At 35.5% G+C, this 144,179-nt stretch overlaps 2 protein-coding genes across 4 annotated transcripts in view; both read left to right on the forward strand.

Annotated features, from left to right (window-relative positions):
• Positions 1 to 6,300: 6,300 nt before the first annotated feature.
• Positions 6,301 to 109,018, forward strand: LOC136032698 (phosphoenolpyruvate carboxykinase, cytosolic [GTP]-like). Of its 3 annotated transcripts, none has more exons than XM_065713002.1 (12): positions 6,301 to 6,344; positions 35,516 to 35,624; positions 66,293 to 66,438; positions 68,726 to 68,910; positions 72,302 to 72,454; positions 75,708 to 75,946; positions 79,094 to 79,307; positions 87,358 to 87,512; positions 95,286 to 95,534; positions 101,695 to 101,906; positions 103,879 to 104,014; positions 106,093 to 106,454. In XM_065713002.1, the coding sequence occupies exons 1-12, from the start codon at positions 6,316 to 6,318 to the stop codon at positions 106,207 to 106,209; spliced, it is 1,944 nt and encodes a 647-aa protein (XP_065569074.1). In that variant the 5' UTR covers positions 6,301 to 6,315; the 3' UTR covers positions 106,210 to 106,454. The 3 variants fall into 3 exon arrangements, with proteins under 3 accessions (XP_065569074.1, XP_065569073.1, XP_065569072.1); XM_065713001.1 differs by lacking the exon at positions 6,301 to 6,344 and adding an exon at positions 13,634 to 13,876 and having other exon boundaries at positions 106,093 to 109,018; XM_065713000.1 differs by lacking the exon at positions 6,301 to 6,344 and adding an exon at positions 33,378 to 33,500.
• Positions 109,019 to 116,979: 7,961 nt separating this feature from the next.
• Positions 116,980 to 144,179, forward strand: part of LOC136033358 (vitellogenin-like) — a 69,719-nt gene continuing 42,519 nt past the window's right edge. Inside the window, exons 1-2 of the mRNA XM_065714150.1 lie at positions 116,980 to 117,244; positions 134,118 to 134,188. Of these exons, the coding sequence (XP_065570222.1) occupies positions 117,010 to 117,244; positions 134,118 to 134,188 (306 nt within the window). The 5' untranslated portion in view covers positions 116,980 to 117,009. The remainder of the gene's footprint in view (positions 117,245 to 134,117; positions 134,189 to 144,179) is intronic.

Here is a 144,179-nt window from a genome sequence, read left to right on the forward strand (position 1 = left end):
ATATTTTCAAGTACTACCAAAAAGCTTGTCTAATATTATTAAAATCTTAAATTACAGTATCAGAATCTTGCAAGCTGTTTACAGAATCTTGCATCATATTAGCAAAAGTTTAGTTGACATTAGCGTAATATTTTCTCTTGCTACCAAAACTCAATCGGTATTATAAATATTAGTCTTTTTTTGTTTTTCATGGCAATGCGAATGGATTCTTTTTTTTTTAGCAAAATCCAAAAGTAATCTTTTTTTGTGGTGACATTTTACGTAAGACAAAATAATAGTCATGTTTTCTTTTTCAAGATAATGTAATGTGTTAAAAAAAAGCTGTTCCATGCTCTTGAAAAATGAAATAAGAGTGCCCTAAAAATAAAAGAAACTCTACAACGTAATGCAGATGAACATTTTTATGTTATGAACATTTTTGTGTTTAAAGACCATTCGCTTTTCATCGCAGTTTTCGATTCGCAGTTTTTTTTTATTGCTTAACGATATTAATTAAAAAAACAATTTTTACAAAATAAGTTTTTCAATAAAAAGTAAAGAGCTCTATTAAACCAAAAATGAGCGAAGAAAGAATCAAACAATTTAATAAAAGTACCACATATCAGCATCAATGAATAAATTAAATCCAAAACGACCGTAAATCATAATAAATAATCGATTCAAACTCAGAACGAGCAGAAATTAACACAACTAGGGCTCATAACCACCTATGCTTTCTAAAAGCCAGAAAATATTTTCCACTTTACGGAAAAAAATACAAATGTATACGCATTGTGAGTTTAATATACATTTGCTGATATTTATTCCTTAAAATATTAATTAATTGTTTATTTATTAAAGTTATTGAAGTGAAAAGATTAAATTTTTTCTTTTTTAAGCAGAGATAATAGTAGAAGTAAGTAGCCACGGCAGTTTGAACTTAATACCCTTAGTCATTCTTTGTATATTGCTAATGTGTCTTATTGGCAGCCTGCATACATACAACACGTTTTGATTTAATTTTAAAGCAGCATTTAGTTTTAAGCGTAATAGGCAAAAAACGTAACTGCCGGGGGATGACCCAATAAACCTAGAGATATAATTACTAGACCATTCAGCTATTTTTAAAATTTGGTTGTCTTAAAATTTTGATTAGGTGTGTTTGGGAAAACTGTGAGTAAAAGAAAAGGGCTGATTGTCTTCTAGTCACTTCTGACTCTTAAAGGGGATACTAGAACTTTTATTTCCAATTAAGTTTGCTTCTTTAAATCATTAATAATTTAAAACATTAATTTTTAAAAATTATGAATGATTACTATCTATAATAGAGCAGCGCTGCCTATGATCTTATGCGCCCTATATTTCTTGTATACACTTTTAATACCTGCATCCATATAGTTTTTTCGTTTAATTAAACTCCTCCTAAATATTCCCTAAGACTTTCAAATTAATTGTTTTAGTGTCATTTGTTACAGTAACCGTAGAAGCAGCATTACAAGAATATATACAGTATCTTCTGGCTAGTTCCAAATCCGCCAGAACTTACCCTGAAAGGTCCAACTTAATAATGCATGCCGTTATTGTGATAAGGCTTTGTCATTCTTCTGACAATCTATATGATCATAGTTCTTTTTTATTTAGTAAAACATCTGCCTAAATATTCCTTAAAATCTTGGTCTTATTACCTTTAGCATATATAGTAGCAAAAGCTTTGATAGCAGTTGCAGTATCTGTAGCAGTATGCACATAGCAACTTTGATTTTTTTTCAACATCTCCTTCAAAACACGATGTAAGTTTCTACTTAATACTATAACCGTTCGATAAGTATTTCTGATACATCTTCTTGACAACCTATATGAGCATTGTGTGTTTCGATTTAGTTCAATACAGTTTCAATACAGTCCAAAATTTTGCCTTAATATCCTAAGCTTTAGTAGCAGTAGTAAAAGCACCAGTAGTTATAATGATGGCAGTGATAGTAGTAGCAGTCGAATTAAGAGCAGTAGTTTTGTTTTCATTAGCAGTAGCAGCATTAATTTTAACAGCAGCAGTAGTCATAAGCGTAGAAGCATTAGCATTATGACGCAAATATTGTCTTTTGGTTAGTTCAACATCCCCCACAACAAGCCTTGTAACAACACAAGCATTATATATAAGAGGGGGTTTGTCCCCTCGTAAATACCTCGCTCTTCACACTAAATTTTAAGTTTTGTCCCCGTTCTTTAAGAAAGACCCCTGAATCAGAAAGGCCGTAGAATAAATAGTTGAAATTACTAAAAATAATTTCGCATAAATACCTCGCTCTTTATGCTAAAGTATTTTTAGAACATCTCGTATGCGTAATAATCTCTGTTCGTTTTAAGTTTTAATGCTTCTCCTTACTTTCAATTGAAAAACTTTTTCATGTTTATATTTTCATTGTTTTTTTTTAATAGTAATGCTAGAAAATCCTGCTCCCTTTTCATTGAATTTCTCTTCCCCCCATGAAATATTCTTCCAAGGAAATATCCTCCCATATAGCCCTCTCCCCTGAACCCCACACCCAAAACAAAAAAAAAACCCTGAAAACGTCGGTACACTTCCCAATAACCATTACTGTATGTAAACATTGGTCAAAGTTTGTAACTTGCAGCCCCTCCCCCAGGGACTTTGGCGGGGGGGTAAGTCATCCCCAAAGACATAGTTGTTATGGTTTTCAACTATGCGAAACAAAATGGCTATTAAAAAATTTTGATCCGTTGAATTTATGAAAAAAAATGAGCGTAGGAGGGGGCGTAGGTGCCTTCCAATTTTTTTGGTCACTTAAAAAGGGCACTAGAACTTTTCATTTCCGTTAGAATGAGCCCTCTTGCGACATTCTAGGACCACTTGGTCGATATGATGACCCCTGGGAAAAAAAAACAACAAACAAACAAATAAACACGCACCCGTGATTTGTCTTCTGGCAAAAAATACGAAATCCCACATTTTTGTAGATTGGACCTTAAAATTTTTTGTACAGGGTTCTCTGATACGCTGAATGCAATGGTGTGATTTTCGTCAAGGTCCTTTGACTTTTAGGGGGTATTTCCCCCTGCTTTCCAAAATAAGGCAAATTTTCTCAGGCTCATAACTTTTGATGACAAAGACTATACTTATATATTTAAAATCAGCATAAAAATCCGATTCTTTTGATATATCTTTTAGCATCGAAATTCCGTTTTTTAGAGTTTCGTTTACTATTGAGCCGGGCCGCTCCTTACTACAGTTCGTTACCACGAACTGTTTGATTATCCATTGCAATGAAATTGTCGATATGTCTTTTTGATAACCTGCAAATTCATACACTTCTTAAATTTTTCATTTTAGTGTTCTTAGCCATACAAGTAGTTACAATACAAGTAGTAGCTGGAGCAATGAAAAAGCACCAACAATTTGTGGAACGTTTCATTGAGAACAAGAATTCAATACATAATGCTCTCAAATTTACAAACCTATGGAAAGTTTTACTTCAGCTTTAGTAGAACATATTCTTTATCATCTGGACCATTTTGTACAGTTCGAGCAAGCAAAAGCCATTTCTGATGATAAAGGTTACACTAAATGTTCTATGGAAGCATTAGAAATAAAAAAAAAACATAATTTCGCTGGTTCACCAATTAATAGAGATGCTGGTAATATAAACATTGATCCTACTTAAGATATTAATTTTAAAAATGAACCAATTTTCAAAAACAAAGTCTTGCAAAACGTCCCAGGGATTAATTCAAATAACAAAGATGGCAGTATCAAAAGCTTTTCATAAAATTATGTCACAATAATATAATCTAGTTCAAAAATCTTTAATCCAGATACTTTTCTGAATTCATGAAGGTAGCTGCCAATTGTATATGTGAGTAATTATATGTTACATATTTTATGTTAGTCTCTTTAAGGTATATATATATTTAGTTATATTTTTTATTTCTAGTTTCTAGCTTCTTGGGTTTTTTCTATGCTTAAGACACCTTGTTGTATACGGTGAAATATTCGTTTGATTTTTGTTCTTTTCGTTTTCACTTATGGACCATAGACCCGTTTGTCATCTTTATTTTCATTTCTTTGTTTTTTTCATGGCTGGCCAGTTCGGCTTTAGATCTTTTATTCGTCAAGTGTTGGGGCTAGTTGCATTCCATCACTTTTGACTCTTGAAAAGAGACTAGAGCTCTTAATGATGGCATTACAACTTCCAATTTAAAATTAAATGATCACTTTCTAAAGTCTATACGACAAGCTATTCTGCAAAAACCTTGCAAGCCACCAGGGCTTAACTTAAAACCCTTGCCCAAGGGCTCTGGGTGGTTGTGTCAACCCTGGATGCACTGTAATATATTCTTTAAACTTTTTTGAACAAAATGGCTATATCACAATTCCAGTCACATGTGTATGCTGAAAACATATCGTTGGGGGGATGGAGTAGTTGCCCTCCATCACTTTTGACTCTTAAAAGGGAAGTGGAAATTTTGACTTTTTAAAATGGAATTAAAATTCCTAGAAACTTTCAAACTTCCCATTTTCAACCAAATGAGCCTTTTCTAAAGTTTGAACCCATCCCTTCCAGAAAAAACTTAAATTCCCACAAGGCATGGCTTACAGATTCTGCCCCCAGGCGCTGGAAGTTTGTTTCAGCCCTAAAAGATACGTTGTATGATCATTGGACTATTTTGAATGAAATGACTATCTCAAAATTTTAATTGGATACATTTTGGAAAATATGGAATGTCTGGGAGGGGGTAGCAGCCTTCAGCATGGGTGCTGGTAAGGGGGGTTAGGGGGCTTTGATCTCCCTGGAAATTTGTTACCATAAAGTAATTATAAGGAAACCAAGGGAAAGAGAGCAGAGTAAGGAAAAACAATGGAAAAAATGTGTGTTACCCCATTGTTGGCTGCCTGTCTGTAGATTTTAAACCTTTTTTATCAATGAAATTATATAAAGAATCATTCATTTAATTGACACTATTTTGTAGAATTATACTTTCCTTGCAACAGTCGAGGGCTGTTTCGAGTGCCTATGATTATCCGAGAATGCCCTTTTTATTTTACTTGTGATTGCATTTTGTTTTACGGTATCACATTATTTTTATTGTGTAATATGATATATCAACCGGCAATGTGTTACCACCAGCAGTAGCAAAAGCTTGTCTTCGTCATCAGCTATCAGTTTTAGGCTTGCATTATCTTTGAATTTTAAATATCCAACGTCCTGCTGGTGAAAATTTCTTAGGGTTCCAATGGAGTTTAATCTCAGACTTTCGCAATAAAGTACTTGCAAAATACGATATATGACAGTGTGTATCTCAAAGTTTGTTGTTGTTCGAAACAAGATGAAGATACACAAATGTGTGCTTCAAACCGTGATTTTGCTTCAAAAAATCGTGAAAACATCCAAATCCATATTTTAATACGTGCTGTTAGTAGTATCAAAATAACAGGTCGTGCCCCTCCAGAGAAAAAGGGTCGGTATGATTCATCTGAAAATATTCAAAATGGCGTACTTGTTGCTGCAACTACCGGAATTAATGGTGCCTCATAGGAAAATCCTCATACCATTATCCCATTCAATACGGACCCAAAAATTCAATAAAGAAGACCCCACCGATGGGAAAAATATTAAGCCATATGGAAGTAAACTTTGTGCTAAAGCATTTTATATCATTTCAATTATCAAGGTATATGAGAATTCATACGGGAAAAAACCGTTGACTGCAGTACTATTGGGTTAATACGTATTAGCACGCTCATAGCCACTACTCTCTTCTTCCTTAGTGGTTTAAGACCACGAAGAAGGTTTAACGGGAATTCCCCAGGGTTATTTTCCAAGAGGTTGGTCCAACTGCAGCCAACTGGAGTACTAACCGCTCTTGTAGGCTTAATACGTACCTGCTTAGCCATAAACCGGTACACAAGATTCGCTTGGGGGTACTAACCCCTCTTACGGGCTCAATTCTTACAAGCGCAGCTCTATCATTTCTGCACTTGCATAATAATCTGGACAGATAATGAAAGTTCTATAGCAGAAGGCTATAGAAAAAACAGTTGGTATGCATTAAAACCATTGTGTTAGTTCCGTGAATTTATTGGCACCATTCCGACAATACACATAGCACGATGATTTGAGTTGACTGCTAAGCAGCTTTCGATGAAGTTGCATAATATTTCAAGCACTGCACCTGGCCATATGGACAGATAATGACAGTATCGTGTACCTGATTTTAACCTTGAGCTAGGGTATAAAAATTAATAAAAAGACCATTATAATACCATTAGTTGAACGGAGATTAAACACTGAACAAATATGTCTTATAAAAGAAATTTAGATGCGGATCCAGATGTGCCATTATAACAGGTTAGGAATCTAAGTATTTTTGTTGTTGTATGCTTAGTCGAGTGGTTTGTTTTTCCTACAGTTTTGTTTTGTAAAAACATTTTTGCAATCCCTTTAGTTACTGAATTTTTTGGTGACTGTATGTCATTTATCATCTTTAATTTAAAAAACTCCCCTCCCTGCTAGCCGTTCTTGAATTTTTTATGTCAATCCGCGTTTTATTTTTGAACTTGGACCTTCACATGACTTGTAGTAGTAAAATATGCACTATGAGCACGATGGCTTTCCCATAATACAGGACTTTTTTCTGGTTCTTGATATTAGAGAAATGGATAGACGCGGTATCAGAATTAGAATGGTAGGGCCTCATATTTCACAGGGGTAGGGGGAAGCTGTTTAAGGGTGATCAACTTTTTTTGGAACCTGGAAATTTTTATACTTTTTTTCATGTCTTAAAATGTCATTACACGTACTTATTACGAAAGATATTCACTTGTGATATTTTCCAAATACGAAATGAAAAGGGTAGGGGAGCTTGGGGCTGACCCGGACGTTTTTTCTTTGCGTCCTTCTAGAAGTTTTTTGACCCGGTCGTTTAAATCAGTTCAATGTAAGTTCAGGAATTCTGCACCATCAAGAATTTTTCCCGATTTTGATCTTCGCAGGTTTTTTTCTGAAATAGTTTAAAAAACAAAACAAAAATCGTCCGGAACATCCCAAGGCACCTCAGCTCTTTTTGTACCACCTATCGAAACTGGGCAAGTAAACCTTACGATAATATCTTCTTTTGATTCTGAAGCCTTTTCAAAAGGATGAGTAAAAACGAACTTTGTCCCTTTTTTTAGAAATATCACCTCCATCTCATCATCACGAACTCCTACTACACGTTCAATATAAAAACATTTCTGTTCCCGACGACGAATATCACGAGCACAAACTCATCAGCAACTGAACTATTTATACTATACAGATTTTTTGTTTCAATTTCTTCAAGATTTAAAGAATCATTAGAACTATCATTCATGAATAGACATTCTTGTAACTTATAAAGTCTTCACCCCGGTCAGCCACGCTCAGATTTCTTGCTTTCTTTGAAAGGATGGTGACAATTTTTTTTCTGAGATTTTTTTTTCTATTTTCTACCATTCGCTTTAGTTTTTTCTCTTCCTCTATATCTGTAAGTATTCTAGTTCTTTCTCTTGAATTTACTCCTCTACCATTAGAAATTGTGGATGGCACACGGGGAAATGATCGTAGTTGCTCTAGAGTTACATAAAATACTACAGAAGGCTCATTTTTTTGTCAGGACCTTGGTCTGGCTCAGGTGGATCGGGCTCAGCAAGTTGAGGATGGCTATCCAGCAATGGACTATGCGTTATTGAAGCAGCAGAAAATTCGGCACGGCAAAAAGTGTTGCGGTCGAACGGACACATTCCGGGCTTTCCAAAGCAAGCCAAAGTTTTACTCACTCAAGCTAAACATCTTGAGGTTTGGAACACGGATGAGTTCTCTTACCTCACATTTGGACATACTTTGGCCTGGACAAAATATCAACCACTCATTAATGTTGCTTCTGAACGCTGTTTTAAAGGGCTATAGACGAAACATATTAAAGGTAAAAGCAATGCGAGCAGTGAGGTTGGGAGATATTTAAGATTACCCCATTTTCTTTGTAGTAGTTGACTACTTGGATGTCTAGGTGACTGTCATGATTGCCCAGTAACAGTAAAGATTGTATACTTCTTTGATGGTTTGGTGTGCTTAACAAAATGTTTCATTGTTTCTAAAAAGATTTCAGAATTAATCCTACTACTTGGATGAGATAGTCTCAAAGTACCCAGGAGGCCCATCTTTCAGCATCTGTGGTTGGAAATTAACCCTTTAACAACAAAACTGAAAGTACCTGACTAACTGTCACACTGACAAAATAGACCATGGATAAATTTTTAACACGTTCTGCTGATGGCTTTTAGGCTATTTGCTTCTGGCAATTCTTGGCATTTACTATAGGAGTAGGTAATACAGTTGGGAAACCTTTTTCGTTGGTGTAGCCAACGAAAAAGGTTTCGTTTTTGAAGGTGATATCTATTTTGAAAGGTGACTTTATTCCATTAAGATTATCAGACTCAGGAATTCCCACTATGACCAAGTTACGTCGCATTTCTTCCCGCAATTGCTTCTCCTTTTCAACTAATAGAAGAGTTTCGTTTGGGTTGGTTGCCCAGACTGCAGTGGGTATACTTGCACCAAGACCGGCTGCTCCATTTTGTGCCACATGGGAATACAGTTTTTGATCGCCGGAATTTGTAGTTGATCGTCCCTGTTCATTTGGATTGACGGTTTTCGTGCCTAACTTTCCTAACTTTTAGCTGCAGATGGGCTACATTCCGGTTAAAGCAGGATGAACATTTGTATCGAAACAAGATTGATTTTCGGTCATGAAGTTTCATCGAGAGGACAATATCGGGGTTTGTTCCTCGGCAGAAGGCATGCTCCGACTCACTACAGAAGAAACAGTGAAATGATGTGCTGGCTTCAGACTGGGTGTGGCAATAACTGCAAGGTTCGCTATGCGATTGTGTGGTAGGGGTTTCATGAACCAAAGGACTTTTACCAATGATCGAGGGTTCATCGTTGTCTGAAGACTGCTTTGAAGCAGTAGATACAGTAATAGAGCCATGGTTATGCTGCCTTTGGCTGTTCGGAGTTCCGACTGCTGCCGCTTTTGGTGTGTTAGTTACTTCTTTGCATTGATGACATCGCCACTTCCCCGATAATTTTTCAGTAGCTTCCTTGCCGTAGGTGACAGACGCACAGGAGAAATAAAACCACTTCGCACAGGTACGGCATTGAATTCCGCCTTGAGCTCTTGTAACGTTTTTCTTACATCTGGGATATGGATCACCGGTCATTTCTCAGAAAGCTCGTGTATACGGTTATTTCACTATTACGCAATCAGTCCGCTAGCAAGCATAAGTCGCTACCTATAGGACAAGTTAATAATAATCCAAGGATGTCTATTTCAAGTGCGCGCACCGAACGATGATCGAATGCTCAAGTTACTGAAATCACCCAGGAACAAAGGAAGTGTAAGGACCCCCTCACCTATTCCCCGCAATTTACAGGTAAATGAATACCGGCGGATACAATACGGCACTTCTGGTGGGGGGGGGGGTCCTTCCCCTCTTCTGCTTGTTCTGAGAACAAATCAGCACCTTAACGAAAGGAACGAAGATGCCGCTCTGTGACTTTGGCAATATAGATGACGGGCTAGTCTACTTGAGAAAAAAGATGACGCTAATAGAAATACCCAGAGTTATAATTTTGTGGTAATGAAGAAATGATTAGTCCTCGGAATGAACAATAGAAACTTATTAATTGCCTAATAATTTACTAGGGACAAGGCCATATCTTGGAGTGAAGCAAAAGCCATGAGCAATACACACACCCGTAGCAACTTTTTTGAACTCTGAAAGAGAAAAACAAAAACAAAGAAAATGGAATAATTTGGATAAAAAAAAGCCCTGAAATACACTTTTAGACAAAATAAATTATAAGCAAGCGGTAATCAAATTATATTGACAACTACTTATGAAGCAGAGGAATATAAAATGTATTGAAAAATTAAGGAAGGCTCGAGAACTTAATCAATATCTGACACAGGCAAGGGTGGGGGAAATTCAACATAAAAATCTAATCAATCGGCAAGCAACTTATACTGACAAAACTTATAAACGAAAGGAACACACAATTATGACTCTGAGTCTAATTCCTCAGGTTGGATAGTTGGCATTTTAACTGGGTCAAAGCATTCATCTATATACTTCGCCCATTGTAAATTTTTAGACTTTTTAACGTTTAACTACTTTTTGACGCCTCATTGGACATGACGAGTTTCTGCAACTTTCTTAACTGTCACTTTAAATGTTTTTAGCTTGTACCCTAATGAGAAAAGTTTCCTCCTTCTTTTATACCAAGCTCCGCCGGTAGGTCTGTCGATATACTGAACCCCGTCTTCTTAAGTTTTCCACAATCCTTCATGATCACCGACCAGTTGAAGCCATCTAGGCTTACAAAAATAGGCTTTATAACTTTTTTTTCACTGTTTCCCACTTTGGAGAATCAGACCACTCTGGTTCTGGTCGACTAGATTTCTTTGAAATATAGTAAATGGCACTCGTACGTATTTGGTTAGCGTTTGATATTCCAAGCTTAGCCTCAAAAAATGAGGCCACAGGCTGCTGAAGATTTTCTGGGCCTTGTGAAGCTTCAATTCCGTGTTTAATGATATTATTTTTTTCTTGCATATTGTACTGTTCGCAAAGTAGAAGTCTTTACTTGGAAGAGATCAGTCTTGAGCTATTTATTTTCTGTTCTGAGTAGTTTATTTTCAGTCTGTAACTTCAAAATCAACCATAGTATTTCGTCCATCCGCCGGTCAAAATGCTCTTTTGTTACTGCCATTACTAAATTCTGACGATAATGCCCCTTTGCCTATCTAATTTATTAAAAAATTATCAAGTGAAACTTACTCACAAGGGCCCTGTTTTGTGATAAAACCAGTTATTACTAGGGCCCGCTTTCATCAAATGCAAATCTGAAATCCTGTTCAATCAAGCTGTTTTCAATGAAAAAACACTGTATCCTAGGTACTTGGCTATAGTTTTACCTTATATTTTATTTTTGACTAATAAACTACGCCGGAGTGAAAACTAAGAAAGGTGGGAAGGCATCATGAGCAGATGAAGGGGATCGGTTTAGGAGGAACTGAAAGTGATCCTTCCATCTTGCTGAGCGTTTTTTTTTGACAACTAATGATTTTTCCTGATCTGTTTTTGACTATATCTGAGACAGCAGCTTTCTTACCGACGGATTCCTTCAGGATCAGGTAGAGCTTGTGGATGTCATGTAAACGTGCTGCTCTCTAACGACTCGACAGTATCTTCCCACATTTGGTGGCGGTCCATACGAACAGAGCGTTTTACCTGTCTGCGTAACTCCTTTGTTTCTTCTTTAGGGCCGCCCATCTTTTGTCTTCGCTCACCGACTATTGACAGGGTCCATTAAATGACAAATCATTCACATAGCTCGAGATAAGAGTTACTTTCAGCAAAGCACAAATTGAGTTTTTGTTTCTAGAAGAAACAAGGGGTGTTAGCCTTACTCCTCATTAAATAAAAAAAAACAAGTTTTTTTAACTGAAAGTAAGGAGCGACATTAAAACTTAAAACGAACAGAAATTACTTCGTATATGAAAGAGGCTGCTTCCTCATCAACGCCCCGCTCTTTACGCAAAAGTTTGACTCTGTCTATCAATTCTTCTTTTTAAAACAGTAAAAAACTTTAGCGTAAAGAGCGGGGCGTTGATGAGGAAGCAGCCTCTTTCATATACGAAGTAATTTCTGTTCGTTTTAAGTTTTAATGTCGCTCCTTACTTTCAGTTAAAAAAACTTGTTTTTTTTTATTTAATTTCTGAACGTTTTTGAATCAATGCATGTTTTGATTTTGGCTCTCCGAAGAGGAATAATTAAAACGAAATTTGCATTTTTTTTTTTTTTTGGCTAAATGGCTTTCTCATAATTTTGATCGAATGATTTTGAGAAAAAAGAGCGGGGGAGGAAGCCTAGTTGCCCTCCGATTTTTTGGTTAATTAAAAAGGCAACTAGAACTTTTAATTTTTTACGAATATTTTTATTAGTAAGAGATTTACGTAACTTATAAATTAGCTTACGTAAAGAACTTTTGTATTCTCATATTTTTATTACATATATGAGGGGGTTCACCCCCTTGTCAGATCCTCGCTCTTTACAATAAAAGCTTAAATTTTGTCCCAATTCATTAAGAATGACCCCAGAATCACAAAAGCCGTAGAATAAATAGTTGAAATTACTAAAAATACTTTAACATAAAGAGCGAGGTATTAGGAGGAGGTGAGCCCCTCAAATGGGTAATAATTTATGTTTGTTTTAAGTTTTAATGCTGTTCCTTACTTCCAGGTGAAAGTACTTTTTCATATTTATTTTTTCATTGTGTTTTTAAATAATGCTAGTAAATCCTGCGCTCCCTTCATGGAGATTTTCATCCCCCATGACAAATCATCGATGGAAAGTTCCCCCAGCATATCCCCTTCTTCTCAACCCCTCCCCCAACCAAAAAAATCCTCCTGAAAACGCCTGTACACTTCCCAATAACCATTACTATATGTAAGCATTGGTCAAAGTTTGTAACTTGTTGCCCCTCCCATGGGGACTGTGGGGGAGTAAGTCGTCCCTAAAGACATAGTTATAAGGTTTTTCGACTACGCTGAATAAAATGGCTATCTCAGAATTTTGATCCGTTGACTTTGGTAAAATAATTAGCGTGGGAGGGGGCCTAGGTGCCCTCCAATTTTTTTGGTCACTTAAAAAGGGCACTAGAACTTTTCATTTCCGTTAGAATGAGCCCTCTTGCAACATTCTAGGACAACTGGGTCGATACGATCACCCCTGGGAAAAAAAAAAAAAAAAAAAAAAAAAAAAAAAAAAAAAAAAAAAAAAAACAAATAAACACGCATCCGTGATCTGCCTTCTGGCAAAAAATACAAAATTCCACATTTTTGTAGATAGGAGCTTGGAACTTCTACAGTAGGGTTCTCTGATACGCTGAATCTGATGGTGTGATTTTCGTTAAGATTCTATGACTTCTAGGGGGCGTTTCCCCCTGTTTTCTAAAATAACGTAAATTTTCTCAGGCTCGTAACTTTTGATGGGTAAGACTAGACTTGATGAAACTTATATATTTAAAATCAGCATTAAAATGCGATTCTTTTGATGTAGGTATTGGTATCAAAATTCCATTTTTTAGAGTTTTGGTTACTATTGAGCTGGGTCGCTCCTTACTACAGTTCGTTACCACGAACTGTTTGATTATAAGTTTTTGATAACTCAAACGATGATACCAAAAAAATAGAATCATGCACTAAAACACAAAAAAATTGCTCGAACAGGGATTCAGTATTAAAACCGCATCGAACTTTCATTCACTGAATTCAGGCCACAGGTGTCACAATTTCCTTTTAGTGTATCTTTGTTACTTTTTTCACAGTGTTACAACAACAGGAGATGGAACTTACTAAAACCAGACTTTTTGTAAGCTCAAAAAGCCTTTTGTTTAGTTCCAATTTGAAAGTCTGGTTAATATATGAATATTGATAATTTGGGTCAATTTGAGTAAGTTCAATTTGGTGGATTCCACAGCCTATTTACCACCTATTATATTTAAATAAGTATTGGTAAACCTTAGATGGCGCTAAAAAAGGAACCGCTAAACGATTTTCCGAAGATATGGCTGAAAACTTACTGTTATGAACTGCCACAACTAGTCCGGATTTTACATAGGTCTAATCTACAAGACTTGAGTGTCTCTTTTTTTGACACTGGCAAATATAGCTTCTCAGTTATCTATGTGAAGCTTTTTAACTTGGATTTATTTGCAAGATTGCCTATACTACAAAAATAGTCTAGTTCCTGTTCATTCTACATAAAGATGTCCTTGACAGTTAGCATTTTATTAAGGTAGGGCATAATTTAGGCTACTCGCATGTGTAATTGTAGTTAAACTTTGTAGAGTGAAAATTATATTCATAAATATATAAGCTACACTACTGGATTCTGTTGACATAGCCTTGGGACAAGGTGAACACAATAAGATTATTTGACTCCTTTTCTTGTGCTTTTTCCAACTAGGCCCTATAATGATCAATTCACTTGCAAATGCATCCTCCTTGACAGCTCATACAAATATCTGGTAATGTATACCTCAATTACTCTTACCTAGCCACAGGGCCAAGGCCTACATTAGCCTAATACCCTAACTTGCTCTTCAGAGTAAATTAAGATCCATCTTGATTGGTAAATTGGTCCAAAATTGATGATCAAACATCAAATGCATCCCACTGGCACTTTCAGGGAATCCAATTCTATTCAAGATCTAGTAACTTCTTGAAAGCTTCATTGTTGGATGCTGAGACTGTTGTATCTGAGGAACAAGGGTAAAAAAAAATCAAGCAAAATTAGGTATATAAAACTAAAACCTTCACACCTTTGTTACCAAAGAGGAATTAAGAAGAATTGTATATAGCCTATCAATGAATAGCTAAAAATCTAAGCTATGCATCAATATGGTTGTTGCTAAAATTATTTAAGACCAAACACTTGAAATTACTAGTTTATTGACTTACCTACTAGGACCTCTTGGAAATATCAATTTTACTATTTGTTATGTACTATAATCTTGTTGGTAATATAGTAACTTTGGTTGGTTCTCAATCGTACTGAAGGTAGGATTCAAATGCCTGAACAGGAGCAAGAGCTTGGCTACTACTATATTTTATTTTGGTAAAATTCTAGTTAATTGACTTCTTGCTATCTCAGAAACAGTTTAGGTTAGGAAAATGAGACTTTCAGGGATGAATCTACAGATTAAAGTATGTCCTGGGAAGGTATTTTGAAGCAACTACCTCCACTCCTTCTCCCTCTAGAGGGCCCTGACCTTTGATGACCTTTAAAAGTATGTGTGCTATAAATGTGAGACCTTGCAAAATAGATCTTCTGCTTAATTGAAGTACAAAAAAAATTGTTTTCAGCTTCATAACTTTGCTCAATTCCATTTTATAAGGTTTTAAAGATATGCAAATACATTTCCTAAATTTTGAAAAAGAAACATTGATATGGCTCAAAATTCTACTCAAATAACAGGAATTGCATTTTCAGATGCTTTTGCATTTTCAGAATTAAAGGCATAGAAAAAGCAACTAGTAACTGAAAATTAAGGTAAAATGTTGTTTTGTCAAAATTTCAATACATATAGACCTGTCATGTCAGCAAATTCCAGAGCCCCCCAGAGGGAGAAGGAGTGGAGGCGGTTACTTTAAAATACCTTCCCGGGACATACTTTGGCCTGTAGACCCATCTCTGAAAGTTTCATTTTCCTAACCTAAACCCTTTCTGAGATAGCAAGAAGTCAATTAACTAGAATTTTACCTTTATTTTATATAACTAAACTAGAAACATAAATACATCAAAATATACCCAACTGAACTTGAAATTCAACTGCCCTGATGAAATCACTCCTCTAATTTATATATACCCAAACTGACATACCCAAACAAAACCCACAAGATATTCCCAGAAAATGATAAAATGCCCCAGAAACTAAAGTGAAAGTGACACTTGCATATATTTAGAATCTACTTAACCTGGCATAAACCCTAGTGTACAACACCCCCTGCCACCATTGTTATGTGCTATAATCTTGTTGGTAATATAGTACCTTTGGTTGGTTCTCAATCCTACCCCTGAATAGAAGTGAGAGCTTGGCTACTACTATATTTTTTATATATAACTAAACTAGAAACATAAATACATCAAAATATACTCAACTTAGGATTACTCAACTGAACTTGAAATTCAACTGCCCTGATGAAATCAATCCCCTAATCTATATATACCCAAACAAAACCCACAAGATATTCTCAGAAAATGATAAAATACCCCAGAAACTAAAGTGAAAGCAACACTTGCATATATTTAGAATCTACTTAACCTGGCATAAACCCTAGTGTACAACACCCCCTGCCACCATTGTTATATGCTATAATCTTGTTGATAATATAGTACCTTTGGTTGGTTCTCAATCCTACCCCTGAATGGAAGTGAGAGCTTGGCTACTACTATATTTTATTTTATATAACTAAACTAGAAACATAAATACATCAAAATATACTCAACTAAGGATTACTCCACTGAACTTGAAATTCAACTGCCCTGATGAAATCAATCCCCTAATCTATATATACCCAAACAAAACCCAAAAGATATTCCCAGAAAATGATAAAATACCCCAGAAACTAAAGTGAAAGTGTCACTTGCATCTATTTAGAACCTACATAACCCAACATTATCCTTTCAGTTTTATTCATAAATTAACAGAAAGCAGATTTTCTTCTGGTTCTAAAAATGTAATTAATATTGCTTGATATTTATTCTATAGGCTAAATCACCAATATTAAATAGGCTTTAGGTTTTTTTCTTTTCAATTGTTTGTTAAAACAGGGACCACATTGTTAATTTATGCTGGCAAATTGTTGGCAAAAATTTTTACCAAGAAGGCAGGCTCTTGTTACTACCCTCACATTTGCATCATGCTGTAGTAGAATAGGGATAGTTCAAAAACCCATCTCTATTTTTCTGGAATTTACGTCTTATCTATTTGTCTTTTATCCTATGCTAGTGGTTTACTACTCAGTAGGAGAAAAACTGTTGTTGATGTTCATTTTTGACAGATGGTTTGAACAGCTTCTTTGAATGTCCCCTCTTGCCAGTGCCAATATTCTGGGAAGTTGACAAATAAATTGGGGGGGGGGGTTGTAAAGTAAGCTTATATGTCATAACATATCAACTCTTTGTTGCTGGTAAACCAGTGTAGATAATTTCAAGACCTTCAAACATTTCATCATAAGGCTTGTCTCTCATCTTTGTATCTGCCTTAGTAGGACAATTGAGCAAAATTATGTAAAATTTAAACCCTCATACCTTGTTACCAAATTGGAACTGAGAAGAATCATATACATAAGTGAATAGCAAAAATCTAAGCTATGTATCAATGAATGAATGAATGAACTTTATTACCCATAAAGTATAAAAAACACAAAGTATGGAGTATTATAAATAAATAAACAAAAACAAATATGATAAACAGCAAAGAAAAACAAAATTCAAACTAACAAAAGACAACATGGACTAATCAACCAGTATCAATATGGAAAAAAGGCTGCAGAGGGTCATAAACGTGAATAAAGTTGACAGTCTTTTTACATAAATCATCACTAGAAGACCAAATCCGAGAAGGCACATCTACTATACCAAATTGAGCAATTATTTTTTTGTTTTGGTGCCATCTAGGAAGCCAGAGCAGGAATTTGCAATATCTGAAATAAGCCGTATATGTCAATCTTTCTTACAAAACAGATGAGCCATGCCTGATAGAAACAAAAGCACAGGGGCGCAATAAGCATTATAAATCATGCACAAACCATTGCGGTTGTAATGGCTTTTGTTTGGGGATATTTTTCCATAAGCAATGCATAGGTTTTTCATGGCTTGATTCACTAGGGATGAACAGGTAGTGGAAAGTGTTGGGCCAAAACACAGACCAAGCCAACTAACTAAAGAAGAACATGGCAGAATTGCAGTCCCAGCAACGAATGGAGAGACCGCATAAGGGCTATTAAAACAAATAAACTTGCATTTAGACGCATTAACTGACAGTCCAATCTTAGATAATTCATTGGTTAATATAGTGAAATTAGAAAGCAATCCACAGCGAGTCCGGGCAACAAGAAGAATGTCATCTGCATATGCAATAGAAGACAAACCAGTATTACTGTAAAAAACAGAACTTCTAAGGGGACGCAGGCACAATGCAAGCACGCATTTAAATATACTAGGAGACAACATGGCACCTTGCCAAACTCCCTTATTAATTTTTACTGGGTCAGATATTTGGCCATTCCAGGTAACTTGGATTTTAGACTTTGAATACCAAGAAGACAATAAACTTAGTACAGAAGGATTAACACCTGAAGACGCAAGGGAAAATAGAGCCTGAGAGTGCACAATATTATCAAAAGCTCCAGAAATATCAACAGTAAGACAGTATAAAGACAATTCAGTCTTCAGTAAATTCAGTAAAGACAATTCAGACAGTATAAAGACAATTCAGTTTACACAGTAAGACAGTGTAAAATCACAATTCGACTCAATTTCTGGTAGTTTCAAATTTTCAAGCAACTTACTTAAGAAACACGATACTGTAATGGGACGATAATTCACACATGACGTGGGGTCCTTGCCTTGCTTTTGAATAGACGTTACACGGCCACAAAGGAAACTATCAGGAACAAGTGACTGTGCTAAGCAAGACTGGAAAAATATTTGTAGATGGTTAAGTAGAGCAGTAAAGTAGATGGTTAAGTAGAGAATGCTTAATTTTTCTTAAAGCCCGGCGAATTTCACATATTGCTACAGGCTGGACATGAGCCTGCAGGAGATGGTATGGTAAAAGCAGTTTAAGCAACTTATAATAAAAAGACTGAAGAAAACTATTAAATACACTGAACACATGCTTATAATGATCAACAAAATTAGCTAGCTGGAGACAAGATAGGGTAGATGGGGAACATTTCTCACTATTAATAACCTTATTCCAGGAGGCCTTGTCGGTGGGGCCTGGCCATGCATTCAAGCGTGCCCTCTTCAAACTGGCCTTATATTCAAGTTTACACTTTTGTTTCACAGAGAAAACAGCTCTGGAAGATGGTCGGTCACATGATATCCACATACGTAGCCAAAATTTGGCTTTTTGCTTAGCATGTTTTACTTCAGGATCAACGTTCCAATTAGGCTTTCTTGTACCAATCCTAACTTTATCCACAGGCACTGCAGCTTTGGAAGCTGATTTAAGGCAATGGACGATTTGACAATAATAGAAATTTAGGTCAACTGTACTTGAAGGCGAGGAAATTGACGTTTGCAGCAAGTGATATGGCACTTTTATGGTCGAGAGTAAAGCAGTTAGCGTAGCAAGGTATGGTGGGACATTAGCACGATCCCAATTCGACTTCGTATGCCACTTTGGCTGAGCTGAAAGTGTTTTGCCAGATAGCTCACAGGACAAATTACAGCTAAGAATAAGGTGATCATCGTCAATCCTCTCTTTGTCCACCCTGACAATCGATGATATTAAGCTGGAACTGGAAGGGATCACGTGATCCAGGTTCGATTTTGAACAGCCTCTGTTATGAATATACGTGAATGGGAGGCTCTTAACTGCGACGTGATATATGCTAGGAAGTGATTCTAGCAAGAGGATTGATCTATTGGAGGTACCAAGAATATCGCAGTTAAGGTCACCAGCTAAAACCCAATTTAGGTCTTTCAAACGTAGACTTTCGAGTAGAGACTTTAAACTGGAGCAACATTTAGCAAAAGATGTGAACAATGCTATAGAACGTCGATCGCAAGGTAAGTAAACGTTTATAAAGGCGGTACTGTCACATTTAATCGCTAAGATGTTATCATCATAATGAATCACAGAGGGCTTTGATGGGGAACGGAAAAAAATTGCTAGGCCTCTAGTTTTCTTGGCCTCATGCGAAAAAAAATGGTGGACAGAAGATCGCTTCAGGCTAGAAACGTTTGATTTGGTCAAAAGATGTTCTTGCAAGAACACTATGTCATGGACTAATAATTCATTAATTAACAAGTCTTTGTCTTTTGTGCCATTAATATTAAGAGAAGCAAAACTTAAAATAGTGGCTTGGTTCATTTTGGAGCAGAGTTCAGAGCGCCTTTTATCACTGGGCAATTCATACTATAGGAAACATGAGCTTTGCTGCAGTTGGCACATTTCAGAGCCTCTAAGCAAGGATTGTCTTTAGTATTGGAATGGCATCCAGAACATTTAGAGCACTTCATCTCATTCAGGGCACATGGGCAGTGAGCTAACGAATGATGGATACTTTGGCATCTAGGACACCGTCTGGGCAATTCTTTGCATTCCGATATTTTAAAAGACTCATAACCCAAGCGCAGACCTGTAGCGATGGCAGACTTTAGTGCAGCGGAATGAAGGAACTCTAAACGGAATGTATGAGAAGAGCCGATCTGGCTGGCCTCAACAAGACCAGGAATAACGGAGATGAGTATACTGCTAGAAACACTAACGGAAAGTCCCCTAATTACTCCAAGAGGTTTGCGATCATTCACTTTAGCAAGAATATTTGGATAGCTCGCAACAGCAGATGCGGCAAAAGAATTGGCGGAAACTTTATCCCGCATAACAACAACCCATCTTTTCCTTACCGGATCGGACTTTACCGACACAATACCGTCATGTCCAGCGAAAGAATCAAGCTTTTCCTTGCGAGAAACGGGGTCTCTTAGTTCTGGAGGCGGATATTTAAGAACAACGGCGTACGAGGGTTTGTGATTGGTACCCTTACTATCCTAGACCAAAGAACTATTAATAGACGTTGTTGGACTATTGAGGTGAGAAAGCGATTTTAACTGATCAAGGCACTGGTTGACTTTGGCGGTAAGGATAGAATAAGCTGACGCCGGAATGCTAGGGACTTCAGAGGGGGATTTGATCACGAACTCTGGAATATCAATATTTTCTGCAGAGCAGTGAGAAAGAGTAGCGATAATGTCCGACAATGAACTATTCTTAGCACTGGGTCCCGAACGACGAGGTATAGGCTCATCTGGGAAGCAATTGCTATATAAAAGTTTCTTAGCTCCAAGAACATCTTCATACAGGAAAAAATCACTAGCGTATTTCATAATAGACTGATGGTCCAACCCCTCATCGAGATTATGCTGAGCAAAATTCAAGACTGGGCAATAATAAAGCGTACTGGTATTCCAATTGTCCATGATAAGCAAATTTCACTCACGGCTCGGCATCAGTCCAAAAACAATTAAGTGAAAAAGGTATATCCACAGAAAAGTTCTCAATAAGCACAATTATGAAATGATCCACACTGGCTAAATGAATGCAATGAGAATAAATAATAACTTATCTTTGAGTGGGGCAAGTAATCCAGTGATTTGCAAATAATCCGAATATTTCAATGCACGACTCAGATGATAGTAGTGCTGAATACTAACTCACAGCCACAATCCGTAAATAATTATTAAGCCTTAATCATATACAAGTTTATAAATTTATCTAACACGTTCAAAAGTATTTCACTCGTTATTTATTCCAAACAGGTACAGAGTTAATCCGGCTTAAATTCAATTAGTTGTTGACTGGTCAAATCACACGTCACAAATTATCAGAGCTAGCGAAATGCGACTGCACTCAAACATTTCATCATAAGGCTTGTCTCTCATCTTTGTAACTGCCTTAGTAGGACAATTGAGCAAAATTATGTAAAATTTAAACCCTCATACCTTGTTACCAAATTGGAACTGAGAAGAATCATATACATAAGTGAATAGCAAAAATCTAAGCTATGTATCAATGTGGTTATTGTTAAAATTATTTAAGATCAAATAATTGAAATTATTAGTTTATTGACTTACCTAAAAGGATCTCTCTTTGGAATTATCAATTATCCTATTTTGATGTATATATCCTTTCAATGTTTTAGTTTTATTCACATATAAACAGAAAGCTGATTGTTTTTTTTTTTTATCTAAAAATGAAACTTTTATTGCTGATATTTATTCTATAAATAGCAAATATTAAGTATAATTTTGATGTTTCAATTGCTTGTCAAAACAGAGATCATGATAAAATATTATTGGTGAAAAATTTCTCCAAGAAGGCAGGATCTTGAAACTAGACTCACATCACATTTTGGTGAAGCAAAATAGGGGCAGTCTAAAAACCTATCTATTTTTCCAGAATGCCAAAGAAAAGTGGTCTTCCCCAAAAAGAGATCTTTTACCCTAATTCTCTTTTGCACCCCTTCAAGAAGCTGTACATCACCCCTGTATTCTGGCAATGCTATGCAAATTTCAAAATCAAGCACTGGCCTGACAAGGGACTTGCACAACTTCACAAAAAACATAGAGAGACCTACTGGAAGTTGTTTTTGTCCAAGGGCAGAGTTTGCATGAAACACAGTTTTCTTGCATTCTGAATGGAATTTACTCTGGTTGTCATTAATGATTCCAAGATCACTTTCTTCATCCACACTTAGCAGGTCTTGTAGGGCAAAAGACCACTTTTCTTTGGCATTCTGGTCAAGTAGAGATAGGCTTTTGGACTGCCACTATTTTACTACAACAATGTGAGTGTAGTATCAAGATCCTGCCTTCTTGGTGAAACTTACACCAATAATTCTAATAAATTCTGTTTTGAGAAGTAATTCAAAAGAAAATATTATATTTAATATTTATTTATTTATAGAATAAATATCAAACAATAAAAGTTGCATTTTTAGAATCAGAAGACCATCAGCTTTCTGTTAATATGTGAATACAACTGAAATCCTGAAAGCATATATACATAAAAATAGGATAATTGGTATTTCCATAAAGAGGTCTTTTAGCTAAGTCAATAAGCTAATAATTTCAAATGTGTAATCTTAAATTATTTTAACAATAACTATATTAATGTATAGCTTAGATTTTTAGCTATTCATTGGTATATACATTTAATTCCTATATGGTAACAAGATATGAGGGTTTGGGTTTTGCAAAATTTTGCTCAATTGCAGACTAATTTTTTTACCCTAAGGTAGAATTTTTGAAACAGTTTGCTGAATTATAGAGTCGAATTATAAATTATAATCTGAATTATAAAGTCAATAGAATAATAATTTCTAGTGTTTGATCTTGAATAATTATAATAATAACCATATTGATGCATAGCTTAGATATTTAGCTATTTATTGATATATACAATTCTTCCCAGTTCCTATTTGGTAACAAGATTTGAGGGTTTACAGTTTATATAATTTTGCTCAAGGAGAAATCTGGGGAAGGTAAACAGGAAGGGTGTGTGAAAGCACAGGATGGCTGGCCCCCAACCCCCCATTGCACTTCCTGGCTGAAGGGCCAAGAAACGGAGATCAGCACCGCCGGTAGGGACTGTAAAGTCTAATGCCGTATCCTTTACCTTTACCTTATACTGGTTTTTTATGGCCCTTGGTATCTACCAAATGACATATAGTGATGGCTAATTCTGTCAGTTGGTTTGTTTGTCTGTCTGTCAGTGCTAGTTTTGCTAGTTTAGGTACTTCCAGATAAGCTAGGACAGTGAAATTTGGCAGGCGTATGGGGAACCAGACCAGATTAAATGAAAAATTGTCGTTTCCTCGATTCGATCATCTGGGGGGGGGAGTGGGGGGGATGGTTAAATTGGAAAAACTGGTAAAAATGAGGTATTTTTTAACTTACAAATGGGTCATTGGATCTTGATGAAATTTGATGTTTGGAAGGATATCGTGTCTCAGAGCTCTTATTTTAAATCCTGACTGGATCCGGTGATATTGGGGGGGGGGGGTGAACATAAAATTTTGCAAAATGCTTAGAGTGGAGGGATCAGGATGAAACTTGGTGGGAAAAATAAGCACAACTCCTAGATACATGATTGACATAACGAACGGATCTGCTCTCTTTGGGGGAGTTGGGGGGAAGGTTAATTCTGAAAAATCAAAAAAAATGATGTATTTTTAACTTACAAAGGAGTGATCAGATCTCAATGAAATTTGATGTGTGGATGTTTTTTATCGTGTCTCATAGCTCTTATTTTAAATCCCAACCGGATCCGGTGACATTGGGGGGAGTTGGGGAAGGACCTAAAATCTTGGAAAATGCTTAGACTGGAGGGACTGGGATGAAACTTGGTGGGAAATATAAGCACAAGTCCTAGATACGTGATTGACATAACCGGAACGGATGCGCTCTCTCTGGGGGAGATGGGGAGAGGGGGGGGGGGTTGATTCTGAAAATTAGAAAAAAATGAGGTATTTTCAAGGAGGCACACTCGTGCCTCTTTAAAGAGGCGAACCACGACAATGTTAAGCGATCTTCGGTTCCAGTGTTCGCAGAGGGATGGGGAGGGATGCATTTCGTAGCCCGAGCTCCAACTAAGAAACCTGCCAAATTTCATCCCCCTCCGACTTTTCCTTCATGGGGAAAATCTGACCGAAAGTTTCGACCACCCAACCCCACCCCCCTTTAACGTTGTCCGATCGGGCTGAAATTCACAAGTTAAGGTCCCCTAGGGCCCAGGAGCTTATCCGCGAAATCAGCTCGATTCAGCTCGATTATCCGCGAAATTCAGCTCGATCCGATAACTCCTTCCCTGTTTTCCAGAAACCACGCATAGCCACTTATTGTTCATGTTCTCCTTTTTTTTTCCTCGACGCCTACAGGTTACAGCCGATATCGGATCTGGATGTACGAAGACTGATTCGACCCGGAATTCTCCGAGTAATTTTCCTGGAAAGTTTCGTTGGAAAATCTTAACCCCGCGATTTTCTAGCTTAGAAAAACCCATTTCCCCATAAGAGCCCATGTTAATTTTTGAAATTCTTAAAATTTACGAATATCAACATTCAACAACATAGGTTTGTTACTAACATGCCCGGTTAGCTCAGTCGGTAGAGCGTGGGACTTTTAATCCTAAGGTCAAGGGTTCAAGTCCCTTATCGGGCGTTTTTTTTTCACAAAATATGAAAAAAAAACTTCGTTTTCTTAAAGAGTTAAAGAGGCTGCATCCCAAAGTCGAACCTTAAAACGTACAGGAACTAGGAGAGGCAGTCCTAATTCCTGTACGAGGTGTACAGGAATTATTAAATTACATCCACCATGGATTGTAGAAAAACGTACAGAAATAATATGAAAAAAACTTCGTTTTCTTAAAGAGTTAAAGAGGCTGCGTCCCAAAGTCGAACCTTAAAACGTACAGGAATTAGGAGAGGCAGTTGGGGGGGCTGCCGCCCCCCCCAAACCCCCCGCTTTTAAAGACTCTTTTGTACAGGTTTTTTTTTGTTAATTAAAAGAGGGCCTTTCCGAAGCCAAGAGCGGGGGGTTAGGGGGGCGGCAGCCTCCCACAACAAAAAACCTGTACAAAAGAATCTTTAAAAGCGGGGGGTTTGGGGGGCGGCAGCCCCCCATACTCTCCACACTAAACCTCTCCACACTAAACGTTTTCCAAGATTTCCGGTTTTCCCCTCCAACTCCCCCCAATGTCAACGGATCTGGTAGTGATTTAAAATGAGAGTTCTAAAGCACAAGATCCTTCTAAATATTAAATTTTATTAAGATCTGTCTCCTTTTTGTAACTTACAAATACCTCTTTTTTTTTAATTTTTCCGAATTTCCCCCCCCCCCCCCCCCCCCCAACTCCCCCAAAGAGAGGGGATACGGTTCGGTTATGTCAGTCACATATCTTGGACTTGTGCTTATTTTCCCACCAAGTTTCATCCTGATCTCTCCACTTTAAGCATTTTCCAAGATCCCCCCCCCACAATGACACTGGATCTGGTCCGGACTTAAAATAAGAGATCTGAGTTACGAGGTCCTTCTAAATATGAAATTTGTTTAATATCCAATCACTCTTTATAAGTTAATGATATGAAAAAAAACTTCGTTTTCTTAAAGAGTTAAAGAGGCTGTGTCCCAAAGTCGAACCTTAAAACGTACAGGAATTAGGAGAGGCAGTAGGGGGGCTGCCGCCCCCCAAACCCCCCGCTTTTAAAGACTATTTTGTACAGGTTTTTTGTTGTGGGGGGACTTCATTGTTACTAATCACTAGTTTCGGCGCAATGGTTCTCCTGTCCTCTTGTGTTTAACATTTTTCGAAGTTATTCCATTATTCATTCATTTCAATTTTTTGTTAATTAAAAGAGGGCCTCTCCGAAGCCAAGAGCGGGGAGTTAGGGGGGCGGCAGCCCCCCTCAACAAAAAACCTGTACAAAAGAGTCTTTAAAAGCGGGGGGTTTGGGGGGTGGCAGCCCCCCTACTGCCTCTCCTAATTCCTTTACGTTTTAAGGTTCGACTTTGGGACGCAGCCTCTTTAACTCTTTAAGAAAACGAAGTTTTTTTCATATTATTTCTGTACGTTTTTCTACAATCCATGGTGGATTTAATAATAATTTTCCATGTTTATTTTCTCACTTTCTGTATCAATAAATTCAAACTGACAAAATTATCTAATTTTGATAATTTTAATAGTTTAGCAGCTTAATTAAAAATTTAGCAGCTAGTGGTTTTTACCCACCCGCCTCCGGTTTATGGGCCCAGCGCGCTTCCGCTGTGCCAAGCTGCTGTTATGCTTGTTATCAAACAAGTTAAAACAATAGAAAGTTTCACCAACGGCTTCAATTAGGAAATCAATTTAAATGGTTCTTTTAACTTGCTTCCATCAAGCCTTACCCCCGCTTCAGTATAAATTCTTGTGAACATTCCAGCATGTAATTCTGATCACATGTTTCCATGTTTATTTTCTCCCTTTCTGTATCAATAAATTCAAACTGACAAAATTACCTAATTTTACAAATTTTAAAAAGTTAGCAGCTAGCAGTTTCGATCCACCGTTCTCTGGGTTATGGGCCCAGCACGCTTCCGCTGCGCCAAGCTGCTGTTAGTGTAAGAATTTTTCAAACAAGTGATGTTATTACAAGAGAAAATTTTTACCTTCAATGTGGAAATGGGTTTTTCTAAACTAGAAAATCGGGGGGTTAAGATTTTCCGACGAAATTTTCCAGGGCAATTACTCGGAGAAACCCGCGTCGAATGAGTCTTCGTACACCCAGATCCGATGTCGGCTGTGACCTGTAGGCGTCTCAGAAAAAAAAGAACATGAACATCAAGTGGCTATGCGTGGTTTCTGGAAAACAGGGAAGGAGTTATCAGATCGAGCTGAAATTTCGCGGTAAGTTCCTGGGCCCTAGGGGACCTTAACTTGTGAATTTCAACCCGATCGGACAACGTTAAAGGGGGGTGGGGTTGGGGGTCGAAACTTTCGGCCAGATTTTCCCCATGAAGGAGAAGTCGGAGGGGGATGAAATTTGGCAGGTTTTTTAGTTGGAGCTCGGGCTACGAAATGCATCCCTCCCCATCTCTCTGCGACCACTGGAACCGAAGATCGCTTAACATTGTCGTGGTTCGCCTCTTTAAAGAGGCACGAGTGTGCCTCCTTGATGTTCCAAAATGTAATTTCCAGAAACAAACAAACACAAACAAACACAAAGTAGAAACAATAGGAAAAATCTTTTCAAGACCAAGGAAATCAATTCAGTGAATATTTCGGCCCTATGTCCATTGGCCGTCTTCAGCACAATACGAGAAAAAAAAATACATATATATATATATATATATATATATATATATATATATATATATATATATATATATATATATATATATATATATATATATATATATATATATATATATATATATATATATATATATATATATAAACTTACATTAAAATGTGAGAATTAAAACTAATAATGTTTTTTAACTACTGAGACCCAATCACTAATCTTACTAATCTTGGTGGAAGGTTTTTTTCTTAACTAGTAAGTAATTATAGTAATATATAGTATTATAATAGTAGCCTAAGTATAATTTATAGTTATAGCATAGTATTGTAAGTATAGTAAGTTTAGATGATATATTCTTGTGACAAATGTGTTGTTGTAAAGTCTGTTTCAATGTTACTTTAGTTTTTGTCTTAAATGTTGTAATGTTTAGTGTGACAAGCTTTGTAAAGCCTGCTGCATTTGGTATTAATAAATAAAATAACAGAAATATTGTCTAGATATAATTTTACAACCGATTATTTTAATTTTACCAACTAAACTTATTAAGATTATTTTAATTTTACCAACCAATCACTAGAAAAATTGAAGGAATTTAGGTAAATACAGATTATACAAGTGGAATCTTCAAAATCAATTAAATAAACTTTACTCAATTAGTGGAAAGGGGGAAGAGGAGGAGGAGATTTGCGCATTTAACTTATTTATTTTATAACAGGCAAAATTGTCCTTCCCCTTTTTGTATAAGATTTTATTGGGGTAAAATGGAGGTGAGTGCTGGATGAGACAAAGGGAGGTCTAAGGGGGAAAAGCTATTTTTTTTTATTGTCCAGGGGTGGTGAAGAGCACTATTGACAAAATGTAAGGAATTTATTTTGTTCTCCTTCTCTCAATAAAATCAATCACCTCTGCAAAGAAGGAAGATATAACGAAAACTTTAGTCTCATGAAATATCTGTGCAACAATTCCTGCAAAAGTTGCAACAATGACTGCCTGTCCATGGATTATTCTTTATGGTTGATTGTGTATGGCTATGCTGTTTGACCTATGTGATTGTATGGATGAGTAGGGTTAAGGCCTCATTCAAGTGCTGGTCTATATTAGTCACTAATGTAGGAAAACAGTTTTCCTTTTCTCCTTCTGTCTCTTTCATGTGTTTTATGTTTTTTTTTATTTTTTTTTTTTTATTTTTTTTTTTTTTTTTTTTTTTTTTATGTGTTTGTGCTGTTGCATTGGTGATTTCTCTTTTCATGATATATATATATATATATATATATATATATATATATATATATATATATATATATATATATATTGCAATATTCAAAATTGGAAATGGATGGAAAGTTAAATTGAAAATTCTTCATGACTCATTTCAACAAGATGTGACAATTCCATGTATAAACCCTAGGAGTAGGTGATCGTAGGACCCTTGGGTTCTTGGCACATACTACTACTACTACTACTACTAATAATAATAACTCACTGCAGCACCAAGCCGCCTGAGGCCAACACAGCTACGCACGCTCCTCCCCCAACCTAATCTATTTAAAGCCTCCCTCTTTACACCCTCCCAGGAAGTTCCCATTTCCTTTAAATCTTTATTTATGACATCCTCCCAACCCAGACAAAGACGAGCTGCTTTCCGTGTAGCCCCAGACGGTTGGCCAAAAAGGACAATCTTCGGTAATCTGTCATCCTTCATCCATAGAACGTGGCTTAGCCACCTCAACGTTTCTTTCATTATAGCCCCAGAAAGCGGGATTGAACCACACTTTTCGTACAACCTACTGTTTGAAATACGGTCAGTCAGCCGGGTACCCAGAACAATCCGTAGGCAATTTCTCTGGAAAACATCTAGTAAATTTTCATCTGCTTTTCGGAGTGCCCATGCCTCAGAGCCATATTTGACCACTGTCATCACTGTAGCTTCCAATATTCTAATCTTGGTTTGTAGACTTATCTTTCTATTCTTCCAAACTTTTTTTAACTGTGAAAAAACACCCTGAGCCTTAGCTATTCTACTTTTAACATCTTCACTGCTCCCACCATCTTTACTAATAATACTACTCCGAAACCCTAAATTCTCTCGAATTTTAGGTTCCTTCGTATTTAAATTATCGCATAAAATTTGTGCTTTTGTTCCCCCCCCCCTGCAAAAAAGTTCCTGGGTCCTTGCCTGGTCAAACATTTCAAGCGTTGGAGTTCTTAACTTACTGATGGCTGCAGCCCTGTTTCGAAATATGTACAGCTGTGTTACTTGCACGTGTGCATACAAGACGGCATCAAAACATGAGGTGGAGTATAAAACCCAACCTCTTTTTTGTCCAATCAGCTTTATTTAACAAATATGCTGATTGTTGCTATTTGAAACGGTGTTTAACCTCTGAATTGGCGGTAATCATTTTACGTAGTTGCTTGAGTTCCCTACTGCATAGTTGCTAAGAGAACTAAAATAAAGGTCAACGTATACGTGCAAAAAACATATGAAGAATCATAAACCAGTTTTTTTTACTTTAATGGTTTGTAATAAATGATCGAGATGGGGGTGTGTCTGTACCTGTTGCGTACATTCTTTTTATTGCGCAATTAGTTTGTCTCTCAAGAACTCTTTTTAAATGATTAAATAGAAAAAAATAACTATTGTTTTCCACGTGTAAGTAAAGAGTGACCAGGGCCGGATTTAAAGATTTGGCGCTCCTAGGCCCAAGCGTTTTTGCTGCTCCATTTCTGCGGAATTTGGGGGAAATTCGTGGGTAGTGATCTGTTCACTGAACAGATCACAACCGATGGGCCAAGAGTAATGACAGAGAGAAGTGATACCGAACTCTCAGCTACCATTCTTGGGAGACATCTGACTGTTTATAAGTGGCGACGGAATTCCGGTGTTGTTTCAAAATCACTTCTGTGGATAGGCAGCGCAGCGGCGCAGTGAACCTGGCACTTTGACAATAAATCATATCAGTTCAGTTTTTATTAAGGAAAAAAATCGCTCAATGATAATTTACTGTGCCCCTGACATTGTGCGCCCCTTAGGCTCATGCCTAGTGAGCTTATTGGTAAATCCATGCCTCAGACTGACTCTAAAACTTAAAACGGACAAAATTATTCAAATACATGGGGGCGCTCCTCTTAAGCCCTTGCTCTTTACGCTGCAATTCTACTCTATTTTTAGCGAAAGCAATTCACTTTTCAAGGGTGTAGCCTACTCTCATGCATACTGTTTATTATATTCAATAGTATGCATTATATTAAATACCTAACCTAACTCAATCAATATACCATCTCATATATTAAATATGTACTAAAATCTACCTACAACGTAGATTTCAAATTACCTTAAGCTAATTTTCTTTGGATACTGACACGTAAAAACCGGCTATTGTCTTGTCTGTAGATACACATTCTCGAGTTTGTACCGAATAATGCATAAGTTCCCATTTTTTTTTTAAATAGGGGTACCTTTGTCCGTCTTCCCTTGGGTAGGTCAGCGTAGTGACTATTATCTTATATTTTATCCTCAAAATTTTCACTGTAAGACAGGTGGGTACTTGTGCCAGTATACACAGTATACATCAGTATACACTCGAGAATTTGGGTCTGCAAGATCAGACAATAACCGGTTTATAGCTGTCAGTATTCGGAGACAATTAACTTAGGCTCTGTGGAAATCTACGTTGTAGGTGTATTTTTTATTAATTATTTAGTTGGTATTTTGGATGGGTTAAGTTTCGTTACTTGGGTGTTTAATATAATACGATCTCTTTGCTCCCCCTTCCATAATTCTTTGTTATAGTTTCCATAATTTGTTGCTAAAGTACTGTATTTTCACCATATTTTGGTATATTTTATTATGATTAACCTTACTTCACTAATCAAGTGTGTACTGGCTAATACACAGGTACCGAAAGGAGTTATTGCTTCTAGCCACTCGTTTTTATGGAACGTGGTATTTACTAAGTGGCATATAGCGATCGCAAATTCTGTCGGTCTGTCTGTCGATCCCGGTTTTGCTAGTTTAGGCACTTCCAGATAAGCTAGGACGGTGAAAGTTTGCAGGCGTATAAGGAACTAGACCAGATTAAATTATCAATTGTTGTTTCCCCGCTTACGTCATCTGGGAGAGGAGTGGGGGGACGATGAAATCGGGAAATTAGAAAAAATGAGGTATTTTTAAATTACGAACGGGTGATCAGATCTTAATTAAATTTGATGTTTGGAAGGATATCGTGTCTCAAGGCTCTTATTTTAAATCCCGACCGGATCCGGTGACATTGCAGGGAGTTTGGGGGAGACTTTCAAATCTTGGAAAACGCTTAGAGTGGATGGATTGGGATGAAACTTGGTGGGAAAAATAATCAAAAGCCCTAGATACGTGATTGACATAACCAGAACGGATCCGCTCTCTTTGGGGGAGTTGGGGGGAGGGTTAATTCTGAGAATTAGAAAAATGCGGTATTTTTAACTTACGAAGGAGTTATCGTATCTTGATGAAATTTGATGTTTGGAAGGATATCGTATTTCGGAGCTCTTTTTTTAAATCCTGACTGGATCCAGTGACATTGCGGGGAGTTGGGGGGGGGCCTAAAATCTTGGAAAACGCTTAGAGTGGAGGGATCGGGATGAAACTTCGTGGGAAAATAATCAAAAGTACCAGATACGTGATTGACATAACCAGAACGGATCCGATCTCTTTGGGGGAGTTGGGGGGAGGGTTAATTCTGAAAATTAGAAAAATGCGGTATTTTTAACTTACGAAGGAGTGATCGGATCTTAATGAAATTTGATGTTTGGAAGGATATCGTATTTCAGAGTTATTTTTTTAAATCCTGACTGGATCCAGTGACATTGCGGGGAGTTAGGGGGGGGGGGGGCTAAAATCTTGGAAAACGCTTAGTGTGAGGGATTGGGATGAAACTTGGTGGGGAAAATAAACACAAGCCCTAGATACGTGATTGAGATAACCGGAATGGATCAGCTCCCGTTGGGGGAGTTTGGGGGGGTTAATTCTGAAAAATTAGAAAAAAGGAGGTATTTTTTACTTACGAAGGAGTGATCGGATCTTAATGAACTTTAATATTTGGAAGGATATCGTGTCTCAAAACTCTTATTTGAAATCCCAACCGGATCCGGTGACAATGGGGGGAGCTGGGGAGAAGCCTGAAATCTTGGAAAACGCTTAGAGTGGAGGGATCGGGATGAAACTTGATGGGAAAAATAAGCACAAGCCCTATATACATGATTAAGATAACCGGAAAGGATCCGCTCTCTTTGGGGCCTGGGGGGGTAGGTTAATTCTTAGAAAATTAGAAAAAATGAGGTATTTTTAACTTACGAAGGAGTGATCAGATCTGAATGAAATTTCATATTTAGAAGGACCTCGTATATATATATATATATATATATATATATATATATATATATATATATATATATATATATATATATATATATATATATATATATATATATATATATATATATATATATATATATATATATATGTATATATATATGTATATATATATATATATATATATATATATATATATATATATATATATATATATATATATATATATATATATATATATATATATATATATATATACATATATATATATATATATTATCATTATACATTATATCATATACATTACATGGCTGAAATCAGTTTTCTTGAGTTCTCAGATCTATTAAACTTGAACGTGGAACTTTTGTGAAGATCATTCTTCTTTTTTGGAACATTTAATCTCTATTTCTTTCTTTGTAGGCTAATAACTTTTGTGAATAATATTTAACGCTACGCTATGCATATTTAGAATTAGTATAAAGAAGGAATTGTAATATGTCGAAGAATATATTGCATTCGAATTTGCGTTTTTTAGAGTTTTTTGTTGACCAGGGCTACTATTTTCTTACCGCTCGATAACATAAACAGCAAGGAAATGCGTTCTGTACCTACAAATTCCTGTATATAGGGTTCCAGATTGTGCATGAATTTAAACTACCATAGTAGAGAGAGAAAATAATGTGAAGAAATGTAGTTGAAGGAAAATGCAGTTTAATTAATTATCTTCTGGTAATTCTTCCATCTTTATATCCCCCAAATTTTGTGAAACTAGCGAAAATTCGGCTGAATCTCTACGCCATTGAATATTCTCATGGTAACGGCAAGTTTTAATACAGTCAACCTAAACTACGTTTTTATAATTATGCTTTGTCAGGAAAACAAGGATGTGCTCTATGTATTTAACCTGGTACATAATACAGTATGTGTTTAGTTTCTGATCGTCAGTGATGGCTACTGAAAACATGTTTTACTGTGAATCTACTTTATTTCCAAGGTACAAAAATTAATAATTTTGTTAGAATTATATTATTTATATAATATATTTTTGTATATAGTATATTTCAATAATATAATTATGGACTATTGGTTACATTAGCAGCGAAATGTTTCGGACGACAGGCATACAAAAGAAAAAAAAACGTTCCGTATGCTCTCTTGAAAGGAACTTAGTTTCAAGCCCATGTAGGGAGTTGACCCTGGAATCCGTTCTGGTAAATGTCCTGATAACAAGAGTTTAGGGAATCTTTCTCTCTACATATGCGGAATCATTTACGAACTCCCCAAAGGCAGAACTAAGACCCTTCTCTCACTTTAAACCAGGTTTGGTTGAGATCCCACTACGCGGATAAAAGTTCATTTTGACACTTTTCTGGGATGCATACTCCTTTCTGTGGATTAAAGGGAATGTTCTTGGCCTCATCCGCACCCTTGTGTGTTGGTATATTTTTTATTAGATTTGTCATTAAAAATAATAATTTCTTGTGCGATTGAAGAGTACGTGACATACGTTTTTAATCTTCTCCGCAAAAGAATTTCGTGGTGCTAGATAAATAATCGAGACTTTCAATCTTTGTACTGTGACCGAGTCAAATTAGGAGGTCGAACATTTTAAATTGTCTGTTTTGATGTGCAAGGAAAATAATTGTGACTTATAGGTTTTTTAGTTCTAGGTGTGAATCTAGGAAGGATCTCTTTAGAATTACCCAATAAGGCACATAAATAAAGTAGTATTCCAAGAAAAATACTATAACGTCTTCTAGAGGTGGTATGAAATCAAGTTGTGACAGTAAAACTGTCGCTAACTCGGATAAATATCTTGAACCCCTTTTTTATACCCATCTGTTTTCTGCGGGTACTATAGCTAAGCAAATCTTTTAAATAATGTCGGGAAACATGGTATAGTTCTAGTCAGGTGCGTTTGGGCGTCTTCGAACCCGTGCCTCCCCTTAACTCTCCAGATTCTTATAATTTTTCACGTGTTTTCCTTACAAATCGCATATAATTTGCTTTTATATAAATTGTGATCCCTTCGGGAAATACAGCCCGTGCGCGCGTGTCTGAGTGAGTTGATTCCATAGGTGAACATGTACTTGCGTACAGGGGATGGAGGTTTCTTCTCATTAGATTAAAAACTATTGACCAAAAAAATAAACTTATTTCGTGCTTTGATTTGCTGCTCTTTCTACCCCCCCCCCAGACTCGGACATTAGTTCAACTGTGAAGGTACACATCCATAGTTTGAAAAAAAAACGCAGAGAACTTTTCCAAGGTGTGTTTGAAACCAGGAAAAGTCCGTTTTTGGCCTACATTTTCCTCGAGGAAGGAGTTTTTTTTGGCTAATACTAAGGAGATTTAACGCAGTTTAGGTATGGAGATTTAACGCAATTTTAGGCACCTCTCCTCCGCTTAGTTTGGTCTTTGACTACTCCCCTCCGGGAACATTTTTGAAAACATGAAAACAGAGACGGTTTTAGGGGAGGGTCAAAGCACTTGCCCAGTTCGCTGAAATTTTAGGGGTGCAAAATTTCAATGAGTAACGGTTATAACCATTTTGTAATTTTTGAAATTTTATTTTTATTAAAATAAGGTAGAGGGCGCAATAATAAATGGAAATAGTTAATACATTATTAATTAATTAATAAATTAAAAAATAATTAAATAATAATTGAAATAATTAATATTATTCAACAATTAAATAATTCAAGTAATAGATAGAAAAAAAAAAAGATTAATAAATTGAAAATAATTTGGTAAATAAATGAAAATTTTGTTAAAATTTGGTCTAAAATTTTTATGGACAGGGGGGGGGGGGGTGGCTAATTAATATTTTGTCCCGGTGCAAGAGAGGTCAGAGCCGTCACTGCATGAAAACAGACATTTAAAATTAAGCCCTGTTTATGTAGGGGATCTTCCTCTCCTCCTGTCGGAAAAGTCATCGTTGGTTGCGTTTTCTTTATTTTCTTTTATACTGATGTCTTTGTTTCTTTTTTTAATAAGATATCATTTTAGAAACAGCAAGAGTCTTCGTCTTTCAACCGTTTCTGGTACTTTTAGCTCAAAATCAGCCTTACGTAGGATTGCAATTTTAAATGGAGACATCAAGAAACTATCCCCTGCCGTAAGTCAACCTTTTGTTTCATGTATTAAGCTGATTACTTCGAGTTTTCCTTAAAGTTTCAAATAATTTTTTTTTTGGTATTTACATGTTATAGCGACCACACTTTGTTCTTGATCCGTAATTGACCTGGGACTTTTGCCAGCTGCTATTTTACTTAATATCAAAAAAGCATTCGACAGTATGGATCATGGAATTCTACTAGGTAAACTAGAACAATTCGGCGTTAGAGGAGAGGCACTGAAATAGTTCCAGTCCTACCTTAGCAATCGGCGCATGTACATAGGAGAAGATCCGTTGAACGATATCGTGGTAAATTTCGGTGTGCCACAGGGATCGATCCTAGGTCCACCGTTATTTCTGATTCATGTGAATGACTTAAGTCGTGTTCTGAACCCAAATTTCAGAACCTCACGGTGCTGCAAACTCTGCTACGAAGTGAAGACACTTCAAATACTGACAACGACTCTAGTGAGCTGCTGGCATTCGCCGACGATACTACAATGGCCTCCTGTGACTCTGACATGACGTCACTCCAGAGAAAACTAGAGATTGTCTTAGAAGAAACTTACGTCTGGATGGATGCAAATCGATTTGTAATAAATGTCGACAAATCGTGTGTGCTATTCTTTCAAGGATTGGAACTATTCATCCAGATATAACTGGAATTACAGCTTCTAGAGGAACGATCAGGCGGCCAGAAACGGGTTTTGTGAGGTATCTAGGTGTACTCCTGGACGAAAACTTCTCCTTTCTAAACCACATCCAGGCTGTGGAGTTGAAACTCTCTCGCAATCTTGGCATCATCAGGAAATTGAATCACGTATTTCCTCAAAAAACCCTTCGTCTACTTTACAACGGAGTTCTGAAACCTCACCTGCAGTATTGTGCCATAATTTGGCAGTCAACCTTCAAATCACACCTGAAGAGACTTGACTCAATCCACAAGCGTGCATTGAAAATTATTGGAAATGTAGACGACTATCTGTCCCTTGGTTCCCTTTACCGTCTGTCGTGCTCAGTTTTTGTTTTTAAATTTTTATCTGGTTTAATTCCATCTCCCTTCCACAATCTGTTTCGGTTGATGTCTGAACAACATAATCGAAACACGCGTTCTGCCTTTGACCTTCAAGTGAGACGAACTCCAACGGTACGTTCACATTTTCCCCCGGATGTAGCATGTGCTAAAGTGTGGAACATGCTTCCAAAAGAGCTGAGATTTAGGAGCTCCCTCGGGTCTTTCAAAAATAATTTAAATAAATATTTAGTTAAAGGTCTATAAGTGAAAGATAAAAAAAGAAAGATAAATTAATTTAGATGAAGTTTAGATTTTTTAGTATATTCAGGTGAGGTGGTTATACGTCCGGGGAGGGAGGGAGGAACCCTATGGTTAAGATTAAAAAAATTATATAATGAGGAGGCGTGTGGTTTTGTTGAAGAGCGAAGTGGGAGCCTTACTGCTTGTTAGTGAAGAATCTTTTATATTTGTAGGTCTCAAGGTGAGTTTTGTCACAGAGCAGTGTACTTTAAATTTTATTATTTCCATTTTTTAATTAAACCCGATTGAATCTTGAACCTTGTAATACTTTTATAGGAGATAAAAATACTGTTCTTGACATTTTTGAGTTTTATGTTCAAGAATTTAAAAAAAAAATTAAAAACAGAAGTTTTGGTACTTATTAAATATCCATAACACACTCAAGAAGTTTGCTTTGTTTGATATGATACTGGTCCTTCTCTAGCATTTGGTTATATTTAGCTTATTATTTTCTGAAATAAACTACAATACAGGTATATTTAAATTAAATATTTAATATATAGAGGTGGTTAGGTATTTAATATAATGCGTTTTGAGCGGCCTTTTTATTATTCTCTGCTGTATTTTCCATAATTTTCTTACTAAAGAACTGTATTTCACCATATTATGGTATATTTAATTATGATTAAACTGACTTGATTTCTTTTGTGCATTCGGTATAATACATAAGTACCCTTTTTTGAAAGGCTCTATCCCTTGCATAAGAGGAGGACAAAATATGAAAAACTCATTGAATTCCAGTAGTTGGGATAACTGCCAGACTATAATTGACGTGCTGTAACAAAAGGGAGTTAATGTCTTTGGATTTCTGACACCTTTGGGAGTAAGCAAATACTTACTACCCCCCCCCCCTCACATTTGGCCTTGCAGCAGCAGGTGTGGCATAAACTGTTTAATATGAACCGACTGGAATAGATGCTTAAGATAGATTTCGTTTCTGTTCAATGTCTGATTCTGAATGAGATTTTATTCACAGTCATCTAGTCATTTTTTTTTAATTTCAAGTTTATTCACTCTTTACTAAATTTTAATAAAACCTTTGCCCATCTTTCAAACTCTTTATTTTATTGATATAAGAAATAAATAAATAATTCGCCAGATAAGGGACTTGAACCCTTGATCTTAATTCCACACTCTACTGACCGAGCTAACCGGGCTCATCCTTAAAGTGTGTTCATGTTAATGTATAACTTACAAACGATAAGCAAAGGATTGAATATGAATATACTGCATATCCCTTCAGAAACCACAAATATCACTTACAAATAGGTGAAACATTAACAATATTAATCAATGCCTAGATGAGGAGGTGTTAGATAACACTTCTAGCATATTAGAGGCTTATACCATTCTCAAAACTGAACAGCCCGTATCAATTATTCTATCGTCTTTTCTAGTGTTCTATTTGATCTCTTGCATAGGCTATACACAGTTTTCTTCTTTTTGGATATTGATTATTTCTCCTTTTTTAAACTTATTTTAAAGGCTTTAATAACATGTTTTGGCCTTAACTAAATTGGAACTACCAGCAGGGGAGTCAGCTTAGGTTCTTTTTCCTCCTTCAAAATGTATATTTGTTGCATTGTACCTTTTCAATTACCCAAATTTATATTTATATTATAAATTTATATTTATATTCAATTGCCCCAATTTAAATTTATATTTATAGCATTGTGTCTTTTCATTGGTTCTCGAAAATCTTGAAGAAGATAATTTTTTTTAGCACCATATCATGTACAGTAATATTCAACAGCATTTTTACGTCTTTGCAAAATTAGAAAAAAATAAAATAACTTTGTTAAATGGTTCTGCTCTCCTTCATCTGGTTAGTCTGGAGATTATATATCATATGAATCTTGTGTTTAATATTCCCATCGCTTCCCCTGGTCTCATGAAACTGAAATTTGGCATATGTACTAGTACTCAATGACAGTACGTTAATCGATTATAATCAGTTAGCGATAATCACTTATTTTATTAATTTAAAAAAAAATTAATTTGAGTTTTTACTCATTCTTTTTTAAATTTAACCACGGATATTTTCAGCCAGCTGAAAAACATTTAATTAACATATTTGCTGGAAATCAAGCACAATTTGTAAAATACTTAGCCTTCTTTGTCTGTTTTGGTTAAGGACAGTCATATTGTCTTAATGGTTTTTAATGATTAAGACTCAATCGGGTACTTGTCTATTATTCAAAACATACAAGAAATTTGATCTGCAAGATCTAACAAAAACCGGTTTAGCTTTCTGTACTCGGAGACAATTAGCTTAGGCTCAGTAAAAAAATTACTGAAAAAACTACGTAGTAGGTATTTTTTAATCAAACATTTAATATATAGATCTGGTTAGGTGATGCTATGTATTTAATGCATTTGTGCGGTTTTCTTATAATTCGCTATTGTATTTTCCATAAATTTTGTTGCTAAAGTGTTATTTGTTTCGTCATATTTTGGTATATTTCATTAGGATTAACGTAACTTCACTTCTTTGGTATGGTCGCTATAACAAGTAAGTGCCGATTTTATCTTTAAGTGAATCAAAATTTAGATTTTTAATCTAGAACATATAACTCAAGTTTTATAGATTCAAAAAATTTTGAAATTCATTTCGTGCAAATTTGTTTTTTTTAAGTAAAACGTCAAATGGTAATAATAATATCTTCTGTTTAAAAAGTTTGGGAACAATTGGTAATGCGGGTGAGCATTACTTCAGCATTGAGTGAAAACACTGAGCATTTAAAAAAACCTGGCTTGTATAAATTTATAAGTGACGTTCAGTTTTTTTTTCTGTCAAATTGTAATGAGGAATGTATTTTTTTCGGTCAATAAATTAAGTATATTAGATTTGGACATTTTCTTAAATATTTTTCATGATATTTATTCTAGTTCTTCTTGTGTGTGTATTTTTTTTTGTTTTTGTTGTTTTTTTTTCTAGTAAAATGTCAAAATAGTATTAATAACAGATCTTTAAAAAAAAGAATGAAAAAAGCTCGTCAAGTGGATCAAAAAAGCTGGTCGTTGTTTTAGCATTGAATAAGAATGCTAAAAATCTAGCATTTTGAAGAAATGAGAATGAATAATTCGTAAATAACTTCTTTTTTTCTGCCAAATTTGGATGCGTGATGTATTCGTTCTTGTCAAGTAAGTAGACGTGGATAATTCTTTTTTCTTTAATTTGCTCCCTATGGAGGGAATCGTGGTACCTAGTCAAAATTTCCTTGAAAAAATTATCTAAACTAGATATTTTAAAAGCGTGTTTTCTTGGATAGGAAAAAAAGAAGAAACTAATGTTTGGCAATCATTCCGTCACCAAGACATTTTGAAGTCTTTTAGATAAGGCTGAAGACCACGAAACTAGTTAATTAATTATAAAATGACTCGGTGCCTTCTTGCTTATCTTTTATGGCACTTGGCATCAACAAAGTGACATATAGAAATCGCAAATTCTGTCGGTCTGTCTGTCGGTCCCGGTTTTGCCACTTTAGGCACATCCAGTTAAGCTAGGACGATGAAATTTGGCAAGTGTAGCAGGGACCGGACCAGATTAAATTAGAAATAGTCTTTTTCTCGATTTGACCATCTGGGGGAGAATGGGGGGCCGGTTAATTCGAAAAAAATAGAAAAAATGAAGTATTTTTAACTTATGAGCGGGTGATGGGATCTTAATGAAATTTGATGTTTGGAATGATATTGTGTCTCATAGCTCTTATTTTAAATCCCGACCGGATCTGATGACATTGGGGGGAGTTGGAGGGGGGAAACCTAAAATCTTGGAAAACACTTAGTGGAGGGATCGGGATGAAACTTGATGGGAAAAATAAGCACAAGTCCCGGATACATGATTGACATAATCAGAACGGATCCGCTCTCTTTGGGATAGTTAGGGGGGGGGGTAATTCTGAAAATTTAGAAAAAATGAGATATTTTTAACTTACGAACGGGTGATCGGATCTCAATGAAATTTGATGTTTAGAAGGATATCGTGTCTCAGAGCTCTTATTTTAAATCCCGACCGGATCTGGTGACATTGGGGGGGGGGGGGAGTTGGGAGGGGGAAACCTAAGACTTGGAAAACACTTAGAGTGGAGGGATCGGGATGAAACTTGGTGGGAAAATAAACACAAGTCCTAGATACATGATTGACATGAACGGAACGGATACGCTCTCTTTGGGGTAGTTGGAGGGGGGGGGGTATTTCTGAAAAATTAGAAAGAAGAGGTATTTTTAACTTATGAACGGGTGATCGGATCTGAATGAGATTTGATATTTAGAAGGATATCGTGTCTCAGAGCTCTTATTAAACCCGACCGGATCTGGTGACATTGGGGGGGGGGAGTTGGGAGGGGAAAACTAAAACTTGGAAAACACTTAGAGTGGAGGGATCGGGATGAAACTTGGTGGGAAAAATAAGCACAAGTCCTAGATACATGATTGACATACCCGGAACGGATCTGCTCTCTTTTGGGTAGATGGGGGAGGGGTTAATTCTGAAAAATTAGAAAAAATGAAGCATTTTAACTTACGAACAGGTGATCGGATCTCAATGAAATTTGATATTTAGAAGGCTATCGTATCTCAAAGCTCTTATTTTAAATCCTGACCGGATCTGATGACATTGGGGGAAGTTTGGAGTGGGGGAACCTAAAATCTTGGAAAACGCTTAGATTGGAGGGATCGGGATGAAACTTGGTGGGAAAAATAAGCAGAAGTCTTACATACGTGATTTACATAATTGGAACGGATCCGCTCTATTAGGGGGGAGGGCTAATTCTGAAAAATAAGAAAAAATGACGTATTTTTAACTTACGAAGGAGTGATCGGATCTTCATGAAACTTCATATTTAGAAGGACCTCGTAACTCAGATCTCTTATTTTAAATCTCAATCGGATCAAGCGTAATTTGGGGGGGGGAAGGGGCAGTTGGGGGGGGTGGAAATCTTAGAAAATACTTAAAGCGGTGAGATCAGGATGAAACTGGATGGGAAGAATAGAAACCTGTCTAAGATACGTGACTGACATAACCGGACCGGATCTGCTCTCTTTGGTGGAATTGGGGGAGGGGGTGTATAATTTTGAAAATTGAGGTATTTATAACTTACGAAAGGGTGACCAGATCTTAATGAAATTTGATATTTAGAAGGATCTTGTGCTTTAAAGTTCTAATTTTGAATTCCCACCAGATCCTGTGACATTGGGGGGAGTTGGTGGGGAAAACCGGGATTCTTGGAAAACGTGAAAATTGGGGTATTTTTATCTTACGAATAGATGATCGGATCTTAATGAAATTTAATTTTAGAAGGAATTCATGTCTCGGAGCTCTTATTTCAAATTCTGACCAGATCTTTTGACATTGGGGGGAGCTGGAGGGGGAAATCTTGGAAGAACACTTGGAGTGGAGAAATCGGGATGAAGCTTGGTGGATAGAATAAACAAATGTCCTTGATACGTGATTGATAGAATCGTACTGGATTCGCTCTCTTTGGGGGAGTTGGGGGAGGGGTTCAGTGATTTGGCGAGTTTGGTGCTTCTGGACGTGCTAGGACGATGAAAATTGGTAGGTGTGTCAGGGAGCTGCACAATTTGAAATTAATAAAGTCGTTTTCCCAGATTCCACCATCTGGGGGGCTAAAGGGAGAGGAAAAAATAGAAAAAATTAGGTATTTAAAACTTACGAGTGGGTGATCGGATCTTAATGAATTTTGATATTTAGAAAGACAATGTGACTCAGAGCTCTTATTTTAAATCCTGACCGGCATTAAGCCTCTTATTTTCCTTTTTAAATCAATCTATTGATTCATAGAATTTTGTTAGAGCTCATACCATATGATCTCTTGGCTCTTAGCTCTTCTCGCCTCGTCACAAGTGCCATATGAGCTCTTAGCTCTTGTTATATTGAAGCAACGATAAATAGATAGTTCACTCATTAAAATTTGTTGGCTCTAAAATTATTGTTCTTTTTGTTTGATTGCAATCAAACAATTTGTGGTAACGTCTAATAGTAAGTTTGGAGCAATTAAACCCAATAGTAACCGAAACTCTTAAAAAAGGAACGTTTATTACAATTGATCATGGTTGTAGTAACTAAAAGTTAAAAAACGGTCATAAGAAAAGGTTAAAAAAAGTGTCTAGTGAAAAAAAATTGCCATCTGACACTGATTCAGGAATTGTAAACTATTATTTCAGTTCGTCTTAGAAGTAAAAGTTTACTGCAAAAAGAAATTTATGGTGATTTCGAAAAAAAGCCTGAAACCCCCCGAAATTGGTGTTAGATCAAAATGAAAAGTGTACCATTGGAATCAGCATGGCCTAAAACCTTCAATATGGAATTTACAGTCCCCCTCCTTGAACAACAAAGAAAATCGCTTTTTTGCATGGGCAGTACTGATCTGTCTCCCGTTTTTTTTCGTTTTTTATTTCGTTTTTTTTTTCGTTTTTATTGCACTTGGTATTAACCAAGTGACATATAGCAATCGCAAATCCTGTCTGTCTGTCTGTCGGTCCCGGTTTTGCTACTTTAAGCACTTCTAGGTAAGCCAGGACGATGAAATTTGGCAGGCGTATCAGGGACCGGACCAGATTAAATTAGAAATAGTCGTTTTCCCGATTTGACTATTTGGGAAGGGAGTGGGGGGCCCGCTAATTTGGAAAAAATAGAAAAATTGAAGTATTTTTACTTGCGAACGGCTGATCAGATCTTAATGAAATTTGATATTTGGAAGGGTATCGTGTCTCAGAACTGTTATTTTAAATCCTGACTGGATCTGGTGACATTGGGGTGGGGGAGTTGGGGGGGGGAAACCTAAAATCCTGGAAAACACTTAGAGTGAAGGGATCGGGATAAAACTTGGTGGGAAAAATAAGGTTGTCTTTGATACATGATTGACATAACCGGAATGAATCCGCTCTCTTTGGGATAGTGGGGGGGGGGTTAATTCTGAAGAAATAGAAAAAATGAAGTATTTTTAACTTACGAACGGGTAATCGGATCTCAATCAAATTTGATATTTAGAAGGATATCGTGTTTCAGAGCTCTTACTTTAAATCCCAACCGGATCTGGTGACGTTGGGGGGGATTTGGGAGGGGGAAACCTAAAATGTTGGAAAACACTTAGAGTGGAGGGATCGGGATGAAACTTGGTGGGAAAAATAAGCACAAGTCCCAGATACATGATCGACATAACCGGAATGGATCCACCATCTGGGTTAGTTGTGGGGGGGGGGGTTATTCTGAAAAATTAGAAAAAATGAGGTATTTTTAACTTACGAACGGGCGATTGGATCTCAATGAAATTTGATATTTATAAGGATATCGTGTCTCAGAGCTCTTATTTTAAATCTTGACCGGATCTGGTGATATTGGGGGCGGGGGAGTTGGGAGGGGGAAACCTAAAATCTTGGAAAACACTTAGAGTGGAGGGATCGGGATGAAAGTTCGCGGGAAAAATAAGCGCAAGTCCTAGATACATGATTAACATAACCGGAACGGATCCGCTCTCTGTGAGGTAGTTTGGGGGGGGGGTAAATTCTGAAAAAAATTAGGTATTTTTAACTTACGAACGGGTGATCGGATCTCAATGAAATTGATATTTAGAAGGATATCGTGTCTCAAAGCTCTTACTTTAAATCCCGACCTTATCTGGTGACATTGGGGGGAGTTTGGGGTTGGGGAACCTAAAATAATGGAAAACGGTTAGATAATAATGGAAAACTTTTTTTCAAAAAACAAGTTTTTTGAAATGAAAGTAAGGAGCGACATTAAAACTTAAAACGAACAGAAATTACTCCGTATATGAAAGGGGCTTTTCCTCCTCGACACCCCGCTCCTTGCGCTAAAGTTTGATTCTTTCTCGCAACTCTACTTTTTAAAACAATAAAAAACTTTAGCGTAAGGAACGGGGTGTCGAGGAGGAAAAGCCCCTTTCATATACGGAGTAATTTCTGTTCGTTTTAAGTTTTAATGTCGCTCCTTACTTTCATTTCAAAAAACTTGTTTTTTTAATTTAATTTCTGAAAGTTTTTGAATTAATGCATGTCTGATTTTGGCTCTCCGTACATAAATTATTAAAATGAAATTTGCATATTAATTCTTTTTTTGGCTAAATGGCTTTCTCTTAGTTTTGATCAGACGATTTTGAGAAATAAGGGGCGGGGAAGGAGGCCTAGGTGCCCTCCAATTTTTTGGTTACTTAAAAAGACAACTAGAACTTTTAATTTTTAACGAACGTTTTTATTAGTAAAAAACATACGTAACTTAAGAATTAACTTGCGTAACAAACTTTTATATTCTTATATTTTTGATTATATACATGAGGGGGTTGGTCCCCTCGTTAATACCTCGCTCTTCACACTAAATCTTGTTGTGTCCCAATTCTTTAAGAATGACCCCTGAATCAGAAAGGCCATAGAATAAATAGTTGAAATTACTTAAAAAATTTTCAGTATAAAGAGCGAAGTATTTATCTCCTCCTAAATACCTCTCTCTTTATGCTAAAGTATTCTTAGTACCCCTCATATGCGTAATAATTTCGGTTCGTTTTAAGTTTTAATGCTTCTCCTTACTTTCAATTAAAAAAACTTTCATGTTTATATTTTCATTGAATTTCTCCTCCCGCATGAAATATTCCTCCAAGGAAAGATCCTCCCATATAGCCCCCTCCCCTGAACCCCACACCCAAACCAAAAAAATCCCCCTGATAACGTCGGTACACTTCCCAGTAACCATTACTGTATGTAAACATTGGTCAAAGTTTGTAACTTGCACCCCCTCCCCCAGGGATGGTGGGGGGTAAGTCATCCCCAAAGACATAGTTATTATGGTTTTCGACTATGTGGAACAAAATGGCTATCTCAAAATTTTGATCCGTTGACTTTGGGAAAAAAATGAGCGTGGGAGGGGGCCTAGGTGCCCTCCAATTTTTTTGGTCATTTAAAAAGGGCACTAGAACTTTTCATTTCCGTTAGAATGAGCCCTCTTGCAACATTCTAGGACCAATTGGTCGATACGATGACCCCTGAAAAAAAAAAAATAAAAAAACAAACAAACAAATAAACACGCACCCGTGATTTGTCTTCTGGCAAAAAATACGAAATTCCACATTTTTGTAGATTGGACCTTGAAATTTTTTCTGTAGGGTTCTCTGATACGCTGAATGCGATGGTGTGGTTTTCGTTAAGATCCTATGACTTTTAGGAGGTGTTACCCCCTATTTTCCAAAATAAGGCAAATTTTCTCAGGCCCGTAACTTCTGATGACAAAGACTGAATTTGATGAAACTTATATATTTAAAATCAGCATAAAAAACCGATTCTTTTGATATATCTTTTAGCAATGAAATTCCGTTTTTTAGAGTTCCGTTTACTATTGAGCCGGGTCGCTCCTTACTACAGTTCGTTACCACGAACTGTTTGATTGTTTTTAATTGTTTTGAGAAGTAGAATTGTGGCAAAGAGTGAAACTTTAGCGTAAAGAGCGAGGGATTGCGGAGGGAATAACCCATTTCATATACGGAGTAATTTCTGTTCGTTTTAAGTATTAATGTCGTTCCTTACTTTCAATAAAAAAAAAAATTAATTTCTGAACGTTTTTGAATTAATGCATGTTTGATTTTGGCTCTCCGTACATAAATTATTAAAATGAAATTTCATATTATTATTTTTTTTTTGGCTAAATGGCTTTCTCTTAGTTTTGATCAGACGATTTTGAGAAATAAGGGGCGGGGAAGGAGGCCTAGGTGCCCTCCAATTTTTTGGTTACTTAAAAAGACAACTAGAACTTTTAATTTTTAACGAACGTTTTTATTATTAACAAATATACGTAACTTAAGAATTAACTTACGTAACAAACTTTTATATTCGTATATTTTTGATTATATATATGAGGGGGTTTGTCCCCTCGTTAATACCTCGCTCTTCACACTAAATCTTAAGTTTTGTCCCAATTCTTTAAGAATGACCCCTGAATCAGAAAGGCCGTAGAATAAATAGTTCAAATTACTAAAAATAATTTAGCATAAAGAGCGAAGTATTTATCTCCTCCTAAATACCTCGCTCTTTATGCTAAAGTATTTTTATAACCCCTCATATGCGTAATAATCTCTGTTCGTTTAAAGTTTTAATGCTTCTCCTTACTTTCAATTGAAAAAACTTTTTCATGTTTATATTTTCATTGTTTTTTTTTTAATAGTAATGCTAGAAAATCCTGCACCGTTTTTTATTGAATTTCTCTTCCCCCATGAAATATTTCTCCAAAGAAAGATCCTCCCATATAGCCCCCTCCCCTGAATCCCACACCCAAACCAAAAAAATCCCCCTGAAAACTTCGGTACATTTCCCAATAACCATTACTGTATGTAAACATTGGTCAAAGTTCGTAACTTGCGGCCTCTCTCCTAGGGACTGGGGGGGGGGTAAGTCATCCCCAAAGACATAGTTATTATGGTTTTCGACTATGCGAAACAAAATGGCTATCTCAAAATTTTGATTCGTTGACTTTGGGAAAAAATGAGCGTGGGAGGGGGCCTAGGTGCCCTCCAATTTTTTTGGTCACTTAAAAAGGGCACTAGAACTTTTCATTTCCGTTAGAATGAGCCCTCTGGCAACACTCTAGGACCACCTGGTCGATACGATGATCCCTGGGAAAAAAAAATCAAACAAACAAATAAACACGCACCCGTGATTTGTCTTCTGGCAAAAAATACGAAATTCCACATTTTTGTAGATTGGACCTTGAAATTTTTTCTATGGGGTTCTCTGATACGCTGAATGCGATGGTGTGATTTTCGTTAAGATCCTATGACTTTTAGAGGGTGTTACCCCCTATTTTCCAAATTAAGGCAAATTTTCTCAGGCTCGGAACTTTTGATGACAAAGACTAAATTTGATGAAACTTGTATATTTAAAATCAGCATAAAAATCCGATTCTTTTGATATAGCTTTTAGCATCGAAATTCCGTTTTTTAGAGTTTCGTTTACTATTGAGCCGGGTCGCTCCTTACTACAGTTCGTTACCACGAACTGTTTGATTGACGTAACCTTACTGAATTCGATCTCTTTGGGGGAGTTGGGGGGAGGGGTTCAGTGATTTGGCGATTTTGGTGCTTCTGGACGTGCTAGGACGAAGGAAATTGGTAGGCGTGTTAGGGAGCTGCACAAATTGACTTGATAAAGTCGTTTTCCCTGATTCGACCATCTGGGGGGCTAAAAATTAGGTATTTATAACTTACGAATGGGTGATCGGATCTTAATGAATTTTGATGTTTAGAAGGAAATCGTGACTCAGAGCTCTTATTTTAAATCCCGACCGGCATTAAGCCTCTGATTTTCCTTTTAAATCAATCTATTGATTCTTAAAATTTTGTTAGAGCTCATACAATACGAGCTCTTGGCTCTTAGCTCTTCTTGCCTCGTCACAAGTACCATATGATTTCTTATCTCTTGTTTCGTTTTTTATTGCACTTGGTATTAACCAAGTTACATATAGCGATCGCAAATTCTGTTGGTCTTGCCCGGTTTTGCTACTTTAGGCACTTCCAGGTAAGCTAGGACAATGAAAATTGGCAAGCGTATCAGGGACCGGACCAGATTAAATTAGAAATAGTCTTTTACCCGATTTGACCATCTTGGGGGGAGTGGGGGGCCCGTTAATTCATAAAAAATGGAAAAAACGAAGTATTTTTATCTTACTAACGGGTAATGGGATCTTGATAAAATTTGATGTTTGGAAGAATATCGTGTCTCAGAGCTCTCATTTTAAATCCCGGCCGGATACCGTGACATTGGGGGGGATTTGGAGGGGCCTAAAATATTGGAAAACGCTTAGAGTGGAGGGATCGGGATGAACTTGGTGGTAAAAATAAAAAGAAGTCCTAGATACGCGATTGACATAACCGGAACGGATCTGCTCTGTTTTGGGGATTTGGGGGGGGGGAGGGTTAATTCCGAAAAATTAGAAAAAATGAGTTATTTTCAACTTACGAAGAAGTGATCGGATCTTAATGAAATTTCATGTTTGGAAGGATATCGTTTCTCAGAGCTCTTTTTTTAAATCCTGATCGGATCTGTTGACATTGGGGGGAGTTGGGGTTGGGGTTGGGAGGAACCTAAAATCTTGGAAAACGCTTAGAGTAGAGGGATTGGGATGAAACTTGGTGGTAAAAATAATCATAAGTCCTGGATATGTGATTGACATAACCAGAACGGATCCACTGTCTTTGGGGGAGTCGGGGGGGGGGTTAATTCTGAAAAATTAGAAAAATGAGGTATTTTTATCTTACGAAATAGTGATCGGATCTTAATGAAATTTGATGTTAGGAAGGATATCATGTCTCAGAGCTCTTATTTTAAATCCCGACCGGATCCGGTGAAGGGGAATTGGGGGGCAGAACCTAAAATATTGGAAAACGGTTAGAGTGGAGGGATCGGGATGAAACTTGGTGGGAAAAATAAGCACAAGTCCTAGATACGGGATACATCCTAGATACAGGGTTAATTCTAAAAAATTAGAAAAACCTCGAAACTCAGATCTCTTATTTTGAATTCCAATCAGATCCAGTGTCATTAGGGGGGGGGGCCGAAAATCTTGGAAAACGCTTAAAGCGGAGAGATCAGAATGAATCTTGGTGGTAAGAATAAGCACAATTCCAAGATAGGTGACTGACTTAACCGGACCAGATCCACTCTCTTTGTTGGAGTTGAGGGGGGGGGGGGGAGTAATTTGGAAAATTAGAAAAAATGAGGTGTTTGTAACTTATGAACTGGTGATCAGATCTTAATAAAATTTGATATCTAGAAGGATCTTGTGCGAGGCATCTTACGAATGGTGATCGGATCTTAATGAAACTTGATATATAAAAGAATCTTATTTCCCAGATGTTCCATTTTCAATTCGAATCGGATCCGTGGACATAGAGGGTTGAAGGGGGAAACAAATCTTGGAAACTGGAAATCTTGGAAAACGCTTAGAGTGGAGAGATCGGGATGAAACTTGATGGGAAGAATAAGCACAAATTGTAGATATGCGATTGGCATAATTGGTACGGATCCGTTCTCTTTGGGGGAGTTGGGAGTTGTTAATTTGGGAAAATTAGAAAAATTTAGGTATTTTTAACTTAAGAACGGGCGACCGGATCTTAATGAAATTAGATATTTAGAAGGAACTCATGTCTCAGAGCTGTTATTTCAAATCCTGACCAGATCTGTTGACATTGGGAGGAGTTGGAGAGGGAAACCGAAATCTTGGAAAACGCTTATAAATGTCATAGATACGTGATTGATGTAACTGCGATCCGCTCTCTTTGGGGGAGTTAGGAAGTGGGGTTCAGTGCTTTGGCGAGTTTGGTGCTTCTGGACGTGCTAGGACGATGAAAATTGGTAGGCGTGTCAGGGAGCTGCACAAATTGACTTGATAAAGATGTTTTGCCCAATTCGACCATCTGGGGGGCTGAAGGGAGAGGAAGAATTAGAAAATAGAGGTATTTTTAACTTACGAATGGGTGATCGGATCTTAATGAATTTTGATATTTAGAAAGACCTTGAAACTCAGAGCTCATATTTTAAATCCGGGCTCGGACCAAGAGCTCGGAAGAGCTCTTGGCTCTTCCGACCTCTTCACAAGTGCCATATGAGCTCTTAGCTCTTGTTTCCAGGCCTAGTGGGTTACCAGAACATCATAGAGAGATGCTTAATAGCTCATTCAAAAGCTATTTCTTATATCTCCGTGCTTTTTATAGATTCCGCCGTCTGCAAGTGCCATATGGCACTTTTTGTGTGATTTCTCAAGTGGTGGCGCTAGCTGGCTACCAGAACATCGCAGGCAGATTTTTTATAGCTCATATAAAAGATATTGCTCATATCTACGTTCTTCCTATAAACTCCACCATCTGCAGGTTCCACATGGCAGTAAAAACGACACTTCTGGTGCCATGTGTCAAGTGGAAAAGCTGAGGCTATTGGGCTAGCAGAATTTATACGAGTTTTGTTTAATGGTTCATTTGAAAACTATTATTCATATCAGCGTGTTTTATTTTTTTTTTTCAATTCTACCATTCGTAAGTGGGATATAGCACTGAACACAACACTTTTGGGGCCACTACTTATGTGGAAAAGCTCCGAAGTACAAAACAGGCATTATTGTGATAGTTATGTTCCAGAGCCCTTAACTGGTGGTTTACGAGAATCCATCCCGTAAACTCCTCCTCCCAACTCCTTAATATGTTTCATAAATCGTCTGCTCACCAGTAAGCTACTGAACATTAGCAGGCTACCACACCATCGTGCATAGTTGTTTAATGGTTCAATTATAAGCTATTTCTTAAATTTACTAGGTTTCTAGAAATTCTACCATCTATTAGATTTCATAGATTTCAGATTTTTAGATTTCATAGATTTCAGATTTTTAGATTTCATAGATTTTAATGTTAACTAGTTTCTTGGGAGAATTTACAATGAACTTTTTGTCATGGTTGCATGATTGCAACCATTTTTTGATGTATTTTCCTGTTTTCGAACACTCCCATAGAATATTTTCAGCTACCTGACATTTTTACAAGTTTTTACCAGAAAGAATCGTTTCAGATCGCCCTAGAGACCAGATTGACAAGCTGGTTTAATTAAACCTTCTATTTCCGCCAATGAATAAGTGTTATTTGAAGGGTTTTTGACCATCGACGGTCTCTAGAGAATTGAGAGACAGAAGTATACCCTAACTTCAATTTTGAACCTCTATGTTTTCAATTTCATTTAATCACAGCATTAAAAGTAAGAGATTCTTGTGAAAACAAATTAACTAAAACTAACAATTTTTCAACTTAAAATCTGCCAAAAATTAAGCTTGAATGAACAGTTTTTAAACCTTCAAACTTTACTCTGCGTTGAAAACCTGTGTGTTAGTTCTAATGTTGGTAATTGAGGGGAAGGTATGTCTTTGCCCCCTTAGTTTCTTGCTCCTGTCTAGGTTTTGAAAAACATCTTTTTTTGGTCATTTCATTGAAAAAGGCACTTTTTCATTTAATAAAAAGAGAGATACATAGATGCATTCTTAGATGTGTAAAGAATTATGACTGAAATGAGTCGCATTTCACACAACACCAGTACTACTTATGGGACATTTAAGTCTACAGCAGCATACTGTACGAAATGTCGACTGAGAATAGAATAAAGTGAATAAAATAAAATAATGAATATTTTTATCACAGTTTAAAAATTTTGTGTTCATGTATAAGCGGCATCATCCCATTCTCCTTTTCTGTTGTTAACAATTTATCATGCAGCAATAGGAGACTGTGTTTTGCTTATGAAGGGAATTATAGACATAAAAACGATATTCTGTGTAACCCCCTCCGAAAGTGTCTACCCCCCTTACCCTGATTTGCACAAGATAAACTTTTGTATGGTTTTTATAGAATTCTTTTTTTAAACGAAGATACGAATGGGAAGGTAATTTTCAAACTCTAATAATCAATTTTCCCTTCTAATGGGCATCCCTGTCAATTTTTAACTAATTTAAGGTTTATACAACAATGATGCCAAGGATTGTTCAGATTTTCTGGATATTCTTTGTCAGACATTGCCCAACGGATAAGTTAATATTCCTAACTCTATTTTTCGTATACTTTCAAATTTAAAGTACGGTCGCTATTTAAATGTGGGGAATATGTCACAATATAATGTTTCACGATCTGTGGTAATACTTTGACATATCCTGTATTTTTTCTTAGACCGCGCTTTTGCGCTCCCTATGATTTTGTTTTGGCTTTGGCCTGCTGATATCAATTCTGTTTATTAATATAAATCGACGAACCCACAAACAAAGCAATTAAAAAACAATCATAAATAATATTTCAGTAAATCATTTATATTATAAATTTAGTACAACAAATTAAATTTTACGGAGTCAAAATCTATTCAAAATTACGATTAAATGGATAGCACGATACCTGGGGCTATTAGAATAGAGCTTGGTTCAGTTATTAAATTGAGCATCCTGTGCTCGGCGTAGGGGTTGCGAGAAGTGGAGGGGTGATGTGTACTGCAGCATTAGCGGTGAATCAGGCTAAATAAAGCCGAGTGTATACGACCCATTCGAGAGCTTGTTTACGCCATACTACTGTCGTCTGTAGAGGCTCATTGCTGACAAATTATAAGTGCTAATGCTCGGTAAAAGCCGAGCACCAGCACTTATATTTATGATTGTTTAGTGTGTTTAATGTTTATAACGTGTTGCATAACGTTTTCAAATTCACCAAGTAGCGTGTTTGTTAAATAGTTACTTTTCTTCACTATCGCTTGAATAGCAACTACCTCAATAGCACCCCTTCTTGCCATCCCAATAAAAATACTGTAGCTACGCCCCTGCATCCCAGAAAAATTTACATACAAGAGTCGGTCATCTTTGCTGGCTAAAAATTTGATATAGCAACAACAGGTAAATGCAACAACATGTAAAAGGGGCTGGGTTTATTTGCTTTTCTTTTTTGTGCCTAAGAAATAGCATGATTGGCTAAAAAAAATATAAAGGTTTACGTCACAGAAATAAACAAATATAATTAAAGCACACTTTTAACACGGGGGTGTAGGATAGTGTCATCGCTCTTTTTCTCTTTGAAGTCTAGAGATTTCTTGAAAAAAAGGAAAAATCAGTGATTGTCAATCATTTCATCACCAAGACTAGACATTTTTTTTTCTTCTTTTAGATAAGGCTGGAAAGGCAAGAAGATGACATAATTAGATATTAATCTATCGAATTATTTTTTCCCTATTTGTTTGTCTTTTATTTTTAGAGAATTTCCCTTATTTTGTCCCATGGCAACCGTAATTTTGAACTCAAATTTATTTCGTAAGATATTAACTGGCTAGAGTTCGGCTACAATTATTCAGATATGTATCAAATTAAAATACTTAAATCTTTCATCTGGGATATGAAATTTCTGAATACTGCTAATGGCTACTTCCATAGTGTCTACAGAAATATTTCGGATGAAGGGGGCGGAGGAAGGCACACCTATAATAATGTTCCTAAGAAGAAGCAAAGATTTGAAAAAAGTCCTTGTTGCCAGAAATATGTCTTAATGTTTCTAGGAATTACAGCATCTTTGACCTTATGGACGTTTTTGTTGAATGTTTGCCCGGTCTGTCCCTTCTCACAGTTAGGTATGTATGACTAGTTGTCATGGTTGCAGCAGTTTCTGCAGTCGTGGTATCTCGAAAATGGCATCTGATCGAAACAAAAAGCAATCCATTAGAATTCCTGTTGCGGACACTCCTGTATAGGAAACATACTGTCCCCTGCCTTGAACAACAAGGAAAATCACCTTTGCATGGGATGCACTGATGTCTCTTCTTTTTTCCTTTTTTTCGTCACTGCTTGCAGGAAATTGGAACAACATAGAGTAGGCTACTTTAAATTTGGAAAAATATTATTGTTCAACTACTGTTGCAACCGAAAAAGATATTTCCTTTATCTTTAAAGGAAAAATAATTCCTTTAACAGGCACGTATATCTTTTATTTTGTGAACCCTACCAAAATATCAAGATTTTTGCGATTTTCTTTTACGAATTTCCAGTGCAATTGGATCACCCCAATCCACGCACCGGAAGGACACACTCCTACCTCTGACCATATTCCAATTGAAACTGCCTATGTTAATAATTAATTAAATTATGTGCTGAAATTGATTTTGCAACAGGGATTGACCCTTTGAGACGAGTTTATGTATCCCTAAACATCATTTTCCTTTGTCTTCTTTCACACATTGGCCCCTTTTTATGCCCAGAATATTGTACTCCTGAAAAATGGTGCTTTTTGACAAAAAAGCTAGTTGTGTTGAATGGCAACGCTGTAGCGTTGTCAGGAAATTTAAAGGAAATTTAAAAATTAGTTCCAGAATGGTGATTGAGAAACAGAGTAGAAGAATTGCTCTAAACTTGGAGAATTTTTTGGAGTTTTCCAGAAAAAATTGGGCCTTTGAGACGAGTCTCAAAGAGTCTAAACTTAGCATCTTCTTGCGTACCAAATCGTGTACACCACGAAGGAAAACCAACCGGTCATAAATTCAAAACGAACTTCTTAAGGATCCTGTGGCGTCGGTTTCGTGCACAGCAAATCGTCGAAGTCCTCGATTGCAAATTCTGTATTTCTTAGATTTGTAAAACTCAATTTGGCAATCCCGAATCCTACATCATCCTGCAATTCCAAGCATATGAAGCTCGGGCCCAGAAGTGGACTGAATTAAGTTCTGCTGCGATCTGGCTGATACGTATGAGCGAGAGGGAAGGGGGTTGGTATTTCCAGAATCGTATTTTCTGAACATTTACCATAATGGGTTGTCAGATGTCAACCAAACTTGATTGAAAGCAGAAGCTTGTATCCTAGTTGTATTTTAGATGGTGCTGAGGTATAATCCAATCCCTCCGGCGAAGTAAGGAGTCCCTAAATTCTTTCTATTCAAGATATGTAGCAGAAGGGTTTGCTGTGCAAGTATTTTGGCCAATCGTGCTGGGAACTAAGAACTAGTGTTCATACTATGCCTTCAGGGATCCAAACGCGCCGCAGCCTCATTGGAAGATGGAAAGGAGGAGGGTCGTTAAATTCATGTTATCAGGACATTTAAATGAACTAGTTGTTGAATATAAACAAACTTGGTCCAAAGTAGGAGTTGTGTCCTGTGTCCTGATTGTAATTCCTCAGAGTTCATACCAATCTAATATTTTTTGGGAGAAGGGGGAAGGGTGCGATGGTCACAATTTTTTTTATCAGAGGATCTACAAAAAGGGGACGCAGGATCTCAACCGAACGTATTGGGAGGGAAATAAAGCGAAAACTGAGCTTTTTGGGTGTCCGGACATATCCATTCACTGTGGGAAGAGAAATGGAATCTTTAAATTCACGTAGTCAGGATATATAGTCTACCAAAAATATGGTTAATTCCAGGCTGAACTTTGTAAAAGCTAGTTTCTTATCATGCCTTTTGGGGATCTGAATCTTGGATGACCTTTATGGTGAAGAAAAAAGAGAGGGGCTCCGAAAACCTAATCATCAGAACATATAGCAGAATGGGCTATAGAACATGAGCCAAACTAGGCTGGAGGTAGGAGTAAGTGTTCTACTTATGGCTTTGGGGGGTCAAAGCCAAAAATGTTGTCAAAGCTAAAAATGTTGTCCGCCTACCCAATCTGATTGTTTTAATCTTTTTATTTTATAACCTGCTTGATATCGTCTTTGTAGTGACTATTTTTTACACTTATGCTCAAGACCGTATTCAGGGGAGGGGGGCTAGGCGGTTTGAGCACCCCCCCCCCAAACGTTTGTCCGACTCGTAAAAACGTAGCAAAAATGAATATAAAAAAAATTTTGATACATTTTTAACTTTTTTTTGTACCCCGCCCAAAAAAATCCTTTTGTAAAACCCACCCAATCTGATGGTTTGAATTTTCTATTCTGACCCTGCTTGAAACCGTCTTTTTAGTGACTATTTTTTAACACTTATGCTCAAGACTGTATCCAGGGGGTTTTTACGTAGCAACGTTTTTACGTTGCTACGTAAAAACGTAGCAAAAATGAATATAAAAAAATTTTTGATACATTTTTAACTTTTTTTTGTACCCCGCCCAAAAAAATCCTTTTGTAAAACCCACCCAATCTGATGGTTTGAATTTTCTATTCTGACCCTGCTTGAAACCGTCTTTTTAGTGACTATTTTTTAACACTTATGCTCAAGACTGTATCCAGGGGGTTAGGGGCTTTGACCCCCCCCCCCCGAAATGTTTGTCTGACTCGTAAAGACGTAACAAAAGTGAATATAAACATATGCGTTTTCTAACGTTTTTGTAAACCCTCCTCCCACCAAAAAACCTTTTTGTAAAACCCACCCCGAAAAATATCTTGGATAAGACCCTGCTTATGCTTACTTGAAAATCTATTCGTATAATTATGAGAAAAGACTGGGAATATAGGACAACAAGAGCAGTGATGTCCATTCACAAAAAAATGAAGGTGGGGTGCAGTTTTCAAAGGGCGATTTTGTTGTTTCTTTCAGTTTTTTCACTGGAAATAAAAAAGAAGACATTTTTCCAATAAAAACATCCCAAAAATCTTCTACAAAATTTTACCTGCCCCCCTCCCAACCACAATAGACGGCTTTGAATAAAAGACTTCAGTATTTTTTTTTATGGTTACGATTAATTTGCTCATTAAGTAATTAAATTAAGTTATGACAAGACATGATCTTGCAGGAGTTGTAATTATTCAGGATTGTGCTGAATCGTCATATAGATGTAAAAATGAGCTAAACGATTCTAGTAATGAGTTTAAGAAAATTCATTCTGAAGTCACAACTTTTACGAAAGTTCTATGGACCAATTTCAATGGAACTTTCATATTATCCATATCTTTTGTGTGTATGATTTTACCTATAACCACGCACGCGGAGGATCCTGAGATGGTTTCAAAGACCCCCCCCCCCCATTTCTGGAAAAAAAGTAACAAAAAATAGCGGCATAAAAATTATGTTTCTATTTTTGACCCCTCGCCTCCCTCAAGGATTGTTTCTATCATAGGCAGGGCAATATTGCTGCCTAGGTTTCTTTTTCTTTTCATCAATGCACTTTGTATAGAAGGGGTTGTTGTAGAAACTTTTCGAGGAGCTCATTTGATTGGAAATTGAACGTTCTAGTGCCCTGTTTGAGAGCCAAAAGTGATTGGAAGGGATCCAGCGCTCCGCCCACACCAATTAATTCCCCGAATATATAAAATAAAATTTTGAGATACTCACTTTGTCCAAAATAGTTTTAAGGTCGTATAACTGTGTCTCTGGGGATGTCAACTCCTCACAACCCTGGGGGCAATGGTTGTAAGTTATAAGCCAGATTTGAACTTTGGTGTTGAAAAAGACCAAGGGCATTCAGGTGAAGTTTTCAGAGAATGTTGATGGGAGTTTTCAACTAAATCAAATAATGTTATGTGCAATGGCTTTTCAAAAGGGCGTAACTCGGAAACGACTGAATGTTTGAACTTTCAGAGAAGATCAAATAGCTATCATAGATCAAATAACTATGTCTCTGGGATTCAACTTCCCCACATCCCTCGCGACAAGGGCTGTAAGTTTTGCAATTCGCCTCTTGTCAAACAGTTCGTGGTAACGAACTGTAAGTAAGGAGCATTTTTTTAAATGAAAAAAGTGGCTTTTCCCATGAAATGACCAAAAAAAGGTGTTTCTCAAAACCTTGGCAGGAGCGAAAACTAAGGAGGACAAGAACGTCCATTCCCCTCAATTACCGCCATTTGGACTAGTACACAGGCCTCGTCGCAGAGTGAAGTTTGAAGGTTTAATTCAAAACTTTTGATCATTCAAGCTTAATTTTTGGTAGATTTTTAGTTGAAAAGTTTTTAGTTTCAGTTAATTTGTTTTCGCAATAATCTTTTACTATTCAGATGAGAAGGCGATCTATGAAACTTACTAAGAGGGCCTAGAGGGGGAGTATAGGTGATGGGCTCTTATAAACCTCCTGTTAAGTGCTTTGGAACATCATAATTGGAATGGTACCGTTTTATGCTTACAAACTCTTCCACTTAAGAATTGGTACCAAAAGTACCTTTTTTAGTGCTACATGACACTTTTGGATTGTAAAGCTGATAAAAAGCAGATAGGTATGAGTAACAGGTTTAAAATGAGCCTTCCCGGGATATGCTTTGAAAAATGAGTGGATCACATTTGCAAAAGTAGTGGATTATCTGAAAACTAATCGTAAAATAGGGACAAACCATGATTGAAAGAAAAACTCCAAGCCGGAATCGAACCCATGGTAATCTTAATTTTAAGTCCAGCGCCGTACTGACAGAACGACGCCTTTATTAATGTAATTTGATATATTGGTGTTTGTAAGACTTTAATTGCGTAGCTTATTAAGGGGGCCTGGAGGAGGAATTTGCGGGATGTGTTCTTGTAAACCTCCAGTTAAGGGTTTTGGACCATAACTATTACAATGATTCCGTTTTATGCTTCGAAGATTATCCACTCGAGAAGTGGCACCAATAGTGTTGTTTTCAGTGCTATATCTCACTTAAGAATGGTAGAATTGATAAAAAGCACGTATATATGAGCAAAAGTTTTCAAATGAGCCATTAAACATCACTCTAAAAAGTTCTGGTTGTCGCCTAGCCCAAGCTATTCTACTTGAGACATGGCACCAAAAGCGCCGTCTTTAGTGCCATTTGAAACTTACTAATGGTGAAATTCATGCGAAGAACGTTATATGAGCAATATTTTTTATATGAGCTATCAAAAATCTATCTAAAATGTTCTGGTAGCCCGCTGGCCCCACCCCTTGAGAAACTCCATGAAAAGTGCCCTTTTTCATGCCATATGGCACTTGCAGACCGTGGAATCTATGTAAATCACATACGTATGAGAAATAGCTTTTGAATGGGCTCTTAAGTGTATCTCTATTATGTTCTAGTAGAAAAAAAGACCGTTTAACATTGTCTAACTTTTAGTTACTATGGGCTGTGGTTCGCTCTTTACTAAGTTACAGCTGATGCTTCAACCATGACAAAGAGTTCATTTCAGATTCCCCCCAGAAACTATTTAACATTGATATCTGTGAAATCTAATAGATGATAGAATTTTTAAAAACCTAGTAAATATAAGTAATGGCTTTTAATTGAGTCATTAAACATCTATCTACGATGGTGTGGTAGCCTGCTAATGTTTTACTAGCTTAGCGATAAGCAGACGATCTATGAAACTTATTAATAGGGCTTAGAGGGAAGTGTAAGGCAGGTGTTCTTGTAAACCTCCATTTAAGTGTTCTGGAACATCACTATTACAATTGTACCCGTTTTGTACTTCAGAGCTTTTCAACTTAAGAAGTGGCACCAAAAGTGTTGTTTTCAGTGCTATATCGCACTTACGAATGGTAAAATCGATAAAAAAAACAAACAAAACAAACACCGGTATATGAGCAAAGCTTTCAAATGAACAATTAAACATCACTGTCCTAAGTTCTGCTTGGCCAATAACCCCAGCTATTCCATTTGGGACACGGTACCAAAAGTACTGTTTTTAGTAGCATTTGGAAATTGTTGATACATGGTGGAATTTATGCTAAGGACGTAGAAATGAGCAATATCTTTTATATGAGCTATTAAAGATCTGTCTGCGATGTTCTGGTAGCCTGCTAGTGCCAAATTATATATGACCTATCTTGATCTCAAACAGACCTCTGTTACAATCTAGTTGATGAGCCAATTTTTGCCGTTGTTTACAATATATGTACACATGTCAATAACAGGGATCGAGGAAACAAGTTATCTTAGAATTTCTCAACTCGCCAAGATAACAGTAACGTTGAGTAATCGATGTATTTAGTTTTTTCGTCTTGTTTACACGATTTTACTGGGTAGGCCTACAATATTCTGATTGACAGTAATATATTAAGTAACCAAGAAGTTTTACATACAGTATGGTAGATTTTATGATCGAAAAGGCAGTATCCAGGACTTGTTCGGCCGGGGGAGGGGTTCACTGAAACAATTTCTGTTCGAAGGGATGGGTTATTAAGAGAATAAAGAAGTTTTATCTCCCGTGAATTTTGTCTAACGATCTCAATTAAGGATTTTTTTTTACCTCCATTTTTACGTCAAACTTGTGGATCGGAGAAATATCTTTTTGAGGGGTGGGAATGATTCAAACCCGTTAACCCCCCCCCGGATACGGCAAAGCCTCTCCCATAATCCTCCTCAATTTTTTTCTAATATCTCCAATTTAGATAACTTCGAAGACCACACTGCCTTTCCATGACGAAAGTAAAACAGTTCAAAATAGGGATGAAACCTCTTAATTGACAGTGAAGAGATATAAAATTATTTAACTGGATATTAAGTTTTACTGCTGATGATGAACACTGTATATGTGTTCGAAATAGACAGTTAAATAATTTTATATCTGTTCACTGTCAATTAAGAGGTTTCATCCCTACTTTGAACTGTTTTACTTTCTAATATCTCCAAAGTTCAGGTCCAAGTAACAACAGATTTTATTTACTCTGCTTAGGATTTTATTTACGTGCTTAGTGAGGCATGGACACCTTGGACCTATTCAAATAAAGCCAGAAAAACTGATTTTCTATTCGCAGCAATCCTCCTTCCAAGAAATATGCAATATCTGGGAAGCTCTTATCCACAATAGCACGAGATTTTACACACGTTAGAGTACATCGTTTTATTGGGCCATTATATAAACAGATAAAATACTTCTACCTAGGGGGAGATAACATGGGAACTTGGATGTATTTTCTGCAAGGTCCAGTTAGTTCAGTTTTTCAGGGATCAATCCTCATCTTTAAAAAAAAAATCTTCATGTAAGATAAGATTTATCAAACAGTTTGTGGTAAAAAACTGTAGTAAGGAGCGATCCGGCTCAATAATAACCGAAACTCTAAAAATCGAAATTTTGATACCAATAGTTACATCAAAAGGATTACATTTTGATGCTGATTTGCAATATAAGTTTCATCAAGTTTAGTTTTATCCATCAAAAGTTACGAGCCTGAGAAAATTCGCCTTATTTTAGAAAATAGGAGGAAACGCTAAAGTTTTTTATTGTTTTATAAAGTAGAGTTGTGACAAAGAGTCAAACTTTAGTGTAAGAGTGAGGCGTTGAATAGGGGACAATCCTTGTCATATACGGAACAATTTCTGTTCGTTTTAAGTTTTAATATCGCTCCTTACTTGCAGTTAAAAAAACTTGTTTTTTTTCTAATTGTAAAAAGCCTATGGGCCATAGGAACACAGAATACAGTCTACAAACAAAGGTCAGGAACAAAATACAACTTTGGATAATATAAATCAAAAAAGAAAAAGAAAAAATAACAAAAAGACAAAAAAGAAACATCTGAAGGTTCAAAATTTTAACCAGCAAACACCAACTATAATAAAATTCAAATCCTAAAAAACGTAACAAGCTATCCTCTCAAACATGATTCCCTGTGTTTAGTCCCTAAACGAAGAAACTTACACAACTGTTTAGTAGCACATTTCCTCTCAGCCAACCGCTCAATTAACCAGTATTAACTCCCAAGCCCTCGTCCAAAACATTCATTCCGCAACTCAGACAGCTCTTCACACTCGAATACAAAATGAAATAAATTCTCATTCACATATCAAACAGTTCGTGGTGACGATAGTAAGGAGCTTGGAGCAGCCCGGCTCAATAGTAACCAAAACTCTAAAGAATGGAATTTTGATACCAATAGCTACATCAAAAGAATCGCATTTTAATGCCGATTTTAAATATATAAGTTTAATCAAATTTAGTCTTACCCATCAAAAGTTAGGAGCCTGAGAACATTTGCCTTATTTTAGAAAATAGGGGGAAAAACTCTCTAAAAGTCATAGAATCTTAACGAACATCACACCATCAGATTCAGCATGTCAGAGAACCCTACTGTAGAAGTTTCAAGCTCCTATCTACAAAAATGTGGGATTTTGTATTTTTTGCCAGAAGGCAGATCACGGATGCGTGTTAATTTGTTTGTTTTTTGTTTTGTTTTTCCCAGGGTGATCGTATCGACCCAGTGGTCGTAGAATGTTGCGAGAGGGCTAATACTCTAACGGGAATGAAAAGTTCTAGTGCCCTTTTTAAGTGACCAAAAAAATTGGAGGGCACGAAGGCCCCCTCCCACGCTAATTCTTTTCCCAAAGTCAACGGATCAAAATTCTGAGATAGCCGTTTTATTCAGCGTAGTCGAAAAACCTTAAAACGATGTCTTTGGGGACGACATACTCCCCCAGAGTCCCCGTGGGAGGGGCTACAAGTTACAAGTGCTGACATATAGTAATGGTTATTGGGAAGTGTACAGACGTTTCCAGGGGGATTTTTGGTTGGGAGGAGGGGCTGAGAAGAGGGGGATACGTTGGGGGAACTTTCCATCGAGAGTTTGTCATGGGGGAAGAAAATTTCCATGAAGGGAGCGCAGGATTCTCTAGCATTATTAAAAAAAACATTGAAAAAATAAATATTAAAAAGTTTTTTCGACGGGCAGTAAGGAGCAGCATTAAAACTAAAAACGGAGAGAAATCATTACGCATATGAGGGGCTCACCTCCTCCTAATACCTCGCCCTTTACTCTAAAGTATTTTTATTGGTTTCAGCTATTTATTCTACGGCTTTTGTGATTCAGGGCTCATTCTTGATGAATTGGAAAAAATTTAAGCTTTAGTGCAAAGAGTGGAGGACTGACGAGGGGGCGAACCCCCTCATATATGTAATAAAAACATAAGAATACAAAAGTTCGTTACGTTAGCTAATTTATAAGTTATGTATATCTTTTACTAATAAAAACATTCGTAAAAGATTGAAAGTTCTAGTTGCCTTTTTAAGTAACCAAAAGATCAGAGGGCGACTAGGCTTCCTCTCCCGCTCTTTTTTCGCAAAATCATTCGGTCAAAACTATGAGAAAGCCATTTAGCCAAAAAAAAAATATGCAAATTTCGTTTTAATTATTCCTCTGCGGAGAGCCAAAATCAAAACATGCACTGATTAAAAAACGTTCAAAAATTAAATAAAAAAATAAGTTCTTTTAACTGAAAGTAAGGAGTGACATTAAAACTTAAAACGAATAGAAATTACTTCGTATGTGAAAGGGGCTGCTTCCTCATCAAAGCCCCGCTCTTTACACTAAAGTTTTTTACTATTTTAAAAAGAAGAGTTGAGAGAAAGAGTCAAACTTTAGCGTAAAGAGCGGGGTGTTGATGAGGAAGCAGCCCCTTTCATATACGTAGTAATTTCTGTTCGTTTTAAGTTTTAATGTCGCTCCTTACTTTCAGTTAAAAAACTTTTTTTTTATTTAATCCACACTTAGGGCCAAAATAGGCTACCTACCGCAAGACTAAACTTTCTCAAAAATTTCCTTCTGTCACCTAAATCCAAACTATTCCCTCTTACCAACAATAAATTTTTCAAATCCTCTTTATTCAACCCAAGTTTAAAATAAACCTCCACCCCCAACACTTTAGCTTGGGAGTAAAACCTCAAAAACATAGATTGGTCCTTGTGTGTTTGCCACTCTAGGATTTCTTGGTCATTCAGGGTTCGCTGGACTTCCCTCCATGCTGACACTTTTTCATCCATTGAGCTTTTTCCTTCATTCCACATCTTCGAAAGGCCACAAAGGTCCAATATTTTCTTGACCTGATTTGCCCACGAATCACGTCTACCGTCCTTCAAGCTCTCCAATTAAGCTGACTTAAGAAGCCGAAGACAAAACTACAAAAAAAAAAAAAAAAAAAAAAGAAAAAAAAAATGCTCCGCCTCTGTTAACATACCCTTACCTTTTTCAAAATCATCTTCCCTTTTTCTGCCGATCCTCCAATCTCTGGAATCTTTTTCATTTGTCGACTATTTTTAGTTGACTGTATTTGGAATCAGCATAGTAAACCGATTCTTTTGATATATCTATTAGTATCAAATATGAACTGTTTGAAACCATCAAATTCTCAAAATCTTCAACCATCTTGCAAGCTCCGAAAATAGAGTACTACGTTGCAATATGAAACGCCATTAGCATAATTTTACACACGATCAGAGGTAGATCCAGGGGCTCTTTTTGGGGTTCGTGCCTCCCCCTCCGAGAAGATTGAACGTTGCACTAATTATAGGGGTGGCTAGGCGAAAAACATTAACGAGGGATCCCGATTTATGTTTGTGCATCCCTTAAACGTCAATCCTGTCTCTGCCCCTGCATACTATAGTCTTGAGTTTGACATATTTGGGTATTCATTCGAATGAAATTAGCATAAAAAAAAAGATATGTTCAGGTTTTATTTATGTTTCCAAGACTTCATTTAAATATATGATGGTTTATGGAACTCAGAGAACTATTACGCTTACAATAAACTACCGACGCAGTTCATTGGGATAAGATAACGTCTTTTGGTAGACGTTCTGAAAAAAAATTCAAGTGTAGGTCAGGGATATTAGATTAACATGGGAAATTGTCAAAACACAAAATATTGAGGAATGAAAATTTAAATTAGAATAAGATAAGGTTATATGCTAAGTCTCGTCTTCATTGACATCATTCACCCTGCCAGGGCCGATTTTGATTGGTCAGCCAATAATAGCCTTCGAATTTTTTAAGACTGTCTAATCATGTTGGTTGTCCACTTATAGCCGGTTGTTCAAAAATGTTCCACTTCCAAAAAATGTTGCTGACAGGGTGAATGATGTTGATAAAGACGAAGCTAAGTAAAGTTCACTAGTCCTGAACCATTTTCCGTATTTCAAGCTTTGCAACGTAGCATAGCATTGTAAAATACCAATTTCGGTATTAAATATGTTGTATTCCAATGGATCAAGCCGCGTCTCATTAAAGATACATCTGGCCGTCGCAAGGTCTTCTCCTTCGAGGAGTTGTGATCTTCAAACGTTGCCGAGTTATTGACACGGTTTTGTGCTGTGTTAGCCTTAGGCGCGCTTGTGCTACTACGGATAAGTTAGTAGCATTATTAGTACTAAATTATGTTAGAAAAGTCACACTCAGGTTTTATTTCCAGATCTAAGACTTTCTTGAAAGATCCGTGAATTTATATAAATCAGAAAACGTTGAATTCGTTCTTATTAACGTTACAACAAACTTAGCTCGGGTTATATATTCAGGTATTAAATCTATGAGTTTATGTAAACCACTAAAAGGTCTGCTCATACTTGTTAATTCGAACTTATACAGAAAACGTTTTACTCAATGCTCATTAACGCTACAACAAACTTTACTTAGGTTCTATATCCAAGTCCAGTACTTCATTGAAAAATCTATGAATTTCCATAAACCAGAGAACATTCTACTCATACTCTGTTAAGGTAAACTTATACTCAGGTTTTATTTCCAGGTCCAAGACTTTATTGAAAAATCGGTGAATTTATGTAGACTAGAGAACGTTATGCTTAACACTCATTAATGTTATTACAGATTTTACTCGTATTATCTTTTGAGATCCAAGACTTGATGGAAAAAATTGTAAATTTACGTAAACCCGAGAACGTTCTATTCATGCTCATTAATTTAAACTTCCAGTCTGGTTTTGGTTCCAGGTCCATGACTTCATCAAAAAATGTATAAGTTTATTTAAACTAGAGAAAAAATTAACGTAAAATAATGTTCAGGTTTTATTTTCAGATCCAAGACTTCATTGAAAAATCTGAGAATTTATGTAAACCCGAGAATGTTCTATCCATGCTCATTAATTTAAACTTCCAGTCTGGTTTTGGTTCCAGGTCCATGACTTCATCAAAAAATGTATGAGTTTATGTAAACTAGAGAAAAAATTAACGTAAAATAATGTTCAGGTTTTATTTTCAGGTCCAAGACTTCATTGAAAAATCTGTGAATTTATGTAAACCCGAGAATGTTCACATCTGTGATGGAAGCAATGCTGAAAATCAGCATATTATCAACACAATGGTTAAAGATGGTATCCTTGAATCACTACCAAAAATGGATAACTGGTATGAATTTATGTAATATAATGAAAAAAAAAAATCACTAATGCAACAGCACAAACACAGAAATAAGCATACACAAAAAAAAACAAAAAAACATATAAACAAAAAAGAAAGACAGAAGGAGAAAGGAAGACTGTTTTCCTACTTTAGTAATTAATATAGATCAGTACTTGAATGAGGCCATAACCCTACTCATCCATCCAAAATTCTTATCCTCGTAGTAATTTTTTTTAATGTTATTCTTTTGACGTTCCAATGCTTAGTATTTTATGTTGGGTGGGGATTTATTTGTGTAATAGTGTTGCTAGCTTAGGTTCTCACATAATATGAAAGATACCGACGAAAAATTAAAATGTCATTGAAAACTGGTTGCCAGTGGAGGTCTTTGGCTAGCAAAGTTAAATGCCACTTATTCATACTTGACTTTTTTTTTTTTATGTAACGGAGATTTGAGAACAATATTAGTCAGTTATTTGTGAGGTATTTTTCTTACATTCCATGAAATCGGCTCAATATTATATTTACTGAACTTTAATTTTTACTGAAAAATAGACAACTGGTATGACAGTGTGATGTGTATACCCAAACATTTCCAGCGAAATCAGCGGGGTTCGAATAATTAATATAAAAAAAAGTGGCTGGTAGTTTTACTGAAATTCACGGTTTGTCTTCACAGTCTGTGCGTGAATAAATAAGAATTTTAGCTGAAATTTTACGCAAAACTGATCTCTTCCATTTATCTTTCAACTTTTTTCGGTACTTGTGTCTTATAGCCACCACACTCAAGTTCTGTCGAAAAGTGAAGTTTGGTTATTGCTAATGAAATCAAACAAAATATGATGAAAATATAATACTTTATCCAAAAAATTATGAAAACTATAACTAAGAATTATGGAAGGATAGCCGCCCAGACTGCATTATATTAAGTACATAACCTAAACTTACCTTACCTAATCAAAATACCAACTAAATATTTAATTAGAATATAGCTATAATGTAGTTTCCCACCGAGCCTAAGCTAACATTGTATGGTATAAAGACCATGAAAATTGGTTATTGTCTCATGTTCGCGATGCAAGATCTTGAGCGTGGTGGCTATAAGACAAAAGTACCCTTTTTTCTATCAGCTCAAAGTTTTTGCTGCAAAAACTGATTGTTTTTTCAGTTTTTCTTTGCGAGTTTTGCTGGGCTGTTAGCTCATTCAACAGACAACAAATATCCTCAGGAAACATTAACTTGCAAGTTAAGGAAAGTCAGCGAGCTCGGTGGTAATCATACAAAAGGAACTCTGTGGCACCTACTAAACTCAAGTTATTGCCAACTTCCCGTAAATTCAATTCTACGAGACATATTCATAATCAAAGCTAAGTCATTCATTATATGAGTCTGCTCGTACTTTAAGCAACTGCTATTCAGAAGGGACTTTCATTGGAAGGTGGTTATCTGATTCCTACTGACCGACTTTGCATAGACTACGATGGTGCTCACACTTCAGATTTCGCTCAGCTGTCGCTGCCTTTTCTTTTTTTTTTAATTGAGGGAAAAGGTATTTCTGGATGGAACTTGTTGTGATAAGCTATGGATTGTGGAATTTTTGCTTCTTCATGACTATCCAAGGGCTTATTCTGATAGACAAGCCTAAAAGTTGATGCAGCTCCTAAAATGGAAATTTTCGGTAGCTGCACTTATTCCCAAGACCTGCAACTTCATTTTTTTTCATTTAGATATTTAAGAAAGATATATTTTTTATGGTTAAAAAAAATAGATAAGTGAATCAGATAAATCAGGTAAGTGGACGGAATTCAGATCATAGTGAGCTAGACCGATTTTTATGTAGGGGCAACTTTTAAGTGGAGCATCATCCAGATGTCAATACGGGTAGGAGAGGGAAGGTGTCATTTTATCTCCCTCTAGGATCCCCCCTTTAGATTTTGAGAATATTTTTTTTGTGTTTTCATTATAAAACATTTTTTTTTGGGGGGGGGGTGGTCGTGGTATTTTCATTGAAAAATAATAAAACAGTTATCCCACCCTAAATTTGGAAAATACACTCCATCCTAAATTTTTTGTGAATTGACGCCCCTAGGACTATACTCAAAATCAAATGACCGGTGAGAATCAGACGATCTTGAAAAATTAGCCCTTACTTGAGCAAAGAGTAAGTTCTTTGCAAATGGCAACAATCTAAGGTGCAATTAGGTAGTAAATCTCTAACCCTACTTAGTGAACGCCCATCAAATAAAAAAACTTGTCTGTATAAACTATACACTGTAATGGTTGTTTATTGTAGCTGGTTAGCAAGAACCGATCCAGCAGATGTAGCTAGAGTGGAATCAAGGACCTTCGTTGTAACGAAACGAAAGCAAGAGGCTATACCCACCCCAAAATCAGGTATTCAGGGAACCTTGGGAAATTGGATGTCTATGGAACAATGGAAAGCTGCTATTCAAGAACGATTTCCTGGATGTATGACTGGTATGAACATAATAATCTATCCGTCATTTTATTTTATTTCTATTTGTTGGACTGTTTAGAAAAAAAAGTACTTTTTTCTTTTATTTATGTTTTTTAGCATAGTACACGCGTGCCTCAAAGTAGATGTGAGTGCTATTATTGTTAACGGGTTACCTGTTAAAGTGGTTGTAGAGATAACAAATGATACATTTTTTTTTAAGGCCGAATCCCAGCTAAAAAACTTGAACAAGTTCACTTCTCTTAATTTTTTTTTTTTTATTAAAGTTTATGTCTAGCTGTTGTAGTAAGGACTCTACGGTCCTTGTAAATAAGGATTAACTTGAAAGGATGCTACTTCATAGGATTTTGCTTTAAAAGTGGAGTCTTATTTAAGCTCACCGCGCTGTTTTGTTAGCAAATATAGCTTAGTCCAGAAAGCATAACAGAAAAAGTATAGAGCAACTTGAGCAACGTTGGGTAACTGAGCCCAGTAAGAGAGTAAAAGTTATCATAAATATGACAGTGCAATCTTATTCACAAAAAAAAGTTGTCATAATTTTTCTAATCTGGAAACTTGGAAAAAAAAAGATGAAAATAGACATAACTGAGCTATAAAAAGAAGGAAAAAAAATGCAAAAAAAAAAGATGAAAATAGACATCAAGCAATAAAAAGAGTGGAAAAAAAAATGCAAAAGTGGATGAAAAAAAATGACATCAAGCAATAAAAAGCAAACTAGAAAAAGTGCAATTGGTGACTTCAGTTGATGTTCTGTTCTGTTCTTTTTTTTTCTTTTCTTTTTTTTATCAAGGGAAAAAATTGAAATATTCGAACTATACTTGCATGGTAGAAGTTATTAACCGCTACGTGTCAAACTGTAAATAGTAATGAGTGATAAGCAAGGATCAGCATTCATCCATATTCAGAAAAACTTAAAGATACAAGTTCACAAATAATATAGAAGTTTTGTGTACTGATTCTAAATATGTATTGCGTTTCTAAAGCTTTTAACTTAAAAGAAAATAAATTTTGCAAAAAGGAGGGAGCATGCGCCCCAAAACGGAGCGGGATGTTGGTCAAATTCATACCAACAAATTATGTATCTCTTACCAGCTCGGAATAAAGGATGAATCCACTATGAAAAAGGGGGGGGAGGTTACTTGAGAAATATGGTTATGGACGGGTCTTATTCTATTTATTTCTGCAAACAGATTTTTTATAAGGGGTGATTGTATTGAGGCAGTTTGTGGGAGATTTGGGAGAGGGCTCACTAAAATATAAATCTTTATTATTTCCCCCTTTTTAAGTAGTAAAAGAGACAGGTTTTTAACAACAAATTAAGAAGTTTCTATGCATAATCATTTTTACAAAGAATATGTCAACCATTACAATGCAAAGATGTCAGTACTTAATATCTGATAATGTGGGAGTCTTTACTCTTAATTCCCGTTCCTTACACTTTTTATTTACATCCCTTCCCCCCTCAAAATGAGCAAATCAAAGTCAGACGACTTGCAAATCCCTATAATAAATGTTAGTTTGAGCATAAATAAACATTTTATCTGTAAAGATTTATTGATTAATTCTTTCTCATTTACAGACCAAATTTTATATTTTGTGTATTTGCATTGACATTCCCCCTCCCCTGTAAAATTATAAATATTTAATATGGATGTACTAAATATATAGACTAATTAGATATATTTCATGCACATCTGAATATATCATTTATGATTTGAGCCAAAACTGACATATTCCCCAAGCGCTGAAAAACATACTTATGCCTCTGAGAGGTACGACTGGACCATTATTCTTGAAAGGGAAAATTATTAATCATTAAATAAAAAGTAGTTTTCCCACATTATTGATTTTTTCCTGAATAATTGGCCTTTCATTTACGAAATCTCATCCCCAGGGGGAGAAGTGACATTGTAAAGACTTTTAGTAGTAAAATACATTTAATAATAGCATGACTCAAATAAAAACTAGACCTACGTTGCCCGGGCAACGTGAAGTGTTGCGGCAACCTTTGTCCGGCTTCCGATATATTCCGATATAAAAACGGCCACAAGAACAGGGAATTCAATAAACACCACGACCCAGAATGGGGCTGATTTTATCTTTACCACTGTTGAAAAAGCTCTGTATTTTGTTTGAATGTTTAAAGGTGACATTAAGTTTATGTTTTTTAAGGAAGGGACAAACTGAAAAGAATCCTTAAAAAACATAAAACTAATGTCACCTTTAAACATTCAAATAAAATAAAGAGATTTTTCAACAGTGGCAAAGATAAAAACAGCCCCACTCTGGGTAGTGGTGTTTATAGAATTTCCTGTTCTTGTGGCTGTTTTTATGTTGGAAGAACCCAACAGCAACTAGGGGAGAGGTTATTAGAACATAGGTCTTCAATAGACAAGGCCATGAGGCTACGCTAAAGGCCTGTGAATTTTTATTCCGCCTTGGCTCAACAATCGTACGATAGTCTGCACCATTTCATCTTATTTGATAACACCTCCATTATTGCCACCGTTAAAGGTCTCATGCAAGTTTTCAGGGAAGCAGTTGAGATAAAAAAAAAGCACATACAGGAAAAGGTAGCTCTCAATAGAGACACGGGAGAAACTTCTCTAAGTCCTATTTATGACAAAAATTATTAATTCTGATCGTTTTCACATAAATCCACAAATTTTTGTTGCACAATCAAATAAAGTATCTGATAATAATGTACCTGGAAAGCGATTAGCCTTTAAGAGTGCTGTAAGTAAGATGAAATGGTGAAATGTCATTTAGACTAGTGGTTTTTATTCAGTTACCTTTCGCTGTTACTGAGAAAGGGTCATCATATTTTAGTTTTGTGTAAGTCCTATTTATGACAAAAATTATTAATTCTGATCGTTTTCACATAAATCCACAAATTTTTGTTGCACAATCAAATAAAGTATCTGATAATAACGTACCTGGAAAGCGATTAGCCTTTAAGAGTGCTGTAAGTAAGATGAAATGGTGAAATGTCATTTAGACTAGTGGTTTTTATTCAGTTACCTTTCGCTGTTACTGAGAAAGGGTCATCATATTTTAGTTTTGTGTTTTATTTAAGGTTTTTTTTATATTTTTATCAGTTTATTCTGCACCGAGGACGGTCAAGTGGAGGTCTTGACCGAAATATTTGTATAATTTTCATTTTTTTCATTGGCTAATGTCCTCGTTCTTCTTTTCTTTGTGATTTTGTGTTTTGTCATGATTAGCCAGTGTGGTCTCAGAAATTACTAACAACCATCCTGATAGCTACGATAATAATAAAATCCATATGTGAGTCAACATCAATTACCATGTACTATTAGACATAAAAACGAAATATATGAATGTCTTGGAGAACTGAGATTGTTTTTGTTTATTTTTTGTTCATTTTTTCAGGAAGGACAATGTATGTGATACCTTATAGCATGGGACCAGTTGGATCGCCTTTATCGAAAATTGGTATTGAATTGACCGACTCACCTTATGTGGCAGCTTCTATGCGAGTTATGACTCGAATGGGGTCAGATGTACTTGACGTTCTAGGAAATGGTAATTGAGGCCTCTCACATAATAGTTGTCTTTTACGATTTCCTTGGGGGTGGACGGATTGTAAGAAGTTTACAAATTAGTTTCTAAATTTTGTATCTCTTCTAAGCAATTTATTATAAACGAGTTAAACTGCCCATTAAGTAAAAATTTAAAAATTATTTAATTAAAATTTTATTTTTTACTTTGACTTAGTTTATTTTAAATAAATAATTTAATTTATTTATTCTTTAAAAAACTTAACACATTCTGCTTTTAGCTGATGCATTTAGATACGATTACACTTTATTTACTTAGTGGGTATTGCCAGCTACATTGTAAGGTAGAGTCGTATATTAGGTTGAAGTTGAAAGCTAGAGTAAATAGAGAATCAGGCAAAAAAGAAACCCGTTTTTCAAAGACAGTGACTTTACAAACAAACAAAGATATACGAAGAACAGTTTATTTGCGGATGACAAATCTTATGCCATTTTTCCTTCTTTTACCTTTCTATGAAATGCACGTTTTCGAATATTGAAATATTAAAATATTTCACTAATTCTTCACTTTCATCTCTTGTGCAATGGCAGCCGGGGTGGCTGTCTCCTCAACTGCCTGCAGGGCACTATTTATATATTTACACCTTTGAATGTCTTCGAAGAAAAGTAAGAAAAACCACAGAAAAAGGTCAATTCTGTGACCTTGAGAGCCAGGCGATGTCTCCTCGCAAAGAGAAAAGACGTCCAGGAAATATCTTTCTAAAAATGATTGGGGATGCCACAATTTGTGAACTGTACTTTGTCTTGGAGAAACCAGACTTCTCCCTCTTTATAGTCTCCTGTGGTCTCTTTATAGTCTATAGTCTCTTTATAGTCTTCAACTAATTGTTTAACTTAAGCTGGAGGACAGTCATGATCATGTGAAAACGATGGTACGACGCAACTGTTACCGTTAGCCTTTCTGCTTAGAAAGAAAATGTGGATCCACGCACAGACTTCAGCTACGGGGTACCCAACTGTTACACGGGGTTGACGAACCAAATTGTTACACGAGGGTTGGAAAGTGGTAGTCCGTGAAGCTCATTGTCGCAGTGGCAATTTCGTCAATTTACAGTGCCCAACAAGTCGATGTGGGTCTCATCCGAAGAATTCAAAACAGTACCAGGATGAATATCCCCAAGAATGTCCTTTCACATCTGTGCGAGGGACCAAAATCTCTCTCATGGGCCTTGTTTTATGAGATTCCTTTGCAAGGTAATTCGTACACTCTTATTAAGCAATTCTTGAGCGACTGCCTATTTAAGTACCGAGTGTTTTGGAGATTTCCTGATGGAGAGTCTCGTTCTCGCTATATTTCCAATCCTCTCGTCACGTATCAAAACAGCTTTTGATCTTCGAAAATGAATGCTTTTTATACCAGATGCAGGGAATTATCCTTTGAGTGTATGGCGGGAGGAGTAAATTTTTGTATGTTTGTGACGATTTAGTTGGGTACCGTTGTGATGAGAATGAATTTCTAAAATAAAAATGTCCAACTTACTTAAAAATGTTACGAGTTCATCTTCAGTTACCACAATAAGTTTAAGTTCATGGCGCTGGTTTTAAATTCATTTTTTTAATTCTTCAGTTTAAAAATTATATGCACGTAATTGATAGTAATAGTGTATAATTTTATGACTGATATAACTACATAATATATAAATCTATATATATAAAAATAAGTTGTCTGTGGATGGATGGATGGATGGATGTGTCAGGTGACGTCACCTGAAAAAACTGGATCAGGTGACGTCAAAACTGAAAAAACTAAAAAAAAGGCAAAAACTACAAAAAAAACTAAAAACTAATAAAAAAATAAAAAAGCTAAAAAACTAAAAAAACTATAAAGGTAAAAACCAATAAAAAACTAAAAAAAAAACTGAAAAAACTAAAAAAGGCAAAAACTACAAAAAAAACTAAAAACTAATAAAAAAAGTAAAAAAGCTAAAAAACTAAAAAAACTAAAAAAAGGTAAAAAACTAAAAAAAATAAAAAATAAAAAAAACTAAAAAAAAGGAAAAAACTGAAAAATAAGCTAAAATAAAGGTAAAAACCAATAAAAAACTAAAAAAAAAAGGAAAAAACTAATAAATGACGACACTCAAAGAGAAAAAAAAGGCAAAAACTACAAAAAAAACTAAAAACTAATAAAAAAAATAAAAAAGCTAAAAAACTAAAAAAACTAAAAAAAGGCAAAAACTACAAAAAAAACTAAAAACTAATAAAAAAGCTAAAAAACTAAAAAAACTAAAAAAAAAGGCAAAAACTACAAAAAAACTAAAAACTAATAAAAAAAATAAAAAAGCTAAAAAACTAAAAAAAACTAAAAAAACTAAAAAAAGGTAAAAAACTAAAAAAACTAAAAACAAAAAAAAACTAAAAAAGGTAAAAACTAAAAGAACTAAAAAAGAAAAAAATAAATGACGACACTCAAAGAGAAAGCGACCAGGACAAAAGGAATGTTCGATTAGCAATCAACAAAGCACCGGGACACAGGGAGTATAAATGACGACCCGGGGGAAACAGGGGGATATAAATGACGACCGGGACAAAAAAACTAAAAAGAAAAAAAAACTAAAAACTAATAAAAAAACTAAAAAATCTAAAAATCTAAATAAGCTAAAAAAGAAAAAAAAAGGAAAAAAATAAAGGAGAAAAACAAAACTAAAAAACGAATGTATATACAGACCGGGACACCGGGATACAAATGACGACCGGGACCCGGGACACAGGGAATATAAATGACGACCGGGACACAGGGACACAACTACAACGGGGACACCGGGGGAAACAGGGGGATGTAAATGACGACCGGGACACCGGGACAGGGAATGGTCGATTAGCAATCACCATCAACAAAGCTCAAGGGCAATCATTAGAATCATGAGGTATAGATCTGAATACAGATTGTTTTCCCATGGACCATTATATGTTGCATGTTCAAGAGTCGGTAAACCTGACAATCTATTTATATGCAAAGACAATGGGACAGCAAAGAATGTTGTATATTCGCAAGTTTTACGTAGTTAAAACCATATATATATATATCTATCTATATTCACAGGTGGGACATAGGGACACAACTACAATGGCGCGTAACTATTATGGCGCGTAACGACTTACGCGCGCGGGGGGGCTTGGGGGGGGCGCGAAGCGCCCCCACCAACTAGGTGTTGGGGTGGCGCGAAGCGCCACCCCAACAGCTAGTAATATTATAAGACTTAATTATGTATTTTTAGGTGAATTTACAAAATGTCTTCATTCTGTCGGCTCTCCACTTCCTTTGTCCCGTCCTTTAGTAAATAATTGGCCATGCAATCCGGACAAGACAATTGTTACCCAGTGTCCGGAAACTAATGAAATTGTCAGTTTCGGGAGTGGCTATGGAGGAAACTCTCTACTTGGAAAAAAAGCTTTTGCTCTTAGGATCGGTTCAACTATTGCTAGGAAAGAAGGTTGGCTTGCCGAACACATGCTTGTAAGTTTGTTATTTTTTTTTTCCATTTTTATACTGCTATAAATGTATCTACTCTGCAACAAATGAGGTAACTATCTCTAGGGTAGAAGGGACTTGTCATGACGAATTTAAAAATACTCTTAAATTTATGTAGTACTTAGTTTCAAGATGGTTGAAGAAGTTAAAATTCTATAAAAAATGAGATAAGATGTTTATTTGACAACATTTCTATACATAAGCCCGGATGGGCTCAATACTAATTTCGGGGTCAAAAAACGACAAACGGGATAAAAATAAACATCGAACGAAACAGGCACCAAAAAGGTAAAACTAGATAAAAATGTATTAAAAAAATATACAAATTTTAAATTTAGACGTGTGCAATTAAAAACACAAGAAATGTCATTAAAAACTTGTGACGAGGTCGGAAGAGGGAAGAGCTCATATGGTATGAGCTCTAGCAAAATTCTAAGAATCAGAGGCTTAATGCCTGTCGGGATTTAGAATAAGAGCTCTGAGTCACGAAGTCCTTCTAAATATCAAAATTCATTAAGATCCGATCACCCACTCGTAACTTAAAAATACCTCAATTTTTCTGATTTTTCCTCTCCCTTCAGCCCCCCCCCCAGATGGTAAAATCGGGGAAAATGCCTTTATAAGTCAATTTGTGCCGCTCCCTGACATGCCTACCAATTTTCATCGTCCTAGCACGTCCAAAACCACCAAACTCGCCAAAGCACTGAACTCCACCCCCTGATTCCCCCAAAGAAAACGGATCTAGTCCAGTTACGTCAATCACGTATCTATGACATTTGCTTATTCTACCCACCAAGTTTCATCCCGGTCTCTCCACTCTAAGTGTTTTCCAAGATTTCCGATTTACCCCTCCAACTCTCCCCCAATGTCAACAGATCTGGTCGAGATTTTAAATAAGAGCTCTGAGTCATGAGGTCCTTCTAAATATACAATTTCAATAAGATCCGGTCACCGGTTCTTAAGTTAAAAATATTTCAATTTTTCTAATTTTTCCTAATTAACGCCCCCTAGCTCCCCCAAAGAGAACGTATCCGTTCTAATTATGTTAATCACGTATCTGTAACTTTTGCTTATTCTTCCCATCAAGTTTCATCCCGATTTCTCCACTCGTAAGTGTTTTCCAAGATTTCCGGTTTTCAAGATTTCTGTTTCCCGCTCCAACCCCCTGTGTCCCCGGATCTGATTCGAATTGAAAATGGAGCATCTGAGACATAAGATTCTTCTATATATCAAGTTTCATTAAGATCCGATTACCCATTCGTAAGATACCTCAATTTTCAAGTTTTCCAAGAATTCCGGTTTCCCGCTCCAACCCCCCCCCCCCCCCACTGTTACCAGATCTGGTCGGGATTTGAAATAAAAGTTGTAAAGCACAAGATCGTTCTAGATATCAAATTTCATTAAGATCTGATCACCCGTTCGTAAGTTACAAATGCCTCATTTCATTTACCGTCTTGAACCTACAAGGCGGTTACAAGATTTCATGATTGTTGGTACAATATCTGTAGGTTCTATGACTATCTACCTTAGTTCTGCCCTAGGAATGACGCATGAACGGATGATAGATAGACTTATCTATTAACTAATTAACTGACATCATTTTTATACAATCCTAATAAGGGCTTATGCCAGATTTGCCTCTCACTCAATCGGACTACCTGTCTCGGCTTTTCTACAATTATGCCATGGCTTGATACCCACGACTACTTGATTGTAATTCTTTTGATTTGATATAAGAATGGGCTTTCTTTTTTTTTCAAACAAGAAATTGTACAAACAATCATGAAAATCTTGTGACTGTCTTGGGGCTACAAGGTGGTTACAAGATTTTTCGTAAACAAACTGGTCGAAACAGGCAGTCTACTTGGGCTTCAAAGGGAAATGAACCCTGACACGTGAATTTTGATTTTCCCCTGGATGTAGCTTGTGTTAGAGTATGGAAATGGGATGTAGGAGCTCCTTTAACTCTTTCAAGAATAATTAAAAGAAATAGTCAGCTGAAGGTTAAGAAGTTAAAGCTTAGTTTAAGCTAAATGACGTTTAGATATTTTTCGTTTTGTTTTAACATTAATTGAATTTTTGTTAGTTTAAATAATGAGAGGGTTTTACGTCGGGGAGAAAATGAGGAAGCGTATTGTCAAGGTTTTATTAATTTAAGAAATGAGGTCTGGTTGTGTTAAAGAGTGACTTAGGACCCGTACTTGAAGCTAGTGAAGAATCTAATGAGTATGGGTCTCAACATTCTTGGGTATCTAAACTATTGGTCTAACACCGGTATCAACATTTCGCTTTTCTACAAAATTCAAAAATTCATTGACTGGAAAGACTGCACTTCAACGATATGCTGGTTAATGAGAAATATGACACCAGAAGCTCGTTATATTATTGTTTTTCTTACCTTTTTTTAGTGGTCCATTAATTTTTTTTCACTTAGTCATGGGATATTTCTTTGTTTGCTTACTCTCATATGCTTCCCTTTTTTTGCGGTAACACCCAAAAAAAAAAAAAAAATTTATGCGTAATTGAAAATGCATCATTCACAGCAACACCATTAAAAAAATTAGTACCCACAAAGTTAAAAAATAGATTGGCCAAAAAGATACGAACAAATCAACCTCCATGCTAACAAGGTTAGTGAACAAAGAAAAGACAAGAAAAGGCTTGCCTGTTCTTATGTGCTCTCCCTCCGTAAACGAAACTCTTACGAGTGGCCCTAACGACCATCATACGGTATTTAAGGAGGGTGGAAATTCTAGTAAGATCCTTTAAATTTTTAGTTTTGTCTTTTTTAAGGGGGCAGGGGGGGGTGTGTGTAAATAATCAAATTTTCTTAGATTCATTAAGAAAATAGTATTAGAACTAGGTGGATGATACTTTCTGGAATCGAATCAAGTAATCAGATCGATTATTCTGGAATCAGATCGATTATTCTGGAATCAGATCGATCTGACTTCGTTTTCGAAGGGTTTTCAGGCTTCAAATTTTGAATGTCTCTGAAAATTTTAAAAATAATGCAGGACTATTTTTCTTAGAAATATTGAAGAAGGTTTATTCTGAAAGTAATGTTTACATTATGTTTTTATTAATAATCATCATTTCATTTCGTAATTTGATTTCAATTTTTTATTTCAGATTGTTGGCATAACAAATCCACAAGGCGTTAAAAGATACATAGCTGCTGCCTTTCCCAGTGCTTGTGGTAAAACCAACTTGGCTATGTTGACGTCCACTCTACCAGGATACAAAGTCGAATGCGTTGGAGATGACATTGCATGGATGCGCTTTGATAAAAACGGAGTTCTGAGAGCTATAAATCCAGAAAATGGATTTTTCGGGGTCGCACCAGGTATTGATAGAATATTTTCTTATGTTTTTTTGTGTAAGGGAAGTAAAATTTGGTAAATTTTTAGCCCTATCTGCAACCCATATGTTAAATACACATACCGAATTCAGGTTGTTCGTGTTAGCTTCAAACCCATTATGGCATGTCTGATTAAACTTTAGACCACTACTACTATCGTGGAAAATCATTATTGTAGAAATTGAAATGAACATATAGTTTAGTAGGGTTCTGTTCTGTTCTTTTTTTTTTTAATAAAAAAGAAATTTTTTTTTTATTTTTAATAAAATAAAAATGAAAAAGCTTTTTTTTTAATAAGTACAAGAAGCAGGGTGTTTAAAAACAGAAAAGAAACAAGTAGCAAATACCTTTTCTGTTTTTCTTGAACAAGGATTTGAAGCGAATTGAATGGAGCTTCTCAGTTTTCAGGCAAGATTGTTTATTAATAAACTATTTTATTATTAATATTAATATTATTTTTTTATTTATATTTAATATTAATTACTAAAATTATTGATATAGAATTAGCACTAACTAATAATGGAGAATAAGAGATCGTTCTCTGGTTTTGGATCTTGCCACTCAAGAACAGTCCTTTCTTAGGAGTACTTGACTGTGCAGCCAAATAGCTGATAATCTCAAAGTTTGCACGCTTCGGATTACTGAGTTTTGAAACTTTGGATCGAAGAAATTTATCATAAATATATCCTCAAAATCAAGCTCGTGTAAAAATAGGGCTGTTTTGTTAGTTCTGCCGTTTTACCTAATTGAAAATTTGTCTCATTTTGATTTTTTACAAGTTGGGAAATCTGCTTTAAACAGAAACTCTTGAGCCTTAAAAAAAGGAGAGTGGCAAAGGTACAGGCTTTGGCTTGAAACTGGGTTTTAGTTTTTTGACAAAAAAAAAACTGTGACAATAATTATAAGGTTATTGCACCTGCAAAAATTGTAAAAATTGTAATAATGGGAGATAGTAAGAACCTCGACTAGAACTTTCCCTAAAGGGCTCTTAGCCAATTAGCCGCCGTAACTAAAAAAAAAATAGTAAAAAAAAAAACGATAAAATAAGAATCAAAACTCAGTGCGTCACAATGTTTCTCTTTGTAAACAGTGTCGAGGCCTCGTGTAACATATTGTGATCAGAGATTGTCCTTCTGTTTGAAAATCCGTCCCAAGAAAAAAAAAAACAATTTAATATTTTGAACACTCCATAGTCCATTTAATTAAAATGCAGCAGGTCATTTCTTTTCTTTGGTAGTTAATATTTGTGAAAGCAATTAAGTGGGATGTGATAATTTCGCTCAACGGATAATTTTACTCCCCGGAAATTTATCCATGTAGGGTAAATCAAAGAGTGAGCACGATCCTGATTTTGAACTGATATCATATCTGCCCTACATGAACTAAAATTGTTCCAATTGTTGTTTTGCGGAACAAAATGCCTGGAATCATTGATTTCTGTGGTGGAATATCTATTCATGGTTGCAGCGCTAGATGCAACCTAGTAGAAACTGAGTTCTAGCCCTTAGTATAACAAGTAAGTAATCGGATTAAAGATGCTTCTTTACTGCGTCTGGCCCTGCGGTGTATTGCTACTGCCGGGGTTGATCTCTGAGTCCCATATTACCAATCTAAGGTCAAACCTACTGCGCCCCCACAGTACCCCATAGTATAACCTTAAGATTCAGGAACGTTATTTTTTATTTTGGTTAATTCTAATGGCGAAAATGTATTCCGAAATAAACATTTATGAATACTAATTCAGGCTGTAAAAAAAAAAAAAAAAAAAAAAAAAAAGCTGAGTACCTGCGAAAATGGTATTGGATCAAAATAAAAATATTGGAATCACCATAACCAAAAACCCCCGTTGAAGGATTGCAGTCCCCCATCTTCAGCAACGCAGAAAAAACGTGTTTTGCGTTTAAAGCAGTTATTTGTCTCTTTTTTACTCGTTATGGGTTTTTTTTTATCGTCGCCGCTTTTTGGGTACTCAAACATTATGTGTGATCGCTTATTTGAAAGAAAGTTATTATACCAAGTGGTTTTTGTAAGAAACAAAAGATAATATTAACGAAATGCAATTTCTGAAAAAAATAATAAAAGCTAATTTCACCTAACAGGAAACCCAATCGAATCCACAATTTCATCACAATCGACTGGATTTTCATATTACAAGTCAGCAGCGCAATAAATTTCAGTATAGAAGATAATTTGGTTGCAGTTGTGTCCGAACTTTTTGTTTGGCAAATTATTAACTCGGTATTACAGCCAACCACTAAGTCTTCAACATTACCAGCAAAACTGGTCGTGAATGATGGAGGAATAACCGAACCTACATAGGTTGCCGCATCGTTGAGTACATTTTTGCAGTCAGAGAAAATAATGAACTAAATTATTCCGACCAAAAGTCGGAATAAGTGAAGGTAAAGCGGTGATGTTGGGTAACAAGAAGATTGATCAAGTGGACTGCTGATCAAGTGGATGGCATAGACAGGTTCTGACAGATTGCTAAAGATCTTCCTTGCTGGCCAATCGTTTAGGGCCAAAAGAAAAGTAGGTCGTCCCTTAATTGGGTGGGAGGAAAGTTACTTTTAAAAGGGGCAACTGGTGTTTTCCTAGGACTAAAAATAGGAATAAGTGAAGGTGAAGAGGTGATGTTGGGTAACGAGAAGATCGATGAAGTAGACAGCTTCACCTACCTCGATAGAAATAATAATAAGACAGTGGGTACGGTAAAGATGTTAAAAGTAGAATAGCCTAGGCTCAGGATATTTTTTCACATTTGAAAAAAGTTTGTCAGAATAGGAACATAGGTCTGCGAGCCAAGATTGGAATATTGGAAGCTACTGTGATAAAAAATATTGCTCTGAAGCGTGGGCGCTCCGAAAACCGAAGGGAATTTGTTAGATGTTTTCCATAGATATTGTTTTGGATACCCAAGTGACTAACCGTATCTCCAACACTAAGCTGTACGATAAATGTGGTTCAATCCCGCTTTCTATGCCTATAACTAGAGAAAGGTTGAGATGGTTTATATAAGTCCTGATAGATTGCTAAAGATCTTCCTTACTGGCCAATCGCTTAGGGCCAAACGAAAAGCGGGTCGTCCCTGAATTGGGTGGGAGGATGTCATAAGGGAAGTTTTAGGGATAATGGGAACTTCCTGAGAGAGTGTACAGAGGAGCCCTTGAATCGATTGGGATGAAGGAGTGTGCGTAGCTACGGTAGCCTGAGGTAGCTTTGTGTTAGTAGTAGAATAGTAAAAATTTCGTATAATGCTGTAACGTAATAAAATGGAAGTTTATGGTGCCGTAGCGGTCATACGAAGCCCTATGAAACTATCTTCAAAGTAACTTTCTTTGTTTAATTTATGTATGCTTTTAAGGGGCAACTATGATTAATGTGTATTACACAGAAGGAAAAGCCTTTGACTTTTTCAAGTTGGAATAGTAAAGAACGAACCCCAAGGAATCAGGCAGCGAAGTCGTTTTTTTAGTATCAATGACACCATCACGAATTAACACTTATATTGTTAATGAGACGCGACCTGACATATTTTTATACACTAACGGTGTGACGTAATTATATGCTGGTGGCACAGATGTCTATATAACTAACGTCACCATATAGTTTTACTTTTAACGTCATTCACGTTTGTAACCTACGATTATGACTTCATTAATCATCTTGTATACGGAGATGCGATTGTTTGTCAAAAAAATTGATTTTATTTTAAATATGGTATGTTGTTAGTTACGAAAGGCATTAGCTAAACTAATTCCATTTAAAATGGTCCACTAAACAGCTCTATGGTGACCCAGAGCCCTGCTAATAGTGGAGGAAAGACAAACGGAAAAAAAAACAGAAAACATTGGTGCTCATGCGAAAAAAGAAGTCATTTTCCTTGTTGTTCAAGCCGGGGGACACGGTTTTTGGAGATGGCCATTCCAATGGTGTGCTTTTTATTTCTTTACAACTTTTTTTCAAAATTATTAATTTTGGGTTACCATGGGGTTCCTCCTTTGCTAGTTAGCTGCGGTAGTACGTCCTTTACTAGGTAAAGTATTTGATTTATCCATTGTTTCTTTTTTTTGGCAAGAGCCAGATTAGTGAAGTCTCTATCGATCAAACCATAATAATAGCATTCCAGAGTGCTCCCTGTTGCCTAAAAATATAAGATAGCATTTATCCCAACAAAATGAAATGTATAACAAATATGCATTCAGTATTAATGCTCAGCAGTCAACAGCCCATGGATTGTTCTGGCGTACCCGGTTGACCGGCCTTATTTCAAACAGTAGGCTGTACGGAAGATGGAGTTCAATCCCACTTTCTAGGGCCATAATGAAAGAAGGGTTGAGATGGCTAAGGCACGTTCTGTGGATGAAGGATGACAGATTGCCGAGGATTATACTTTTCGCCCAACCGTCAAGAGCTAAACGGAATACAGGTTGTCCTCGTATGGAATGGGAGGATGCTATAAAGAACGATTTAAAGGAAACGGGAACTTCCTAGGAGGGTGTAAAGAGGGAGGCCTTGAATAGATTAGAATAGAGGAAGAGTGTACGTAGCTGTGTTGGCCTCAGGCGGTTTGTTGCTGCGGTGAGTTGTTAGTAATTGTAGTAGTAGTAGTCAACAGGAACAATATCAAATATGCTCTATGGCCGGGAGCGCAGGGAAAAAGAAACGAAAAAAAGAATCTAAGTGATTCCCATTAACATTAACCCATCCACGATACACAAAGTTAAACAAGGCAATGCACCGGCTGGTAGTGGTTTCTTTTATGTTTTTTGATTTTAAAACTTGGCACTCAAAAGTTAAATTAAAGAAGTGAAAGACATATGAGGCTCAGTTCGTCATTCTGAGAATGACAGTTGATTCATTTTGATTTGTTTTTCTTTGATTCGCGACAGCTCATTGTTTTGGAGTGGCAACGTTCAACTTAGTTGTTACCACAGTGTGGGACGAAGTCGAATCCTTCAGGTTTGAAGCAGAATCAGTTCACCACAGCACTGTGGCAACTGATTAGGTAAAGATACAATTCAGTTTGTGGTTTCTAAGACGTGGTATTAATGTTAGAACAAATACACCATATTCTTATCATATTTCATCTCAAAACCTATGAAATTCAAGTAATACCACCCCCGCCCATTCCTTATTGTCTATCCTATTTCAAGACTTGACTGATCCAATGCCAATCCTTACATTTGAAAGTTCTGTACAGTTCTAGAACCGCTCAAAATTGTAAATGATAGCGGTAGACTCATTTAAAGCAGAGGCATGGAAGAATATCAAACAGTTCGTGGTAACGAACTGTAAGTAAGGAGCGACCTGGCACGAAATTTTGACAACAATATATACTTCAAAAGAATCGGATTTTTACGCTGATTTTAAATATATAAGTTTCATCAAATTTAGTCTTACCCATTAAAAGTTACGAGTTTGAGAAAATTCGCCCTATTTTTGAAAAAAGGGGGAAACACCCCATAAAAGTCATAGAATCTTAATGAAAATCACTATCAGATTCAGCGTATCACAGAACCCTACTGTGGCAGTTTCAAGCTCATATCTACAAAAACGTGGAATTTGTAATTTTTTTACCAGAAGAAAGATCGCGGATGCGCATTTATTTGTTTATCTGTTTGTTTGTTTTTTTTATTTTCTTCCCAGGGATGAGAGTGTCGATCCGGTGGTTCTAGAATGTTGTGAGAGGGCTCATTTTAACGCAAATTAAAAGTTCTAGTGTCTTTTTTATGTGACCAAAAATATTGGAGGGCAACTAGCCCCCCTCCTACGCCTATTCTTCCCAACTCTACTTTTTAAAACAATAAAATTTTTAGCGTAATGAGCGGAGCGTTGAGGAGGGAACAGCCCCTTTCATATACGGAATAATTTCTGTTCGTTTTAAGTTTTAATGTCACTCCTTACTTTCAGTTTAAAAAAAGCTTGTTTTTTTTCTATTTAATAGTAATTAAGAAACAGCGATTAATAGAGAAGCAAAAGTCAAGTTTGGTTCAATATCTAGAAAGGGGTTTGTCCGAAAAATTTGGACATTAATTTATTTTTCAAAATAGGGAAAAGAACTTTGCCAACAGCGCTAAAAATTGAAAAATCAAATAAAGGTTTGTTTGTAACTTAGGTGCTAATGGTGTTTTTTTTAGGGCTTGTCAGGTATAGTTCACTACAGTAGTATCCTATATGAAAATTTAAACAAAAAGAAAGAATTTGTGGAGGTTTTAGGGTGCAAGTTCAGGGTGCAAGAATGGAATGGAAAATTTATGTCAAGAAGACTAATTCGCTAAGGGTACGAATAAGTGAAGGTGAAGAGGTGATGCTAGGTAACGAAAAGATCGATCAAATCGATAGCTTCACTTGCCTAGGTAGTATTACTAATAAGAATGGTTGGTACAGTCAAAATGTTGATAGTAGAAAAGCCAAGGTGCAGGGTGTTTTTCACAGTTGGAAAAAGTTTGGAAAAATAGGAAGATAAGTATGCGAACCAAGATTAGAATTTTGGAAGCTACAGTAATGACAGTTATCAAATATGGTCCTGAGGCGATGGCGCTCCGAAAAACGGAGAATTTGCTTGAAACTTTCCAGAGAAATTGTCTACGGAATGTTTTGGGTACTCAGCAGACTGACCCCTTTCTTAAATAGTAAGCTATATGAAAAACGGTGTTCAGTTCCGCTTTCTAATGCTATTTTTTAGAGAAAAAAGGGTGTAAAGAGGGGGGCTTTGAATAGATTGTGATTGAGGGGTGCGTGTTTAGCTGTGTTGGCTTCAGGACGCTTGATGCTGCAGTGAGTTATTGCTAGTAATAGTAGTTATAAAAATGTCGTGGGACATAATAAAACAGAAATGTCATGAAGCTTCCGCGTCATATGAAACCCCATAAAACTCTCTTGATGTAACTGATGAATGCTTCTAAGGGGCAACTATAGCTGATGTGTATATTGCACATAGTAAAGAACGATTTGTTATAATTGTAAACAATGAGCACCAGGGAATAAGGCAGCAAAGTCGTTCTTTATCATGATATAACATTGCGAATTACCAATTTAAAAAGCTAATGCGGTGTAACCCGTCGCCCTTTCATATACTGATGGTACTGACGTCATTGTAACTTACGTCATCATAATATTTTTTTACTCTCAAGGTCATTTATGGTTGTAACCTACAGCATGACGTCGTATATCGTCTTGTATACGAAAATGCAGTTTGTTGTCAAAAAATTGATTTTGTTTAATTTTTTTGTTTTTTAATTCTAAAAGGTACTAGATTTTGCAATTTTCTTTAAAATGAGCGTTTGAACAGCTCTTTCGGATGTTCCGGTGCCCCACTCGCAGCGTAGGGGAAAAACGGAATAAAGACGACATCAGTGCAACCTATTGTTCATGCCTGAGGGCTGCATCCCTGTACAGTATTTTTGATCCTAGCGATTTCAGTTGATACACTTCTTACTTAGATCCTATTCTTTTTCAAAGTAATTAATGTTGGGTTACTATGGGCCATGTTCGCCCTTTACTAGGTTACACCTACCGCTGCAACTACGACATAATAATTTGCCGTCGTTTTATAAGTTTTAAGTTATATTTCTTTGTCAGGGGGTTGGCGTACAAATTGCTTATCCATTTTCCGGATGCGATGCCTTATTCAATCTTAATAATTATTGAATTTATCAAATAATTAAAATTAATAAGTATTGATATTTATAATTATTAGTTGGTTGTTAATTCATAATACTTACCAATCAGGTAATTTTTATCTAATGAAAAATAATAATTTATATAAATATGAAATCTGTTGAGCTTACTTTACTAATTGATAAAGATTCTGAAATACAATGATCATCCCTTTTTTCTATCTATTCATTTCTTAGTAATAATTTTGTGTTAGAAACTTTCGTAAGCCATTAGTTTGTTGTTATTTTTTTTACCTTATTACCTACGGTTTTATTTTCAAATTTACTTAACTTACAAATTTATAATTTTGTCAATTTGTAATATATTTAATTTATATTTGTAAATTTAAATTTACAACTATACTTAATTTTAGGCACAAACATGGAAACCAATCCCAATGCAATGAAAACCTGTGAAAAGAATACAATATTCACTAACGTTGCCAAAACCTCAGATGGTGGTGTCTTTTGGGAAGGTATGGAAAAAGAGGTTTCACCCGATGTTTCAATTACCTCCTGGCTTGGTGAGGTAAGCTAAATTTTATCCACCTTCTAAATTAAGAAGTGTTTTGCAGTATTCAGCTACAGCAAAGTAAAAGAAAAAGGTATATTAACCATCCTCACTGTTTGGTCACAGATAAGTCTAAGGTAACCCATGACCTAATTCCTTGGTCAAACAGGTACATTTTAGTGAAAAGGCGAAAGTTTTGTAACATGCAGCTTTTTTTACAGATGGCTCGTGCATCTGCTTCATTCATTTATGTCGGGTGCATATAAATGATTTTGCGAAACCGAAAACCGGTCAAAGGCTCTCACAGAAAGCGTAATTCGTCTGTGTGTGTGAACAATTGTGCATTCCTAGATGCGCAAAACTAACGCACTAGTTCTACCTTGCGATGTCGTCTTTCCAAGACCACGCTGCCTTTCTATGATGGAACAAGAACCCAGTTATAACCCTCTAAGCAAATGAATCGGAAGCTTGCTGTGACCCGGGAATTATTATTTTGTTTTGTTTAAATATAGTTTGTTGTAATTTTAATACTTTAGTTTCTCTACGGATTTCTACTGATGATATTGATGACTGACTGTGTCGTCAAAATAGCAATAGGTTTCTAATAAAAGGACCTATCCCTATTGGAACATTTATGGGTTTCATAAAAAAAAACCCACAATAAGGAAAACTCACTTCTTGAAAATCATTGAAAAACAGTGGCATAAAAAGGTAAATTTTTAGGTTTTTGGCATCTATCGATTTGTGACATCATCCATTAATTGACGGTATCCAATTAAACTCGGTTTTCACAGGAGTATGTTTACGGTTCGCTTCTGTTTTGGATCATATTTGAGAAATATATTTTTCCCGCCCGGAGTATTTGATTTGAAATGGATACATGCTTCCTTTTCAAAAAATGTGCAAAGTTGACTGTGCATTATAAGTATTGTTTTAGATAGGCATTCAAACAAGTCTTTTTTTAAGAAATTTTCTTCGCAGACACCAAAAGCAAGAAGAACAATAGGGGATTTCTCAAGACAGTGGGAAACAAATTAGAATGAATATTAGAATGAACGAGTCCTGGTTGAACTTCGCTGAGGTAAGGATGCTGGGACTGTTGATTGAAAAATTTTTCATTTTAGTTTTATTGATTTTATTCTGTTGTAAGTTGTTTCTTCTTATATATTTTTGTATTGCTGAAGACGGCCCTTTGACATAGAGCCGAAATATTCATTCTAATTTGTTTCCCATTGTCTTGAGAAGTTCCCTACTGTTCTTCTTGTTTTTGGTGTTTGTGATGGAAAGGCAGTGAGGTCTTAATCGCTATTTAAATTTTCTTCGGAGAAATGTCTCGTTCAATCGGAGGTTCTACCCTCAACTATCAGTGACGTTAATTGGCTGTTTTTGCTTAACAGTGCTGTAGCCCTCTGCCTGACCTTAGTTTCTGTCTTGCCAAGTAGCTGCATAAGCTGAATTACCAGCTGCATGAGTGTATAACAGCTATTCTCAACACGGCTCCTATTTCAAGAAATTGGAACTGATGCGACTTAACTTCCTGCTACCTTACTTAGGCTGTCTGAGGTAAACAAGTTCATATGAGGGTTCTTTCCTCATTATAGATGCTATGTTTTATTTTATTGTTGACCGTAATATCGGTAATCAAAGTAAAATCAAAGTTACTAAGTTCAGGGTTTAATTTGGTTTATAGTCTTGTCAAGTAGTTGCATACGACATGTAAAAGTTTAAACAGATTAGATTTGTTCATTTCTATACAGTGACCCCTGGGTTCAGTTTTAAAAGCCCAGCCACAATGAGAAAAAATGCATGGATTTATTTTACGGAAAAACAAATATTATTGAATGAGAGTCGATTCCAGGGGCCGTACATCGATCCCTAAAGTCTCTCAGGGTACCTAAAGTCATAGTGGTCTTTAAAAAAGCCTATTTTTGAAAAACTTCCTAATGTCCTTATTTTCAGTGCGTCAGCTTGCCAACACATTACCATAGACATTGCCTTTTTGGTTTACAATATTTCATTGTCATTTGATAGGTTCGTTACTGCCCCCTGTCATTTTGATCATGGCGTGAAGTAAGTATTTAGATGGCAGTTTCTCTTTCGATTCAGAAATTTGAAATGTAGTGTCGCATGCATTCTGGAATGTGCTGATTTTAGGAAAGGCCTCTTTAGGTGCGCATATGGATATTTGGATTAAAATGTTACAGATCAGCTTATTATTATAGTGAAAAGTTAGTTTCTGGTTAGAGTGCAGTCATTTGAAGTTACACTAACTTGTTGTAGTCCTATCAGCCCAGTCAGGAACACAATATTTTTTCTATAGTCAGATAAAGTCAGGAACGCAGTATTGTGCCACAGTCTCCTTTCATATGGCGTTAATCAAGCAGTTCGTGGTAACGAACTGTAGTAAGGAGCGACCCGGCTCAATAGTAACCAAAAGTCTAAAAAATGGAATTTTGGTACCAATAGCTACATCAAAAGAATCGCATTTTAATGCTGATTTTAAATATATAAGTTTCATCAAGTTTAGTCTTACCCATCAAAAGTTACGAGCCTGAGAAAATTTGCGGTTATTTTAGAAAATAGGGGGAAACACCCCCTAAAAGTCATAGAATCTTAACGAAAATCACGCCATCAGATTCAGCGTATCAGAGAACCCTACTGTAGAAGTTTCAAGCTCCTATCTACAAAAATGTAGAATTTTATATTTTTTGCCAGAAGGCAGATCACGGATGCGTGTTTATTTGTTTTTTTGTTGTTGTTTTTTTGTTTTTTTCCCAGGGGTGATCGTATCGACCCAGTTGTCCTAGAATGTTGCGAGAGGGCTCATTCTAACGGAAATGAAAAGTTCTAGTGCCCTTTTTAAGTGACCAAAAAAATTGGAGGGCACCTAGGTCCCCTCCCACGCTAATTATTTTCCCAAAGTCAACGGATCAAAATTCTGAGATAGCCATTTTATTCAGCGTAGGCGAAAAACCTTATAACTATGTCTTTTGGGACGACTTACTCCTCACAGTCCCCGTGGGAGGGTTACAAGTTCAAAACTTTGACCAGTGCTTACATATAGTAATGGTTATTGGGAAGTGTACAGGCGTTTTCAGGAGGATTTTTTGGTTGGAGACAGGGGTTGAGAAGAGGGGAATATGCTGGGGGAACTTTCCATCGAGGAATTACTGTTTTAAAATATAGTTTTCCATAGTTTTTTACTGTTTTAAAATATAGAGTTAAGAGAAAGAGTCAAACTTTAGCGTAAAGAGCGGGGTGTTGAGTAGGAAAAGCCCCTTTCATATACGGAGTAATTTCTGTTCGTTTTAAGTTTTAATGTCGCTCCTTACTTTCATTTAAAAAACTTGTTTTTTTTATTTAATTCAAAATGAATTGTCACGGATCAAATGGGACTATGATTTTGTTCTCTATCCTCTAAAAGATGCCAGAGTTCCACTTAAGCCTAGTTTTTTCAGTCTTGTCCTCCTCTTTGTTGCGCTCTGTTCATCTTATTAGTGTTTTCTTCGTCAATCCTGTCACACTAACTGTGTTTTTTTTGGTCTTGTCCGCTGACATGAGTCTCGATCTTTTCTGACAAAACTGTCTATTCTGTGACATGATAATCAATGTAGTTTGGCCGTCAGTTTCCTTGTCCTGTTGTCCCTGTGACAAGAATGAAAAAAAACTAAAAGAAGTGGCAAGACCAGATGCAAAAAAATACGGGGCTTTAATGGGGTTATAATTCAGTTGAATCATCACTAAGTCAAGTGAGATTACGATTCCAATTTTAATTGAGTAAGTGATGATTCGATTTTGAATTACAACCATACTAAATGAAACTCTGGCCTCTTTTAGACGATAGATATGACAATTATAATCTCACTTGACTTACTGACAATTCATTTTGAATTACCGCCATATTGAAGAAGACTCTGGCATCTTTTTGAAGATGGAAAAAATGATGTTTTCCTGACTTTATCAGCCTACCTCTTTGTGAAGAAGGCCATGAGACACAGTTAGGATGAGTAGCCTATTTGTATCTCAAGATACAGAAGACTATATATCTTGGTAGAACACCTGCTGGAGTTTGGTGTGTTATTGGCATTTAATTGATTGCCAGCATTCTGAATTTTTTCGTCTTGTGTGTTTATTTGTGTAATTTGGAATAATGGACCACAATAAGATAGCTAAAAATAAACATATCATTCAATTCAAAATTCAATGCTGCATCCAAATACAGTCATTTCTTGCAGACTCCTTTCAGAAATTTAGAAAATTCATCACTGACGGGATTCTATACTTCCTCTAGATTCTATAAATCAAGGTTTTTGTGGAGACGAAGGGGTTCAGGGCCAGCCTCTGGGTTCTGGGTGGGGCAACCTAGACCCTGAATTCTAAGCTTGGTGAAAACTAAACCAGAAATAGGTTTTTCAGATTCTGGATTCTTGAAATTCCAGAATTTTCTAAATTTCTGCAAAAAATGATTTTTTTTTTTTTTATTATTATTCAGATATAGGATCAAATTTTAAGTCAAATGGTATGTTTATTTCTTAGCTATCTCATTTTGGTCCTATATTTTTTTTTTTTTTTTTTTTTTTTTTTTGACTTGAAAATCCATTTTTAACTGAAACATTAAGCTTTGTGGTACTGACATTAGTGATCTTTGCCATCCAATAGTCGTCAAAATAGTATAGTCGGCATCAAATATTAAGTCTTGTCGAATATACTTTCAATTATTGACATGTTGGTACATACTTGGTTAAAGTCGTTGGCAATGAACGGAAACTTTTTCTTTTGAAATTTGAAATGAAAATTGATTGGGAATACTAAAACTTTATAAAGAAACCTTTTTGTTTTACACATAGAACAATATTAAGGCATTTTTTGAATCTGAATTATCATACGGAATTCGAAACACATTATAGCTGCTGTCACATTTTGTGATATTATCGACCTGGAACGCTTCAATTCTTTCGCCAATAGATGAGACCATGAAATTGTGAAGTCATATCTAGGGATTCAATTTGACGTCCTAATCACCAGAAGGAGGCTGAGAACGAAAAAAAAAAATCCTAGAAAAAAAATATCAGTTCTACATGTTTGGTATCTAAATACTACGGTGTCGCATTTTAAGACTTTTTGCTTCATTGCAATGATGTCTGAGGGGCTAATTTGATTAGAAATGCATATTCTAGTGGTAGATTCAAAAAAATTTAAGGATATTTACTTTTCTAAAATGGGTTTTAAATGGCAAATATAAGGAATAATACACTTTTAAGTCATAGATTTCTGAAATTTCCGCGGCTTTGGGGCTGAAAGTGCTATGTCTGCCGAATGATCGGTACTCAATGAGAAAGGTGGGCGTGCCATTGTGAAGCAACGGCGCATTTTATTGGTACAATATAGATGAATTCGCATCTCATATAGCTTTGCCCCCCTTAAAAATCGGCTAGTTACGCCACTGGTAATAGACAAAACTCCTGTAATAGACTGTGTTTCCAAGTAGGCTCAGTATAAGGTTTGTTACAGGTTAAAACATATTTTTTGCTGGTAAATATATATAAATATATATATATATATATATATATATATATATATATATATATATATATATATATATATATATATATATATATATATATATATATATATATATATGCGTAAACCAAGTGACTGTATGCCTATGTCCCAATAATTCCTTTTGAATAAGAAAAAGATAAAATGCTTAAAAGCCCCTCAAGTTTTGCCATACAACTTTTTAACCAAATAAATAGACTGAAGTTAGTAGTAATCAAAATATAGAAGAGTCAAAAATGGCATAGTACATGACAAATTGTGCTGGAACTCAGCATATTCTGTAAATGTTGAAAATTGGGTTGATTTGATAGTTGTTTTGTTTCTGAAGGATGTCTGACAGTTTTCTCATGTAGAAAGGTGCTTGGTTGAGAGTTCTTTTTTTTTGGTTTTTGTGTTGTTTTTTTTTTGTTTTTTTTTTTTTTGCTTACTTAGCTTGATTTTTGTTTATCTCTGCTGAGTAAGCACTCAGCTGAGCACTGCTGAGTAATGGGAAGTGCAAGATTAAAAATGGGGGGTTGAAGGAGAAAGATGATATGGTTCTAATGATTGGTGTACATCTGATCCGCAGAAAAAAGGAGGCTATATCTTCTATAAAGTTTGTCAGAAATCCCTCTATTGTGTTAAAGGTGTTATTACTCTCAAACAGCATGCAAAAGGTGATGATCTTAGGTCAAATACAATTATAAAACTAGACCCTGGTCAGTTGCGACTGACAGCTGTCCCAGCTGGAGCTTCCCGGAATCCCCATCCGAATGTTATAAGTACGATGTTTGTGAAGGAAATATAGAAGTCTATAATGCTGAAATACTTTGGTGCATGGCGTTTCTTGTATCAGATTCTCCTGGCCACAGTTGCGATGGCACCGGTGATTTGTTTGAAGGGATGTTTCCTTGCGATGTTTCAGAAAAGTTCACATCGAGGTCTTCCTAGTTCAAATATCTAGTTAATAAGGGGCTTTCCCACTGTTTTGTCAGTCGTAAAGAGCTTCAAATACATATATGGTAATTCTCTTGTCAGCAAGCCGAGGTCGTTAGCAGACACTTTGAAATCTATTTTATTGGGGAAGCAGCAAGTGAAAGGTTGAAATAGGGTGTACTTAATGTGATAAATAATGCAAGTTGATTGATGAAATGAAAAACCAAGACACAGGAAAGCGTTTTGGACATTGGCAGCTGCAATCTGTATTTGGTGAATAACGGATGGCCCTTAAGATGTGAAGACTTTCTTATTTGTTCAAAAACATGTCTGTTGATTTAAAGACATTCTTGTCTGTTCAAAAACATGAGTCAGTACCGCGGCACAAGTTCGTGAAGCACGTTTCAATCCGATGGTTAACCCTCGTAGAAGCGGTAGAAAGAGTGATTGAACAGTGGAAAGCCGTGTGGACCTATTTTCTTGATTTTGTCCCAAAGAAAAGATCATTCATAGCAAGTAGCTCTTAGTATAAAAAGATAGTCTCGTCGGTCAAGTCGGAGCTGGTCGTCGCTAAATTGCATTTTGTCTACCTTAGTGCTGTCCCATATCAAGATGTGTGTACTTATTTTTAGAAGGACGAGCCTCTATTTCATATTTTAGCTTTGAAGCTGCGGGACCTTATTGCCTGTGTTATCTCCTGCGTGTTGAAACCAAGCGTTTTCAGGGAGGAGGTACTGACCCAGCTGTGCTAGATCATCATGATAAAGACGTATTCTTGGCTCTTAAAAGTTTCAATTGCGGCGAAAAGACGCGATCGGCTCTGGAAGTTGTGAACCAAAAGGCCAAGGCTGCGTTTCTGCTGGATATCCGCCAATATTTTATCTCTGCCACCAAAGATCTGACGGCAAAAATTCCCTCTACATGGAAGGAAGACGTGCTGTTCCGCTTCCTACTTCCGTCTTTGAGGAAAGATCCCCTGACAGTTGAAGGGGCACTAGCTGGTTGCACGCCAGTTGCGTGCAGGACAGTACAGGAAACGGTTTCTGACAATCTTTTGGAAGAAGCGACATAAAGGCTAGATAACGCTGTGGAGTCAAAAGATTTGGTTGGGGTACAGGTAGCAAAGGCTATGTTAGATGCTCTAAAAGTTCAATGTGAAAAAGACTTTAATGCAGCCGTTCGGCTGCATTAAATTCAATTTCTAATTAAAGTAATTAAAGTAATGCTGTCAAATTCCGACAGTCGCCTTTGAAAATAATATTTATTGATAGCCAAATATTAACATACAAGGGGGTCTTTAATATTTATTCTCTTTAGGAAAAATGGACGAAAAGCAGTGGACGTTCAGCAGCTCATCCAAATTCTCGTTTCTGCTGTCCTGCATCGCAGTGTCCCACTATTGATCCAGACTGGGAATCAGCCGATGGCGTGCCAATATCTGCAATATTATTCGGTGGTCGAAGACCTTATGGTGTGCCGTTAGTCTATGAATCCTTTTCTTGGCGTCATGGTGTTTTTATTGGAGCTTCAGTTTCTTCAGAAGCAACGGCAGCTGCTGAGTTCAAGGTATAGTTCAATTATTTTATTATTCCCTATGCGTATATATTTATTTGACTAGGCCTATTGATAGTCGCAAATTATAAATAAGAAAAACCAGAGGATCTTGGACAAAAACCCTGGGGTACCTGCCTTTACGATGTTTTCCAATTCTTTTTCTTCCTTTTTTCTGCTTTTTTGTCTTTGCGTTTTCTATTCTCACGTATTTTCTATTCTTATTCTTTTTGTACCTCTGTTACAAGTATCTTCGTAAAATGACACTTTTTTGAGGCAAAATGAACTTTTATGAAGATCGTGAGCGGGAATCACCTACTAATGTCGCAGTATCAGGAATAATGCTCGGTGAATGATGATTCTATCGATCTCCTTTTAAAATACTTGATGTATCACGTGGAATTTGGCATTCGAATAAACGGAGACCACGGAACATTCTCAAATCTTGATAATATCAGGAATAAAGCCACGTCCTAATAATCTCAATATCAGGATTAATGTTCGGTGATATGTGGGATGTGGCATTCGAATCAAAGGAGATCACAGTACATTCTTAGTTCTTTGTTTTTATCAGGAATAAAGCCACATCCTGATATTTTCAATATCAGGAATAATGCTAGGTGATACGTGGAAGTTGGCATTTGAATCAAAGGAGATCACAGAACATTCTTTAGTCTTGGTTTTTTATAGGAATAAAGCCACATCCTGATATTTTCAATGTCAGGAATAATGCTCGTTGATACGTGAGATATGGCATTCGAATGAAAGGGGATCACGGAATATTCAGAATAAGTCTTCGTCTTTATTTGCAGATGTGGCTTTAGTATGGCTTAGATCTGTATCTGCATCAAGTATCTGGAATTGGTGATCGTTGAGGCTATACTCTTGATTCTGATTCTAATAAAACCCTGATTCTTCGGTGATCCCTTAATTCAGAGTTGATGCATATGTATGAGTCTTCCAAATTTAGGTAGTGGAATAGTTGTGGTAATCCTCGTTGTTACCCATTGAACATGAGGCTCTATGACGCTGTATACCCAGCGTCAGTTTTCCAAGATTCTTAATAAGTGCAAAACAGCGGTAATCGATGGTTACAGTGAAATACTAGCAGAAAACGGTAACAAAATACTGAAGCTCTATGGGAAGAAGAAAGATGTGTTTAAGGAGGTCGGTCAGGCTGGTAAACGACACCGTCAGTCGATTTCCATGTGACTTTTATTGTGTTTTTATGGCACTTGGTATCTACAAAGTGACATATAGCGATCGCAAATTCTGTCGGTCTGTCTGTCCTGGTTTTTCTACTGTAGGCACTTCCAGTAAGTTAGGACGATGAAATTTGGCAGGCTTATCAGGAACCAGACCAGATTAAATCAGAAATTGTTATTTCCCCGATTCGACCATCTGGGGGGACCGTTAAATCGGAAAATTTGAAAAATGAGGTATTTTTAACTTACAAACGGGTGATCAGATCTTAATGAAATCTGATGTTTGGAAGGATATCGTGTCTCAGAGCTCTTATTTTAAATCCTGACCAGATCTGGTGACATTGGGGGGAGTTGAGGGGACCTAAAATCTTGGAAAACGCTTAGAGTGGAGGGATCGGGTTGAATCTTGGTGGGAAAAATAACCACAAGTTGTAAATACGTGATTGACATAGCCGGAACGGATCCGCTTTCTTTGGGGTAGTTTGGGGTAAGGGTTAATTCTGAAAAATTAGAAAAAATGAAGTATTTTTAACTTACGAAGGAGTGATCGGATCTTAATGAAATTTAATTTTTACGAGGACCTCGTAACTCAGATCTCTTATTTTAAATCCCGACCGGATGCAGTGTCATCGGGGAGGGGGGGGCAGAAATCTTGGAAAACGCTTAAAGCGGAGAGATCAGGATGAAACTTGGTGGGAAGAATAAGCACAAGTTCAAGATACGTCACTGACAAAACCGGACCGGATCCGTTCTCTTTGATGGAGTTGGGGGGGGGGGGGTAATCCGGAAAAATTCGAAAAAATGAGGTATATGTAACTTACGAACCGGTGATCAGATCTTAGTTAAATTTGATATTTAGAAGGATCTTGTGCTTTAGAACTCTCATTTTAAATCCTGACCAGATCTGGTGATATTGGGGGGAGTTGAAGGGTCTTCGAAAACAAGAAAATCGTGGTATCTTACGAATGGGCGATCGGATCTTAATGAAACTTGATATATAGAAGAATCTTATGTCTCGGATGCTCCGTTTTCAATTCGAATTGAATCTGGGGACAAAGAGGGCTGGAGGGGGAAAACAGAAATCTTGGAAACCGGAAATCTTGGAAAACGCTTAGAGTAGAGAGATCGGGATGAAACTTGATGGGAAGAATAAGCACAAGTTATAGATAATTGAGTGACATCATTGGAACGGATCTGTTCTCTTTGGGGGAGCTGGGGGTTGTTAATTTGGAAAAATTGGAAAAACTGGGGTATTTTAACCTAAGAACGGATGACCGGATCTTAATGAATTTTGATATTTAGAAGTAACTCGTGTCCCAGGGCTCTTATTTCAAATCTCGACCAGATCTGTTGACATTGGGGGGGGGGGGGGGTTTGAGGGGGAAACAGGAAATCTTGGAAAACGCTTATAAATGTTAGATATACGTGATTGACGTAACCGGACTGGATCCGCTCTTTTTAGGGAAGTTAGGGGGTGGGGTTCAATTCTTTGGCGAGTTTGGTGCTTCTGGACGTGCTAGGACGATGAAAATTGTTAGGCGTGTCAGGGACCTGTACAAACTGACTTAATAAAGTCGTTTTCCCCGATTCGACCATCTGGGGGGCTGAAGGGAGAGGAAGAATTATAGAAATTGTGGTATTTTTAACTTACGAGTGGGTGATCGGATCTTGATGAATTTTGATATTTAGAAGGACCTCGTGACTCAGAGCTCTTATTTTTAATCCCGACCGGCATTAAGCCTCTGATTTTCCTTTTAAAGCAATCTATTGACCCTTAGAATTTTGCTAGAGATTATAGAGATATAGATTATACCATATGAGCTCTTAGCTCTTGTTTTTTTGTTGTTGTTTTTTACCCACAGATATGTTCGTATCGAACCTAGAATCTGGTAAGTCCTGGATAGGCTACTTTGAACAAAAATTAAATGATTTAATAACCTTTGAAGTGACCAAAGAGATTGGAGATCAACTAGCCCCCTTCCGACGCCCTTTTTTCCCTAAAGACATCCGATTGAAATTTATAGATAGCTGTTAGGTTCAGTATAATTGAAAGGTTATTTCCAATAGTATTTTAGGGACCCCACATCGCCTAGGGAAAAGGCTGTTAATTTTCCAGTTTATCCATTGTTTACATTTTACGGACATTTTTCGAGTGGGAGTATCTGCAGGGGGTAGGGATTTCAACATTGATAATTTTCACTGGGATGTAATTTTCCCATATGTCATTTGGAGAATTTTTTAATGGTCATGTCTAAGAAATATGCCTGTGGGTATGACATGACCCCCAACAACCTCTAGGAAATGGCTGTAAATTTTGCAATTTGTCCATTACTCGCTAATATTATTTGTTATCGGGGGTACCCTGTTATTGGAAAATACGGATACTTTTGCTAAGGGGTTTTTTACGGGGGAGGGATTTCCATGGATAGAATTTTCAGTGAAGAAGAATTTTCTAATTTTGTAGTGATGGTATTTTCCGTGTTATTGGGGGTGGGGGGATTTTCCGGGCGGGATGAGAACGTCTAGCACAAATAATTGATAATTTATATGTGTCTTAAACGAAAAGCCTATTGAGACGTCTCAAAACGGGCCTTTTATACTAGGCTTGCCAATTTAGCTGTTCTTTTCTCCATCTTTTCTTTATTCGTTTTTTTTCATCTAATTTGCCTATTTTGGTCAGTCTTTGAAGATATCGAGTGAAGTAAAATTGACGTGTACTGGGTAAGCTGTATTCTGCTTCTTATGATCATTTTTGTTAACATTCCATCCTCGACCTTTCTGGTCTTTACCACCCTTTTAAAGAAAAAAGGTGTTAAACAAATCTGGTCTTTTTATTTTAGATGTAAATTTTTACTTCAGACCCCCCCCCCCTCCCTTGGTACAGTAATAGTAAAATAACTCTGATGTAACAGAAAAGTTTAGACTTCTGATGTAACAGAAAAGTTGGCCGTGCTGCATGGGGGTATATCAGATTAGGCTTTTTTCTGATTTTCGCCTCATCCTCCCTTAGTCCGTCTGTTTAGTTTCTTTTATTAATGTAAAATTGTAGTGTATTCTCACTTTTTTTCATTTTTTACTCTGCAAGTCTCGTGTTGTATGCGACATGATTAAAAAAAAGAATTATTCTATGCCCCTCCGCTGACACAAAATCCCTCATATATTCCTTAATATATTTAACTAGCCAAATAGCCTTTCTGTTGACAAGCTTAAATAAAAAAAGAAACTGTAGCACTTGTTCTTTGTAAGGCCCAGGGAACTTATATTTTGCCCCCTTCCTAAAACACAAAATTTGTAAATCCTTTTTCATCTCTCTAGAAAAAAAAAACAATTTTTGGAAGTTAGTTTTAGCTCGAACCACCACCCAACCTACAATGGAACGATGTAAACTCTTGTGATGATCAGAAACTGAACTTCGATATTAATAGTCCTGAGATATTACTGTCAGCTGTCCATTATATGACTAACAGTGACAACAGTGCTTGGCACTGTTGTCAGGTGTCATGGACACTTGCCAATTATATAAAGGTGGAAGTTTATTTCTTCCCTATACAGAACGAAATTAGGACGGCCAAGATAGGACAGGTGTTCCTGCCCGTCTTGCCCATAATTAAGACATTTGGAAAAATCAGATTAGTAGAAAAATGAAAAATTGTAGAATTGTTCCAGTCCTAATTGAGTAGTAATTCGATATCATCGTTTTTGCTAACTATTTCTGTGCTATATACTCGCCTATGGCACCTTCTCTGTATATGTTGCAAATACCCCGGGCTGCTTCAGCAGCTTTTTCGGTCTCGGTGAAAATCAAAATACAGTAGATGTCGACGATTTTGATTTTTACTTCCTGGATATTCCATTTTAAGACTAAAAAATAATTAGAAACTAAAAAAGATATTAGCACAATTTTATTGAGCAGAAAGCGCTCTATCGAATGAAAATTATTAATTTTGTCAAACAGCAAAGAAGCTATTGTAAATAATATATATATATATATATATATATATATATATATATATATATATATATATATATATATATATATATATATATATATATATATATACATCAACCCTACTAACTTATTCCCCAGTCCTATTTGTATATTTATGTATATTTGTTATATTTGTAAATTTTAGTCGTTTTTATATAGTCGAATAAACAAAAAAAAGATAGGCTTGTTATATATTAGGTAAATTAGAGGGGGTGGGTTGGTTTCAAGTCCTCTCTTTTGTTGTTTCTAAGTGACATTCATGGGTTGTTTCATTTGAATAAGTTTCTTGCATGGTAAGTTTGCCATTTCAGAATATCAGGAATATCAGAGGAAGATATTCCTGATCATCTTATCTGTTTTCTTTTCCTTTTTTTCCTTTCATTGTATTTTGATCGTATATTTGACTGTTATTGTTTTTTCGCTTTAATAAAAGGAATCAGGATAACAAGGAAGGACAGGGAAAAAAAGTAAAGAATACGGCATTTGATTTTACAATCCCTACCGGCGGCACTGATCTCCGTTTCATGGTTCTTCATCCTGGAAGCGCAAAGGGGGACTGGGGACCAACCATCCTGTAGACCATCCCCGGTTTTCACCAGTCACCTGAACCAGTCCGAAGCAGCTGCTATCATCGACCAGAAACTGGTTTAATTAAAAATAGACTCCTCCTTCTTATTTCATAAATATCTCATGCGCTGTGTACTAAATGCGTAGAATGAGTTATACGTTTACTGAGTTATGCGTAGAATGAGTTATACGTTCATTTAGAGCTGGGTCGTCTTTGGCTGAGCTGACAGAGTCATGCCGCTGACTCCTGTTCAAACCAAATCACCAGCCACACCAGGACTCGAAGGACAGGAATTGTTGATAGGAAGGACAGTGTTAACAGGATTTTTTAAAATGATGAGAATAATTTAAAATATTTGTAAATTAAAGTTGTTATTATAAAGTCGAATAAACATGCAATTTTTTTTGGTTCTAGGGTCGCGTCATAATGCATGATCCCTTTGCAATGAGACCATTCTTTGGATACAATGCCGGACATTACTTAGAACACTGGCTCAGTATGGAAAAGCCTGGACGTAAGCTTCCAAAAATATTCCATGTCAATTGGTTCAGGAAGAATGCCAAAGGAGGTTATTTATGGCCAGGTTTTGGAGACAACATTCGAGTTCTTGATTGGATCTTAAAAAGGTTTTTTTTCTACCACAAACTTATTCTGAAATCTGGTTTTAGTAAACAAAGTATTTATTCCTTTTTTGACAGTTTTTTTTTTCACTTGTTACTTTTTCACTCTTTTTTATTATGTTAGAGATACTGCATAGGATGGGAGATGACCCGGCTAATTTCCTAAGAATTTCTACGCCCTGCCAATAGAGAATTAATACTCTGAACGTTTAGTTAATATTCCATGAGTTGAATCGTTTTTTAGGACTGTCGGAAGAAACCTGAAGTTGGAATTTCTTTTATATATATGATGTCAAAGTTCCTAGAATAAAAGATGGGGTTATTTTCATGGTAAATATATTTTCGTATAAAACAAAACGAAAATTAATTCAAAAATCATAATAAAAGTCTCAATGTCTACTTTAGTGTCCGAAAAGACCTAGAACATTCAGGTAAAGCTTTCCTAATCGCTACCTTTCGGCGAAATGGACAAATTCACCTTAACTACGGAGGAGGGGGTAAAAAGCTAAAACTTCACTATGTGATAACGCATAGAAAAAGATGTCTTCAATTGGGTTATTGTGCTCGTAAATAAAGGAAATAAAGGTAAAAATAGGCCATAATGCCAAGGCAAGGCTTTAGGGTTGCCTATAGTAAAGAGTCATAAGGCTTCAATTTTTTGTTATTTGTTAATTTTTTTTTCCCAGGGAAACTTCACGTGGAAGAGTTGGTCGTATAAACTTCGGAGGGAGATCGTTCGATTGGAAATCAGAAGTTTTAGTGCCCTTTTTAAGAGTCAAAAGTGATCGGAGGGTAGCTAGCCCTCTCCCTCTCCACGCCTTCTTTTCTCCAAACGCACTCAATCAAAATTTTGAGATGCCATTTTGTTGAAATTAGTCTAAAGGTTAAATAACTATGCCTTTGGTGTTGACAAAAAAAAACCCACAGCCTCCGGGGCTAGGGCTGTAAGTTATGCAAGTTGCCCATTGTTAACATATAATATTTTTATAGAAGGGGGGGGGGGTCATATAAACTTCGCAGGAGGCTAATTCAATTTTAAATCGAAAGTTGTAATTCCCTTTTTAAGAGTCAAAAGTGATTGGAGGGCATCCAGCCCTACCCCCTGCCACGCTCTTTTTTCCCCAAATGCATCCGATCAAAATGTTGAGATAGCCGTTTGGGTCAAAATAGCCCAAAGGGAAAATAACTATGCCTCTGGGATTGAAAAAACCCCTGTACCCCCGGGACAACTTCTTTAAGTTGTGCAAGTTTCTTATTGTTAACCTTTAAGGTTTTTTGGAAATGGTGGTCGCATAAACATTGGAGGAGCTCATTTTATTGGAAACTGAAAATTCTAGTTCCATCTTTCAAGGTGATCGAAGGGCAATGTGCCGAAACACACAATATTTAGGATTGATTCAAAAACTAATAAGTAATTATAAATCTGCTTATGTAGCTCGGGTTTAAACAAGTCGTTTTAAGTTTTAATGTCGTTCCTTGCTTTTATTTGATTTTTTTTTTTTTTTTTTTTTTTTTTTTTTTTTTTTTTTTTTTTTTTTTTTTTTTTTTTTTTTTTTTTAATAACCATTATAAACCAGCTTAAACATATCTCTAATTGACTATATGAGGTATTGTTAACTCAATGGATCATAGTCATGGATTATGTTGGTGTTAATTAGTCTGGTTTGGGTATGAGACTTTGAGAGATGATAGATCATATTTATGCTTAAATCATGACAATTTATACAATTGGTTAAATTATAACCAAAAGAAGATTTTCAAGACATAAGAAGATGTAGCTCTAAGGATGCATAGACCAAATTTTGCCCCGGGCGCACGAGAGTCCAGAGCTGCCACTGATTGACACAAGAATATGGCAGCTAGTAGGTAGGTAAAATTGAAAGAGGATTGCTTTGTTTGATTTGCTGTTTGGTTAAATAGATTGCGCTCACAACATTTTCTATACAATTTTTTTATATATATTTTGTTTGTTTTTTAGGTGTGAAGGAGAAGCTGTTGCTCAACCAAGTCCTATTGGCCTGCTACCAAAGCCTGGAAGTTTGAACACAGATGGCTTGAACGACCTGGATTTCAATGAATTATTTAACCTACCGCAGCGATTCTGGCAAGATGAGGTTCGTCTCTCTCTCTCTCTCTCTCTCTCTCTCTCTCTCTCTCTCTCTCTCTTTCTCTTTCTTTTTCTCTTTCTCTCTGTAACTCTCTCCCTATCCCTACCATCTGTTTTTTCTTCTCCCGCGTCATGGCACGTTGTGAAGGAAACTCTAGTGAGAGTAGAAGCATCACTTGTTGATTGCGGGGTGAACTTCAATTGTGCTAACTAAAACTTGTAGAGTTATTACAAGTCTTAATATTTATAACTGAAGTTGTTCTTTTTAGACTTATATATTATATAAATCCATATCATATATATATATATATATATATATATATATATATATATATATATATATATATATATATATATATATATATATATATATATATATATATATATATATATATTATATCAAATAATAAATCTTTCAAACTCTGTTTTGGCCTATTAAAGAAATATTGTATCTTTATTTTGTACTGTAAATTCAAATCTGCTAATTGGATTGTCTTTCTTACTCTTTCTTAGCCAAAATGTGAATCATCAATCGGAGTACTTGTGTACAATTATTTTTTTACTATTTTGTGTTTTGTATTTTTTCATATATTTTTTTTTTACCTTCGGCTTACAATGGTTCAAATTTAAAAGACGCGTATTTGCCAAAAAAAATGTGAATCATCAATTGGAGTATTTGTGTAATTGTTTTTTAACTATCTTAAGTTCTGTGCACTATCCTAGTCCTAGCCCTAATCTCTGAATTTGCATCTAAAGAGAAAAGAAAGTTGGCTGATTTCAAAAAATCTTCGGGTTGGATTAGAACGCTGCACTTTCAGTGGCTCCGGTAGTTTCAGTTCCAACTAAGCCAATGAAAGTTGCCTTAAAAATAAGATAGTTGGAAGTTACTAATTTATCTTATAGGTTGCCCTTACTCTTTGCACAAACTCTCTTAATAACAATTTACTCTACATTAATTATTTTCCTGTGGCTATCTCCTTGGTTTTTTTCCTATCCTGCTTCTTCCATCTGATTTTTTTACTTCACGAGAAAATGAGAGCTGAATTACTGCCAGTCTAAACAGTCATGATGGTCTTTTTCTCCTAATTTTTTTTAACTTCCGCCAAAATAATATTGACATTCTGCCAAAGATTCCTGCCTTATCAGCCTCCCTTATTCTTTGACTCACCCTTTTAATAATAATCTACTCTACCGTCACTTTTTCCTTGCCAGCACCACAGGCAACTCCCAAAGCTGTTAAATTGCTCAAATGATCATTTCTTTGTGCTGATTTTTAACTTTTTCGTAGCTGGTATACTATCATATTTTTGGGGAGTGGCCTTTTCATGAAAATAATAAACTGCTCAGTTTAATGAACAAAACAAAATTTAAGTTTTCTAATGATGCAAGTTTCATGAAATCTTAACATTCCCTTCCTTGGCCCAAACGGGAGCAGTTAAATGGATTTTCTAAGATTTTCGGGAAAGTATATACTAGCTTCTAGTTTTCAATCGTTTATTTGCGTCTCTTATCCAATCTCTACAAGCTATGGCAAGGCAGCTATGTCGGCTACCGCAATGAGTTGTTAGGGATAGTAGTAGTATTGATTTACTAGGCTAATTATTTATATTAGTTTATCTTTATTTATTTTTATATTGTTTATGAAGATATTTATGTTACAGTTTTTTTTTTTTTTTTTTTTTTTTTTTTTTTTTTTTTTTTTTTTTTTTTTTTTTTTTTTTTTTTTTGCTAACTGAAGGTAAATCTATATTAATCCAGCTAGTAACACAGCTTACGCTATCATTTTTTTAATCACAAATAATTAAATAAATAAACAAGACTTTCGCAATTAATTAAATTAATAAATAAAAATCTATGAGGGTTTGCAGTCGAGCGAAAGTCCACTTAACTACTGACCTATTAAATTAATTATTTATTTAAATCAAATCAAAATAGTAACAATTATTTTATAAGATAAATATATAAAATAAAGATAATAAAAATTCTGTTTTTCATCAATCATCAATACTCAAGCCCCCCCCCCACCATGCACTCCCAATCAACCTAACTTCTGATTATATCGTAATAAATGGTATTTTCTTTCAGGTGAAGGATTTGGAAACATACTTTTCGGAGCAGTTTGGCGATGATTTACCCAACAAAATACTTGCTGAGCTTCAGGACTTGAAGAAAAGGATATCGCATCTTGGCTCTGATTACTAATTAATCAATCGTTTAAAATTCCAGTGTTCGAATCAAATTTTAACCCCTCCCCTTTTTATATTGGCCCTTTGCTCGTATTTAAGGTTTATGGTTACTTGTTATGCAGGCCCCAAGTTTGAGGTGTTCTCTGTTTAAATAGTGGCTCATTATTCGTAAGATACCTCATTATTATTTTAATAGCATAGAAATTTAAATGATACTAAAAAATAGTAACTTAGCGAAATTTTACGGGGCAAATTTTCTGACTTGATAAATTTTATATATATATATATATATATATATATATATATATATATATATATATATATATATATATATATATATATATATACGATATATTTATGTCAAGAATAACAGAACCATCCAGAGATAGTTCTTCTTGGTTTACTCTCCTTCCCTCCCCCTACCTCTCCCAAATTGGCTGTCTCTACTAATGCATAGTATCTATGCAAAAATTTGGTTTTATGCTAAGAATCGACATCTCATAATCTTGACACGGCAAGTCCAAAAGTATAGTCTAAATTTCTGTCTTCTATAATATCTGAGATTCCACCTACTATCTCCAGTGGTAAAGACTAATTTGTCCGTTTCCGAAAGTACATACTAGAATTGCAAAACTTACTATGTGCGTCCAGCGGAAAACGGGATATCAAAAGATCGGAACAAAACGGACTATGTAAAGACAATCGACAAAATTACGTATCTTCGCCTATTTCTCACTTTCTGAAAATGAGGGAAATCACTATATTAGATTTTCTAAGAAATCTGAAAAAAAAAGCATATACTATGTTTTGGCAGGTTACAGCCAAAATTTGTAATATCACAAAAAATCCATATTTCCTGCTTATGTGCAGGTTATAGCCGACATTATAGTTGTCCCCTCTCTCTCCTCAAAATATCCCTCTTGCTCAATTAAAATTTGTGGTATGGTTCTGATGAGAGTCAATTTATTGAGTTACATGAAGTAATGAAAGCTTTATTTTATTATCTTAATTAGTAGCAACTTAATAGTCTTTTGTTTTGATTTTTATTTATTGTTAACATCCTTTGGTGAAAGGAGCTTAATAAGTTTATCGTTTTTGTCCACTGGTATTATAATTGCCGTATCTGAGTCAACTAAATTTTCGTTAAAACTACTACTACTAACGACTCACCGCAGCACCAAGCCGCCCGAAGCCAACACAGCTACGCACGCTCCTCTTCCATTACAATCTATTCAAAGCCTCCCTCTTTACACCCTCCCAGGATTTTCTCATTTCCTTTAAATCTGTCTTTATCACATCCATCCACCCCAGACGAGAACGACCTGTTTTCCATTTAGCCTTAGACGGTTAGCCGAAAACATATTGAAAATTCGATCTTGAAATGCCCGTTTGTCACCAAGAGTAGAAAATACGTTCCGATGGTTAAAATAAATTTTAATGCAGTTAAAGTTTTGGTTCTTTTGCACTACGCTTTTCATGCAAGGTTGTCACCCCCTAGTGATGTATCACTATTTCTAGTGATTTTTTATATTGCCTAAAGAAAAAAATCACTAAATCAACCAGAAAATCATAAAATCTAGCGATTTTTTACCGGGTAGTAATCCTGCTTTCATATAACTTAAGATTTTATGTTATGTTAGATAATCTTTGGGAGCAAATTTTGCTCGTAACATGGGTCCTACTTAGAATTTTACATCCCACAAGTTTATTTTAAGATATTGAAATACTCAATAGAGCAGCAACAAAATGGCATATCAGGAAGAAAAATTAATCAATTTCGAAAATAAGTTTATAAACTCATCATATGTAGCATTTCACCCATGATCAGAGCTTCCATGTCTATCTCCATTCAGTGGAGGTTCTGGCCTGTCGCACCCAGAGCAAAATCTTGATCAGCCCCCTTCCCTCTCTGTCTCCCAAAAAATTTTCAGGTTCAATTTTCTCAAATTTTTTTTACTAACAAAACTATATTCAATGTATTAATTAAATAACAATTTATTTTTATTTTTTTTTAATTTATCATTTAAGCTATCTAATTACTATTAATTATTTTAATTTGATTAGTTTAATTATTTTTTTAGCTTATTTTTATCTTATTAATTGATTAATATTTTATTAATTATTTTCAGTATTAACTGCTCCTCTACTTTATTCTAATAACAATTCAATTTCAAAAATTATTTTATAACCGCTAGGTTATTTGTTTGAAATTTTGCGCTCCTAAAATTTCTGTGCCCTGGGTAAGCGCCCCCTCTGTCCCTCCCCTAAGCTCAGTCTCCATTCCACATTTTTGATGCCGCGTAATAAAGTTTCCACTAATAATTGTAAGGAATTCGGACAACGATTAAGATTGTTTTGTATTTTCCGTCAAGCTCTTGAGTGTGAAAAAACTTTTTTTAGTGGGAAAGGCTATCCTTCGCATAACATAACTTCTTAGCACAGAAAGTTGCGTATTTAGTGTGAAAAACGCTTAAACTTGAGTAATAGACATTTAATGTGTCAATGGCTTCATTTTAGAAGGGTAAAAGTATGAGATATGGCAATAATACTACCAGCTAATGATTTATGGTTGACTTTTGGTTAAAACTGACGATATTTTTGATTTTTCTTTTGCAATTCTTAAATTAGAGCAATATTTTTGAGTACTTATTGCGAAACGTACAGCCATTCCATGTTGCAAATTGTTTACAAATATGAGTACCTTTTTCCTGTCATGTTTAATTCCAATTCTCATTCCTTTATTGTGCTATTAATAAGGAGGTGATAAATCGGAATATCAGTTCTGTCAATAAATTGGAGTGTAATACAAATATTTTATTATCTTATTATGTTTACTTGTTTGATTTTAAGTTAGAAATTCGAGAGTCTTTCGTGATTTGAGACGAGTCGGGCGTTCACAGACGATCATCGTTGGCCGCAGACAGTGCCACAATGGTATGTAGAAAGACGTTTTGTTACACAATTGAATAATTTGTTACACAATTGAAAGCAGAGGCAGGTGACCAAAGTCTAGCCAGGCGGGCTTTTTACTAGCTACAGAACCGAGGAATTTATATATATATATATATATATATATATATATATATATATATATATATATATATATATATATATATATATATATATATATATATATATATATATATATATATATATATGTATATGCATATAGAACGTGGGATCTGGTATAAAGTGAATCATAAGAAAACCCTAGAATAGTAACTTTTCGGAAAATTATATTTTGTTGTCGAAAGATACATGTGCAGCGTTGCCGATACTAGAAAAATAAACTTGTACCATCTTAAGAGCAGAAAGCATAAACTGAAAACGGTACAATTGTGCCGCGTTGGCAACGCTGCAATTGCGTTATATTATTATTTCAAAAGATGTCTTGTTTATGGAGACGTACCATATTATCTTCTGGTGCATCTAGAAGACATTAGGTAAGGAAATTATATTTAGAACGTGCCCTTAAATGCTTCTCTATGGTGTTTCGGTGCCCCACTAGCACCAAGAAAAAAAAAGGAGACATCACTGCTCTTCATGCAAAAACGTGAATTTCCTTGTTCTCGAAATGTAGGATTATAATTCTACTACAAGTAGTTTTCGGCTACGGTGATTCCAATGTTTCATTTCGACCCGATATCATTTTTGAGGGTTTTCAGGCTGTCTTCGAAATTTCCATAAATTTGTTTTCGTAATAAATTTTTGCCATTAACACTAATCGTTTTAATAGTTACCATTCCTGAATCAGCTTCAAATGGAAATTCTTCCTCACTTGGCAGGTTTTTATGGCACTTGGTATTAACCAAGTGACATATAAAAATCGCAAATTCTGTCGGTCCCGGTTTCCCTACTTTAGGCACTTCCAGGTAAGCTAGGACGATGAAATTTGGCAGGCGTATCAGGGACCGGACCAGATTAAATTAGAAATAGTCGTTTTCCCGATTTGACCATCTGGTGGGGGAGTGGGGGGTCCGTTAATTCGGAAAAAAATAGAAATAATGAAGTATTTTTAACTTACGAACGGGTGATCGAATCTCAATGAAATTTGATATTTAGAAGGACATCGTGTCTCAGGGCTCTTATTTTAAATCCCGACTGGATCTGGTGACATTGGGGGGGGGGAGTTGGAAGGGGAAACCTAAAATCTTGGGAAACACTTACAGTGGAGGGATCGGGATGAAACTTGGTGAGAAAAACAAGAACAAGTCCTAGATACATGATTGACATAACCGGAACGGATCTGCTCTCTTTGGGGTAGTTGGGGGGGGGATTAATCCTGAAAAATTAGCAAAAATGAGGTATTTTAACTTACGAACGGTTGATCGGATTTCAATGAAATTTGATATTTAGAAGAATATCGTGTCTCTGAGCTCTTATTTTAAATCCCGACCGGATCTTGTGACATTGGGGGTGGGGGGTGGGAGGAGGAAACCTAAAATCTTGAAAAACACTTAGAGTGGAAGGATCGGGATGAAACTTGGTGGGAAAAATAAGCACAAGTCCTAGATACATGATTGACATAACCGGAATGGATTCGCTCTCTTGGGGGTAGTTGGGGGGGTTAATTCTGAAAATTAGAAAAAATGAGGTATTTTTAACTTACAAACGGGTCATCAGATCTCAAAGAAATTTGATATTTAGAAGGATATCGTGTCTCAAAGCTCATATTTTAAATCCCGACCGGATCTGGTGACATTGGGGGGAGTTTGTGGGGGGGGGAACCTAGAATCATAGGAAAGGCTAAGATTGGAGGGATCGGGATGAAACTTGGTAGGGAAAATAAGCAGAAGTCTTAGACACGTGATTTACTTAATTGGAATGAATCTGCTCTATTAGGGGGGGGGGCTTTAATTTTGAAAAATTAGAAAAAATAACGTATTTTTAACTTACGAAGGAGTAATCGGATCTTCATGAAACTTCATATTTAGAAGGACCTCGTAACTCAGATCGCTTATTTTAAATCTCAAACGGATCCAGCGTCATTGGGGGGGGGGGCAGTTGGGGGACTGGAAATCTTAGAAAATACTTAAAGCTGAGAGATTAGGATGAAACTGGGTGGGAAGAATAAAAACCTGTCTAAGATACGTGACTGACATAACCGGACCGGATCTGCTCTCTTTGGTGGAGTTGGGGGGGGGGGGGTAATTTTGAAAATTGAGGTATTTGTAACTTACGAAAGCGTGATCAGATCTTAATATAATTTGATATTTAGAAGGATCTTGTGCTTTAAAGCTCTAAGTTCGAATTCCGACCAGATCCTGTGACATTGGGGGGAGTTGAAGGGGGAAACCAGAATTCTTGGAAAATGTGAAAATTGGGGCATTTTTATCTTACGAATAGGTGATTGGATCTTAATGAAATTTGATATTTAGAAGGAATGCATGTCTCAGAGTTCTTATTTCAAATCCGGACCAGATCTTTTGACATTAGGGGGAGTTGAAGGGGGAAATCTTGGAAAACACTTGGAGTGGAGGAATCGGGATGAAGCTTGGTGGATAGAATAAGCAAATGTCCTTGATACGTGATTGACTGGACATACGTCATTGACGTGATTGAATCGGTACTGGAATTGCTCTCTTTGGGGAGTTGGGGGGAGGGGTTCAGTGATTTGGCGAGTTTGGTGCTTCTGGATGTGCTAGGACGATGAAAATTGGTAGGCGTGTCAGGGAGCTGCACAAATTGACTTGATAAAGTCGTTTTCCCAGATTTGACCATCTGGGGGGCTAAAGGGAGAGGAAAAATTAGGTATTTATAACTTACGAGTGAGTAATCGGATCTTAATGAATTTTGATATTTAGAAGGACATCGTGACTCAGAGCTCTTATTTTAAATCCTTACCGGCATTAAGCCTCTAATTTTCCTTTTGAATCAATCTATTGATTCTTAGAATTTTTTAGAGCTTGTACCATATGAGCTCTTGGCTCTTAGCTCTTCTTGCCTCGTCACAAGTGCCATATGAGCTCTTAGCTCTAGTTTTTTTTCAAAACGAGTTTTAAAATTTTTGGTTACTGTGAGTTATAATTCGTTCTTTACTAAGTTTTGGTGGATGCCATAACCAAGATAAATTGTATATCTAAACGTTCAATCAAAACATGAGAGTTTGTAGAGAATGGTGTTGGAACTTTGAAATTGGAGATAGTTATAGATATCTGACATAGAAAAAAAATGTGACTCGTTATAACGAGCTAGCGAGGGCTCGAGAACTGAGTTTGGCCAAAGCAAACGTAACTTGTTTGTTTTAGTTGTACTGCTAGAAAATTTTACTTTCGAAAATGGAGGTGAGGGTCTTCGCCGACTTGAAGCGCTTCAAGCATCTTTTCAGTGATCACACACTAAATAACGTGAGAGTTGATGTGAGGTGGTGGCACGGTAAAGTGGCCTTTCCTGCCATATTGTGTCACAAGACATCATTTTTTGCTCAAATAGGGGTACAGTACCGGGGAATCTAAAGTATATGGTAGCCAATCAATTATTCATGGTTTAAAACACTCAATCAAGGGTTTTAAGTCGACTTGAAAAAAAGAGGAGAAAAAAAAACTTTTTTTTGTATGGTTTGCATGCATCTCCTTTTCTATTTCTGCTTCTTTGTTTCTGCTAAGGCTAGATAAAAGACTGCAGCTTTTGCTAGGGCTGCGACTATCGCAAAGTCGCAGAGAGATGTTTAGTGAATCATTAAAAAGCTACTGTCTCTGTGTACTTGTGTTTACGTGTCTTATAAACTCGTAAGTCAATCGCAAAGTGCCCCAACAATTATATTTTTTTGTATCATTTCTGGAATGGGAAGCATAGTAAGGGTGCCATTATAATCTCCACGGTTGAAAGTCCGTAATGGGAGGTTTATAATCTGTCTTCTAGACCCCTTGCTTAGTGAAAACTAAAAACTTGTTTAAAATATAGAAAAAAATTAACTAACGCAAAAATAGTCCTTTATCAATTTTTTTTTTAACGAAAAGATCGAATTCCGTTGTTCAGAATTTTCTAATATACTCATAACATTGACTAAACTGCACAAATCAAGGAAGTGCACTATTGTTGCCTAAATAAAGAGCGATATTGCCTCCAAATGTATTCTGCTGGTTTTTGTTTTTTGTTTCTTACCAGGCAGATTCGTATGGAAGGAGTGTTCGCAGAAATTTTGAAGGGTTCTCATTTGACGGGAAACTGAAACTTCTAGTGCCCTTTTTGGAAATTCGGAAGTGATTGGAGGGCAGACAGCCTCCTCCCTCGCACTTTTTGCTATCAGTTTACATTAACCCCAAAAGCTTCCGATCTTCCAAAGACTTTTTTTTCCAAAGACTTCCGATTAAAAAAATTTTAAATTGCAATTTTATTCAAAAAACTTGGTAGGTCCAATAAATATGCCCTTAGGATGACAAAACTTTCTAATAGATTTTGTTATGGAAAAGTTGGTCGCCGTGTTCAAAACTCTTAAAGATCGGTCTCTAGGCCAAGAAAATCAAAACTCAATAACAGTTGAAACTTTCAGAGAAAGTCGAGATTATGAGGCACAAAATTAAAGATAGTATATGCACTTAGGTTGTCAAAACGGCGGATGTGCAATATTTCTTGGCTATTAAGTTGAAACTTCCAGGGGCTATTGAAATAATTCAAAATACGCTATGTGCATCCAGATTGTTAAAATACACATCTACACTATTAGCTATATAAAGATAAATCCACAAAATCAGCTCAAATAAATTGGCCTGTGGTGTTCTCCATAATTGGTAGAATTCTAATTACTAGTACTATATTGAAAACGGAGCTTGCTGAGCTTTTTTTTAAGAGAACTGGGATTGTATACAAAAATTTATCGATATCGCGACAGACGAAAGACTATTGACTGCCTTGTAAATTAGTCTCGTGCATGTTTTTGTAGGCCATTTATGGATTTTTTTTTTCTTTTTAGAAAATTCTAGTTTTTAGTGGATTTGCTTTGTGTTTTTAATAAAGCATCCGTATTCACAATTTTATTATTATTGAAAAACATCATGATTCAGTTTTTTTGGGCTAATTTTGTAGATTCATCTTGTATAATCTGCGAAGCAGTTTTTTGCTAATTTTAAATTTCAACTTTTCTCTTTACCTCCGTAAAAAAGAAGATGGGGCATCCCCCCAAGAATTTTCCACCCCTATCCCACCCAAGATTTTGAAAAATTGATTTTTCTGATATTTTCATTAACAAATATTTCTTTTTGGGATCTTCATTAAAAGAAACGACATACTCCTTCCCCTCCTATATCTTTAAAGACGTGCTCTCCCTTGTTCCTTTCTTAGTACCTAAATAGGAAGAAGTCAACCTTTTCGGACGAATAAAGGCATTGTTGACACCTTTTGTGCCACCAATAGCTCCAGAGTTACTAAGGTCTCCCTAAGATTTTCATGAATTTGCACCAATGTATAAGGTGTAAATATGCTGTCAGAAATGTAATAGCGAACGAAAAGTAACTTCTATAGAATTGAAATTTTACAGTAAGTCTGATTGATCCAACACAAACCCACTGAAACCAAAAATTATCGCTCAAAATCAGTTCAAAAATTATTTGGTTGTCACTTCATTTTCCATTGTTTCCTGTTAGACAATCTGGCACTAGCTACCATTGGGAACTCTCACTATTGAATCGGGTTTCACTGCCAAGTCGGGTCTATAAGTATTAGAAACGGGAATGGGTAATACTTGCGTCATCTATATTGTTCCCCTTAGGAAAAAGTTAAATCGTGAAATCCAGTCATTGGAGTTCAAAGCTATTCAGTAATCTGAAGACAAACATGTGATGCTATTATTTAAAGCTGATATTTCTCTAGAGTACCTTTTCAATCAGACTCGGTTGGTTCTAGTCTTCAGGGGGAGTATACTTTTTTATGCCTGAAGCATGAAGGCAAGCAAGTAATGCATACAGTTACCTTTTACGAGGGTGGGGTGTAAGAAGATCAGTATTTGGTCTCTTGATGTTGGCAGCAAAATATTATTTCCAGTCTTCGCAAGAATTATACTGACAATGGAAATTTTTTTCTTCTTAGGCCTGCCGTTGGACTGGCTCCATGGTTCAAAATCATTAATTAATTACAATTAATTTGCAAGAGAGTTTCTGAGGCGACAAACATAAGAAAAGAATCATAGTTTGTACACCTCTGTGTGCTAGGGAAACAGAATTTTCGTTTCTTACTTTCCCCCCCCCAAAAAAAAAAACAGATCTAGCTCAACCCACTAGTAATGAAACAGAACAGGATATCAAAGTCCTCATATTTTGGAGAAACTTAGTATTGAACGGTGTGACTTTATGCAGTCTTTTATAGAAAGTGTGTCCATAGAAACTTAGGAGAAGACTCATTCAATTAGAAATTGAAAGTTAATGATTGGATCAAATTAAGATGCGATTGTTCGTCAAAAAACTGCATATTTTTGTATCTTTTACGTATTTGGACACTTTTCATCTCAAAACAGCTACCCGTTGATGCAACATCATACCACTTTCAATGCCTATTGAAATCAAAAGAAGTGGAGCGAACGCATTAAGCAGAGTAAAAAAAAAAACATCACAAGAGAATAATGAATAACAAGAATAATGTATCTTCCGCGGATTTAATTCTGTTTCTTAGGCAACTTCATGCAGAATTAATATTAAGCAACGTATTGAAGTATCAGGTGCTCTTTTCATGCCAAAACAGCTAACAGCTTATGCGACTTCATAACATTGTTAAAACCTATTGAAACTTAAAAAAAGGGAACAAACACAGGATTTATCACAAAAAAAAGAAGCGGAACAGGAAAAATACAGGAGCATGAAAATGAAGTAGCATGGGAAAGAGTGAATACACGGTCAATATAGGGGATCATCAAAATGTATAAATGAAACAGAAATTGGTAGAAACCACCTATTTCCTAAAAACGATACTTTCTGTAACCTAACCAAATAAATAAAATAAAATATTAATCATATAAATATTGAAAAATAAAAATAAATTATGATTTATAACCATTGTTGAAAAGTTAATTTGACTTCACCTATTAAAAGAAAAAAAATACTTGGGGCGATTACATAAGCCCTTCCTAAACCCCTCCCCTATTAAGGCATACACTGTGTTTAGAAGAATCCAGTCGAATTCAAAGGAAGGGTTTGTTTTTTTCTTGTTTGAGTTACTATGATGAATTTAGAATCAATATATTTTAATATTGTTAATATTTATATACACAAAGTTTAAATTTAGAAGGGAATTTATCTTAGACCGTCAAATGCGATCACTATGTACCCTTCACCCTCCTGAATATTGGTGGAACGGTTTTCCTGGTCGAATTTGCAACTTTCTTTGCAGTATTATTCTTTTTTATCTCTTGTAAATATTAATTTTGTGACAATAAGGAATTTTGATCGGAACTGAGTGATAAAAATCGAATTATAGAATCGTGATAATCACGGTTTCTCAAAATATTAGCATCGACGTGTAATTCATCTTTTACACAAAACAGCAATCGCATTTTTCGTGTTCATAGGTATCCTCATTCATACACAAATCAAGATTGATTTAAGATTCCTTGCTACTTATTTTTGGACTGAACTGTAATGCTGCCATTCAAAATATTATGAGAAAAAAGTCAGATTGTAATTAAAATCAACTCAGTTTTTCATTATGTATGAGTATTTTTGTTGCACCAGTGGAATAAATACAACGGGCCCAAAAAATCCATTTTTCTGTCAAACAAGAAGTATGTAATACTTCTTGTCTGTTTCAGATGTTGCGATAAGTCACATTTTTTTATTGGCTTCATTAGCATTGGCAACGCTGCCTGACAGTAAAAATTTTAAAATTTCAAATGGACGAAGGCATTCTAGTTGATCTAAATGATTGTTCTAGCCAAATTCCTCCCATAGAACCTAATGAAAAAGATAGAAGTACTGTTGATTTTCCTGGAAAATGTCTGAGTAAACATTTGAGTAAAGAAGAAAGCAGCCAGCTCAATGCTGGTGTGAAAATTGAACAGGATTTAAGGGACACATTTGGGTTTCTTGACATTCCTTCAAGAAACCAAATCAATCCTAAGTCAGAATGTAAGTAATACATTTCTTTAAAAAATGAATCTCTTCTTGGATAGTAATTTGTAATGTACAACACAAGGGGCTTTGGTAAATTTGCACTTTGCAACAAAAGTTAGTTGGAATGAAAGTGGATTCATCACTTGATGTCTTTTCTTATTCTCTTTCCTAGTCCAATAAAAGCTTTGGAGCAGATTATATTTTGAGCCCTTAAGGGTAAAAGGTAAAACAGTCCATAGTTGCGAAAAGTTTAAAAACATGTTTAAAATCCAAACTGTCTAGTAAGAAACAGCTCCCATTTGCAACCGATTCAATAATGATAATTATAATTTTCATTAGTCTTTATAGTAAAATGTTTTTAAGAAAACATAATTGCCTGAAACCATTTTACAAAAAGAGTCTGAGACCACTCAAATATAACATCAAAGAAAAACTAACATCATTTTTTATATAGGGTAAGACCATCAGTACTTGGCTAGTTCCTAATCTTGGCCAGATGTTTGTTTTCAAAAGTGTGTTTCTTATACATAAACAGCAGGTTACTAATGTTATACATTATGTGTAGCCTATAAGGTTAGATAGCTGGCTGATGATTAGGACTAAATCATTTTGGGTTGGCTGACTAAAATCCTGGAAAGAATATGCTTTTTCAACATTTGAATTTAAACAGAAGTTAGCTCTTCAGCAAAGCCTATTTAAGTGCAATTATTCCGTTTCACAACACTTGTCTTAGGTTAGATCTATCCAATGTTGAGTATGTTTGTGATTAGGATATATTGTTCTAACTTTAAGATCCCATGTCAAAGATTAAATAGCATTTTTTTTACATTGAGCTTTAAATATGTAGCCAAGATTAGGCCCCACTTTATTAGGTCTATCATTATATTTAAAATTGTAAGTTTTGTGTATGGTTAAAATATTCAAGCTAATTATTTCCTTATTTAAAAGATTTGACACATCCAATGGTGGCTGAAACCCACTTCCTAGCTGATAGAACAGAGATTTTAATTCTTTTGGTGACTATTTCCTGTTATTAGCCCTTTAAGGGCTCAAAATGGAGAATTTTCTCAGAAGTAATTATTGAATTATGAAAGATCATACAAAAAGCATCCAGTGATTCAAATGAAAAGTTTGCTAATATTTCAAAAATAGGGATACAGGAAATTTAGATATTGATCCAATTTATATCATTCTTCTAAAAAATGAACCAGTTGTTAATTGGGATACTAAGATTTTACAAAATCACCTTGGAATGACATTAAATACAAGACCAAGGAGAATTGTATCAATGATAGCAAAAACAGGATTATTTCACAATTTTGTGACCTATTTGGATCTATTGCAACAAATGCAGTTTATTAATATTGTCTTTTTTTGTGTTTTTAGTTTAATTTAGTTTTGTAATCTTTGTTTCTTCTGTGCTGAAGACACCTTATTTTATGCAGGGTAATATCCACATTGTTGTTTTTTTTTTTTTTATCTTTTCTCTACTGGCTGTAGTCTTGTTTTGTTTCTTTCTTCACTGAGTTTTCTCTCTTTGTTCTTAGTGATATATTCACTTTTGTTCTTACTAAATTATGTCATAATCTGTATGTTTACTGGGGCTTTTTGCTGTCTCAGGAAATGGGCATCCTAGGATAGGATACCCAGTAGGGGGACAGCTAATCATCACTTCAAAAGTTAAATTACTGTAAAATTTCTATAATAGCACCACTTCAACAGTTAAACCATTGTAAGATCTCTATTATACCCCATTGTTTTTGGCAAGTTGTGCCACCCCTTCCTGATGGTCCCAGATGAAGGCTAGACCTAGAGCATTTACAAAACTAATATGAACACTAAAAAAAGGTTTTCTTACTCTAAGATATACAGCCTGTTTCTATTAATCACATTATCATACATTTTTCCATTGCTATCCACATTCTTGAATAATATTTTATCCAATAATTTTATTGGAATCACAAACTTTATTTGACAAAATACTATATTAAATCTTTAAATCCAGCAATAGATTTCAATATTTCATTGGCAATGCATGCTGAAAATTTTATATATATATGTATATATATATATATATATATATATATATATATATATATATATATATATATATATTTATATATATATATAAATGTATATATATATATATATATATATATATTATAAATGTATATATATATATATATATATATATATATATATATATATATATATTTATATATATATATAAATGTATATATATATATTATAAATGTATATATATATATATATATATATATATATATATATATATATATATATATATATATATATATATATATATATATATTGAATATACAGCATCTATACAAAGCCCAATGTAGTTATGTCACAATATACCACTCTCATCAAAAAGTTGTTAATAATATTAACAATTTTATGGAATGTGGCTTTGACAGGATTAGATGTGCAAAATAATATATATTCAGCTATATTATTCTCTTCAACATATCAAAAATGCAATTAAATGTACAAATTTAGCTATATCACTTGCTTCATTCACTTGTAAAACAAATTTTGAAGTGGACATCTGAGAAACTAATTGATTACAAAGATCATTGAATATATGATTAATTCATCTATCAACTTTGTTATATGTAAGCTAAAGTTAAACCAATAGTTAAATTTAAAGCTTCCTTATTTACCAATAAGTTTAATAAGTGCACCTACTGCACTATTTAATCCCAGGATCTTGACAATCATTTTCTAAGAATCATAAAAAAATAATCCTCAGTTGTTTTCTTCTCTTCAACATGAAAACCAAAAGATCTGCATTTTAACAATGAAAGAACTCAAAATTTATTTTAATTTTTTCATGGAATAAATTTTCATGAATTTTTTTTATGGAATAAATGTTTAATGAATGTTCTTACTGATGCAGAAAGAATTAGATCCCATATTATCTTTTGTACTTATTAAAGTTAAATAAGGTAAGCTAAAGTTTTCTGGTATAACTGACTTTGCTTGTGCGATTTGTGGCAGATGTCTTTCATATGATTTGCCAAGCATTCTTTTGACCACATCTACTGGCAAAATTGGTGTATCTCCTATTCTGTGTATATTTTTCATAACTTATAATCAACTGTTCAGCATCTTGAGATATTTTGCATGACTGTGTAGTTTTAATATCATTATTTTTTAATCCTGACTAAAATTTTCAACCTCTCCTCTTAGACTTGTCTATACCTCCCTAGGGAGGCACACCTTGCAGGGTGGAAAATTTTGTTTTGGATAATCAATTGCTTTTTGGATGCTAATTACTTTGATATCAAGAAAGTATTTGGACAAGGTTTATATGAATACAATTTTCAAGAATCTTCAGAAATGGATATTTCAACTTATTTCTTGAAGTTTTATTCAGCTGTTTCACCTGTTGTCTTTAAGATGCAAAGAACATGTGCTCAAAGAGCTATTATTTATCCTAATTTAACAATACTTGAAAATAATTCAGTGCTAACCTTCAGACAAAATTGTAACATTGTCAAAAGAATGATCAGATCTTTTACCAGTAAGGCTGTGAAACCAATATCAGCTGCAGTCCACATTGGATGTATCTTCAGTGGGATGTTGTTGTATCTGAAAATTTGTGATTTATTTCACCTCTCTGTGCATATTTTCTAATGCCCACTAAACCGGCACAACTACCGCATGCTTATTCCAAGCTATAGAGAAACTTATTCATACCATTTGCAAAATGTAGCTGCATCATTTACTAAATTGGTTTCAAAACTGTTTTAGCTGTAGTTCAATCTGGTTGGACTTGTTAACTGAATGCAGTAACAGCTGTATAGTTGCAGTTTACTCTTCTGTTAAGTGTTTATAAATTAGGTAATATATGACCATATAAAAAATGTATTTGACTTCAAATAAAGATAGTTTGATGAACAATGATAACCTTCTGAAGTTCAATGAATATATACCACAACAGAGTGCATACACTGAAGATTTAAAAGTTTCAATTTTTGTAAACAGTATTTAGTTAAATACAACATCGTAATCCATTTAATACTCATTTACTGCTACATAGCCTTTGGCTTAGCCCTCCTTCATAAATTTTTAATATCCTTCCTCTTAAATAGATCACAATTGGTAAAAATAAACGTATCTTTTCCAACCCTCTCTTATTTATATTAGGATGCCTCCTAGGGGATTTTTTACGATTAATGAAATTAGCTCTTGTTATAATTGATGAAATTTGTAATAGCCTGTGGCTTAGCCCTCCTTCATAAATTTTCAATATCCTTCCTCTTAAATAGATCACAATTGGTAAAAATAAACGTATCTTTTCCAACCCTCTCTTATTTATATTAGGATGCCTGCTAGGGGATTTTTTACGATTAATGAAATTAGCTCTTGTTATAATTGATGAAATTTGTAATCCTTAAAAAATGGAATGAAAGTCCACACAACAGTTTGAAAAGAAATATGCTTAAAAGTGAGAACTAAAATAGGCTCAGAAGAGATCCTTTTCTCAAGAAATGAAGAAAAGGAAGGGTTATAATACCATTCTATTCTATAATAATAATTTTTGATTTTCTTTTGAATTTTATCAAGCAAAGCTGAGACTGTTTATTTGTAATATTTTGGTTAAGTTGTAATTTTTTTGCATTATAATAATTTTATATATTGCTACTGATGGTGCATGAAAACTCGTAACAAATTTTTGTTTTGTTTATAGCTTGTGTAAAGCTTGGTTTCAGCAATTCTGCATTTATTAATCAGAGGCAATGGCTATAATAAAGGCCATAAGCCTGCAATGTTTTATTATTTCTTTGTTTTTTTTTCCACAAGCACTGAATATGGAAGGGGTGGTTGTATAAACTTCAGAAGGGGCTCATTTGATTGGAAATTGGATGTTCTGGTGCTCTTTTCAAGCATCAAAAGTAACTGAAGGGAATCTAGCCCCCCTTCCTAATTTTCTTTTTTCCCCTAATGTATTTGATAAAAATATTGAGATAGCCATTTTGTTAATAATAGTTCAAAGATCAGATAACAAAAACTTCAGGGTCAACCCAACCCCCTAGCACCTGGGGACAAGTGTTGTAAGTTATGTTCTCGGGGAATATAAGGTTTTTATGGAAGGAATGGTTGTATAAACTTCAGAGGAGGACATTCGACTGGACATTAGAAGTTATAGTGACCTTTTTAAAAGACAAAAGTGATCAGAGGATAACTAGCCCCCAACAAACCCTTTTCAGCCAAATGAATCTCATCAAAATTTTGAGATAGCCATTTTTTTAATAATAGTTCAAAGATTGTCTAACAAAAACTCCAGGGTGAACACAATCCTCCAGAGCCCAGGAACAAGTGTTACAAGTTATGCCCAGGGGGTATATAAGGTTTTTATGGAAGGAGTGGTAGTATAAACTTCAGAGGGGGCTCATTTGATTGGAAATTGAAAGTTCTAGTTTCCTTTTTAAGACTCAAAAGCGACCAGAGGGCATCTAGACTCCCCGTGCCCTTTTCCCCAAATGGATTCAGTTAAAGTTTTGAGATAGCCATTTTATTAAAAATAGTCCCTGGATCATATAAAAAAGCTTCTGGGGTTGATACGGCCCCACAGAGCCCAGGACGAAGAGTTGTAAATTCTTCCCCAGGGGTATATAAGGTTTTATGGAAGGGAATGATCATATAAACTTTGGAGGAGGTTCATTTGATTGGAAATTGAAAGCTCTCATTCCCCATTTTAAGAGCCAAAGGTGATCAGAGGGCAACATGCCCCATATGCCCTCTTTTTCCCATAATGCATCCGATTAAAAATTTGAGATGGCCATTTTGTTAAAAAAATCCAAAGATCATATAACAATACGTTTCGGGATTGTTACAGCCTCCAGAGCCCTAGCCAAGGATTGAAAGTTATGTCCCAGGGGCACATAAGGTTCCTATGGAAAAATCGGCCATATCAACTTTGGAGGATGGTCATTTGATTGGAAATAGTCAGTTCTATATCCCTTTTAAATTGTCAAAAGTTATCGGAAGGCAAATGATTCCCCCACACGCCCTCCTTTCCCCAAATGAGTCCAATCTAACTTTTGAGATAGCCATTTTGTTCAAAATAGTCCAAAGACCATGTGACAACGCCTTCAGTGTTGATACAGTCTTTAGAACCCGGGGCAAGGGTTGTAAGTTATGCCTCAGGGGCATATCAGGTTTTTATGGCACTTGGTATTAACCAAGTGACATATAGCAATCGCAAATTCTGTCTGTCTGTCTCTTGGTCCTGGTTTTGCTACTTTAGGCACTTCCAGGTAGGCTAGGACGATGAAATTTGGGAGGCATATCAGGGATCGGACCAGATTAAATTATTAATAGTCACTTTCCCGATTTGACCATCTGGGGGGGGGGGAGTGGGGGGCTGGTTAATTCAGAAAAAATGAAGCATTTTTAACTTACAAACAGTTGATCAGATCTTAATGAAATTTGATGCTTGGAAGGATATCATGTCTCAGAGCTGTTATTTTAAATTCCGACCGGATCTGGTGACATTGGGGGGGGGGAACCTAAAAACATGGAAAACGCTTAGAGTGGAGGGATCAGGATGAAACTTGGTGGGAAAAATAAGCCGAAGTCTTAGATACCTGATTGACATAATTGGAACGGATCCGATATATTGGGGGGGGGGGTTAATTCTGAAATGGTGAGAAAAAATGACGTGTTTTTAACTTACGAAGGAGTGATCGTATCTTCATGAAACTTCACATTTAGGAGGACCTCGTAACTCAGATCTCTTATTTTTAATCTCAACCGAATCCAGCGTCATTGGGGGGCAGTGGGGGGAGGGACTGGAAATCATAGAAAGTACTTAAAGCGGAGAGATCAGGATGAAACTGGATGGGAAGAATAAAAACAAGTTTAGAATACGTGACTGACATTACCGGACTGGATTTGCTCTCTTTGGCGGAGTTGGGGGGGGGGTAATTTGGAAAAATGAGGTATTTGTAGCTTACGAACGGGTGACCAGATCTTAATGAAATTTGATATTTAGAGGGATCTTGTGCTTTAAAGCTCTTATTTTAAATTCCAACCAGATCCTGTGACATTGGGGGGAGTTGGAGAGGGAAACCGGAATTCTTAGAACACGTGAAAATTGGGGTATTTTTTATCTTACGAATAGGTGATCGGATCTTAATGAAACTTGATATATAGAAGTATCTTATGTCTGAGATGCTCCATTTTCGGCTCGAATTGGATCCGGGGACATGGGTATTGGAGGAGGGTAACAGAAATCTTGGAAAACGCTAATAGAGGAGTGATCGGGATGAAACTTGATGGGAAGAATAAGCACAAATTCTAGATACGTGATTGACATAATTGAAACGGATCCGTTCCCTTTGGAGGAGCTGGGGGGGGGGAGGTGTTAATTTGGAAGAATTAGAAAAATTGAGGTATTTTTAACTTAAGAACGGATGACCGGATCTTAATGAAATTTGATATTTAGAAGGAATTCATGTCTCAGAGCTCTTATTTCAAATTCTGACCAGATCTGTTAACATTGGGGGGAGTTGGAGGGGGAAATCGGAAATCTTGGAAAACGCTTAGAGTGGAGGAATCAGGATGAAGCTTGGCGGATAGAATAAGCAAATGTCGTAGATGCGTGATTGCCGTAACCATACTGGATTCGCTCTCTTTGGGAGAGTTGGGGGGAGGGGTTCAGTGCTTTGGCGAGTTTGGTACTTCAAGACGTGCTAAGACGATGAAAATTGGTAGGCGTGTCAGGGAGTTGCACAAATTGACTTGATAAAGTCGTTTTCCCAGAATCGACCATCTGGGGGGGCTAAAGGGAGAGGAAAAATTAGAAAAAATGAGGTATTTATAACTTACGAGTGGGTGATCGGATCTTAATGAATTTTGATATTTAGATGGACATCGTGACTCAGAGCTCTTATTTTAAATCCCGACCGGCATTAAGCCTCTGATTTTCCTTTTAAATCAATCTATTGGTTCTTAGAATTTTGTTAGAGCTCATACCATACGAGCTCTTGGTTCTTAGCTCTTCTTGTCTTATCACAAGTGCCATATGAGCTCTTAGCTCTTGTTATGAAAGTGGTCGTATAAACTTTGGAGGAAGCTCGTTTGATTAAAAATTGAAAGTTCTAGCTCCTTTTTAAGAGTCAGAAGTGATTGGAGGGTAACTAGCTCTCCCCACACCCTAATTTCCCCAATTGTAGGCTATCGAATTAAATTCTAAGATAGCCATTTTGTTAAAAATACTCCGGGTGTCGAGTAACTATGGTTTTGAATTTGGAGGCTGAATGGTTTGGATGCTCATTCGATTGGAAATTGAAATTTATTTTGTCCTTTTAAAGAGTCTAAAGTGAGCAGAGGGTAACCAGCCTCCCCCCTTGCGCGCTATTTTCCCCAAATGCATCCAATTAAAATTTTGAAATAGATTTTTTCAAAATAATCCAAAATTCAAATAACTATTGCTTAGGGGGGTTGAAAAATCTCCCATAGCCCCACAGGGCAAGGTTTGTAACTTATGCAAGTTGCCTAATGTTAACATAAAAGGTTTTTGTGGAAGGGACTGTAATATTAACTTTACTTTTAAGAGTCAAAAGAGATCAAACGGTAACCAGTCTCTCCCCTTTTTCCACAAAGACACCCAGTCAAATTTTTAGATAACCATTTTGTTCAAAATAGTTCAATGGCCACATAACTACGCTTTCAGGGTTAAGCCCCCTTCCCAGCCCCCAGAGAAAGAGCTATGACTTATGCAAGTTGCTAATTGTTACTTTGGTAATTTGTTTACGTTGATACTTTCTTTACTTTGATTCTTTGTTACGTTGGTATTTTTACTTTGATACTAGTTTTGATACTTTGATGTTGAAAAAAATCTGATGTTGGAATAGGGAATTTTGAAAAACCTGAAACTTTGGCTATCAAAAACGAACAAAAATTAATTAAAAAATGAACTTTCCGAAAAAAGTTAAAAAAAAAGTTAAGGCCATATTAAACTTAAGATCAGCAGAGAGAAAAATCTATAATAATTACAACTCAAAACTACCAGAAATTACTATTAAAGAATAAATGAAGCACGAAACGTACAGAGATTAAATAAACAATCATGGCAAACAAACATACTACAGGTACCATATAAATGAAAAAACAAAGCTTAAAACGACAAAAATTTGAATTGAATATGCAAATCAAGCTTAAAATGAACAAAAATCTTTTAATATTAAAGAATAAATAAAACTCAAAACAAACAGAAATTAAATAAACAATCATAGCAAACAAACATACGACAGATATCATATAAATGAATAAAAACGAGTAAAATCTAAACTGAATCTGCAAATCAAGCTAAAAACGAACAAAAATCAGCACAAACAAGAATTTGACTACTGTCCCACTTCTCAAACTGTAAAAGTATAAAGCCTACTGGATCATTGGCGCTTTACGAGAAACTACGTGTGTATTGAACAGTCTTGTAAAGAATTAATAAAATTAAACTGAATATTTGCTATATAATGATATTAATTACTGAAAGCTCATCAGTTCATGATTTTATTTCACTGTAAATTTCATTTTATTTTCAATGTTGTAATAAGTAGGCTACAAAGGAAAATATTTGTAATATAATTCGTTTTAAGTAAAGTGCCAATAATGCAGTAGGTACTTTTTAAGTTAGGGAAAGGGGCTTTGTACATCTATTCGTATACAGTCAGGTTAAACTGAGGCAATTTGTCTGTTTAATATTTTGGTTAAGCTGTAATTTTTCTTGTATTATAATAATTTTGTATTTTGCTACTAATGATGCATGGAAACTCTTAATACATTTTTGTTGTTGCTTGTAGCTTGTGCAAAGCTACAAGCCTCAACGACCTTGGACTTATTTATATTATAAAAAGATAATGTTCTGAACTTATTTTATTTTGATTGAACCACAAATTAGACCCGGGCTTTTAGAAGGCTTAGGGGGCTTAGCCCTGCTCCTGTTTATGGTAAACACGGCTCGTTTTCAGTTTTCATTATTATTTGACTCTATTTTTGCTTGTCTTTAGTGTAATGTAGCTCTTTACTCTTCATTGAAAATTTTCATTTTTGGTAAAAGTTTTTTTAAATTAATTTCTGCTTGTTTTTAATTGACAATGTCGTTTTAATGGTTTACGAAAGAAATTTTTTTTCAGCTTTTCCGCTTCAAAATTAGCATTTTGGCTTAGGCGCTACCATTTATAATTTAAAATTTTACAACAATTCTTATTAACCGTTTTACTGTAAAGCTTTGTATGGATGGACAGAGTATAATACTATTCGAATAAATGGATTGAAAACGTGCATAATTTTTGGCCTTCCATAGAATTAAAGCCATTCTGACCCACATCCTGCCTCTACCTTGAATATAGACAAATATTGATTGACCACTATATATTTTCGTATTATTTTCGTACTATATAATCGTATTATATTTTCTGTTAACTGCTTGTTTGTTTATATAAAATATATTTTTGAGGTTGTTTATTGTAAGAAGTTCTATTCTGTCATTTGAAAAGTAAAAATAGAATGTTAAAAATCAATACCACTAGATGGGTTTTCCTGGCTCTGAAAATTTAGTTGAGATGACTTCAAGTTCTCAATTTTCAAGCAGATCAGCATAAAAAAGGATATTTTGCATTAAGAATCAACATAGTCATATTTCTCTTCGATTTTTTTTTTACCTTGGTAAGATTCCCTCTCTCTCCCCAAATCATCCGCTTTACCCCATGTCTAATGTTCCCTCAAAGTTTCAGCTGATGTTATTTTAGGTGTTAATTTATATCCTTAGCCATTTCTACAACGTTTCCAATCAACCTTTTTGACAACCTGTGTGAACGTAATGTTTCTATATTCAGTTCAACATTCTCTGAAAGTTTCAATTTTGTACCTTTGGTCACTTCTGAGATGTTATAAATACGCCATTTTGACAACCAGGATGCATATACTGTCTATAGATTCATCTCTATATCCCCGAATATACCATAAAAGTTTCAATTTAATACCCTTTGCAATCCCAGAGGTAGTATGTATATGCCCTCATGACAAGCCCACGTTGATTCAGATTCAGCGTTTTTGGCATTTATTGATTTAATTACTAGCAGTTATAATTACCACTGTCCTGTGTTGAAGGAGCCAAAGCGTAAGCATTTGCCCAGAAAACCATGGATGACACGGGGACTTCTCGTTTCTGTTAACAACCGCAAAACTCTTTATAAACAATATTTAAATGATCCGTCTGAAGAGAATTTTCAACAGTTTAAAGAATATTGAAATAAGTTAAACCAGCTGAAAAGAAATGCAAAGGAAATATATTTTCAAAAGAGTTTTAAAAATGCAAATGGGAACCCCAGGAAAATCTGGCAAATAATTAATTCGGTCATTGATCCAAATAAATCAGAAAAAATACATCATATAAAAGAACTAGTAAGTGAAAAAGAATCAATAAAATCACCGGAAGAAATTTCAAGTCTTCTTGGTTCATTTTTTGTAATTGTGGGACAAAAAATAAAAGATAAACTGTCGAATGCAAAATCAAAAAGAAAACTAATGACACAGGTAACACCTCCAAAACTAAAGAAACAAGAGACAATGGCAGAAATGCAAAAATTTCCGTCTGTTACATGTGATGAAGTAAAAAAATGCATTTGTGAAATTAAAGGGACAAGGTCAAAGGGCCTAGATGGACTTTCTTTGCAACTAATACGAAAAGTACAAACAGCAATCATTGAGCCTCTTACGGTCCTTATAAACAGAAGCCTTGACGAAGACATTTTCCCTACCAAACTAAAAGAATCCAAATTAATTCCACTTTTTAAAGGAGGAGATCCAACAGTAATTGATAACTATCGACCAATTAGCTTACTTCCAATTTTTTCGAAAATATATGAAAAGCTTGCTGCAAAAAGACTATATGAATACTTTGAAGCTAATAAAATTCTTTCTGATAAACAATATGGATTTCGGAAAAACAGATCCACTGAACTCGCAATTACGGATCTTATAATGAATATAAAATCGGCGCAAGATGGATGGTTTATATTCTCTGGCGATTTTTCTAGATTTAACAAAAGCTTTTGATTGCGTTGATTTTGACATCCAATCTTGAAACATTAGAAGGATATGGGATAAAGTCGACAGTTCTTGAATGGATTCGGTCATATTTAACAAATAGACGTTGTAAAATACTTGCTAATGGTATCTTATCAGATTCATTCGATGTAACTTGTGGGGCGCCCCAGGGATCAGTCCTTGGACCATTACTTTTTTTAATTTATGTGAATGAACTTTCGGCTGATATCCCCTTTGCATATATAATAAATTTTGCGGACGACACAGTACTATTTCTAACACATAAAAACCGTGAGCAACTAATTACATACGCTGAAGTTTGCCTCCAGGCAGCAACCGAATTCTTTGAAGAGCGGTTGCTTTCCCTTAATACAAAAAGACGAAGTATATCATTTTTAAACATGGAAATGACCCAGCTTACGATAGCAAGATAAATACGGCAGACCACGAAAAAAGTGAAAGAGTTGACCACATTAAATATTTAGGTATAATAATTGATGAAAAGCTGGATTGGGCAATCAACGTTAAATTTCTTTGTATGAAGCTGTCAAGAGCTGTTGGTATTCTCCATAGACTGAAATTTATTTTTCCCCATAAAATATTACTGATCCTATATTTTAGTCTATTCCACTCATATCTTTTATATGGAATAAGCATTTGGGCTTCAAATTATAAGTCAGAATGGAAGCAAGTTCAAATTCTTCAGAATAAAGCTATACGTGCAATTTGCAAGCTTGAGCCTCGTCAGAGTGTGAAGGCGTTTTTGATAAGACTTAAGATATTAAATGTGGCTCGACTTCGAGAAAAAAAGATTGCCGAAACTTTATATAAAGTAAGCACAAATACCGCACCTGAGTCGTTTATGTCAGTTATTCGAAGGAATGATGAAATTCACCAACATGATACTCGGCATGCATCGCAACTAGTTACAGAAACGAGACGTCTCACGTCATCTGGTTTTTCAATTAGATTTACCGGACCGAAAATATGGAATTATTTGCCAAATACTTTGAGAAATGATGATAGCCTACCAATCAAACCAGTTCAAAAGTAAGATTAAAAGCTTCTTAATGGAAAACATCGAATTAGATCCCAATTTCTTTTACCGATAGTTCTCTATGTTTTGTTTTATTAATTTACGTTTGTTTTCTTTTCTTTTCCCTTCTTCTTCTTTTCTCTTCTTACCTTATAATTCTATTCTTGATGATTGAATGAATACTGTCACCCGTTACGGGCAGTGCTCTCTTAGGGTGTAGTTAGTTTATAGTGTGTGATTTGTTTTTTTTTTTGTTAATAAGCGAATTGAATTGAAAAAAATTGAATTGACAACCTGGATGTACATAGTGTTGTTTGATTTAGTTCAAACTCTGACCCTGGATAATCTCTGAAAGTTTTTATTTAATACCCTTAGCTGTTTCATAGTATATTGCAGATACGGTCTTTTGACAGCGTGGATGCACGGAGTGTCTTTTGGTTTAGTTAAACATTCCTTGAAAGTTTAAACCTAATACCCTAAGCCGCTCCTAGGGTATTGCAGATACGCCCTTTCGACAACTTGGATACAATCCGTTTCTTTTGATTTATTTCAATGTCCTGAAGTTTTCAAATGACTACCCTTAGCCAAAAGACCACCTTTAGCCCTAAGCCAGGGATGGAAGATTTGAGAATATCCATTTCAAATCTAAAACCTGCGTCCCAACTGCTTCTTGAATGTAGGAATATTCATGCTGTTTTGATATATTCCTGTCCTGCAGCCAATAAACGATATAGGCTAATTAACATTCTTTTTTGTTCAGTGCTTATAGCCTTTAACACTTTATAGTGTGCCCCTCTGCATTACTTAGTTTGGTCTTAACCCTTATTAAATAAAAAAAAAACAAGTTTTTTTTTAAATGAAAGTTAGGAGCAATATTAAAACTTAAAACGAACAGGAATTACTCTGTATATGAAAGGGGTTTTTCCTCCTCAGCGCCTCGCTCTGTACGCTAAAGTTTGACTCTTTCTCTTAACTATATTTTTAAAACAGTAAGAAACTTTAGCGTAAAGAGCGGGGCGTTGAGGAGGAAAAGCCCCTTTCATATACGGGGTAATTTCTGTTCGTTTTAAGTTTTAATGTTGCTCCTTACTTTCATTTAAAAAACTTGTTTTTTTATTTAATTTCTGGACGTTTTTGAACTAATGCATGTCTTGATCTTGGCTCTCCGCACATAAATAATTAAAACGAAATTTGCATATTAATTAATTGCAATTAATCGGAAGAGTTTGAAAAAAAGGAGCGAGGGAGGAGGCCTATTTGCCCTAAAGTTTTTGATTACTTAAAAAGCAACTAGAACTTTTAATTTTTTACTAACGTTTTCATTGGTAAAAAATATACGTAACTTACGATTAACTTACGTAACGAACTTCTATATTCGTATGTTTTTATTGCGTATATGAGGGGGTTCAACCCTCGCCGATACCTCGCTCTTTACACTAAAGCTAAGATTTTGTTCCAATTCCCTAAGAATGACCTCTGAATCACAAAGGCCGTAGAATAAATAGTTAAAATTACTAAAAATACTTTAGCGTAAAGAGTGAGGTATAACGAGGAGGTAAACCCCTCATATGCGTAATAATTTTTGTTCGTTTTAAGTTTTAATGCTGCTCATTAATTTCAGTAGAAAAAACTTTTCAAATTTATTTTTGCATTGTTTTTTCAAATAATGCTAGAAAATCCTGCGCCCCCTTCATTGAAATTTTCTTCCCCCATGAGAAGTGTCTCCATGGAAATATCCTCCCACATACCCTCCCCCTCAATTCTCCCCCTAAACCAAAAAAATCCCCCTGAAAACGTCTGTACACTTCCCAGTAACCATTACTATATGTAGACACAGGTCAAAGTTTGTAACTTGTAGCCCCTCCCACGGGAACTGCGGGGGAGTAAGTCGTCCCTAAAGACATAGTTATTAGGTTTTTTGGCGATGGTGGATAAAATGGCTATCCCAGAATTTTGATCCAGTGACTTTTGGGAAAAAATGAGCGTGGGAGGGGGCCTAGGTGCCCTCCAATTTTGTTGGTCACTTAAAAATTGCTCTAGAACTTTTAATTTCCATTAGAATGAGCCCTCTCGCGAAATTCTAGGACCACTCAGTCGATACGATCACCCCTGGGAAAAAAAAACAAAAAACAAACAAACAAATAAACACGCATCCGTGATCTGCCTTCTGGCAAAAAATACAAAATTCCACATTTTTGTAGATAGGAGCTTGAAACTTCTACAATACGGTTCTCTGATACGCTTAATCTGATGCTGTGATTTTCGTTAAGATTGCATGACTTTTAGGGGGTGTTTCCCCCTATTTTCTAAAATGAGGCAAATTTTGAGGCAAATGCTCGTAACTTTTGATGGGTATAACTGATCTCGATGAAACTTATATACTTAAAATCAGCATTAAATGCGATTCTTTTGATGTAACTATTGGTATCAAAATTCCATTTTTTTAGAGTTTCGGTTACTATTGAGCCGGGTCGCTCCTTACTACAGTTCGTTACCACGAACTGTTTGATTGGCTTTGTAGATGAGTAATTATAAAAATATACAATATCATTTTTTGATCAATCTGCTGGAATTAGATTGTGCATTATGTTCACTGTTTAAAACTTCCAGATGTGCAAGTGTACTATTAGAAAGGTTGTTGAAAGCAGAATTTCTTTTGTATATTTTAAGACTCCAGATATGGTAGCATGAGCAGACATGGTAAAAAAGAAAATGACAGAAGCTAATAATCATCACAAAGAAGTGTGGCGGATAGCATTTATTTTTATATGATCATACAAATTTCAACTGTTATTCTGGGCTTTCCATCTTTTGTAATGCAACCGATTAAAAAGCTGTGTAAATAAGCGATAAATTAATTCTAGAATATAATTCCCTTAGTATGTACAAGTTCAGAATAAAAAAAAAACAATAATTTCTAATAAGTGTAATAAATAATGTGTAAACATTTGCGTAACTTTTTTTGCCTATTAAAGGTTATTGCCTTTATTTTTACTCATTTAAAGTTTGGGCCCATAAATTAGAAGTAGAAGGGGAAAAAACCTATCCTCCCCATCCCCTAAAAGTTAGAAAGCATAACTGGGCTGGAAAGTATACATTTTTGAATAAATGATCCAATGTTATTCGTAGTTTGTGTGTTCTGTCTCTTGTAATGCGACCCATTAAACATCTGTATATACAAGCCATGAATCAATGCTAGATTTTTTTTTTTAAGATGTACAAACCAAACCAAAAAAAGCATTGCTAAAGTCTTTAGAGGGATTTATAGTCTTTAGAGGGATTTAAAGTCTTTAGAGGCATTTAAAGTCTTTAGAGGGCAAAATTGACGAAATTCTTTACTATTAAATGGCAAGTTTCGGAAATTGCACGTTTTATTTTAATTTTCCCTCAATCTTCAAAACCCAACATTTTGACATTTCAACTTTAAGGTTTCCAAGAATTCTCCTTCTTCCAGTTATATGAGCTCAAATTCCACCAAAATTTGACTATAATTCTTTACTACAATCATGTATTTACTATATATGTCATGGCTTTTAATTATTTACTGTGACTGTAATTTACTTCTGTTAGTCTTATTTTAGTATTAACTCAATTTTTTCTATAAGGCTTACCTTTAATTCTAGGTAATAACCTTTTCACCATGTGATGGGTTTTCTAAAGTATTTACCATGGGTTAGAAACTAATGTCTAAATCTATATGTTAATTTTAACATAGAAACATTTTTTATGCCTATCAATGTTTTTTGCTTATTTTTGAACTTATTTTAGGTGCAGGACATGCAGTAGATTTGGTAAAAGCAGAAGCTACAAGTCAATGCCAAGAGGGCTTACTTATAGATGTAAGTAAAAAGGGTAGTTCAATTAAGTTCCTTAATCTTAATTAATTTTGAAAACCATGAAGTTTCCCTAAAAAGTTTTTTTTTTTCATTAATTAAACCAATAATTGTTCTAACCTTTTCAAATTGATCTCACTGTATCCCAGGGACTCTTAGGGATCCTAAGGATACAGATCTTATCACAAGTCAGAACATCTTTTTTTGTGTTATATTTACTTTCTAGTTGATAACTTTGCCAATATTTTTAATATCCTATAAAATTTGTGTCTTCTAAAAAATTCCAAGTATTCTAAATATGTAATATCTAAGTATTTCTATTAAATATATCTAGTAAGTATTTCCAGTAAGTATATCTAAGTGTTTGACATTGTTGCGCAAACAATCTGACTGAAATATTGCTTGTGACTTTATTTACTTTCTAGTTGATAACTTTGCCAATATTTTTAATATCCTATAAAATTTGTATCTTCTAAAAAATTCCAAGTATTCTAAATATGTAATATCTAAGTATTTCTATTAAATATATCTAGTAAGTATTTCCAGTAAGTATATCTAAGTGTTTGACATTGTTGCGCAAACAATCTGACTGAAATATTGCTTGTGACTTTATTTACTTTCTAGTTGATAACTTTGCCAATATTTTTAATATCCTATAAAATTTGTGTCTTCTAAAAAATTCCAAGTATTCTAAATATGTAATATCTAAGTATTTCTATTAAATATATCTAGTAAGTATTTCCAGTAAGTATATCTAAGTGTTTGACATTGTTGCGCAAACAATCTGACTGAAATATTGCTTGTGACTTTATTTACTTTCTAGTTGATAACTTTGCCAATATTTTTAATATCCTATAAAATTTGTGTCTTCTAAAAAATTCCAAGTATTCTAAATATGTAATATCTAAGTATTTCTATTAAATATATCTAGTAAGTATTTCCAGTAAGTATATCTAAGTGTTTGACATTGTTGCGCAAACAATCTGACTGAAATATTGCTTGTGACTTTATTTACTTTCTAGTTGATAACTTTGCCAATATTTTTAATATCCTATAAAATTTGTATCTTCTAAAAAATTCCAAGTATTCTAAATATGTAATATCTAAGTATTTCTATTAAATATATCTAGTAAGTATTTCCAGTAAGTATATCTAAGTGTTTGACATTGTTGCGCAAACAATCTGACTGAAATATTGCTTGTGACTTTATTTACTTTCTAGTTGATAACTTTGCCAATATTTTTAATATCCTATAAAATTTGTGTCTTCTAAAAAATTCCAAGTATTCTAAATATGTAATATCTAAGTATTTCTATTAAATATATCTAGTAAGTATTTCCAGTAAGTATATCTAAGTGTTTGACATTGTTGCGCAAACAATCTGACTGAAATATTGCTTGTGACTTTATTTACTTTCTAGTTGATAACTTTGCCAATATTTTTAATATCCTATAAAATTTGTGTCTTCTAAAAATTCCAAGTATTCTAAATATGTAATATCTAAGTATTTCTATTAAATATATCTAGTAAGTATTTCCAGTAAGTATATCTAAGTGTTTGACATTGTTGCGCAAACAATCTGACTGAAATATTGCTTGTGACTTTATTTACTTTCTAGTTGATAACTTTGCCAATATTTTTAATATCCTATAAAATTTGTATCTTCTAAAAAATTCCAAGTATTCTAAATATGTAATATCTAAGTATTTCTATTAAATATATCTAGTAAGTATTTCCAGTAAGTATATCTAAGTGTTTGACATTGTTGCGCAAACAATCTGACTGAAATATTGCTTGTGACTTTATTTACTTTCTAGTTGATAACTTTGCCAATATTTTTAATATCCTATAAAATTTGTGTCTTCTAAAAAATTCCAAGTATTCTAAATATGTAATATCTAAGTATTTCTATTAAATATATCTAGTAAGTATTTCCAGTAAGTATATCTAAGTGTTTGACATTGTTGCGCAAACAATCTGACTGAAATATTGCTTGTGACTTTATTTACTTTCTAGTTGATAACTTTGCCAATATTTTTAATATCCTATAAAATTTGTGTCTTCTAAAAAATTCCAAGTATTCTAAATATGTAATATCTAAGTATTTGTATTAAATATATCTAGTAAGTATTTCCAGTAAGTATATCTAAGTGTTTGACATTGTTGCGCAAACAATCTGACTGAAATATTGCTTGTGACTTTATTTACTTTCTAGTTGATAACTTTGCCAATATTTTTAATATCTTATAAAATTTGTGTCTTCTAAAAAATTCCAAGTATTCTAAATATATAATATCTAAGTATTTCTATTAAATATATCTAGTAAGTATTTCCAGTAAGTACATCTAAGTGTTTGACATTGTTGCGCAAACAATCTGACTGAAATATTGCTTGTGACTTTTGTTCTGTAAGCAGTTACGGATTTAAGAATACGTCCACTCATCTTAAGGGAAACCTCCTCCAAAAGTGGCCCAAGAAGCCTATCTCAAGAGTCAGACCATTACTTGTTGGAGCTTACTTGTGGTAAATTTTAGCTGTTTTAATTTTTACTTCTTGTATCTCCAATCCAGTTGATATTTCTGAGTCAAGCTGGAAAGGAATGTTCAAAAGATATGTGAATTAGAAGATTACTTCACAATCTGGCAACACTGAGATAGAGTGATGGTCAGGGAGACCAACGAAAAGCTATTACTTGAGGCTGATTAAAAGTATGGAAGAGCTGATTCAAGGACACTTCAGCTTATTTACCGTAAATTTAGTGTGAGCCACTCACAAGTTTTTCACGTGCTATGGTATGAAGTGTAAAGAAAATTCCCTTTTGAAGTGCAGTGATATGGCACCACGCACAAAGTGTCGAATTTACCTAATCATGCTGCTCTCTGTTCTTCTTTATGGGTATGAAATTTGATCTCTAACAGGAACGGAAGTGATTAGCTTTAAAGTATTCCATCACAAGTTCTAACAATATATACTAAGTATTTGCCTTTCAGTAAGAATCTCCAACAAGACTTTGAAAATTTTGATCGGTCATGATCGATCAAATCGATGAAAATTTTGAGCAACCCGGCTCAATAGTAAACGAAACTCCAGAAACCGGAATTTTGATACTAATAGATACATAAAAAGAATTGGATTTTTATGCTGATTTTAAATATATAAGTTTCATCAAATTTAGTCTTTCTCAGCAAAAGTTACGAGCCTGAGAAAATTTGCCTTATTTTGAAAAGTAGAGGGAACACCCCCTAAAAGTCGTAGGATCCTAGGATCCTAAAATCACACCATCGCATCCAGCGTATCAGAGAACCCTACTGTAGAAGTTTCAAGCTCCTATCTACAAAAATGTGGAACTTAGTATTTTTTGCCAGAAGACCGATTACGGGTGTGCGTGTTAACTTATTTGTTTGTTTTTTTGTTTTTCCCCAGGGGTAATCGTATCGACCAAGTGGTTCTAGAATGTCGCGAGAGGGCTCATTCTAAAGGAAATTAAAAGTTCTAGTGCCCTTTTAAGTGACCAAAAAATTGGAGGGCACCTATGCCCCCTCCTACGCTCATTTTTTCCCAAAGTCAACGGATCAATATTTTGAGAGAGCCAATTCGTTCAGCATAATCGAAAAACATGATAACTATGTCTTTGGGGCTGACTTACTCCCCACAGTCTCCGTTGGAGGGGCTGCAAGTTACAAACTTCGACCAGCGTTTACATACAGTAACGGTTATTTGGAAGTGTACAGGCCTTTTCAGGGGGATTTTTTGGTTGGGGGGGGGTTGAGGGGAGGGGCTACGTGGGATTATCTTCCCTTGGAGGAATTTGTCATGGAAGAAGAGAAATTCCATGAAGGGAGCACAGGATTTTCTAGTATTATTAAAAAAAAAACAATGAAAAAGTAAACATGACCAAGTTTTTTCCTCTGGAAGTAAGGACCAGCATTAAAACTTAAAACGAACAGAGATTATTACGCATATGGGGGGTTCATCTTGTCCTAAATACCTCGCTCTTTACGCTAAAGTATTTTTAGTAATTTCAACTATTTATTCTACAGCCTTTGTGATTCAGGGGTCAAAACTGGAACAAAATTAAAGCTTTAGTGTAAAGAGCGAGGTATTAACGAGGGGGCAAACCCCCTCATATACATAATAAAAATATATGAATATAGAAGTTCGTTACGTAAGTTAATTTGTAAGTTACGTATATTTTTTACTAATAAAAACGTTTGTTAAAAATTAAAAATTCTAGTTGCCTCTTTAAGTAACCGAAAAATATGAGGGCAACTAGGCCTCCTCCCCCACCCTTTTTCTCAAAATCGTCTGATCAATACTAAGAGAAAGCCATTTAGCAAAAAAAAAATGATACGCAAATTTGGTTTTAATTATTTATTTGTGGAGAGCCAAAATCAAACATGCATTAATTCAAAAACGTTCAGAAATTAAATAAAAAAAAAACAAGTTATTTTAACTGAAAGTAAGGAGCGACATTAAAACTTGAAACGAACAGAGATTATTCTGTGTTTGAAAGGGGTTGTTCCCTCCTCAACGTCCCGCTCTTTACGCTAAAGTTATTTACTGTTCTATAAAGTAGAACTGAGCGAAAGAGTTAAACTTTAGCACAAAGAGCGAGAGGCTGAGGAGGGAACAGTCCCTTTTATACACGGAGTAACTTCTGTTCGTTTTAAGTTTTAATGTCGCTCCTTACTTTCAGTTAAAAATAAAACTTGTTTTTTTTATTAAATAGAAAAAAAACAAGTTTTTTTTAAATGAAAGTAAGGAGCAACATTAAAACTTAAAACGAACAGAAATTACTCCATATATGACAGGATCTTTTCCTCCTCAACGCCCCGCTCTTTACGCTAAAGTTTGACTCTTTCTCTTAACTCTACTTTTTAAAACAGTAAGAAACTGTTAAAACAGAAAGCCAAAAAAATCCCCCTGAAAACGTCTGTACACTTCCCAGTAACCATTATTATATGTAAACACAGGTCAAAGTTTGTAACTTGCAGCCCCTCCCACGGGGACTGCGGGGGAGTAAGTCGTCTCTAAAGACATAGTTATTAGGTTTTTCGACTATGGTGAATAAAATGGCTATCTTAGAATTTTGATCCGGTGACTCTTGGGAAACAATTAGTGTGGGAGGGGACGTAGGTGCCCTCCAATTTTTTTGGTCACTTAAAAGGGCACTAGAACTTTTCATTTCCGTTAGAATGAGCCCTCTCGCGACATTCTAGGACCACTCAATGGATACGATCACCTCTGGGAAAAAACAAAAAAAAACAAAAAAAAAACAAATAAACACGCATCCGTGATCTGTCTTCAGGCAAAAAATGCGAAATTCCACATTTTTGTAGATAGGAGCTTGAAACTTCCGCAATAAAGTTCTCTGATACGCTGAATCTGATGGTGTGGTTTTCGCTAAGATTGTATGACTTTTAGAGGGTGATTTCCCCTATTTTCTAAAATGAGACAAATTTTCTCAGGCTCGTAACTTTCGATGGGTATAACTGATATTGATGAAACTTATATATTTAAAATCAGCATTAAAATGCGATTCTTTTGATGTAATTATTGGCATCAAAATTCCATTTTTTAGAGTTTCGGTTACTATTGAGCCGGGTTGTTCCTTACTACAGTTCATTACCGTTCGTTACCGTTACTGTTGGTACAGTTCGTTACCACGAACTGTTTGATTTAATAAACTTAAGAAACTAGTTTGATTACATCTGGTAACTTGCCTGCTGATCTCAGGAAACGAATGATACTTTATGAATGACACTTCTATTAACTAGAAAACTCCCATAACATCAAACTGCCGAACTTGTTGCTTTCAGTCAGGTAGCCTACATTGTATAAAAAAAAACATAAGTACATTATAAAAATATACAGCGATAAACCCAACTGGCCTGTTAAATAAAAATGAAACAACCAAACTGAGACATTAACAATACACCTGACACATTAACATGACAAATTACAATTTTCATTTATTTATGAATTCAACGAACGCTGGGGCAAAGGTCTTTCTGTAACGCTCAGTTGTTGCATTAATAGGATTTAGAACCGGGATTTGTTGCGCTTTTGATCGAGGGAAACGGGGCTTTGATGGGTAATAAGGGGCTTGGAGTATGCATTGAAAGCGCGGATTACGACGCAGATTATTCCCAAGATTAGTGCAAAGAGTAACACGTCGGGCTGCCGAAGTAGGGAGGTGGAATTCCTTGAGAAGGAGAATGTAAGTTACTTTGCCCCTGACCATAAATAATTCTCACGGCTCTCTTCCGGATGATTTCTACCCTATCGGACTGATCCACCGTAAGGCCAAAATGCCACAACGGGCAAGCATACTCAAGAAGTGGACGAATAAAAGATATGTAAAGCCGGAGGATATGTGCTTTTGGACATGCAAATTTAGCAAATAGCTTAAGAAGAGACAGAGATGCACTAGCCTGTTTAGAGCAAAATGGGGGCCTCCCATTTTAAATCGCTAGTCAGTGTCGCCCCTAAGAGTTTATTTTTTGTTGTGATTATTTCATTAGGTAGTGGTCTTGTAAATGATGGCTTTGATTTACGAAACCTAAGGGCCATAATATTATATTTATGGAAATTCACTTCCATTTTCGACTGGATTGCTTCCCTTGCAGCGTCTTCGAGAATTTCCATTGCACTGCTCTTAATATTTTTTCTGCGCTTTTCGAGCAATTAAATGTCATTCACAAACTTCCATCGATCAGCTGATTCATTACGAAGATTGTGAATTATTACTAAAAATAGTAAAGGATCTAAAAGCGTACCCTGCGGAACTCCGCACGGAATAGGGAGTGAATCAGAATAAACATTTTTGTACTTTAAAAACTTGACTCCCATCTGACAGAAGAGATGTAATAATGTTGACTAGAAAATGAAGTACTTTAATTTCGTACAGCAATTTTTCAACTAAAATGTGATCGAACAGTTCGTGGTAACGAACTGTAAGGAGCGACCCGGCTCAATAGTAACCGAAACTCTAAAAGACGGAACTTCGATACTAATAGATACATTAAAACAATTGGATTTTTATGCTGATTTTAAATATGTAAGTTTCATCAAGTTTAGTCCTACCCATCAAAAGTTACGAGCCTCAGAAAATGTGCCTTATTTTCCAAAAAAGACGGGAACAACCCCTAAAAGGCATAGAATCTTGATGAGCATCACACCATTAGATTCAACATAACAGAGAATTTTATGTTAGAGGTTTCAAGCTCCTATCTGCACAAATGTGGAATTTTGTACTTTTTGCCAGAAGAAAGATCACGGATGGGTGTTAATTTTTTTTTTTTTTTTGTCTGTTTTTTCCCCATGGGTGGTCGTATCGACCCAGTTTTCCTAGAATTCCGCGAGAGGGCTAATTCGAACGGAAATTAAAAGTTCTAGTGTCCTTTTTAAGTTACCAAATAATTAGAGGGCTACTAGGCCCCCTCCCACGCTCATTTTTCCCAAAGTCACTGGATCAAAATTTTGGGATAGCCATTTTGTTCAGCAGAGTCGAAATATCTAATAACTATGTCTCTGAGAACGACTTAATCCCCCACAGTCCCCGCGGGAAGGGCTGCAAGTTATGAACTTTGCTCATTGTTTTCATACAGCCTAGTATTGATTATTGGGAAGCATACAGACGTTTTCAGGGGAGATTAAGGTTTGTCCCCTCGTCAATCCCTCGCTCTTGACGCTAAAGTATTTTTAGTTATTTCAAAAGAGCTATTTATTCTAAATAAACGGCCTTTGTGATTCAGGGGTTATTCTTAAAAAATTGGAATAAAATTCGAACTTTAGTGTAAAGAGTAAGGTATCGACGAGGGGGCAAACCCCTCATTTTACATATATAAGAAAGTTGGCCTCCTCCTAAATACCTTGCGCTTTACGCTTAAGCTCGAATTTTGTTAAATAATGGCGGATATGAGCAATAATTTGTTTGTGTTATTTTCCAGCCAATCTTAGCATTTAATTTTACCTTAAGCAGCTTCATAACTATGATTTTTATGTGATAATAAACCAAATATATTATATGTCTTTGGCTCGTTGTTGTTATTAAATGAAAAAAAAAAATTCAACTGAAAGTAAGAAATAACATTAAAACTTAAAACGAACATAAGTTATTACGTATATCTTTTAAAGATCTTTTCTATCATTCATTTCAGTCATTTGAGAATTGCTCAACTTGTGACTTTCATTTTCATAAAAATAGTTTCGACCTCTTTGGCTGTTTTGTTACTATGCCTTACAAAATTAGTTCCGCAAATATCGCTAATTTAAGTTACGGGGGAGAATCTTTCCATGGAGAAATTTCTCGTGAGGGAAAGGAATTTTCCATGGAGGGAGAGCTGGATTTCCCGACATTATTTAAAAACGATCAGCAATTAAATAAAAAACAAGTTTTTTCAACTGTAAGTAAGAAGCAATATTAAAACTTAAGACGAACAGAAATTATTACTTTTACGAGATAGGTTGCCCCTCCTCAATAGCTCGCTCTTACGCTAAAGTTTCTTTTTTAACTTTTAAAAGAGGTTATTAGTCTAATTAAATAGCATGTGTGATCCAGGAGTCATTCTTAAACAACTGGAACAAAAATCAAACTTAGATTATTATAAGGTTATTATTAGTTAAAATAAGGAAAATTGATGTGCCAGTTTCGTTTTAATTATTCATGTTCGGTGACTCTAATTCAAAACCTGTATTAATTCAAAAACGTTTAGAAATTAAGTAATTTTTTTTTTTTTAAATGAATGTAAGGAGTGACATCAAGACTTAAAGCGGACAGAAATTATTCCGTACATGAAAGAGGCTGTCCCCTCGTTAATGCTTCGCTCTTTACGCTAAAGTTTTTTATTGTTTTAATAAGTAGAGTTGTGAGGAAAAGTCAAACTTTAGCGCAAAGAGCGGGGCGTTGAGGAGGGGACAGCTCCTTTCATATGCGGAATAATTTCTGTTCGTTTTAAGTCTTGATGTCGCTCCTTACTTTTAGTTAAAAAAAAACTTGTTTTTTTTTATCTAATGACCAACAAGATCAAAAGCCTTTTGGAGGTCAATTAAAAGGAGATGGAGCCAGATCTGGCTCGTCATATAGTTTATATACAGTATCAAGGAGACTGACCAGGTAATGTACATAACTTCTATCAATTGGTTAAGAGCTAAGAAATTTGCTCTGGCTTGGTATTCGGCAAGTAGTCTGTGGTTAAGGGTTGCTCCTAATTTTCCCTTTGAGTGTGTATGTTTTGTTGTTGTTGTTTTATTCTTGTTTTTTTTTCTTTCTCCCTTCATTCTCAGTCACAGAGCTTTGCAGGGCAACATATGATATGTATCATATGAGGCAATATAATATGTTCTTTTGACCTCTTAATAACAGCCTTTGCTTTTTGTTGGAAAATGTCTGTTGTTGTTTTTTTTTAATGCTGCATTTCCATTTTTTCATCGTCGTAGCATCAGCAAAGAAAGCTGTAGGAGTCAGTCAAGCACGCTTGCTGTACAAGGGATCTCTAGACTGCCCCCTCCGCCCTGAAATTTCTTTCCTTTTGTGTGTTTTTTTAAATCTTACTTTTCTACAGTTTTTGTAGTCAGACTCTATTTTGAACGTTGACTAAATATTATTAATATATTGTTATTAGTATTGTATAGCTAATATTTATATGATTAAAATAAATATTATTTTTATTATGGATCTATCAAATTGCCCCTCTATACTTTCCAAATCAGATTCTAAAATCAATTCAACAGCGCGATTTTATATTTTTGGTGTTTTAAACAGTTACATTTCTAATATAATCAATAGATTATTTTGGATATCTTAGAGTTTTCAACCAATTGCCACTTAGCCCACTCCTCGGCAAAATTGTGGTTTTGTGTCCCAAAATGGTAGAAAACATGGTATAAAATTTGTTACGGTAGAAAACATGGTAGAAAATTGAAATAAGGGTAGAAATCGGTTGTGGTTTAATATTTTTAGCTACCTATAAAGGGCACTAGAAAAGTTCATTTC

The sequence above is a fragment of the Artemia franciscana genome, chromosome 11 (genome assembly GCF_032884065.1).
Source record: "Artemia franciscana chromosome 11, ASM3288406v1, whole genome shotgun sequence".
Classification (NCBI taxonomy): domain Eukaryota; kingdom Metazoa; phylum Arthropoda; class Branchiopoda; order Anostraca; family Artemiidae; genus Artemia; species Artemia franciscana.

Excerpts from the sequence above, each read along its gene's own strand:
- LOC136032698 (XM_065713000.1), top strand. The coding sequence starts at position 33,454 with ATGGCTACTGAAAACATGTTTTACTGTGAATCTACTTTATTTCCAAG. Across the intron at positions 33,501-35,515 it reads GAATCTACTTTATTTCCAAG|AAACAGCAAGAGTCTTCGTC; the intron begins GTACAAAAATTA and ends ATATCATTTTAG. Across the intron at positions 79,308-87,357 it reads ATTTTTCGGGGTCGCACCAG|GCACAAACATGGAAACCAAT; the intron begins GTATTGATAGAA and ends ACTTAATTTTAG.